Source organism: Molothrus ater, chromosome 2 (genome assembly GCF_012460135.2).
Source record: "Molothrus ater isolate BHLD 08-10-18 breed brown headed cowbird chromosome 2, BPBGC_Mater_1.1, whole genome shotgun sequence".
Classification (NCBI taxonomy): domain Eukaryota; kingdom Metazoa; phylum Chordata; class Aves; order Passeriformes; family Icteridae; genus Molothrus; species Molothrus ater.
In genome coordinates this window covers 72,731,958-72,841,002 of record NC_050479.2, presented here as the reverse complement: position 1 = coordinate 72,841,002, position 109,045 = coordinate 72,731,958, and the positions used below count along the sequence as shown (strand labels likewise).

The 109,045-nt window shown below is 38.5% G+C and overlaps 2 protein-coding genes across 8 annotated transcripts; both read left to right on the top strand.

Annotated features, from left to right (window-relative positions):
• The first annotated feature begins 19,659 nt into the window (after positions 1-19,659).
• On the top strand, positions 19,660-20,388 carry LOC129047167 (uncharacterized). Its single transcript, XM_054518592.1, has one exon. The coding sequence runs from the start codon at positions 19,660-19,662 to the stop codon at positions 20,386-20,388; it is 729 nt and encodes a 242-aa protein (XP_054374567.1).
• On the top strand, positions 19,813-107,156 carry ZMYM2 (zinc finger MYM-type containing 2). 7 transcript variants are annotated; one of them, XM_036404061.2, is made up of 26 exons: positions 19,855-19,896; positions 20,912-20,969; positions 36,733-36,794; positions 39,089-39,178; positions 40,308-41,170; positions 45,505-45,790; positions 48,519-48,684; positions 49,461-49,673; positions 63,496-63,646; positions 64,399-64,514; positions 70,164-70,280; positions 70,850-71,000; positions 80,825-80,997; positions 87,044-87,209; positions 88,085-88,119; positions 89,878-90,007; positions 90,166-90,281; positions 90,993-91,164; positions 92,630-92,731; positions 94,652-94,746; positions 95,741-95,909; positions 96,816-96,967; positions 100,882-100,996; positions 102,090-102,341; positions 102,714-102,834; positions 105,444-107,156. In XM_036404061.2, exons 5-26 carry the CDS (start codon positions 40,318-40,320, stop codon positions 105,634-105,636), a joined length of 4,044 nt encoding a protein of 1,347 aa, XP_036259954.1. In that variant the 5' UTR covers positions 19,855-19,896; positions 20,912-20,969; positions 36,733-36,794; positions 39,089-39,178; positions 40,308-40,317; the 3' UTR covers positions 105,637-107,156. The 7 variants fall into 7 exon arrangements, with proteins under 7 accessions (XP_036259958.1, XP_036259954.1, XP_036259955.1 ...); XM_036404065.2 differs by lacking the exon at positions 20,912-20,969 and having other exon boundaries at positions 19,813-19,896; XM_036404062.2 differs by lacking the exons at positions 19,855-19,896; positions 20,912-20,969; positions 36,733-36,794 and having other exon boundaries at positions 39,089-39,208; positions 40,308-40,809; positions 41,077-41,170.
• The last annotated feature ends 1,889 nt before the right edge of the window (positions 107,157-109,045 follow it).

Genomic DNA, 109,045 nt, shown 5'->3' with positions numbered 1-109,045 from the left:
TTTTCCATCTATAACAGATAATTAAATAAGCAAAGACTTATCTTTGCTATGAGCTGCAGATGGTAAAGGAACATTTCATACTGAAGATCTCTGGACAAAGAATAAAGGAATTATGGGTGTTAACACTGTGGGAACCTATCACAGACCAGCAAACCAAAAGTTCTAACTAATTGTGGTCATGCAGACAAGAGGTTAAGAGCCACTATTTGATAATAATATAGATTAATAATTAGGCTTGTTATTTGTTGGGAAAATAAGACAGACTGTCCAGTCTGTGAAAAAAATTTTGATGCAGCAGGAGAAAGCGCCTTGACGGAATCTTCAACATGATATTTTTAACCAGCTGAGGAACTGGTTGAAAATGTGAAGTTAGGGGGACACCTAAGAAGGAGGGAATAGCAAATAGGAATTCCAGATTTTTGGGAAGTTAAAGCAGTCAGAAACTGGGGGCAAGATACCAGGTCCACAATAATGTATGTACACAAATGTGTACTGTTTTCATTATGTAGGAGAGACAGTAAATGCACAACGAGACCAACGTGGTTAAACCATGAGTTCTTAAACAACAAGGAAACACAGAAAAAGTGCAAAATAGGTCAAATTACCGAGGAAGAAATAAAAATATATAGCATAAATATAAAGGTACAAAAATCAGAGAGGCCAAGACCCATGAAAATATTTAAATACATTAGCAATATGATGCTAAGAAAATAATTAGCCCACTGACCAATATACAAGGAGGTTGATAACAGACCTGATAGTTTAATGCCTTTTTTTGCATCAGCTTTTACCATCAAGGTCAGTTGCAATCAGATGCTAGCACAAAACCTATAGCAAAAGGATTAAGTATTCAGCCAAGAATAAGCATGAGCAGACTAGAAATACACTGAATTGTGAATTCTTAAAGTGTCTGAACCTAAGAAACCTCTCTCTAATATATGGGTGAAGTAGTTAGTACCTAGCTTTGACAAATTCTAAAAAGTATCAAGAGATTAGAAAAGGGAAAACATTTAAAATAGGGAAAGATAAATCACAAAATGATAAACCAATCAGTTTTTTTCCTGTAAAATGCTGGAACAAATTACTTGTAAGAATCAGAAAGAACAAAAGTTATAGACAGCATAAAACAAATCATAGCAAGCTAGTTTAATTGTTCTCTGCATCAGATTAATTGGTTTTACAGATGAAGAACTGGTTGATTTTTTGTATACTGACTTAAGTAATGGGTTAGATATTCCTGTATGTGAGAGCCCAATAAATAACCTGGAGAAAGATGCCCTGGATGAAACTACTGTAATACAAAACTGTACTAATAGAGTTTTTATTGACTGTTTGGACAGTGTATTGACTGGAGTCCTGCAAGGTCAGGGTTCAGTATTCTTCCCTATTTCAAAAGGTATCTGAGTAGTTAAATAGAAACTTCAACTTTGCAGAAAAATGGGAGAGATTTTAGCTGTGTTTAGTCAGAATTAGTACTCAAAAAATTAAATCAGAGAAATCATCTGAAGGGAAAAAAAAGGATAAAATTCCACAGGGAAAAGATGCTACCTTCAGGCAAAAATATTCAAATATAGGATGGAGAACAATAAAGTGCTCAGGTGACTGTTCTGCAAAGAAGGATGTGGGACTCCAGGTGTATTGCCAACATAAAGTGGTGTTACAAACACCCCAGCAATAGTAGAGTGGATGCACAGTAGTACATTGTACTTGACACAGAAAAAAGACACATACATATGGCTCTGACACATTTATATGCTCATCTAATGCAATGTCATGTTCAATTTAAGGCTCTGGACAAGGTCATATATCAACTAGCAAGAGTCCAGAGAAACCCAAAAGAATGACGAGAGTTGTAGAAAGTAAGGACTTGAAAGAAATTAGAAACATAGTCTGTTTATATTTATTCTGATAAAACAATGAATGTTCAAACTGGATGTTAGAAAAAACTTTTGAATGTTGCAGGTGTTTATCTTATCTTGTGTCCGGGAACTAGCTGAGTCTAAATAGACAGCTGCTCTCAGCCGGGATGGTCATGCTTTTCGATTTGACAATATTTTATACCATACATTAATAGCATGAATTATCCCTACCATATATTAGAGTGAAGAAGAGGATGGGATCACTCTCTGTCCTAATTACTCAGCTGTTGCAGTGTGATGCCATTTCCTGTTTCACCTATCCCAACCCCCCAGGTGTGCCAACCTCTCCTTTCCTCTCCCCCTGTCCCTGGGCTTAAAAGGAGATGGGACCATGCGGTCTGGATTCTGTTGGGAGCTGTTACAAGATTCAAAGGTCTGTCATCCTGGAATAAAACTCTGGATTAAAACTCTACGGCAGAATCCTCTCCTTTTTCTCTTCACCGTTGCCTGAACCTTTTCCACCAGAGGTAAACTGAGTTTCTACTATACCTGGATTTGTTCTGAGTGCCCAGCTGCAGCATCCAGCCGGCCAAAGGTATCTCTGGGGTGAAACACCACAGCTGCCGCCTTTGGCCCAGCAGCAAGGGTCAGACGAGCCCAGGCACATCCCACTCGGAAATATTGGGATTAATATTCCATACTCCACCTTTCCAAATGCTTCCATGATATCCTTTTTTGTTGTTGTTTTGGGGTTTCTTTTTGGGTTTTGTGGGTTTTTTGTTTTGTTTCTGTTTGATTTTTTGTAACACGAAAGTCCTGTTGTTTTTAGCTGTAACTATTCAGTCATAATATTTATTTTCAGTATCCTTCTGCATTTAAGGATTAAAACATCCTGGTGAGGTCTTAAATTAAGTCCTACAAAGGGTAGTGCCAGGGTGCCTTTCTACAGACAGAAGATTATTGTGTTGGTAACTAGCTTGAGCTAGCTAGCTTAATACCATGCAGGAGTGGAGCACAGATTGCTTTCTCAAACAGATGAATGAATCATTTCACTAAACCATTCATGGCAGGAGGGTAAGACGCTAATGTGTCATTTTGATACCATTTCCTCAAAAAGCAGCTGGAACTATTCATATGTGAACTGAGCCACTGTAACTTATTGTCTGTTCAGGGAATTCTTCTTTGTGGGCCTTATTAGTTTAACAATTTACAGTTCATTGCATAGAATAAAGATTATTTTAGACCTTTTGCACCTAAAGATACAGCACAGTAGTTGAAATGGAATTAATTATTCATTTTCTGATCAGTATCTGGAAAGTGCCAGAATATTTGTCTGATGTTCTAAACAGAGCTGGTATAGCACACTGTCACATGCTGACCCCTTCAGATCACTCAGTGTGCACAGACTGCTGCAGAGTAATTAGCCGTTCCCAAAGGTGCCAGACAGTTTCTTTTATACTTCTTGATGATGCCATTCTCCTTGACTTTATAATTTATATTTGCAGAAAATACTACACTACCTCTGTAATGACTGTCATTTTTACTACTCATAGTAGTAAGTTTGCCAGGAATAAATGTTTTGGTACTTTACACTATCTTTGGTACATTCTAAACTGTAATTTTAAGCAAATAAAGATGGAGTAAGTTGTTCACTTAAGCAAGTCCTTCTTCCCAGTATAATAACATCATAGCCAGCACAATCACACTTTTGATTTCATGTTGCATCTCTTTGTTTCCACAGGATTCAGAGGTTTCTGTCTGTGCCGTACACAACAGATGAGCCACTTCTAGTTGTGTATCTTGATAATCTCACCTGCCATCACTGATAAAAATGTGAGAAGTCCACTACTACTCTGCTGGTCATTACTTTTTATGTCTTTATTGTCAAGTCTTTGAAAACATTTGTTTCTCTAATGGGACACTTGACATTCCAGGTATCCCTTTTTTTCAATTACAAAGAAAGGTAGAACTATGTTGAACTCCTCCCAAGCTTCCCACCCAGTCTCAAATTCCCACCCCTCTGGGAATGTGCTGAGGTGTACTCTTTCTGTAGTGTGGTGGGTAAAAGAGCCCAGCTGGATGCATGTGTCACTCAACAAAGGAGCTGACTCCAGGCCTGGAAATTAAAATTTGTAGATGTTACCTCTGATGACGTAAGGTAAGTTGCTTTCCATACCCATACTGGTGACACTTTTACAGTTCTCAGAACATTTTATCCATGTAAACATGGATTTGTTCTACACACGTAAGAGTTAAAATATGAAAGCGTTCAATATCATCCAAAGTATTTTAAAATATTACTTTCCTTGTCTCTAGAGGAGGATGACAAGTTATATGCAAATATGTACTATGATATTAAAGAATCATTTCAGATTATAAAAATGTAATGACAACTGAAAATTTTGGTCCATTGAGATCAACTCACCTCTACTGTTTAACATTTCATTTGAATGTAACTGTTCTGACCCACTGTTAGGTGATGGAGCTGCTCCAATGACTAAAATTCCCTTTAGCAAATCATACTATATAGTCAAAATGTCTAAAACTAACTTTTCATTATGGAATTAACCTTTTAACTGGCATTCACAGAATCACAAAATAGGTAAGGTTGAATGGGACCACAGTAGGTCATCTGATGCAAACTCTGTGCTCAAGCAGGGTCATCCTAGAGCACACAGCACAGGATTGTTCTTGAATATCTACAGTGAGGGAGACTCCACAACTACTCTGGGCAATATGTTCCAGGGCTTGGCCACCTGCACAGTTAAAAAGTTCTTCCCCATATTCAAGAGGAAACATTGCCACAAGTCCACAGTAGCAATTCTACTTTGTTTGGTTTTAAACTCTTTACTCCGCTCCCTCTAAAACCATGCTCAGCTGCAAAGTACATTGTGGAGCTGAGAGGTGCTGTTGCTCACTTGTGCCACTGAGAAATCCAAGTAACATTGACGTGTTAAGGCTCACGTCGTGCTGTGTCTTCCAGTCAAATTGCCCTGGGAGTTACTTTCTGGGCCAGCAGCTCTGCAGCTAATCACATCAAGTCCTGACAAGTGGACAAGTTAGAAGCTGATCCTAGAGCCTTGTCTCTGTTTTTGCAGGAGATCCACCCCATACATTTAATGAGCACTGTCATTCTTTGCTGCTCTTTGCATTTAAGTTGTAATCATGCTCCTGGCTTTTGTTCTCGAGCACTTACTGGTATTCTTGAGATCTGCTTTCTGCTCCGGTATTGTTTCCCTGACACTCCATTAGTGGCACTTGTTTTTGACCAATTCATGCCAGTCCTCTGCATGCACTAGAGCTTTCTTTGGTTCTTTTTAGCTTTGCTAGTGGACATACATTGACTGACTACTTAATGTGCTGAATCCTTTGACAGTTCTGTCTTCCTGAGTTCAGTGTCTTTACTTACAGTGAAAACCTGTGGGTTTTGCTGTGGCGTGTTTGCATGCTCTACTGCTTCTTAAGAAATAGTAGGTGGAAATATTTTCAGCTATTAATATATATATATGATTTTAAGTGTTTTAATTTCAAAATTCTGCTTTCAGTATCCATTGACTTTGGTTAGACTCATCTTGGAATAAAGCTTGTCAACAGCTAGTAAGGAAAAGACATTGCGTATGTTTGGGAAAGAAGGGTAATCTCAAGACAGTATTATTAACTTTGCATATAAAAATAATACTGTCCAAGCAGTTAAAATTTATGTTTCTTTCTCTATAATGCAAAATACACTGGATTAACAGAATTCCATTCCTGCATTGAAAAATCCTGTGCTATGCAGAAAATTTCAGTGATCTTTTCTAAAAGGTTAGCTAATTCCCTTTTTCCTCTGGAGTATTTTTGTAAATTATGAACATGGTTAAATATTTCACAATCACTCATTATCAAATAGTAATTCCTTCATTTTATAGCAAAGAGTAATCATGGTTCCCTGGGCTAAACATAGAAGAAAATCACTACCTCAGCTGGTATATAACTGGCAATATTCAGTACATCAGCTTCTAAGTGACAATTGGAAAGTGAAAACACTAAAACAGGAAAATGCTGTAGTTTCTCTCTAATTTTTTTTACATTAATCACATTGAGTCTCAAATTTAAAAGTGATCAATGCCTGAGAAACACCTGCTTTAGAGTTTTTAGAACTGAGGGAATTGGGAGGAGTAGGAATTCTGTGAAGCTTCTGAACCCATCTCTGAATTAGTGAAAGAAAGAAAATTAAACCACTTTGCAATTCCATTCCATACACTAAGAAATGTTTATTACAAAAGTGCACATCTTACAATAAACAAATACAGGTTTTGATATTAATTTCATTTGTGTTATACCAATTCCTGTTTACCTCTCTGCTTCTAGCTCTAGTAAAATAGTTTCATTTTAATTCTGAAAGCATCACATTGGATTTATACATTTAGTGTGATTATGATATTCACAGCAGTGACAGACTTGATACAGAACCACATTGAATTCTTAATGCACCCATTAATCCACACAAAAATGTCTGAATCAGATTATTTTGTCTAGCAAATATAGACATTGACAACAATGTAATTATTAAATTTAAATATCTATCTGAACTTGCATCTAGGCAACTGTAAAGTAAATTAAGCCCTTTGCTGTTTGTTGTTGGAGGAAAATTAGAATTAAGAAATGCAACTCAGTTCAGGAGAAATAACTGGTCAACAGTTATTAACTGATATTTATTAATAAAATACAAGTTTTTTCCTGCTTTCTCTTAGAATTTAATCATGCTTGAAAATCTCTCCAAAATCAGCAATTGCTACAAAGAACAAAACCAGCAATACAAAGCTGCTTAGAAGAAAATACAATACCTTATACAGTCAATTTCCCAACAACCTGGGGTGTTGATTTGTTTCCTCCAGAAGAAAAACTGGTAACACAGTCAGTTATATCAATAACAAGATATATATTCTGAGGAATATACAAAAAATTAAATTTTCTTTTTCAAGAAAATGATAGTAAGTCTTCTTTAGCAGTTCTACATTCTGAATTTTTCTACTGCTCCTTAATGTGCATTCTACTTAGAATAATTACATCTAAATAAACAGTACATGATACTCATCAGCCTTCCTCTGAAGAACTGATTAGACCTCATGTATTTTAAGTGTCACAGGACATTTTTCCATTTGTCTTCTTAATTCTTAATTCTAGCTAAGCTGCCTGGGCCCTATTATTGAAAAAAAAAAGATATCCAGGATGGCTTTACTGACAGAAAGCCAGGAGAGGCTGTTGTCTTTCCTCTAATGTTTGATTCCAGAATAGACCTTTGGGTGCCTAAACAACATAGAATGAAAGACTTTCTCAGAATTATTTCCCATGTGAGTTATAGTATAACTTTAGGGGAAAAAAAAATTAAAACATTTGCAGTGATGAAGAATCCAAATCAAGGCTTGATAAGTAGTTCCAGTGCAGCCTGTGTCTTTTTGTTGTTGTTGTTCTATCTGACCTCCACATTTCTTTCAGTTGTCCTATCCTCCTCCACATAAGCAAGGAGCAAGTTGCTCTGGTTCTACCAAACGTAAGTTTCCCATGGGAGAAATGTTAAGTAAAGTTAGGATTCATACAAAGCTAAAATCACCTGAGCTTCTCACTACAATGATGTCTCTCACTAGAGATTGGCTTCATGACATCCAAAAGTTTGGTGTTAACATTTACTAAACCAACTAACGTAAACAGTCAATGGTCACTTCGGTACTAGTCCACAACTTTGGCAAATACAGCTGTAATATAATTTCCCTACAACCTCTTAATATGTTGTTATTTATACATTTAAGGATTATAATGGCCCTCTTGCCTACAAGACTGTGCTGAAGAATCATATTTCACTGTGACCCAGTTAGCACTGGCCAGAACAGAGCACCTGGACTCTAAAGATGGTAAAATTTCTTCCCAGCTGATGAGTTTTCATGTAGAAATATTCAAATGTCTATTTGTTCCTTGCACTCTCTTACTAAATGATTGTATCATTTTATGAGAGTGACATGTGCTTACAGAATAGCAGCATTAACAAAGTGGCTTACAGTCAAAACCAAGGAAGACCCCCAAATGCATTTTCTAAATGTCTTACTGGATCACATGTGCTGCTTCTGTATACAGTGGAAAGTGACTTCTCATCTCTCATATGTGGATCCTGACAAAAGTTAAAGCAAGACTTTCTGTAAATTATGCCATCATAAATTTTGCTGCTATTATCAGTAGCCCATCAGGTATATAGCAAGAAAATTCTGAAACTCATTTCTTTCCCATTCCCAGATTGTATGAAACACATGGTTACATTAATTTCTGCTCTCTGATTCCCTAGTCATGTCCTGATGAATAGCTCTCATAATGGGGATTTTCCACTAATTATCTCCAGCCATTTTACATTGTGTGTGCTGAAGAGCGTCTTTGTAGAGCAGTTTCCAGCCTAGGATCTTTCCTCATAGGTGTGTTCATAGTTTTACTTGTTCCACCAATGTAATTAGATGTCATACTCAATTTTTTCAATCAGTAAAATGTATCTGTTGCCACTTTTCCACTACATTAAAGATCTCTACACTTCAGGGAGTTAAAATCTGTGGCATTTGACATTGTTATAAAGGGATTTCTCAGAAATGATATTTTAAGTTCAGATGAAACTTTCTCTTGTAGGTTATGTAGTTTTAAGCTTCCTCTTTTATGTGCTACATCAAAGTTCTACCTCCTCCTGAGACTGAGGGGAGATTGGCACTTCTCACAGTGCCAATCTCTTCTCTCTGGTGACCAGTGATAGAAATGAAGGGAACAGCATGAAGCTGTGTCAGGGGAGGTTTGAGTTGGGCATTGTGGAAAGGTTCTTCACCCAGAGGATGGTTGGGCAATGGAACAGGCTCCCCAGGGAAGTGGTCATAGCACCAAGCCCGACACAGTTCAAGAATTGTTTGAACAATGTTCCTGGGCACATGGTGTGATCCTTGGGGTTGTCCTGCACAGTTAGTGCAGTAAGTGAAGTGTATGAAATTTGGCAGAAAATAAACCCCCTTGTGTTCCAACTAGTCCTTAGACATCAGAGAGGCTTGGTGTGGCTGAGCTTAATTTCCAATTAATGACCAATTAGAGTGTTTTAATATGTAAATAAGGGGACAGAGAAGGTCTCTGGTTATCTTTAATCAAACTGAGTTTGCAGAATTTTTGTTTGACTGAAGGTATAAACAAAATTTAATTAGTTGAAACATTGGCAGCACAGAAGTGTGGTACCTCAGTGTGTTCCTCCACAGGGCTGAGGCAGCAGTGGTGGCCCTCTGACCTTCACCAGGTCTTTACCCCATCATTGTCTCCTCAGAGGAACAGATCTAAACCAAGGCTTGTTGTGCACAGTGAAGGGGCCGTGAGGCTGAGGGCTGGCACAGAGACCTGGATGCTTCAGCACTTTACTGAGATAACACTGGGCTCTGGGGCCTCTGCTTCAGCCCAGGCAACATTCAGTTGTCAAGCCTTGCTCAAGCCCAGGCAAAAGATGAGCAAGTGGCCCAGCTTGTGGTTTTGCTCAATCAGCCTCATCAATTCTCCACTGTCTCACAGCATCTCTCTATTTTGACATAAACAGCCACTCAGTCCATTTTCCACAATGGCCATGAGTTGGACTCAATGATTCTTGTGGGTCCCTTCCAACTCAAGATATTCTATTATTCTATTCTATGATTCCTTGTCTAGTAATTAATTGGTATCTAATTGAGTAGAAAAAAACGCCACTTACCTCAGTGGGTAAACTGTTCTCCAGCCGAACAGTGACTTTGGGCTAGGTAGGTTGTTTTGAAAATATGATCAAGGTTAGGCATCTTGAAATCTCAAATCTTTAAAATCTGACAAAATATTAACCAAAAGCCATGGGGCAGAATAAAAACCTAAAAAAAAAAAGTCCTGTTTGTTCAAAAGAAACCTTGAAACAAGTGTATTTAACAACTATGATCCATGGCAATATATGCAACCTGTTGTTTCCTACCTCTCTATCTCCTGATTTCTATTCACTGACCCATATTTGAAAAAGTGATAAGACGGAGGCTGAGAGAATATTTGGGAGGTATCACTGTACTCCTGTCTTCTGCTGTTCTCTAGATGTCCACTGGCCACTGTGAGAGAGGGGATCTTGGGCTAAACAAACATTTGGTTTGACTGCTTTTATGTTTTATGTTCCTGTAAGTTTGAAAATTCTCTGTATGCACAAGCTAGCTTGTGATTCATAAATTCTTGATTACGTACATACTGATATGCTCCAGTCTGAGGTCCAAACTCTATTATTCCTGAATAGCTTGCTACAATGCCAAGAACTGAGAGTAGGGAAGTGGTGCTGGAATACATAAATGTGAGAAGATATGCTCAAAGGGACTTAATGATTACTGAGGTAAGGAAAGAATGGGAGCTGGAACAACGCTTCAAAGCAATAGGGGACTAGGATATAAGCCTCAAATGTGCCAGGATGTGCATCTTCAAACTGGAAGTTAAGATGTGAGAAATTGGAAGAATCAGACATTGGCTGCAGGGCAGGCAGTGGTGCAGAAGAAAAGGGAATGTGTGGTCTTTTGGAACACAGCTCAGGGTCCAGGATTCCTGAGTTAGCTGGTAAAGAGACAACCTAACATTTTAGCTTGTCTCTCCCAAATGATTAAGCTACACAGAACTCAGGAATTATATTTTTCTCCTGCTTTCATTTGCTATTGGCTAATGTCACCAGAATTTGTTCTATAAACTTGTGAGTTTTGAACTTTTTGGATGAGCCCCAGCGATATAAATTTGCTTTAACAAGACAGAATTTCTGGTGGTTGTTTTTCTGGATTAGTTAACTCTTAAAAGTAATTTGGGAAGTTTTAAGAATACAGACATTAAAACATACAAAAAATAGAGAGCAGTCGAACTCAGGTTACTTGTGAAAACTTAATTCAGACTCCTGGAAGATACAGTCTTTTATCTGTGAGAGATCACATTCTGTTTGAACCATAGGCCATTCCTTACTTATTTCAGTACACAAGATATCTAGTGTTCAGAGTAGGGAGAAGATGTGAAGTAGCCTGCTGATTGTATGACTCTTTGTATTTACCTTTCTAGTACAAAAGCTACACAGTCCAGTGACTGAGGCTCCTGGTTTCATGAAGAAAAAGTGTGTTCTTTGGACAGAAGAATATCTCCTGAACAAGTGGATTATCTCATTGTCTTGTTTCAATGGATCCTGTGTGAGGCTGAATCTCATTTAATTCAGTTTTGGGACAGGCAATGGGAAATAGGTATTTTTCACTTTCTGGGCACCCAGCCTCATGCTGTGAAGACTCCTCAACTGCAAACAAAGTTGATGTCAGAGGTGATTGTCAAATAAAGTGTAGAAATAAATGCTATATCCCTGACAAATGTAGCCATCCAAAACAGGCAGCCAAATAACACATATTTGTGACACTAACTGTATGGTCTCTCATGTGTATAATGTGGGGATAAATGCATTAATGTTTGTGAAGCTGTCATGTGCTAGTGATAAATGTCAAAGGAACTGTGGAATCATAAAATAATCTGAGTTGGAAAGGGTCCATGAGGATCATAAAGTTCAAGTCCTGACTGCCCACAGGACAAGTTAAAAGTTAAATCATATATCTGAGAGTTTTGTTCAAACCCTTCTTGAACACCGACAGGCCTGGCGCACTTCCCTGGAGAGCTTGACCACACTCTCAGTGAAGAACTTTTTAATATCCAATCTGAATTTATATCAATACAGCTTGAAGGTGGGATCACAGCGTGGGGATTTTTGAGTCTGAATCCTCATAAGCTGACAAAGAGGGACAAGGAGCTGCCTGTTGAGCTGAACATAGGCAGTGGGACACAAGGATTGGAGACAGCAGCTCCAAAGAGCAGAGACTATGGAAGGCAGTTCTTAAAAGCCATGTCACAAATTCATTGTGATTTTTACATTTGGCCTTTTAGAACTGAAGTTGAATGGGGATGTAGGGAATGCTGTACGTCCTAACCTGTAGGCATTAGACTTTGCAAAGTTTCTATTCCTTCAATTACTTTTTTGTGTATAACACATTTAGTTATGATGAGCAAGAATGGTTTTTGGTTTTGAACTAAATGAAGAAAAGTCTGTGAACAAAATTATGCTTTTAGAGTAAGAGCAAGAGATTGAAGGGAAGGTACCTTAAGAGACACTAGAAAACTAAAAGGAAATTATGTGTCGCTGTCGAGGTGGTCACGACACAAAGCAGAGACCACAAGTAGTCTCAGTTGGCAACGCTTTATTATTGAACATGGTTGACTTTTATACACTTTCTAATTGTTTATGCTTCTTCTACCTTTACTATTGGCCACAATAAGTCAACATAATACTATTGGTGAGAAGTTATAGTGACTTCAACTAACTTTCTAAAAATGCTTTGTCCAGCTGAAAAGTTCTCTTATCTTTCTTCTCTCGGTCTCCTTGGTTACAGCCTTGGAGAGAGCTCCTTATCAGCTTCTTCTTACTTCTCAGCTTCTTCTCACTCCTTTAGCTAACAGGCCTGCTGTTAGCCCCTTCCACAATTATGGACCTTTGAAAGATCACAAAAATAAAGAGACCACAACAGATTCAGCTCTGGGGGTGATGGTGCACTAGTGAGGGGTCTGAAATTGAGAATAGAGCACTGTTAGTGTTTATGTGAAAAAGGGGCTGCACCGTGACAGATGTTTAAAGAGCAAAAATTTTGGGTTTTGGGTCACAAGTCAAAGTCCAAGTCTGTAGTCTTTTTAAAGGAAGAAATGGTCAGGTCAGTCAGGAGTCTTATGAGAGTGCCATCACAAAATCTTCTCTTTGTGGGAAGTAGGCTGGAGTCTTCCCACTTGCAAGGCTCTGTGCAGGACATATTCTGAGCCTCGTGGCAAGCAAGGGACTCTGCTCTTTAGAATACTCACCCATCCACCTTACAGTTTAACAAAGCCATTGTGGAAAGGTGCTCTAGTAAATGCCCTGGCTGTGTTCTGCCCTAACTAATTTTTCCAAATGGCCTTTTAGAATATAAAAGCAGTGCATTAATCCAACCAGACAGTCCTGTTGATTATGGCACAGTCCTCATCCAACAGGAAAGGATAAGTTGCCTAAAAAATCAACTTTGTTCATTGCTCAGACACTAAATAAAATTGAAGAAAAATGGCTTTGCTTTGAAAATGAAAAAGTTCACAAAAATTACTATTTTTTCATTTTCTTTTCTATGAAGCACATGTCAAAATATTACTTAACTAGTATCACAGTGATCTGCAGAAAGAGAATCTTATTATGATTCTGAACAATTTGATTTTAAAATGAAATTTATTACAAGAAATATATTAAAGAATGGTTTAAAAACTGACCAAACTTAAGCATTATGACATAAAATTCACTTGACAATTTTATATTTTTCAAGTTTGTTTTTTTCTCTCAGACAGCTCTAAAGAATGCTAATAACCAATTAAAAACTACATTGTGGATCTTACTGAGATAAAACAGAAGCCAGGTCATCAGCCAAAAACTACTGATTCCATTATATATATGTAGCATCACTTCAATTTCTGCCAGCTAGTAGTGCTGTTTCAAAAATGGAAAATACATTTTTCCCTGTGCTTTCCACTGCACCCCCTTATCAAGCACTATCACTCATCTGATTGCACATGCAGAAAGATCAACGTGTTGGTCCAACTGAAAATTGGCCAATTTCTAGCTGCAAGAATGCTCATGTCACCATAGAAAGGTGACATAAATTTATAGCTAGTCACTGAGAAGAAGGCAGGACTGCTACTTTTGGCAGCAGCTTTATCATGCAGCAACTTGCCTGTGGTGAAACCGTGGAGCCTCATCTTATTCAAGTTCTTCAGTAAGAGAAATACCCCAGGATAAAAAAAAGGAATATCATCAGCCATATTTAATGGAAAGAAACAAAGCTGAAGGTACACAGAAGCTCTTTCATTCAGTGCTATTCTTACACGTCCCACAGGAGGAGATCTTCAACCTCTTAAGTAGAAATATCCTATTTAGGAAACTAGAAAAGGTTTAACTTACCAAATCCAGTACTTGATTAATACTTGTGATCAAATAGTTTTTGAGATCCACAAGTGAAAAATCTAGAAAGAAATAGGATTTAGAAAGAATAGGGAATTTTCTTTATATATAGGAATACATACACAGATGCTGCTCCAAAGATAGGTTATGGTAAGATGAGAAGCTAGGTTCATGCAACAACTCCCTCCTGCTGAAATGGAGTCATTCTCTCCTCCTTCAGGCTGCACACTCTTCTCTGCAGTCTTTGTGGGGGCTTTGGTACCTGGTTGACACATAAGTCACTTCAACTCACTAGGGTGGCAAAAAGCTATTCACCTTTTTTTTTTACTTAATTGATTTAGTAGGTTGGAGAACAAATGTTATTAATGGTGGCAGGGCCCCAAAAATAGCTGAATGTCATAGCTGACAGCTTTTCTCAGCAAAATGTCACTAAACCAACATGAAATCATGCTATTTTAGACTTGGACTTACAGTTTGAGGACAGGACAGTATAGAAAAACTGGTTGTAGAAAATGATCCTGAAAGTTGATGTTGTGTAAATTGTATGGAAAGAAGACAAAAGCAGGTCTATATCTAAACCCCTTTATTCAAAAGGCAAATTTTGGTAAACTATGACCTAGTTAATCAAGTCAACTGAATAAAAAGGATCATTAAGTAGAGTGCTTCTGGGGAAAGAGGGACTGAGTAGCAGAAGAATTTTGCCACCCATTGAGAATCCCAGAGATAAGGTCAAATTTTCCAGAGCAGAATGAAGGAAATGGCAGCAGGTAGTATCAAGCAGAAGAGTACCAAAATGAATAGTATCTTCTAGTAGGTTTGTTTGGGAGTTATTCTTGGGATGAATCTTATTGTTTCGCAAAGAAGAGAAAATAAATTTATTGCAGTGGCTGGTTTCACAAAACTAGGAGCATCATCAACAGAGTTGCAGTGAGATGTCATATGGAAAAACAATGAATGACCTTGATGATTGAACTAATGGAAACAAAATAAACTGCTATAATACAAAATGCAAGGTCCTGCACTTGGATGCTAACAAAAATTTTGCTGTTAATGGAGAACTTTCCCAGTAACTGAGTGGTAGAAAAAAAAAAGAACATAGATATCAGTATGTGGCTATCTAATGCACTTATACAAAAAGGCAACTACACACCCAAGACTGTAATATTCCATAGAGATATGGAAATATTGATCTACTGTACAATGAAGTAATTTAGCCTAAAATGGATTATTATGAGAATTTGAACTCACATTCAGACAGATGAGTTCAGACTGGGATGAGTAGTAATAAAGCCTAGCAGAATGACCAGTGGACTGAAGATCTGTGGAGCAAGAAGAGACTAAATAATCTGTATTTAGTCTAGCAAAAGGAAGGCTCAGAGGGAATATGATGGCTGTCTATAAATATATCAGGACTAAACACCAGGGAGGGAGAAGAGCTATTTAAGCCAAAGGATGAATATTGGCACAAAAACAAATGGATTCTTGAATAAATTTAGTCTGAAAATTAGAAGGAAATTTCTAACCACCAAAACAATGAAGTTCTGGAACAGATTTGCAACAGAAGTAGGGGGTAAACATATCAGGCTACCATTAAGAGGGGGCTTGAAAAGTTTCTGCAAGGGATTATATGACACAGTTTCCTCTAATAGCAAGATAGTGGACTCAGTGACCTAAGCAGTCTTTTACAGTTTTAAGATCCTACCTTGTGTTTTGTAATACCATTTCTCCATTAAGACAAAGCTTAATCCAACTAAAATCCTCAAATGTTTAAAAATTAATAAAAATTACTTTGCAAGTAAAGATTATGTTGATTATTGTAAACTCTCTTAAAATTATTTCAGAAGAACAACTGGAAGGTAATACAATCTTATTCTTTCAGTATGGGAATGTCTTCTGTGGGGAAGTTGCCCAGATCAGAACATAAGTTGTTATTTACTCTTCCAAAATTTAAATACGGGATGTGGCATAAAGGTCATTTGAAGGCACATTATATTATGTAATGAATGATAATCTTATAGAATAGGATATATTGTCTCCTTATTTAACTGTTGGAAAGATCACTTTTGGTTAATTAAACTGCAAATAAAACAGCTGAATGCAATCTGCTTATAGCTACATAGTGATTTATTTATAAATATTACAAAATGTATATGTAGTTCAACAACCATAATGAAAACCACAGGTAACGTCCTGTACAAAGCATTTTTTTTTTAGTTTTAAAAAATTCTATGGGTTCTGTTATGTAGAGTACAAACACACAGATATGGCATCATGGAATCATAGATTGATTTGGATTGGGAGGGGACTCTGAAGACCATCTGGTTCCAACCCCTGTAGCATGGGCAGGGACACCTTCCATTAGACCATGTTGCCCAAAGCTCCATTGAACCTGGCCTTGAACATGGCTGGAGATGGGGCATCCACAGCTTCTCTGGGCAACCTGCTCCAGAGCCTCAGAACCCTCATAGCGAAGAGTTTTTTCCTAAGTATCTTTTCATTAAGAGCTTTAGTCTACAAAGAATAGCTGATTCATCAGCCTGATGAAACTCAAAAATCAGAACACCAATAGAGGAAGTAAAACCAAAATGATGAAGCTGTTACTGATTATAGGTGTTTTAAGATTCTGCTTTCTTTTGTTTTGATTTTGTATTTTTAATTTCTTTTCCATCCACTACTATTTCTTGAAGTTGTACTGAGCAAACACTGGTAGACCAGAATTCCATTATGCCATGGCTATGAGAACAATGTTCTATCAACCTATACAGGTTGTTCACATCTTTCTTTGTGTGGCCAAGAGGGACTGAGGATAAGTAGATAAAGAAGTGAGATTAAGGACAGAAAAGAAAGAGAAATACTGGAAGAAATGGTAGGGGGAAAAAGAAAAGTTGTTCTAAGAAGTGGCTTTAAACTATGTTCATCCTGTTATTACAATACAATATGCATCACTTGAAGGTTGTCTTGGTAAGTGCTTTTGAGATTTCTCCTCAAACATAAACCTTCCAAAATATATCAGATTACTCCTTCTCAGTTCAAAGTTGACTGCTTTTTGAGAAAATAGTCCTCCATGACAGAGAAGGATGTCATTCTTCTTATAAGTTGATAAACAAACTGTTGGCTCATCTTTGTTGAATTTATCTACTCCTGGTCAGTATATTTGACATTTTCTAGTAAGGTTACTGACATCAGGCCTGTCCATGAAAGAAGTGGTGTGAAGCCTATAAATACATATGCTTCAGTTCTCTGGTGTTCATGAAGAGATTTTGCTGAAAGAGTTTGAAATAACGCTAACTCTTTCAAACCATAAATAGAATTACTCTATATTAATTATTCTTAAAAGTTATCTGAATTATACATGTTTCTATAGAAGAAGAGGAATTTTACATCATTGCCTGAACTTTTCACCCTTTTTCCTGATGTCAGTTGAAAAAATAAAGGAAAAGTCATGGTGTATTTAATTATTTTGGCTATATTTCAACATATGAATTTGTAACTAAGGTTACATGTCTATAGGGGGACAACAGTTCTCTGGAGTTAGAAACTTTAATATTTAAAAACATTTCACATAGTTCCAAAAGTGCAAGCAAAACCATTAAATTTTGTTTAAGCTGTATAATCTAAAACATTAATGAAAATGTTCTATTGCTATGTAATAGTCCTAGATAACACTGTTAGGTAATGTCTCTTGCTATGGCAGTGGTAAGATGCAAAGTATTCTCCAGTTACTTTTAGTACTCCAGAATACCAAGAGAGATAGGTTTCTTTTAATGTGTTCTTAATTAGAAAAACACTTGTTTTCTACCATCCGTTCCTAGTGCTTAAGCCCTCTTGAATTTCTTTCTGAACTCCATGAGAACTTAAATGCTTATGGATAAACACTGTTGTAGAAAAAAAGACATCTTCCTGAGACATACGACTAGGAACTTTGGCAAATATGTAATAGGGAGGACAACTTAAAACAGCTTTGAATTTTACCAACCTAGAAGATATTCCAGGCTAATGATGAAGATGGTCAGGAGCCAGCTGACTTGATGGAGTGAATGGGATTCAATGACAAAATTTCAACACCTTTCTGGTTACATAATTAGTTTGGTAGTGTGATACTGCAGATCAAATATATATCAATTTATGGGGCAACTTTGAGACCTTCAAAATGGATGATGATGCATGCAGACATGGCACTTTCGTCCTTGGCAGTGGTTGTATTAGAGCTGTTTTGCCATCAGCTCACATATTTTTTTGCAGGCATGAGCAAGCTGCTGTCAGCCCTGAGGGAACTCTGTCCCTCCACATCAAGTAGCCCTTCCAAGCTTCATCTGATGAGCAGTGTGTTTTGAACAAAAAGCCCCAAAACCCAAAAAAAACCAAACAACATAGAGTCACAGTGCCGGATAAGCTTTTGGGTTGAGTTGTTGACTGGAGCCTATGTCTCTGGGTGGCACCATTGGGAAGACACTAGATGTATTGTTGTGACAATGGATGAGAGAAAATTTCTCGTCTCTCCCACAAATGAAAATTATTAGCCAAACACATCAAAGGTTTGTTGAGAGAGAGACGACATCCCTTCAATGACTCCTGCGCCGGCCGTGAGGAAGGCTGATCCCGCGGGAGGCTCCAGCTCCCGACTGGAAATGGCGCCAGCCGCTGAAACCCAGCGCCTTGCGCACACAAGAGCCTCTCTCCCCGGGGGACGCTGCTCCGCGTGGTTGACACGGATTGATCCCGGCTAGAGGAGCAGGGCGGGTATCGCGCTCTCTCTCTCCCTCTTCTGGGCAGAGGAGTATGGGTGAATAGAGCAGAGCGGGACCAGCGCGCCAGACGGGCGGCTGCGCTCTCCCGGTCCTCGAAGGAGCGGGCGCTGGTGCCATGGCCAGCGCGGGGAAGGAGCCGCGCAAGGAAAGCGCGCATCCTCCATTTTGGCGAAGGGCGGGCGGAGAGTTGACTCCCGGCGCCTGGCCGGAGCACTCGTTCCCACCCCCCGGCACCGCCGGGAGCACCCGGCTCTTTTTCCCGCGGGGAAGCCGGATGGAGGCCGTTCAAATGGACGCCCCGCTGCGCCTCACGTTGGTTCGAATTGGTACCAAGCTCCCCGCAGCGGCTTCCGACAAAATGGAGGACGCCACCACCACTGCCACCACCAGCACCACCACCACTACCATCTCCTCCAGGAGCCATGTCGGTGCCTGATATGGCGCCCTCCCCCGCGGCGGGCGGGGGCAGCAAGGCATCCTCGGCTGAGGAGGCGCTGCTCGGCGGGGCAGGCTGCGGGGACGCGGGTCAGGCGCCCTCCCTAGGAGACGTGAACTCTCCCTTTTCCCTCTGGGAATGCCTCCATTACCCATGCTCTGTCCACCATGGGCATAGCCCCAGGTTCAAAACCCTAGTGAGAGGAAGGAAGGAGCGAAGTGGGAGCCTTCGGATAAGCACTGCCAGCCCCTATGGCTCGGCGGTGGGGGACGAAGGGGGAGAGGCGAGCCCGCGCCCCACGGTCAGAGCGGTGGCGCCCGCAGGGACCGAGTGCACGGCCGGGACGGCCAGCGCACCCTGCCCACTGCCAGCGGGCCGCAGCCGGCTCGGCGGCACCGAGAACTTCTGCAAGTTGCCACTGTCTAAGAGCGGCGCGGGGAGCGACAACGCAACCCTGGGGCACGGGTAACGAGCCGGTCGGTGGGCAACGATCCGGGTTCCTCAAACCTGATGGATCAAAGTGGGAAGAACCCCAAGCATGGCCAGGAGGAAGATTGACAGTTTATAGGGTCAACCGGCTGCGGGCGGCTCTGATGGATGGGCGGCGCACCCACTCGGCTAGCCCAGCGCCAGAGCCCGCCCTCTGGGAAAGCCAATGCCGGGGCAGGGAGGCGGATCTCCCCGAGCTCCCTTGGCCCGGTTCCTCCTCCCCTTCGCCAGCAGCTGCGCTTCGCCCGGGACTGGACCGAGTTAGAGTTGAGGCGCCGGAGGAGTAGCGCAGAGTGCGTGCGTCCCCCGCGGGGGGGTTCGTGCCCGCAGGCGGTGGGGAGCCGGGTAAGGCGGGGGCGCGGGGCGCTGCGCCTCACTGGGGCGGGCTGGCGGGGGGCTGGCGGCGCTCAGCTGCCCCCAGGGCGGGGATGGGAGAGCAGCCGCCGTGCCTCCCAGCTACCCGGCCGAAGTACCCCGCGGTGTCGCTGCCGCGCCGCCACCTCTGGCGGCAGGGGCGCGGGTGGCACCGGGGGCAGTCCCGCGCATAACCATCGCGCCATGGAGGGGGGTGGTGGGGAAAAATGGGGGGCGCCCGGGGGCAGCCCCGAAGGGGGGGGCAGGGGTATTTGGGGGAAGGGCCGGGTCTGCTCTAGCGCCTCCTATTTTAACTCTCTCCCTCCCTTCCCCGCCGGGCCCTCGGCTGTTGTTCTGCCCCGGTGCCTCCCCCACCCACCACCCTCGCAGCCCCCCCCGCGTGTACCTCCCTCCCCTCCTCTCCCCTCCCCTGCCCGGCGCTCCGCGGCTCCCCTCCCGTATTGTTCGGCTGGGTCCCTCTAATGGCGGACAGGAGGCGGTAGTGCTGCTGGCCGACTGCAGGGGGGCAAACCCGAGACCAGGGGCAACTGCCGCGCCAGCGGGCGGGGGGCGCGGGCGCTCGCCTGGCGCCGGGGCCGTGCCGCTGAGGGCCCCGCGGTTCCTCTGGGCGCCGGTTCAGGGCTGATAGGGCAAGTTCGCAGGTAATACTCGCTGTTCCCCACCGTGGGTGCCACCGCTGCCCTGTCCCCCACACTCGCGGTGAAAGCCCTCGGTGTGGCGGTGCCCGGGAAGGGCTCCTTGTCCCTCCTTCTTTCAGCGGGGACAAGCTGCGTGGGTGTGCCGTGAGGTATACCCCACCGCCTCCGGCGAGGGCAGTGGATTTATTTGTTTGTTTGTTTATTTATTTATTTATTTGAAAGATTGCGATTAAAGGGAAGTGGTGAGTGATGCAGGCAGTACCTGCCCTGGCCAGACGATGGAAACGCTCCTTGGGGGCGCTGCCTGATCCTCGCTGCCCCGTGTTAACCCCGTGTCTTTCCTTTAGGCTCCAGCCCAGTTTGGTGCAGCCTTGGCAGCGACCAACAAGGAGAGGGAGCTCCATTGTGAGTGCTATTTGTGTATCTGTTTCTGCCTTGGCTAGACCTGCTTCCAGCGGGCTTCAAGCATTCCCCCCGCCCCGTATTCTCCGGGGGCAGGGGTGAATGAGGTCCCTCTAGGGCTGGGTGGGGAAATTCCTGGGATCAGTAGCTGCTGCCCTGGGGCGAAGCCCCAGTAATGGCTGTGAGGCGGCTCCTCCTCGCGGAGTGGGCGCTGCTGCTGCAGACACCGCTCCTGCAATACCAACTCCGGCAGGCAGACGACGGGCTGCTGCCGCTGCTCACGTTACCCGGCTCGGGAGGGAGGAGGAGGAGGAGGGCATATTTCGGGTGCCCTCTAGAGTTCTGGAGCGTGTATGAAAATCCGTGACAAGACACCTTCAGCCATCTTGAATTTTCTCCCCCCCCATTGCTCGAATCACGTGTCCCCGTATCATCTCGAAGCTAAGAAGAGGCATGGGAGGTTTAAAATCACCCAGCAGTTTGCCATGGAGAAGCGTGCTCCATCGTCTCTTTGTGCATTCACACTAGTTCTCTACACCCGTAGATTTGTTTGGGTGATTTTGTTGGGTTCCTTGGCTGGGCTTCTGAGCCAGCTTTGTCCCTTCCCCAGGAAGCTAGAGGACACTGGGGAAACCCACAGGTTCCCAATAGCGAGCATTTTTGGTGTTCTGTTTGCGTGGGATTTTCAGAGCAGATTTTGATCTCTGTTGGGTGTTAGGTTGGCTAAGGAGAGGCTTGTTGCCAATCCCTGTGGGTAGGGCTGGGACATAACTTGACTCTGTTTTCTGCCCTTGTTAATACTGGGGCTGTTTTTTAGCTGCGCGGGGGATTCCGAGATCGCCAAGTAGCGCAGGGAAGGAGCGAGCGAGGCTGCGGGCGTACGGGAGAGGCTCGGAGCTGCCGCGGCGGGCCCGGGCGCGGTGCGCGGGCTGCGCCACCAGAGGCGCCGGCGGGCAGCGCGGCGGCTCCGCTGGGAACGTGCAGCCCGAGAACAAAACAAAAAGGCAGCGCCTCTCTTGCCTTCTGGGTCTCTCGCTTGGGTACAGCACGGATTCAGGTGGTGCGGTCTTTCCCAGCACTCGTATCTTGAATTATTTTTCCACTCTCTTGTCTCTGTCCTTTGCTGTTTTACGTGGTAGATTTTTCAGATTTGCAGAGCTTGCAACTTTCTTTGTCACTTTTTGGTGGCTATACAAAGAATGAGTGGTTCGCTGCAAACCTCACTGCTTAGGATGAGGCCATCAGATCTGTATTTATTCTGGGCATCTAAAATTATGGACTGCATCAAAAACTTGTAAGAGTTATTACATTACATGGCATGTTATCTTTAATAAAGTTGTCTGTTTCAACCCTTGACTTGCTACATCAGTTTAACATTTTTAATAGTAATTTTTTAACTCTTCATATCTTGGATGCAAGGCTACCATCTAACTTTACTTCTGATTCATTCATTATGCATTCCAGTCTAACAGCTGTTCTGTTTTTTTCTGATGATCCTTCATGTCAAAAAAAGTTACTTCTAGGAGCAATCAAGGCAAATGATGCTTTGGAAGGAGGGGGACTGTTGTGTACTGGTGCTAGTTCAACAAAAATTATTGCAGCTTTATGTGGCTGCTTATGAAAAGATGAGAATACTGCCAAGAACAGCCATATAGCTAAGATTCAGTAAGCCTTTGTAAGACTTAAATAAATGTCTTGCACAAAAGCATCCTGGTAGGTGGCACATTGTCCTCCTCCAGCTGTGAGGATGGTGGTACAGCCTTCTTATGGCATGTGATAGGACCATGCTGTTCTGGGAGGTAATGTATTTGGTGCTTACTGCTGCAAGGTCATCTCTAGCAACCAAACTCATCAGCCATGTTATTTGGTGGTTAAACTAAGTAACTTGTTTTAATAGAAGTCTCTCTTAATTAGAGCAATAAATTCACTTTATTATCTACTAAATTGGCTTTATATTGTTATTAATCCTCTTTGACTTCAAATATATGATTGCATTCTACTGTTGCTTACCCTGTAATAACATGCTAAGAGGGATTTGCATCAGCAAGAATGTCAAAGTGGCAGTGGAAAAATGAAAGCAAGTTTCTCTGTCTTTTGTAGAGCTTGTTCAAGTATGTACAGAAAGATGTGGTACAAAGCTGGTACAATGTCTTCCAGATTTTTGCTGGGGTTGTTTGGTTTGGGTTTTGGTTTTTTTGGTCCTGCAGAAGCATGAATCGTCTTGTGGTGTTTGAGAAGTTTTCATTTTGGTTTTGAGGACTAAGTACAGAATTACTCAAGTTCTGTCACATTGTTTGAGTTTGCACTCAATTGACGTACCCTGCAACAAAAGCAATATGGGGGGGTTCTGTTAAGAACTTGTATCAAGAATTGTTGCTAATGGAAAATTCACTGTTCACGGAGAACTGTTTATTTTTCCATCACAATTAACAATGAACTCAATCAATTTGTGTAAATGGATTGGAATTTGAAGTTCACAGGAGTTCAAAAGACTGCTCAGGTTCCAGTGTGAGAAGTTTGAGGTAATACTTGCCTCATGAGGGCCTTAAAAGCCCCCTATGTTGCAGTGGAGTTTTGTGTCCACTGAAATTGTGTTTAACTCTGGAGCTGAAAGTGTTTTCTTTTCAACTTCTTAACTTTGTTTCAGTGGTTTAATCTTAGTAGTTGAATGCTCTTGTGGCTAAGTGCGTTGCTTGCTTACATATTGAAGTTCCAACGAAGCTTAGCTTGTATCCCATATTTATAGCTTGCCCTATGTGCTGCTGGCTTTTACGGCTGGCGGCAGTACATGACAACTTGATGTATGAACAATTTACTCAGTTTAGATGTTACTATTTACCGTCTTCATTTTGTACCAAGATTTGCAAGTTTGTGAGATAGTGTTTTGTACTTGTAAGAGAAATTTTCGTAGAAGAAAGAAGTTTGAGACTTCTGGAATGCAGTTGCATGTTACAGCTTCTTTAGTTGGGACTTTCACTATATTGATTTTATATCATAGTTTTTCAGCTGCACAGTGAATTATCCCAGCTCTCCTGTGTTGCCCATGCTGTATGTATTGGTGTAAATGCACTTTATTGGGACTATTTATCCTGCCAGCTATTTTGGGAGAGAAGTGCTGATTCATATGTGACTGTTCTCAGGTGTTTCTGTGGTTTCTAATGCACAGTCAAGCTTTGCATCTTTGCTGTCATGTGAATCTCCATCCCTTACCCCCTACTCAGATGGTTAAGCAGCATTCATTGCTGCTGTGGTTGGCTCCATAGAATACAATCCTGTGTGTGCCCAGGTGGCCAAGAAGGCCGATGGCATCCTGGCCTGGATCAGCCAGGTGTGGCCAGCAGGAGCAGGGCAGTGACCGTCCCCCTGTAGCCAGCACTGCTGAGGCCACAGCTCCAATGCTGTGCTCAGTTCTGGGCCCCTCAGTGCAAGAGAGACATTGAGGGGCTGGAGCGTGTCCAGGGAAGGGCAGCGGAGCTGGGGAAGGCTCTGGAGCACAAGTGCTGTGAGGAGCAGCTGAGGGAGCTGGGGGTGTTCAGCCTGGAGAAAAGGAGGCTCAGGGGGGACCTCATCACTCTCTGCAGCTGCCTGACAGGAGGGTGCAGGCCAGGTGGGGTCAGCCTCTTCTGCCAGGTTATAAGTGACAGGATAAGATGGCCTCAAGTTGCACCAGGGGAGGTTTAGATTGGTTGTTTGGGAATTTTTTTTCCACTGGAAGGGTTGTCAAGCATAGAAATATGCTACCCAAGAAAGTGGTGGAGTTGCCATCCCTGAAAGTAATTAGAAGATGTGTGTGAAGCGTAGGGACATCATTTAGTGGTGAACATGGTGATGCCGGTTTAATGGTTGGACTTGATCTTAATTGTGTTTTCCAACCTAAATGACTCCATGATTTCAATGCCACTTTATTATACTTAAATGATTTTTACAGTTGAAAACTTTTCTTTTCCGTGAACTCCAGAAGTTAGGAATTTTATATGTATTCTGTGGAACTCAATGCCACTAGAGTTCAATAAGACACACACGCACACACACTAAGAGTTTGATTATATGTGTGTATGTATGAGAACATCAACAGTTGTAGTAGATGAGATCAGTGACTGTCCTTTATAGACAGTCTCATCCCTTCACCTGGACTATCTCTTGGACTGGACATGTCAATGATGAAAGTTGTTTTCTTGCTCTGGTTTGCTATCAGAAGAAAATTATTTCAATCAATGGTTATAGTCCAGATTTTATTAGTCCAACATAAGTGAAATCTACAGCGATTGTTAATTTTTGTGTTCTAGTGACAAGATTGCCACCAACATATTTTTCAAATTTTTCTTGATTCAGAGGGCATTTGTATTTCCTAAGTTTGTTGTCATGCTTAAATCCTTAATTTTTGTCCATGTTTCCTGAATTTTTTGGGATTAGCTTTACCATAACTTCTTTCTCTGCCCCTTTCTCACCATCAACTATTAAGAGAATAATCTTGTAGGGGTAGCAGCAACTCATCACAGAGGTTGGGTGCAGAAGCAAGTGGTCATTGATCTTAGCAGAGTAGCTGCAATACTGGTTTGAAACACTCAGGCATTGTCAGTGTTCTAGCCAGCCATACTAAGTGTCAGTAGCACAAGAGGATTTGGGTTGGGTTTGTGTGGGTTTTTTAAGTTTGTCTGAGATGAGACTACTTAATGCTGTTTGCTGTCATGCAAAACTGTGTTTGGGTCTCTAAAAAATATAAGGTGTAATATGTTGCTTCTTTATTTAAAAGGTTTATGAACCTTATTGTACAGCTTGTTTAACCCTTACAAAACTATCAGACTCCTTCAGTTAGCATCACTGTAGCTTCCAAAGGCTGTAATAGCGACATTTGTCCCTAATGCTGTACAGAAGTCTGTTCAGACATAGTCCCTGCTCATCAGCTTTATCCCCCAACACATGCTAAGCAGGATGTCATCTCAGTTCCACCTTTCCCCCATGGAATAGTTTGTACAGTAGCCATCTATGCTTGGGCACATGCTGCCACTTGGGCACTGATGGGGACAGCAGCTGCTTAGATATTTGAACCAGAGCTACTGATGTAGCTTCTGCTGGGCCCAGACCATTAGGAGAGATGAGTGGCATTATGGAAGAGTTTGTGTTGTGTTTGTGTTGGTTTCTACATTTAGTTTCCTCTAATCTTTTGCTGTGAAAGATGGTATTGAAGAAGATAGAAAATCATGCACATAGAATTGTATGGGTTATGCCAAATTTTACTAATTGAGGGCTGCTTACAGCTCACAGTCTGTCCAAGAAATATGGACATCTTTGTTTTCCTCCTGCAGGCTTTTGTTGAAAGTGTACTGGCATGTTACCTTTATTTAGGCTCTTCTGTGCAATGCAGCCATACTGAACATTAAAAAAAGTTAATTCAGTTTGAATTAACTCATAATGCAACTGTGCTATTTTTTTCTTCTGTTTTTTTGTTTTCCTCTCTCGTTGAAAGTAGCCTTGGTAGAAACCTTACTTCTTTTTGGAGTTCCTTTTCCTTTGATCTGTGTAAGATCTTTCCAGCTTGGTATTTACTCCTAATGCTACATCAGATTTCTCTAAAAGTCGTATTGTTCATCTCATTCATAAACTCAGCTGTCACACCTGTATGGATGACCTTCAAGTCTCTCTCTCTTCCAGACTTGCTGCCCTCTAAACTCGCTAAATCTCTGCATGTGCTTTTGACTTCTCCTTGTAGATGTCTGACCTTTAGCTGAGGCTGCTATTGCAAAGGAAAACTCTCTGTGCTGTTGCTTGTAGACAGCAGTGTCATGAGATCTTTGGGTCTAGCCCTGGTTTTAGACATAGCACACACTCTTCTAACAAAGACTGTAGATTTCTCCCACATATTAAGTGGTGTCTTAACTGTTAATCAGCAATTAGGTGTTTGTTATTTAGTTGTGTTAAAAATCACATGAGTACAAGATCATGCTTTGACCTCTGTATCGTGTGGTAACAATTTTTCTTAAAAGATCTGATAAGAATGATCCTGCTCTGTGGATATGGACTCAGAATCCTATACCAGAGTGCTTTTCTGGACTTCTGACTGTCCAGTCTTTTTGCCTTTTGCATTTTATGGTGGTAAAACCAACAGGTTTTACTTAGCTTTAATTCAGTGTTGGGATTTAACTGTGAAAGGTACTATCTGTTTTTTGTTGTTAATGAGGTTGTAAGAGCTGTTTAGGAAGTGACATCATGGGCAGTTAAACAATTTCATTCATTCTCCTGTGATGCTTCTCATGCTTGGAGAAGTTCTGCATGTGCACCCTTACAAGCAAGCCAGTTGCAACCTGTTAATGCAAAAGAACCTGACTTTAGGAAATAAAGCCTACTGAAAACAAACCCCAACCACCACCTTTCCTGTCACCCTGGGACTCAAACACACCATCCTTAGAAGAAGAACTAATTGTAACCATTGTTTATGGTGGTGCTGTTTCCTTGTATTCTCATATTTGTCTCTCTCCATCTGTTGCCCCTTATGTTTAGATTGTTTGCTCTTTGAACAGTTTTACTCCGTGTTTGCACGGTGGCTAGCATGATGTGGTCTGCAGCTTTGGCTCCTGGGAGTCTGTGATAGCAGTTGTGATCTGTGGGTGTGGTATTGGTGTCTTTTTTTTAATTTTTTTTTGTGTGTGTATGGAATAGGGGAGAAGAGCTAGTGTTCTGTTATACCTGAGATAATGTCGTCGTTTTGTTTGAGCAACAATTGATTGGTAATACACCAATCTATAAATGTTTAAGAATTCTTATTAAGCTGGCAGAATTTACCAGACATCTTTTTAGTTTATAACTAGTGTTTGCACATGTGCATATTTGGGATTTTGTTTATTATGATAATTATTAGTAGTAGTAGTAGTTTTTCTTGTAAGGGTGGTTATGTTTTTTGAAAAAAATTAATTCAGGAAATGATGTTTTGTTCTGGTAGGTGGTGCCTCGTTAAGGAAGCCAAGTAATATCTAGAGAGACCAGGTAAGAAGTCCTTTGTAATCCATGTAATAAACAAAGAAATCACAATTTAGAAATGAAGGAAAATGGAGAGCACAACAAAGGTGGTTTGTTTTTTTACCACTAGCAAAAGGTGGATATTTGCCATCGTCGCTGTGTTTGACCATCGTTATGTATACTTCTATCCAAAGAATTAACAAATAGAAATACTGAGATGGTCTGACTAATACTGTGTATAGTACAGTACTGATCTGAACTAAATTCAACGAAATTTAAATTACTAAAAAATACTTTTTTTAGTAATTTAAAAGAACCATAACACAAGAAGATACACAAGAAATGTTTGGAGAAGATACACAAGAATTACTTAGGAAGGTCTGTTCCTCAATAAAAGAGAATAGATTACAGTGTGACTTAATCGTGCTCTAGGAAAGATGGTGCACCCAGTAACATGGTAGATAATTGGGTGTGCTTCCTTCATCTCCCTTTCCATCTCCAGTGTTAAAAGCTGAATTTCTGAGTGTCAGTTACTGCCTGAACAGTACAAAATCAAACAGGGAACAGTGTGTAGCCTTTCAGCAGGTACAAGAACTAGAAGGTGGAATAGCTTATTGAGGCATCACTTTCTTCTTTTTAGACAAAAGTTTATAGAGGATTTGAAAAGCTCCCTGCTAGGAAAGTTAATAGTTTTTGGGTTTTTTTTAAGGCTCAGACTATACTTCCAGTTGCATATGTAGATTCAAAAGATGAAATACTGGCTTAAGACAAATAGTACTTTGAATATTTTTCATGGGTTTAAATTGAATGTATATGTCCTTGGTTTTATGACCATTTAAACCAAACTAATTTAGGTTTGTCATCGTCCTTTCCTGTTTGTACCAACATCGGCCTTTTCTGGCTTTTTTGATTGTTTTATGTTTTCAGTTTTGGGAGTCAGTTTAGGTCCATGAATCATCACAATGAAATTTGGGGATGAGGAGCTATGTAGGTGTAGAGTATTTGCTCTTGGTTTTTTTTGTGTTTCCACTTTCTACCATCTTAGCTCCCATGATGGACTGACTGGCTGTTAGAATCCTTAAACAGCTAGGGAGAAAGGGGAAAGGAATAGGAATTCAAAACCACAGTAGTCCTGTCCAGGACTGGATGTGGTTTGTAGTTGTGGAACTGTGGCCTTAATGAATACAGTATACATCTTATTTAAAAATAAGACTACCTTTTACACTTTAAAACAGTTGGATAACCTGGAGTCTTGATTGCATAATGTAACTTGCAGCCAGCCAGCCAGCCAGTGCAGCTGTGAAAACCTATCATACTTGCCTTGCTGACCAGATCTATTCTTGCCTTGGATTCCGTTTCCCGTCAACCTTACCTCATATGGAACTTGAACTGTTTTGTGGCTGGTTTTTTAGTTTGATCTTCTCCCACTTCTTTTTCTATCTCATTTTGTTTGTGGTGATAAGTTTTTCTTTCCTTTGTTACACTGTAGCTTCGTTGTCTGATTACTTGGTCTTAGTCCACATGGGTTTCCCTCCTACATACAGCATATTAACTTACTCTTTTAAATTCAGTTTTCTTTGTTCTGAATTACTTGATGCATTGAATACGAATTACTGCAAGTAAATTGCGTTGAAGAAGCTTGTCTATACCAGGCCCAAAATACTAGGTTGTTAGTCAATACTTGATTATTTCTCAGGGATGAAAAATCTGTTTGAGGCTATTAGCTGATGTTATTTATGCTAAAGGCAAAGAAAATGCTCTGTCTTAAAACTTGTTCATTTGCAGACTTTGGCATGACAGTTTTTCCTCTTTCTAAGCATATGCAAAAATAAAGTATTTTAGAAGCATTAGTCAGAAAGATTTGTGCAGTAAGGCGCTGAGAAGTGGTGTGCCATTAGGCATGGATACTAGTTAACCATACAGAGCTACTTGTTCATGGGTTATACATGATATGAGTGTAGACTGAATGCTAATTTAAAATAAAAATGAAAAAATCCCAACCAATTAAGAAGAAGCACTAATGAAGAATAGTGTTAAAAGTCCGTATTGTTAGTTAAAAAGTGTCTTCATTTCCAGAATGTTTGAGAATAGTACCGTTTGGGCACTAATAGGATAGAAGACAGCTTTAGCTAGTCTTGGTGAACAGCAAGTTAAACATGAATAGTGCACCCTAGCAGGATTAAATGTAAACAGCATACTGGACTGAAATCAGCAAGGTGGTAGCCAGCAGTTTAAAGAAAGTGATTGTTCTGCAGTGTCTTATACTGGAAGAACCCATCTACAGTGTTTAGTCTGGTTTTGGTTAGACTACGTCCTAATGAAGATAGGGATATTCTAGAGTAAGCCCGGTGTAAGACCAGGGTGATTGAACACATAACAAAGGAAAAGCTGAGAAAGAGGGTTGTGTTCAGTCTAAAGAGAAGGCTGAACGGACAGGTTACTGCTGTTTTCAACTAATTAGTTGAAAATAGAAAATAGGAAAGGAATAGGAAAGAAAATAGGAAAATAGAGAGAAGATAAAGCCAAGCTCTTCTCTGAGAAGAGCTTTTGGTAGAATAGCAGGTAGTAGGCATGAGTAACAACAGGGGTAACAATTGCGCATAGCTAAGATAATCAAACATTGGGAAATTCTTGCTCTTGAGATTTCTGTTCTTTCTGGTCTCTAGTTACTTGTTCACATTTGGTTGGTTTACATATGATTGGCTGTACATCCAAATTTTTGTAACTTGACAAATTTGAAAGATAGTGTGCTATTTGTGCATACCAGGCTTTTTTTTTTAATGCTAACAAAAGCTAGGGACTTCATAGATTTGAATTCTCAGTTACTCTTGGCTCTACATGAGCAATGAAGATTAAGGCATGTTTTTGCAATGTGTGCTCTGACCCACTGACACCAATGGCCTGTGTTCTATTGCTCAGACCTGACATCTAAATAAATTTACTGTTCCTGGGTCTCTTTCTGATCTAGTCATTCAGTATTTGTTTCTCCTATTAAGTGTTGCATTTTTTTAAAGTTAAGATCCATCAAATGACAACTTGACTCTTTTCATGCTGTATTAATGCCACTTTATTTTTCAGGATTTTACACGTCCTTTTCCTGTGTTCATATCTCTGGCATAGTGTTTCTCTATTGTTTCTGTATTCCCTTACCACTTAGCCATCTTTCAAGTCTGTTGCTGTGGTCTAGTGTTGCCTATTTTCTGGAAATAGACACACGCTTGGATATAAGTAATAGATAAGCATTTTATTGCAGGTCCTTTGTTTTTCTCTCTTGTTTTACCTTTCTATTCTATTTATAATAAAGGACATTCTTAAGCAGCATCTTGCTGCATGAGTAGTAGATAAAATTTACTCTCTACCACATTGCACATAATGGGTTTTAAGGCTAGAAATAGTGCAGTGCTCTTGCTGATCAGTGTGTTTCCAAGATTAAACAGCTGTGAAATACATAGAAAGTGTGCAGATGAGGAGACACATGTCAGTGTGGCTGCCCTAAAACACTGTTGGTCAACTGTATGATTTTGATTTGCCATGAATACCTATGCCAAGTGCTGCTCATTCTTTGATGAGTAGTCTTGAGAATTACTGGTGCTTGTTTTGGATACCCCTTCACAGAATTAAGTTTGGGGTTGATTCTGTATTTTGATTCTGTTTGTGCATTCAAGGAAGCACTTCTTAGCATTCATCGAGTAGGAAGACTCAAGGAAGAAGCTGTGTTAAGCAAAATTATTCAAATATTCCTGGAAGCATCAGTTGGAAAACAGATGTCAGCATTCACATTTAGCAGTGGTGGCTGCAGTTCAGTTAAGATGCTCAGAAGATATCACAGTTTGCATGCTTTTGGTAGGCTTTAGCTGTGTGTAAATAGTCTTGTGAATAAAACTAAAATTTACTGACTTGCTTCAAAATATTTCACTAAGTAGATCTTTCCCTTTTACTGTTCTTAGTTACTGTCTCTGCTGAATTACAGGTCTTTTAGGTCTTGCTTTTTTGTTGAATTCTCTGAAATCTGCATGACAAACACATTTTGAATCTTACATCATGACTTTTAGTAGGCTAATTTCTTCAATCCATACAAAAAATCAGAGGAAAGAATTAAATTTGAAGCAGCTCCAAACCTACTGGAAAATAATTTCTGAAGTAGTGTCTCAAAACTCAAGCAATGAGATATACCAGGCTTTTGTAATGATGGTACTCAGATGAACAGGTAAATTAGATTTGTGAACCTAAACTTAGTATCCTGTTCTGAAAGCTTTTACCGATGTTCTGAAACACCAGCAATATAAATGGGTTTGTGTTAAGTGTTATTCAGATACTTTCATGAGCTTGTATAGTAATTTAAGACCCTTGTTGTACTTTGGTGTTGTGAATACTTGCACTTGAAGTTAGCCCAAAATATGCAAGTATTCCTGTTGAACTCATTACCATGATTTATGTGTGAAACTGGCAGATGAAATAGTTGAGTCATTGTGGCATTAATGTAATGACTGAGGCTTGCTGAAAGTCTTGCTTGCTTCAGATACACAACTCCATGTGGCCACTAGATATACATGTTGTAAAATTCAGCCTGACCTGTTTTAATATTCCATGTGTCACTGCTTGCTGTGTTGGCAGTGGGCACATGCATATTGGATTGCTTTATGTAGTAGTTGCTCTCAGGGTAGAGCATTTCTGTCTGTGGCCATCAGCTTGTCATGACTGTCCTGTCTGCTGAAATGATCTCTGTGCTGAAGTTCAGAGCTGTGGCACCAACCTTGATATGTTCAGGCACAGCTGTAGTGTGCACAGAAATTTTTCGTTTGGGGAACTGACGTGGCTGGAAAGGGTTCCAGCAGGAAACTCTTTTCTGTGGTTGCAGAAACAGCCACATGATAGCATAGCAATGAGGCTGTGGACCTGGTAACTAGGCAGACCTTCAGAAGTGTTAAAACTTTTGTTAGAGGTGTAAAAGTTAACAGTAAATCAGAGCTACCATGTATCCAAGGGATATGTGAACATAAAAAGCTACGGCTGATGGCTGAGTACCCCTGAGGAAGGATATAAGGAGGAAAAAAAACCACAAACCGAAACAGTTTATGTGGTTGCCTGTGGTAAGAGTTTTATATCTGGTGACTCAGAAGGGCCCTGCAACTGCTTTGTCTCTAACTTGGAGTTGTATTCACATAGGTAGGAGTCTCTCCATACACAGTATACATCATTTACTATGCCCAAATTGAGACTGTAGTAGTAGCATGCAGATTTAGCTTAAAACTGTCTTAAATTACAACCCTTTAAAATTTTGAGCTACTTGTGTTTTTCTAGCACTTTTCACTTCTTAAATGTGGATATAGTTGGGTTACTAGTTTGCTTCAATTGCACTGAAAAAGTGCTACTTTTAGGTGATTTTAATTGAAGTGGTTTACTTTGTTTTTGGGGTGAACTGTGACATACATTCAGCCAGCCACTGGACTGATGGTTCATACCCCAAGAAAGCTGTGGTACATGGGTTGCATCTGGCTATGTAGGGAATGAGTGCTTCTGAGCTGTAGGAAGACATTAAGCTAGAGAGCTTCTTGATAGCTGCTTTGTAGATAGTCTGTACTGAGCTTGTGATCATCAGACAAAAGGAAAGTCAAGTGATAAGTGATCTTCTGTAATAAGGAGAGGAACTTCAGAAACTAGCAGAATTAAGGAATTAATTGATATTATGATCAAATGAATGTCAGGGTCAGGAAGTGACCATTAGAACTGGATAGCCTCTCAGAACATTAGGGACGTGTTCGTTAAGTCTCTGACCTTATACCAACGTGTTGACACCCATCCCTCAGCTGAAGTCAGCTTCAGAGCCATGGGCTGAAATTTAGATTTTTTGGGTAAATGGGTAGAGCTTCAGTGAGGCTAGTGATATTTCTTTTGTATGTAAGAAGATGATTATTACTCTCCTATGTTAGGGTAATTGCTGTACTAGGCAAATAGACAATTGGGTAACTTGGTTGCAACAGGGATGTATAGGAATAGAAGCTTTTCAGTTAAAGGCTGATTTTTCTGCAGGTGTATTCTGGTTTTCACCTGGCTGGCCAAGAATTTTGTAGTTTCCTTTGAACCACTGTGTTTTAAGTCATCAGTGCATTTATTTCATGTTTGCCCAATCCCTGTTTGAACTGCTTGCTTTTCTAACCTCTGTAGCCTTCTACAGCAGCGACTTTCCCAATTAGCAAAATGTTTTCATGCACAATAGATTATTAAAGCTTCTTAATTATTTAATTTGGCACCTTTTTGTTCTTGCAAAACATTGGGCAGCTCTTATCATCTGTATTTTTTTTTATTCTTTCAGAATTAGCATCTTCCTTGAGTTGTTTTCGTTTCAAAGAGAAGTATTTTCCATGAGTATAAATTGTTCATGTAACTCATCTGTTTCTCCCTTTCTCTGAAAAGTGAGTGATCTGAACATCTCATGATAAGCAAGATGCTGGTGAAGTATGTTTGTTTTGTAGTAACAAATGTGCTTTGTTTTCTTTGATTCTTTTTTTTCCCCTCTTTGGTTGTTGATGATTGAGTAGCTTTGATTTGAAAGAGTGAGAAGGTTGCAACTGGGATCTCAAATTATGTGTATTCTTTCCCCCCCTGTTCATTACCTTGCATTTGTCACTACTGATTTTTCCTGCCACAGTGCTTTACAATCAGTTTGTGTTTTCAGCTGCTGTGAATAAGTTTATACGATTAGGAAGCACTCATTTTGGGAGTCACTATCTCTTGGCTGACTTATATATGTTGATCTGTGTCATTTTATTTTGGAACCCCTGTGGTAACTTGTCTTTATTGTGGTAACAATGAACAACACATGATATTTTTCTCTTTAAATAATTACAAATCCCCCAGAGAGCATCTTCTCAAAATCTTTATTGTAAATAATTTCCACAGCAGTCTTCACTAAGTACAGTGTTTGAATGCCTTTTGGAAGACTTTAGTGGGATATACCAGTTTAATCAGGGTTGGTCAAAAAGTATGTGAACCCTTCAAAAGATTTTGGCAGTAGTCCTGTGAGACATTACCTTTTCATATCAAAATTTGTATTACTCTCCTCCCCTGTGTTTTGGGGTTTTTTTGTATATTTATTCAGCTGTAGTTTCTATCAATTTATTTAGTGATAGAGATAGGACTGTAGTCTGAGTAATTGTTCTTCCCTTCTGCTTAAGTAATCGGTTGCAGATACTGAAATAAAAAATTGCTGACTGTCTTTAGAAATCTTAAGTGACTTCCACATGGCCCTGGTGATTTGTTCTAAAATCCTCTTCTGTTAGCACTTTGATGCAACATTTTTCCTCTGACCTGACCTGTAGAAAGAGAGCTTGGATGTGATCTTCCCTGATCTTTTCCTTACTGAACATCAGTGCAAAGAATTTATTCTGTGTTTTCTGGTTCAGGCTTCGTGGATACTCTTTTACTTCAGGAAAATTTTACAGATGGTAAAATTGACAAGAATTGGGATTTTAGACAAACTGTTGTTGCTCTGACCTAGGTCAGTAGCCTGTTTCTAACCAAAAGGTGTATGAAATGTATATAAAACATCCCCCCAGTACAATTCCAGCACTTTTGTAGGTCAAGAGACTTCCTGATAGTAGTCTCTCTTGGGTTTTTGGAGTCTTTTTAGGCTGGTCGTATGCATGAGTTTTTTAAATGGCCTTCATGCTTTCAAGCTTTTTGTTCTAGCAGCTCCATTTCTTCTCCTCCCACCGAGGTTGTTCTTTCTGAAGCCAGATATTGAAGTAACGAGATTTTTTGTATTTGTATTTTTTTATCCCCCTGGGAATTGAAATATGCTTTTCTGGAGTGCTGTCTGGATAATCACACCTTGAACTATGTTGCGTGGCCCAGAGTTAGACTAAGATTTGCTTTTTCTTCAGAGAGTTCTCTCGGTGGTTGAAGTTGACTACGTTGTAAAAATTTTTCCCATCATTCGGTGGTGGGCTGATTTTACTTCCCCCCTGCCCTAGTTTGCACAACAGTAGTTAAAAGTAGTTAAAACAGTGGTTAAGTAGTTACGGTGAGTAATTATCTCACCATAGTGAGATAATGGGAATGAGAGTACTTTGCAGTCGTGCTCATTATCTCACCTGTGGTGTCACTGTTGAGTGGAAGTGATTGGTAGTATACCATTAATGGGCTGTTTCTTCTGCTTGGGACGTGGAATTTAAAAGTAGCCCAGTACCTCTTGATGTAAATAATTTAGTTACGATACTGTGCTTTCCTAGCAGAAAGTAGTATTCTTTTGCTGAGGCAAATAATTCCCTTTCTTTTTGTTCCAGTATTTGTTTCTTAGGATACTGTCTCCTGAATTTTGTTTATCTGTTCACGTCTGAAGATGTCTCAGTTATGCATTATTTCCAAAGTAGTCTTTCAAGTTTTCTTTTTTGTTTTTAGGCTTATAGCATTGATAGGGAAACATATGTACATGGTGGTCCTACTTTGGATGTCTGTTTTGGTGGAACTGCAGTTTTAGCCAGATTTCAGTGACTCATCTTGATTTTTGTGTTTTTGCTCCAAGGGTACATAACTGTGACTTTGATCTTCTGTCACCTTCATTCCACATGTTATTAATGGCACTTGGTAAAGACATTTAAATTCCAGTTTCTGCTTTTGTAAAAGCAGAGTTGAATTTTTTTTTGAGGTACTGGTACACCTCACCTGGGTTTCTGCAATTCATGATAACTTTAACTCTCTTATCATTCATCAGTGGAGTTGACCCTACAAGTATTACTTAAGTGTCTTAAGAGCTGTAGTAGTTGTCATCATTCTAAAGAAGTGCCTACATTTTGTCTCTTATTTCTTCCAGAAATTAGGCCTCGAACAAAGCAATGGGATCGTAATTTATTTCAGCGTGAAGACTTTTAACAGGTGAGTGATGTAGCTTAAATTAAGAGGGACACACAAGGCCTGGTTCAAGGATGGCTGTTGAATATTGGTAGTGCTTCTGTTTCTGTTCAGATGTGATTTTGGTGTCTATGTACCACCACAAAGCCTTGAGCTTGTTCTTCAGCAGTATTGAACATGCATTTTCTGCAAACTAGGTCTCACTATTTTGTGGGTTGTTTCTTGTTGTTGGTTGGTTGGGATTTTTTGTTTGAGGTGTTTGTTCATTGGGTTTTTTATGAATTATTTGGTTTTGTTGTTGTTGAGTTGGGGTTTTGTTTTGTTAGTTGGTTTGGGTTTTTTCTGTTTCAGTTTTGTTTTTTCCTCCTAAATCTCAGCAATTTGTCCAGTGATCAGTCTAACAAATCTCACGGGTTTCTAATCATTGTATTTCTATTGTAAAGCATCTTTTGCTGTTGCCTGTTTTGAGGTATGAGTTTTTTCCCGGTTTTCCATTCTAAGCATTTTTTTTAAGGTCACTTTTTTTTTGGGTAGCTTTTCATTTAGAAGTACTGACTGTGACATTGCCTATGTGGTTTTTATGTTTCTCCTTGCTGTTCCTACTTTTAGAAAACAAGCTATCTCATTTTGCACATTTTATGGGTAATGTTGTTGTTGGGAGGTAGGAGCTATTTGCAGGGAAATATATGCAGATTTTGCTTATGACTTTGCACTAGTAGACTAGACTTTGCACTTTTGCACTAGTAGTTAAACACAAATTTTTATATTTTTAATACTTAGCGGTACAACTCATTAAAACCTAGGAGCTTTGTGGAGAAAGTAAATAGATTTAGGCAAAAAGATACGTGTTTTGAGTCTCAACTTTGCACATGTTATGTGCATGTACTGTAATACAGCCCAAGTCTGTCTTTCTACTAAGGATTTGTGAAAATAGGAATCACAAAGGTTTTGAGTCCAGCCTAGGGTGTAGTCTTGGCATAGTCTCATTTTTTTCCCTGCTCACATCTGTTCGAGTATATTTGAAACTTTATTATCAGCTTTATGTGCTTGTGGTGCTTTTGTCCTTGTAGAAAAAGAAAATATTTAGAATAAACCTGTGAAAGTTTAAAAATTAATTCTTTTCAGCAAAATCTGAGATGCAGAAAAATCTAACTTTAAGTTATTTAGCCCTAGGGGAAAAAGTGAAAGAGAATATTGGATTAAATTAACCTTCAGTGTAACTGACTGATTTCCAGGGATGTACATGCCAACTGCATTGATAATGCAATTTTCTTGGTTAGAAACCTTCTTTCATTCCAATTCAGCATTCCCTTTATTGTGGTTCAAATGCTATTATATAATGGCATTTGTCTGTGAGGCTAACATAGGAAGGAATTAAAAGGTGGTCGCCTGCCACTCCTCTAGGATTAATCTGGTTCACAGCTTTACTGTTTGGTCCTGGTCCTGCCCTCCCTGCTCCTGCTCAGTTAATGGTCAGCAGGGCTTGAGTAGTGTAAATGTGTAGAAGAATATTTGAGCTTTATTCCTCTGGGCATATTTCCTGTCGTGGGTTTTAAGGGCTGTCCTCAAACAGTAGATAACTATACTAGTTGATGCTCTCTCTTTTAAAAATGCTGCCAAGTCTGGAAAACCTAATGACTGTTATAAAACCTGAAGAATAAATAGATGCTTGAACTTTGAACAGTCTCTTGTGAGTGATCACGTGTGTTAATACAGACTATGGATGCCTGAATCTGTGCTAAGTATCACTGCAGTGCGTATATACAAGTGAAAAATATTAGCAGTGTAAGGTTTATATTGCATTGTAGGCCTGATTTTTATGTCCTGTGGTTTTCCTTTTCTATTTTAATTTCAGCTTAGTGTATTCTGCTACAGGCAGCAAGGAGGTTGACACAATAAAAATGAAGGAAGTGTAGCTGCTAAGATTTTTTTTCTTGGTTGCTTAGTTTACTTGAATAATTTATTTCCTTAGTATTCTATTACAGATATACTTCTTAATTCTGATGTTTGATTACTCAGTTGCAGTTATGTATGCCTGTCTCTTACCAAACATTGCATATTTTTCCCCTCTGTAAAGCCTTCTGGATGTGTAATGTGACAGAGTAGACGATCTCAGAGAGTACTGTTGCTGCTTTATTCACAGCAGAGATTGAATAGACTCACATTCTCTCTTACTGGAGGATCATAGTGCTAAAGTCAGGTTTGAACTTAAACTGTAAATTTAGAAGAAAGTTGGTGTAAGGAACATAGCTGGCAGATGATGCTTGCGATGAGGAAATAGTTTTGGGTAGCTAATGTTTGTTTTAACCCCGTTTCAGACCACAGTACTTTTGTGAAAGGCAGCAAGTTGGTACAAGAGCAGTTTCCCCACAGAAAGAAAATAAAAGTGCTTGGAGCAACTTATTAAGGTAAACAGATTGCAGTGGATTTCTGGATGGGTAAGTATAGATGAGCAGGATATTTCTACTTCTTGTATTTACCTTCCTGTAATAAAGGTTTTATAAAAAAGCGCAGAAAGCTGCTTCTGACCTTCCACACAAACTCAGTGATGTCACAGATCAGTGTTTACTCCAAGACATACCCAAATTCTAATTATGTCTGTATTTTTCTTGTAGTATTGTATCAAGATTGGTTTAACTTACTGATCTTTAGTACAGATGTCTTTTAGCTTTGATTGTATCCAGGTTGACTTTTATATTTTTTTAATTCATGGTTGAATTGACATTTATGAAGAACAGATTCCCCAAACTGAACAATTACTAAAAGCAAACAGAGCTCCCCAGGCAAATTAGCTGTTGGGAAGTAGCCTGAATAAACACTGTTTGCTCTTAAAAGAAATAAGACGAAGTCACTGAAAGTTGCAGGAGCATGAGGTAATAAGTCAGGTCTTCAAATGAGCTGCCATTCTGTAGTGGCTACAAATGAGAGGTTGCTGTCCACTTTCTGCTGTGCAATAATGTATCTATTTTTGTCACATTCAAGGGTTTCCTATATATCTCTTCCTTACTTCTTTCTTCCAATCGTCTTGTGGCAACCTAAGGAGCTTTGGCAGTGTGGAGTTGAGGGAAAATCAGTCGAATTTCAAAGTTGTTAACGTTCCTAATAGGGCCAGAATTTAATAGGAATTCACTTTTTCTTTCTGTGTGCCTAACTCTTGACCTTGCTTTGTAGTCTAGCAAATGCAGTGCTAGAAGATAATTGCTTGCATATATGGGGTGGGAAAGGGACTGAGAGATTGGGATCATTTAATAAATAGCACTGAAAATTCTGTTTCCTGTGTGTAAAAGTATTGATAAAACATTGTGATGTGTAGCGATTGCATAGTTTTTGCTAGTATAGGATTAGAAAGTAAATGGATGTTAAGACATTCAAAAAGGAGCATAGAAAAACCTAATTTTCCTTCATATTATCTCAGGAAGAAAATAAAATCTGGAACTATTAATTCAGTAGTTATTTTTAAGAACTGTTACTGGAAAGTAGTATCTTACTTGCTGAAGTTGATGTGTTCTTTCTTGCTTTATGTTTTTCTTTAAACAGCAGATCTGGAATGGACACGAGTCCTCTGGGAGGATTAGACTTGTCTGAAAATACTCCTAGTCTGCTAGGGAATACCACCATGGCAGCAGGTCTTGCAAATGTAGGAAATACATTTGGAGGGCCACCAAGTTCTTTAGTTTCTAGACCTAATAAATTCCAAAACTCGCCTGTAGAAGACGATGATGATGTAGTTTTTATCGAGCCTGTACAACCTCCGCAAAATTCTACGTCGCTGGTAGCAGATCAAAGGAACGCTGCATTTACATCATCTAAAAATGAAGAACTTAAAGGAAATGATTGCAAAATGCTTCCTTCTCCAAAAGACTTAAATTCTCGAAAGGGGAGTATAAGTGAAACTATTATTATTGACGATGAAGAAGATATTGAAACAAATCAAGGACAAGAGAAGAATGCTTCCAGTTTTAATGAACGAAGACTTCCAGAGTGTAAAAATAGAACCAACGAAATGGAATTCTCACCTTCCAGTTTTTCAAGAAGTAAGGTAAATTCAGGGATAGGTAATAGTGGTATAACCACAGAACCAGACTCAGAAATTCAGATTGCTAATGTTACTACATTAGAAACAGGTGCTATGAGATCTGTCCGTGTCAGTCATTTAGAAAATGATGGTGACAGGCGTGACATGAACCTAATGATTACACATGTGACGTCACTGCACAATGCCAGCTTGGGAGATGTATCTAACGGACTGCAGTCAGATAATTTTGGTGTTAATTTGCAAACATACACCCCATCTTTGACTTCACAGACCAAGACTGGTGTAGGACCTTTCAATCCTGGTAGAATGAACGTGGCTGGAGATGTATTTCAAAATGGAGAATCTGTGACTCATCATAATCCTGGTAAGTTGCGATTTTGAATTTTTCCTTAGAGGCTGAAAATAAGTTGTGAAATAAATTGATTATAGAAGTTTTGATTTAAGTATTTTTGGCAGTGGCACTGCTTAGTCTTTTAGCTTAATATGTATGAAAGATCTTGATTCCCTTCATGCCCATCACTACCTTATCTGTGACTAGAATAAAATATGTTCAGTGGCATAATACATTAGGAAACATGTCTTCACCAGAAGGATTAGTAAATATTGGAACAGGCTGCCCAAGAAAGTGATCTCCAACCCTGGAGATGTTTAAAAGGGGTGTAGATGTGGCACTCAGGGACATGGTTTAGTGGGAGTGCTGGATTAATGGTTGGATTTGATGATCTTAGGCATCTTCTCCAACCTAAATGATTCTGTGATTATATATGTGGTTTGGAAGATTTCTTCTCGATCTGTTAGTCTATTTTCCTTGAGTAGGTACCTCTTCTGTATATGAAGCAGTAGGTGTATAACAGAGACACTTGTGTCCTACACATTAATTTAGAGTCTGATGTCCCCAGTAGGCATTGGAGTGCCTATGATAGAATGGTTTGGATTGGAAAGGACATTAAAAGATCAGCTCATCCAACCACCCTGCCGTGGCAGGGACAGCTTTCACTGGATGAGGTTGCTCAGAGCCCCATCCAACCTGACCTGGAACACTCATGATGGGGCATCCATAGCTTCTCTGGATAACCTGTTCCTGTGTCTTGCCACCTTTATTGTAAAAGAATTCTGTCAGTTCTGTCTCATGACCAATATAAACCTACCCTCTTTCAATTTAAAGGTACTGCCTCTTGTCCTCTTACTACAGGTCTTGTTAACAAATCTCAGTGCATCTTTTTCTGTAACCCTGCTTTATATGTTGAAAGACTGCAATATGGTCTCCTCAGCCTTCTCTTCTTCAGACAGAGCAACTCCCAACTCTTTGCTTTTCTTCACAGGAGAGGTGTTCAAGCCTTCTGTCGCTTCTTGTAACCCTCTTCTGTGCTTGCTTTAACAAGCCCATTTCTGTCTTGTACAGGGGACCTCAGAGTTAGATGCAGTATTTTGCAGGTGGGCTCTCAGCAGAGCAGAGGGACAGAATCACCACAGACCAGGATATGAGTGACTTTTTGGTCTGTAAGCACAGGTTGCTGGCTCATGTCCAGTTTTAAATCTACTGGTCCCCCACAGTCCTCCTCCACAGGGCTGCCCTCAATCCATTCAGCCTCCAGTTTGTATTGGTATTGAAGATTGCCCTGGCTGACCTTGCACTTGGCCTTGTTGGGCTCGGAGTTTTGCATGGGCTCATTCATCCAGGCTGTCAAGATCCCTGTGGATGGCATAATGTCCCCTCTGTCTTATCAATTGCACCACCCAGCTTGGTGTTCCCAGAGTCTGCTTAGTCTTACTCTCTGTGTTGTTGAAAAAAAAAACCTAAATAATACCAGTGCTAGTACAGACCCTTGGAGGACACCACTTGTTACTGTTTCCCACTTGGACATTGAGCCATGAACTGTAATTCTTGGGGTGCAGTCATCCAGCCAATTCTTTATCCATGAGATATATATGTCTCCAATTCAGCAGCAAGAACATTGTGGGGGGACCATATCAAAGGTCTTGGGAGAGGTCCAGGTAGATGAAGTCCATGTAGATGTGCTTTGGAGTGGAACTTTTGTTTCTCTCAATGCATTCTAGTTTTTGTGCTTCAGAAGTGCTCCAGAGAAAGAGCCAACACCTAGTAAATTGAGGGTGCAGTTTACAATTGCCCTGATGTGAACCAGGTTTTAATCCAACTGTATGTAGCTCAGTGTGTTTCAAAAGCTGCATACCTGTGTAAAACTTCAGTACTGTCTTCTTTCCCACCTCTGCCCCAAGATGTACTGACACATTCTTTTCAACTTTTAAAAAAAACTTAATTTTTGCCAGATGACTCTGTAATAAAATGGTATAAATGAGAGGAAAGGATAATTTTATAGTGTTTTAGAGCAGGAATGAGTAAGAAGGAAGGAGACCAACCTGAAAAGCCATAGCAGTAAGATGTGGTTGAACATGGCACTGTATAGTCTCATAAACTTGGCCATTACAGAATTGCAGGTAGGAGCTCGAAGGATGAAGACATAAGGCAGTGAGGTATGAAAACTCACCATGAATTAACTAAGGAAGTGTGATACACCTCAGTTCAAGGACATGAAAATTGGATTTTGCAGATCCTTTACAGAGAACTTTAAACAAAGGAGGTATCATGGCTGAGAGTGAGATGTGAAGAAAAGGCATAATATAAAATGGGTATCTATGAAGCTGGATATGGAAAAAGTAAAAGAAAAAAAAAGTCAAGATTTTCTGATGTTCTTCTTGTATGTTTATGGAAGGAAAAATGCAACAGAATATCAAGGGAGGCTATCTGAGGCCTTAAGAAAATCAGGAATAATTGAAAAAACCTTAAAGAGATATTACCTACTTTAATTAGGTATTAGTTGTGCTGAATGTTTCAAACTGAAATGAGTGGCAAATTCAAGTTTTCATGACTGGCAGTTGAGCACTACTGTAGCTCTATTGCACATGCTGTGTATTCCTGATAAGAGAGGCAATGTGCTTTCACTTGAAATCTAAAAGAAAAGAATGTTTTGAGGTGTTAAGGTGCTGCCAGGATAATAGTATATTTGAAGTAGTAGAAATATAGAAAAGTTTAAAGAGGGCACTTAATTTTAATTCTAAGCACTCTGGTAGCTTGTCTTAGTTTGTCAGTAAGGATATTCATGCCTTCCAAGGTAAACACCTTTAACACTTTTAAGACAAATGTGTTTTGTTTTGTGTCCTTTTCCCTTCACCTTTTCCTTCCAGCTCTTCTGCTTACTCTCAAGCACTACAACAGGTAAATTTCTAGATTGTCTTAAATGGCTGAGTAGTAGGACATCCTTGACAGCTAAAAAGGCACACACGAAAATGATCTTTCACCTTCTAAGGAATGTATGTTGTTTCTTGTACTAACAAGTGTTCTTGGAACTTTGTCCCTAAATGGATTTTAAAGCTATGCATCAGAATATGTTGTTAATAGAATCCTTTGGGGAAAGAAAGGAATGCAGAAAGCAGGAGGAAAGGGTTCCTTTTATTTAATAAACAATTATGGACCAAAATAATGTCCTTAAGAATAAGGTATGGGCAGTTGCTCTTGTCTGTAGGTTAATGCTTATGGTATTTGAAGTCATAGAATTTAAAATCATCTGTCTCACGTTTGGGTATTAGTTGTATTAACACTCCAGAAATACTCTGAATCACTCCAGTAAAACATTCAAGGCTAGGTAAGTCCCAAGGGCTGTCACAGTGTTTGGTATAACTGGCACACTACTGAAAATTTGTGCAAATGTTTTTTATCCTGCAAAATTGTTTTTTTCAGTTTTAATTCAGTCTTCAGAAGGTAAACATTTCAAAATTCTGATGATAATCACTTTAAATGAAAGCTGAAATTCCAGAGAAAAGCCTAGAAATGACATTTTGTTGGGGGATTTCTTTTCCCCCCCAGAACTGTATCTTCTGCTCCAGACCAAGATAATGGAGCATGTAATTTAACATATGATGTTCATAGATGTATTTCTTTCAGAAAAATGTCTTGCTTACATTCTTGTTATAGGAGTTACTTATGCTACAAAAGATTGGGCAAAGATAACTTTGTTCCATGGTAGTTTATTCTCCAAAAAATACAGATTAAAAACTAGTGGAGTCTGAAACATGGGGACATGGATCTGTGTACTGCCAGAACTTAACAAAATATTACTTTCTAGGTTCACTGATTACTACTGAGGAAGTTGTTTCTCTCATGACTTTGGACATTCACTGCTATACAGAATAGTTCTCTGGCTGCAGGCTGGTCTAGGAGCCAGTTCTAGGGTTTATCACTGAGGCTGGGCACATTATGCTTGTTAAAGCTTTAGAACAAAATAACTAATGAAAATTTTGGATCTAAATTTGCAGAGTTTGTCTCAAACATTGGTTTAGAAATTCTATGTTGTCTGTTAGTCTTTTTTTTTAATTGTAGTTTTTTTGTTTGAAGATAAGATTGCCAGCTTGCAGACTCAGTGCAAGTGAATTGAAATCTGCAAAATCTGTCACTAGATGTAGGATGGGAGCATCCTGAAATTTGTTCATGTTCTGAAGCTTTGTAGAAATGGAGAGTGGTACCATCAAACAGGATTTTTTACATTAAACCTGAAATTAAAATATCTTCTGTGGTCATTCCCAGAGAAAAATGATTTTATGATGATACATCTGTGAATACTATTCTGTACATACATACATGTCTCTTGATTTACTTTTATGTTTGGGTTTTTTGTCTTGAAGATTCTTGGATATCCCAGTCAGCTTCCTTTCCTAGGAATCAGAAGCAACCAGGTGTGGATTCCTTGTCACCTGTAGCATCCCTTCCTAAGCAAATTTTCCAGCCTTCTCCCCAGCAACAGCCTTCTAAGCAGGTTAAAGTCACGTGTGCAAACTGCAAAAAGCCTTTACAGAAGGGACAGACTGCGTATCAGCGGAAAGGATCAGCTCACCTTTTCTGCTCCACTACCTGCCTCTCTTCATTTTCACACAAACCCGCTCCAAAGAAACTTTGTGTCATGTGCAGAAAGTGAGTTTTTATTTTGTTTCACTCTAGCACCTACATTCAGTACTATTAAGATTCTTAACACGTGCATGAGAATTGCTCCATTAATGGTATAAAATCTGATTATATAAATGCTTTATATAGTGTTGCTTTAGTGTCTGGAAATGTTGAATTCTCTGTGTCTAACAAAATAATACCAGCTTTTGAATTCAGAGTATGGGACATTATTTTATTGAAAGCCAAGACACTAAAAATAGCTGATTTTTTTTTTTTAAGGTAAGGTGTCCAAGTTGTGCCATACTTTGTGACAAGATATACTTCATATATGAAGTGCTTTCTGAAAGAAGTGGACTATGTGTTGTATAGAAAGCACTCATTTTGATAGATGAAGATGTAAAATAAAGAGACTTTAAAAGAATGACAAAGTCATACTTGCAAGAAGCTGGAAGAAACTTGGGAGTTCTTCCACTCTTGGTCATAGGGGGATAGGAAAAGCCTTCGGTTTTCCCCATAAGTGGTTGGTATAGAGGGAGTAAAAAGCATAGCTAGAAGTGGCTTATTTTAGATTACTGGGTAGGTTTGACTTGCAGTTTTTCCTAATTTGCCAGACTTGAAATTGCCAAAGAGAAGCCTTCTGTAATTGTGTTGTTGTAGTGTTAAGTATATAGACTGGCTGTACTCTTACTTTCAGTGTACTGTTAAATGAGCTTTTTGCACTTTTTCATATTCTCAGTCTGCTACATGCTGCAGTGACACTGGTTAAAGGATGAATTTTTGCTGAACTAAAAGGCTTGCAATAAAGAATGCCTTTGCTAGTGTGTGCTCCTGAGAGCTCAATCACAGATTTAAGCTAGTAAAAAAATCTTTTACATTACTGTCCAGTGTGCTGGATTAATGGCTACTATTGGGATGCAAGCTATTGGTCTTTTTTTTCCTTGGCACTCAGTAAAAATAAGCTTTAGAAAACATTGATATCCTGCATACTCATACTATGGTACCCTGAAAACCTAGAAAAGGTAAGATATTCTAGGTTTTTTAAAAAAAAATTTGTTAAAAGCACAAATTCTCTAAACCCTTCCCTCTACAGGGCTAGTTAAAAATAATGCTTCTTTCTATTGCCTTGTTAGGTGTTTATACACTATTATATTTTTTTAGACATAATCTGGTGACTGCCATATTCAGCTTGCTGCATGATCTGTAAAGATGAAGATTACACAAATCTTCTCTGTCTGAAATCATGGCTAAACCCATGCTCCTTTGCCACATTGGAGATAATTAAGCTGTGTATTGCAAGAGGCTATGTACAAAACTGCCCTAAATGAAAAGGCTTTATTTTTGAATGATGAGGAAAACACCTTATTTCTAGCTTTTGAGATTAAAGAAAATCTTTCTGAAGTCACCTTTGACAGTTTTTGAAGTGATGTTAGTCTTAGTATGTGCACTAAATTGTTCCTCTGTGGCACTGTTCCTCTGTATAACCCAACAGGAAAAGTCAGAATTCTTAGGTATTTTATTATAAATCCCTTTTCTTGTATTCCTCTGAAGTCTGCAGCTACATAAATAGCAAGCTCCCCAGGGCAGAAGCTCTGCTTTGTTTTGCAGAACAGGAATGATGGCACTCCCTGACACAAATCTTAGTTCTCCAAAGAGTAAGCCAAACTCTGCTGACTTCCCCTTGATGGAAGAAGGCAAGCTTGCAAGTGTTGGTATCAGGGCTGTACAAGTGAATTTTCAAGGAAGTATCTAGGGAAACATACTTTTTCCCTGTTTTTCCAGTGGTTTTTACTCATCTTGGTTTTAAAACTTATAGGTATGAGTATGTGGGGTATGTGTTTTCCACCTGGTGATCCAGATGTGCACAATAATTGTTCTTATATATTCTACCCAGTAGCATTTCCTATATGTCAATGATAGGTTTTAGATTTTTTGTGGGTTTTTTACTTAGAAGGCAAAGGAGGAGGCTTTTATTTCCTCTCCTTACTTCTTGTAATTTATGGTGTGTATTAGTTTGGGACAGTAAAAGTCTGTTTGGTTAGAACAAGGTTTGTTCAATTTCAAGTTACTTTTATTGATGGTTGGTTTTCTGGTTTAAGGTGTTAAATTGGCACAATTCCATGGACAGCTGCATGACCTGCTCAGATGCTTTGGAACTTTTTAAAGGAATGATGGAATTAACTTTTGTAAATTTTGAATGATAGAACTTCTAGGCATGTTTGTGGCAGAGTTCTAAGCTTTTTGGTTGTTTATAAGTTTAAAAATATGAAAAAACAAGTTTCTCTCTTCCTCTCATCATGTCCTGAGGTTAATACTGAAAATACCTACAAACAAAATTTCTTGCTTTTTATTATAAATCTGAATTTTTTGTATGAAACTTACATACAGCTTTTTTGTAAAAGGAAAAGCCATTGTAAAATGGCTAGCTCAAATTTGCTGTGTTAGTTTTTTGGAAAACACTGAGTTTGCCATAACTACATCTAATGGTGCATTGATACTACTTAGTTCTAGAATAATTAATGGGAAAAAAATAACTCAAAGCTAAAGAAAAACATAGAGGTTTACACAGTATAGACTTAATAGTTGTAAAAATATTATCAAACTTGGTATTCATTATGTGGCTAACAACTGTACACTAAAAAAACTGTTTTGAAATGTAAACCTTGAAAGGAAGAATGAATCTTACAACATGTAAAGTGTTCCTGTTTATAGAAGTAAAAACATAAGCACGTGGTTTTGGTTTTTTTTTGTATTTCAGAGATATAACAACCATGAAAGGTACCATTGTTGCTCAAGTAGATTCAAGTGAGTCTTTCCAGGAGTTTTGCAGTACATCATGTTTATCCTTCTATGAAGATAAACAGAATCCCTCAAAAGGAGCCTTGAATAAATCAAGATGCACGATCTGTGGTAAACTAACTGAGGTCTGGTTGACTGTTTTTTTGTCTTTCTCAATAATGACATATTAATACCTTATATTCTGAAATATGAATACTGAAAATAAAAAAGGTAAAATCTTCAGTATTTTGAGATACTAAAATATGCAGGTTTAATATTCACAAAGAGCAGCTGAAGGAAGAAAATATTCCAAGAGCTTGATACTTGTTTCAGAAACTTGAACTGCCTTTTGCTGATAATGTGTTCTATTAGGCATAGAATCTTGTAGTTATAACCCAGATCTCTAACATAAAAGAATTGCTGATGAGAAAATGTCAAGATCCACTGTATTACCTATTTTTTTCTGTATGTTTTGAAAGGTAATGCAGATGGTTTTAGATATTTGTAGAGTATGTGTAATTTTAAATTCTCATGAATATATGTATTCTTGATGCCTTCTTGATCAGTGAGTTCAGCATAGTTCAGGCTACTGCTTTACACAGCATAATGTCTGGCCAATCCTCATATGCCAGGTTCTTCCATTTTATAAAACTTGCATAAATTGCCTGCTCTCATATGCAATTTCCACACCCATCCCTCTGGTCTTTCCTTCTAGGCTAAAGTGTAGATGAGTCTTAAGAGTGTTTTCCTAGTATGTTGGAGACAACAGAAACATCCCTTTCTGTTTGTATATTTCATGGTCATTTCAAGGTTTTAAATAGTGAGATGGTTATTTAAATGTAAGATTTCTAGCCAGTCTGTTAGTTTCAGGCAACTTTGTGCTTGTCTAGTGATAGAATACTTTTTTATTTTTATTTTTTAGATTCGTCACGAAGTTAGCTTTAAAAATATGACTCATAAGCTGTGCAGTGACCATTGCTTCAATAGATACAGGATGGCAAATGGTTTAATAATGAATTGCTGTGAGCATTGTGGGGAGTACTTGCCCAGTAAAGGAGCTGGAAACAATGTCCTTACTATTGATGGTCAGCAGAAAAGATTCTGCTGTCAGAACTGCGTTGGTGAATACAAGCAGGTAATGTCTTCTTTACCTATAAATTAAAGTTAAATAAGCATTAATCGTTCTTAAGTTTATCCTGGTACTAATAGCATGGGCTTACTTCTCCTAAGAAGACATAAGTAACAAAGACTTACAAAAATGAAATTAATGCCAGTGAGAAGAAACTATCTGCAGTGGACCTTTTACTACTATACCTTTCTGATGTTGCTGTAATAGTGATACATATTTATTCTTAATGAAAGTACAATTGAAATTAAATGTTGTTAATAATTTCAGGTTTCTTCTGTTGGTGGTATCTGAAGTATATTAATAGCAAGCAACACAGGCTTTACTGGTCCTTAAGTTATGGGGTTTTTTATATAAAAGCTCACTTGGATGCAGTTTTGAAACCTTAAAAAATATGCAGAGCATAACAGATTGGTCATTGCTCTGAGAAGACACTAACTGGTTACAGTTTGGCTGTGTACTTGTACTATGTCTCATCTCCATTGTACAGGATTCAGAAAATTATTGTCATCCTTCCATGTGTCAAATTTTATGCTTCCATTTTATTTATTTGGTTTGTTTTTCATTTATTTTTAAGACTGTTAAGATAGCAGTAATTGTGTTTAAGTATAATGCCAAATCAAGAAGTCTGATGCTGATGTCTTTTATATTTTGCAGAGCCAGCTTAGCTCTGAGCTGCTGCTAATGCTGGCTAGAAGGTTTAAATGTTAATCGCAGTATTTATAGTATAATAGGATAGCTCTGAAATATTAAATATTTCAGTGGAGGAAATAGAATATGGGGATTTTGGGGGTGTTATTTTTTGGGTTCTTTTGCTTGGTATGTTCTGCTTTGGGGTTACAGGGGAAGTGTTCTGACAGGGCTCTTTTGCTAGAAAATTTATGTTTCTGATTTTGAAATGCACACTTGAATATGTGAGTGGCCACTGTGCTGCACATTGCTCAGGCTCATTCTTAATCTCTTCCCATTTTTAAGAAACCAGTGGTCCAAGAGAAGAGGCATTGCAGTGCTGTGTTGTAAAGTTCATTAATGTTGCATCATGTGTGCTTGTATTTTCTCACTGGACACTGAGCTCTGGTGCTTTTGGGGATGGCTTTTCCTGTGTATGTGCTGTATTGAGAAGAGCAAAGCTGGAAATGTGTAAACAGCCTCATTGGAAACATAACATAAGCGTTATTTTTTTGCCACAGCTGTACCAAAAGGGACAGGATAGGTTTGCAAGCTACTAAAAACATAGGCATGCCCAGAAGCCATGGAAAGACTTGAAGAAACGTTGAATACTGTCTCTTGAAGAAACAAAAATGCAGGAGATTAACTTTGAACGTGAAACATTCCCCCACAACCAGTATAACTTACACTGCACATGGAATTATGAAATGAACATGGAATTTTGAGGTTAAATGATGAATTTGTACTTTAATGACAGAATATACTGTATTTGTTTACATATCCTTGTATTGTGTGTTTAGATATGTATTTGAGAATGAGAAGAATATGGGTAGCAGGTTGTATGTTCTAGTTTAATTTGGGGAGGAGGAGTAGTTTGCAGTACCAAGGATCTTCACGAGTAGTGTCAAGTTGGTGCATTATTGTGAGAACCTTTAAAGTTGAGACACGTTGTTTTGGTTCATTCACTTCTGACAGCAGATTTTATGCAAGCAAGTTCTTAATTCGTTTATCAAAATAAGTGATACTGTGCAACTATAATAGGCTGTGAGAACGTTAATTTGAGTGCTCTTGTGCATCTGTTTTGGAATGGTGATTAAGCGTAATTCTTAACTGGTAGATTTCAAATATTCAGAGAGTGTGAGGAGTTTAGAGTATTATTAAGGGAAGCTCTTATGGGAAAATCCTGTATGACCAGCCAGGTGCCTTTCTGTTATGAAGTAACTACACCAGTGGATAAGGGAAAGGCTATAGACATTGTTTATCTGGACTTTTGTAAAGCCTTTGACATGGTTCCCCACAATATTCTCCTCTCCAGACTGGAAAGTGGTGGATTCAACAGGTGGACTGTTAGGTGGATTAGGAATTGGTTGGATGGTTGCATCCAGAGGGTAGCGGTCAATGATTTGGAGTCCTGCTAAACACTGGTGACAAGTGGTATCCCTCAGGGGTCCATATTTGGACAGGTGTTATTTCATTAAGGAGTAGACAAAGGCACTACATCTATAGCAAGTGCGTCTACGGCAAGTTTGCAAATGACACCGAGCTGAGCGTGCAGTGACCCACCTGAATGACAGGATGCCATCCAGAGGGACTGGACAAGCTTGAAGTGAGTCCATGGGAATCTCAGCCAAAGGCTTCACAGGAGTCCAGATAAAGGACAAAGACCAAGTACAAGGTGCTGCACCTGGGTTGGGTCATCCCCCCATGTCAACACAGGCTGGGGATGAACAGATGGAGAGCAGCCCTGCTGAGAGGACTTGGGGGTGCTGGAGGATGAGAGGCTGGCCATGAGCTGTCAGTGTGCTCCCACAGCCCAGAGAGCCAAACGTGTCCTGGGCTGCATCCATGGTGGGCAGCAGGGCCAGGGAGGGGATTCTGCCCCTCTGCTCTGCTCAGAGCCCACCTGCAGGGCTGCACCAGCTCTGGGGCACCGCACAGGGAGGACAGGGACCTGCTGGAGTTGGTACAGAGGAGGGACACTGGGATGATGAGAGGGAGGGAGAGCCTCTCCTGTGAGGAAGAGCTGAGGGAGTTGGGGTTGTTCAGTCTGGAAAAGAGAAGGCTTCAGGGTGACCTAATGGTGAGCTTCCAGTAACTGAAGGGAACTTGGAGGAATGATGGAACGAGACTATTTACAAGAACACATAGTAATGGGATAAGGGGAAATGGGTTTAGATTTAAAGAGAGTAGGTTTAGATTAGATATTAGGGAAAAAAATTTTTACTGTAAATGTAGTGAGGCTCTGGAGCAGGTTGCCTAGGGAAACTGTGGATGTTCTATCCTTGGGAGTATCCAAGGCCAGGTGGAATGGGGCCCTTGAGCAGCCTGGTCCAGTGGAAGGTGTCCCTGACTGTGGCAGAGGGGATTGGAACTGGATGATCTTCCAACTCCCCCTAGACCATTCTGTCATTCTATGAGTATATGAAAGTCAAACTATACAAGTGGAAGTTCTTCTAGTATATGCTGTAGGTGTCTGAAGTTGCTCAGGACACAAATACTTGAGAATATTTAGTTGATATAATATTTAGGTTTGAAGTTTGTTTAGGTTTTTTTTTTTGCTGAGTATGTTCAAGGAGTTGTTTTTTTTAGAAAAGTTTAAAAAAGACTAGAAAATGTCACTGACAACCCACTGGGTGGCAGTTGGTAAATTATGGGTTGTTTCATTCAGTTATAACAGTGTTTCCTTAGAAATTAGTAGACCTTGCTTTAAAGGAGAACTGCTGAAGGAGAGATTTTGGGAGAGTCATTATTGCATACTGAAATAAACTTCATGAAAGAAATAATACAGAATAAGTTAATGTCATTTGATTCCAGCATTGTGTTGTATTATTGTGTGTCACATAAGAGTTTTAGCAAATGTTTTCTTACAAACAGCTGTAAAATAAATAGGTCTTACTGGTTTGAGCTTTGTATTAAGCAGTTTATATTGTAAATGTCATACACCTATCAATATTGCTATATATTTGTAGTAGTAATAAATGAAAACTCCTTATTACTTGTACCTATCTATATACTTAATCACAATTTTAAAAAATAAATATTACACTGATTTGAACACATAATTTTTCAATAACTCATCATGGACTTTTTTCTTCTTTTCTTGGAATGAAAAAATTAAACTTGTGGGCAATAAAGATTATAGTGGCTCTCAGAATGACAAGTAATTGGATTACTGCAGGTAATCCATTTGCTGCAAAGTGTGTCTTTCCTCTGCTTTAGACTGTTCCTGGCAGTAAGAAAAAATGTTATTCCTGGGATGGAGAGTAGGTTTTTTCTCAAATGTCCTAAGTCACCTTTCAAGGTGATGGATGCATTTATCTTCCTATGTACCAGTTTCAGAACCTGGTTTAAAAATGATACATACATAATCTTTAATATTGCATTATGAGTCTTGATTTTCTGAGAGGTCATTGTTGTTTTTTCTTTCCTAAAATTTAAAGTAATTGCAGATCTTGGGGTGTCTTTTAGTATTAAAAAGTTATGAATTGCAAATAATAATTTCTAAAATTATTTAAAATAATAAATAGGCATAACTAATGCTCACTGTAGTTACATGCAAGAGCAAGTTAATTTCTCTGTGATACAAAAGCCATGTGTGAAGGAAGCTAAGTGCAAGTCGAAAAAGATAAAACAATGATAAAGTAATTTCTCAAAAAAAGGTGTGACAATCTAGATAAAATGTGAAAACAAAGCCCTCATTGGAAGTATTTAAATTTTTTAAAACCTGAAGATGACAATTACTGCTAGATTGTACACTCTGACTGTTGCACTGAGGTTCAGACTCTTCAGATGTAGAGGGTCAAGAGGAACTTTAATAATGACCCTAAACAAAATGGAAAAAAACCCAAACAAACCACACTAGAAGAGAATGAAATTGTATCTGAACAGGAACTCACTAAAATGGTCTGTTATTGTACAGATACTGAAATACCTTATTTCTTTGAGCAGATATTTTCTATAGTTAAAATGAAAGTAAGCATTTAGAAAATTACTGTAATGATTTATTTGAAAATGATGTGTGTGGTAAATTGGAAGTGACCTCAGATACACCTGTCGTAAAGATGTTAACCTCATGCAGCACATACCCAGGTTGCTTCAGTATTTTTGTTTCTGCTACTATTGCATGTTTTCTGTCTCCACAAAATTAGTTAACTTCCTTTCCAATGTAATTCCCATGTTTGTGTCCTGGTTTGCTGGATTTTGGTACAGGCTTGACAGCCTTGTTTTAAGAAACAAGTGGACTTTTTCTGTGAATTTGTGATTTAGTTTGTGCAGCCAACCATACCTTTTAATCTTGAGCTTTCCAACTAAGCTAGGGCTATGTCTGTGTCTGCTTTTAAAAATATTTTGCTTCCTTGCCTGATCAGTCCACGGTGCTCTTGATTCTACCAAGAAAGTATTTAATGCCTTCCTAGTTAAAAATGTTCCTTTACCGTGTCTACTTTGCTTCTGTAACTAAAATTCTTCTTAGAATGTGACCTGGGATTTGCTTGCTTTGGGGGCTTCTTGAAGTGATGGTCTTTATCCATTGCCAAAAAGGAGGAGGAGGAGGGGAAGGTGGGTGGGAAAGCAGCTCTAGCTATTTCTTCATAGGCTTTTTGATAGCTCTGGACTGAAGTGAGACTTAATGAATGCAAGCCAAATGAGAGTTTTTCTAGTTGGAGAGGATGCTTGCAGTGCCTTTTCATTTAGTGAAAAATCTTTCAATATTGCATAAAAGTGCATTTGGTTACTTCTTGATTAGATGAAGACATACTACTGAACATGCTTCAAGAATAACAAGGCTATGCTGTGCCCCTAAGCTATTCACTTACAAGCAATAGAAAAAAACCACCCTAGGCATTTATGCTTCCTTGTTCAGTTTCTGCTCCTTGCCAAGGAACTGCTTTTGTGAAACTCTTTAAACTCATTTGTCTATTTTATCTCTGTGCAGGGTTTTAAGAGCCTTCACTGTATACAATAATACGCATGTCAGCTCTGCAGCTAACAATTAATTGCTTGCATAGGGTTTGTACTTAGCCTCATAAAGTGTCTTGTTATCTACTGGTTTAAATGCTGTGGTAGAATGTCCTGCCACTTAGCACTTCAGTGAAGCATCTAGGGTTTTCAACTTTGTCCTGTCCCATGCAGTGTCGAGTTTTTTTTCTGTGCTTCTTTGCTGTTAAGACAGAGTGTCCTTCCTGTCTTCCTTTTTATCCTGATAGTACAATGAACTACAAAATCTGCCACTTCCTGTTGTTTTTACTGTTTTATAAACTCTCATATCCAAGTGTCTGTTTCAAGAGTAAGTACTCTTGACAGAGTCAGTAATTGTTAGAGTTGAACAGCCCACTTACATTGAAATGTTAGAAATACTGACTTTTTCTTTTTTTTAATTTTGGTCACTTTTAAAGAGAAGTTCTGTGGTTTCAGCCAGACCAAACTGGTTTAATAGTGGAGTTTCTTCATCATATAATAAACCACTTCTGTTAGGTTCAGATAATACTCAGTTTGGTATTAAGTAATCTCTGATCATACTGTTGTCTCTTACTATGCACACTTCTACAAATGGAGATAGCTAGATGCTTTTTATCCCATCTAACATGATTAAAAGACCAAAATCTTTATCAACCAAGGAATAATCATTTCTTCTTTCTTCCTGCTTAGTGATACGGGGAGGTTTTTTGAGACCACTTGGTATTTATGACCCCAAGTGTCTTGCATCTCTTATGCAAACTGAGTCCTAGAAACTATCCTGTTCTGCCTTCTCTTTTACTGTTTATTCACTCCTGCTCTCTGGAACCATTTATTTTGCTATTTTTTCTTTAAAAGTCTTGTCTTCCAACTGTAGAATTTGCTGCTGTTCAGTAAAAATTGTGGTGCCAGATTCCTTAGACATCTGAATATAGTTCATCATAACTGTTAAGAATACTATTATGTAGCTATTTTAGAAGATAAAAATAGATGGGTCCATCAGAAATGTTAAAATGGCTTTGTAGTTCTGAAGAAGGCTACATAGGCAGTCAAATGTGAGCTGTGATTTGTGTGGGAGCACAGGAGCTTCCTGGAAAGAGGAAGCAAGGAGGTTGCATGACTAGGTATCATAGTTATGATGGATGTAACCACATCCATGCACTGGTGTACCTGGAGTAATTACCTGGATGGGGTTGGAGGAAAGAGAGAAAAGGCAGAGCAGAATCAGCTGAAACATTCAGTTAGGGTAGAAGTAACTTGCTTTTTGAGGCAGGTGTTTTCAGCTCTGCCTTTCTCAGAGACAGGAAGACAAGTGTCTTGAGTGTGGGACCAAAGCCTGCAAAAAGAGCACTGGCAGTTGGGGATGCCAGGGAAAAGTACTGGACAAGTTATCGATCTAGCTGTTTGCAGAGTTCAGCTGATGGAATGTAAACGTAACTCACTTGGTGTTCAAGGCCCACAAAAGCAATTGCTTCATCTTTTCCTCTGAGGACTTGGGCAACTGCTTTTAAGGAAGAGTTTACACTTGTTACTCTTGGGGGAGGGATGATTTGGATGCAATATTTTAAGAGAAAATAAATTATACAATGTCTTCTTTCTTTGCTGGTAGAGATTCTACTGATATCTGGTTCTTTTCTTAGACGTGCATGTTGCCTCAGGTTCCATCAGACCATCCTTTCAGATGAATCTGAAGTAGTTTAGCTGCTATTTTCTTGATGACCTTTCTGAGGGATCTCAGTTATCATAAAATTCCATGTAGCAAATGCATCTGCTTTTCTACTTATAGAAAATGCTGTTTTCTTTCTCCTTTTCTGTTTGAATACAGGTGTACTAAGTTTCTGTCCTGGAATTTCCTGGTGGTATTTTTAATTCTAATCTAAACCTCTTATTCTGTAAAGCTACCAGGGAGGTTTGCCTGGATTGAGAAGCATTTAACAATGTGTTTTTCCATGGAGTTTTGACTACATAGGATTTTCTTTAACTGGAAGCAGATCTTAGGGCTGCTACATAGCATTGTGGTAATCAGCTGCTGTTCTGATATTTTCTGTTGACTGGCCCTTGCATGGGAGAAGCTGTAGCAAGAATGCTCTCTTACACCTTGGCATATCCTTCATCATGCTCTCTTAGCCTCTGTCAAGGCAGACAAAGCAGATGATACTGCTTTTTTCAGTCAAGAATAAAAGTGTCTAGCACAGATGCCTAGATTCAAGGCAGTAGTAGCTTTATTGAAGTACTGTTGCAGCCAGAAGATTGAAGAACAGAGGCTCTCATTAGTCCCAGTTGCAAGCAGAAATGAGGCTTCTAATATGCTGTGAACTTATGGTATTGTTCTAACATTTATTTTGGAGTTTGATCTTTATTCTTTGTAAGGTACATGCAGCAAGAGCTCTAGACTTGAGCTTACATGATCCTTTCAGTAAGATGTAAAGGAAGGTCAAGATTCCTTCTAAAGTCATAATTGCTGATAGTAGCAAGAATAAAAATTACTCAGAAACCTTTCAAGTGAATTTTTTTCCCAGGAATCAGTATTTTTGTTGAAACAATTCTTTTAGATCTGAATATGCCACATTCATCTGCTTTGTCTTGGATTTGGATAGCTGCTTCTGTAGTTGCCCGTTTGAGTTGAACACTGTCCTAGTGGATGGAAGGAATAGTTGAAATACATCTACAACTCATGACTTGCAAGAGTTTTCATATCACATTGTTTGTCTGTTGTCTCTCATGAGATACCTAGCATGAAATAGACCTTCTGGAATTAAGTCTCTAAGGATATACGAACAAGTCATGAAAGAATGAGTGAGTTTAGAATCAAATACAATGAGAACAATTTTCAGACTTCTTCATCAGCCATAGACTTTATGCTTTGGAAGAGGTCAAACATGCAATAGGATCTAGGAAAAATTAGGTTATCTCAATGCAGAAACTAGGTGTAGTAGTGAAGGAGAGATGTAGTCAGGCTACTGTGCATCAGGCTTTTCCTCAGAGGGCACTGGGCCTTTATTAGCTTGAAATGTTGCTTCTGGATTAGCTTTGTTTATTTATACTTATCAACTTAGATACAGTTTTCCTTACTAACTTGATTGTGTTTTAACTTCAATTTTTCTTGAAATCACAGTCCTCAAATGTGCATGTTTTCATAGATGCTGTAGATGTGAATTTGCACATGGGAGGAAAATGCTTGATACTTTCTCTTGCAGATTGGTTTTGTGTTAATTTCACCTTTGAAGGAAACTTGAAACTGAAGCTAGTTTGAATTTGCAGGTTTTGTCAAGAGGCAGGAGCACAAGATGAAGCTAAGACTTGATCTGAAATGGAAGCTAATTGCCTAGAAAGCAGCTTTGGAGAAAAAGACTTGGGCATCCCAGTGGAGAAGCTGAACTGGGGTTAGGAATGTGCCCTTGCAGGAAAGATGGCCAGCTGGGTCCTGGGTTGTCTCATAAAATGCCTGACCTCTGGAGGTCGTCTTGGCCACCCTCAGCTCAAACAGGATCACCTGGAGCAGCTCCTTCAGGAACACATCCATTTAAGTTCTTTAGTGTCTCCAAGGATATTAGCAAGAGTACAGCCAGCAGGACAGGGGAGGTGATCTTTTTGGGCCACCCCCCCCCCCCCCCCCCCATCCTTCTGCTCTTGAGACTTCATCTAGAGTATAGTGGGCAGTTTTGGATTTGACAGAATGAAAGGCATTGTCCAGGCATTGCTGGTGGAAGTTCAGTGGAGGGCTACCAAGATGCTTAGATGGCTGGAGAACCTGACTTAGTAGGACAGGCTTAGGAGATGTTACTTTGTTCAAGCCTGAGAAGCATAGAGGGGGATGAGTTATCTAATGGGAGGAGACAGAGGAAGACAAAGTTGAACTCTTAACAAGAGACACAACTTGAAAACAAGGGGAAACTTACTTAGATAAAGAAAAAGGTGGTTTGTTTTTGTTTTTTGTTGTGGGGATTTTTTTCAGTTGGTTGGTTGGTTTTGGTGGTGGGTTTTTTGGGTTTTTTTTTTTGGGTGTGTGTTTTGTTTTGTTTTTTCCTCTCCTATAAGGATGGTGAAATCCTCCTGAGGGGTTTTGAGAGTGTTTGTCCTTGGAGATGCTCAGATTTGACCGGACAAGATCCTGAGCAAACACCTGAACCTGCTTTGAGCAGGAGGCTGCATTTCACCTCAGGAGGTCTCCTCCAGTCTATATGATTCTGTGATTTTCTTCTGAAACAAAGAAGGAAGCAGTGATTTTTAAAATAAAGCCTCAGGAGTTTTGCGTTATTTGTTCCCTCTTTACTTAGTTACTAGTGAAAATTTTGGTATTTTGTTCTGGTTTTCCTCTACTGGTGAAGATCTTTTTGCATCCTGCTGTGAAATATCAACAACATTGATACAATTTTAAGTTTTCCTTCATTTCTTTTCTAAACACCCACTTTTCCTTGAGGGTGATTAAAATACTAAATTAAGTATGTACTGTAGTAAGAACTTGAGAAAGCTGTAATGGTACCGATTAGGGATTGAAACTCCTGCAGTGATGTAAGTGGGCATAAATGGAAGAGTAAGACCAGGGCAGGAACTTAGAATATTTTCCTCTGAGCATTCTCTTGGCTTCTGACTCTCTAGAGGTCAGGGCATCCCTTGAACTTCATGTGATGTTCCTGTATGCTATTTTTGGCAAATCTCTTTAATTAGTGCTTTTCCAGTCTCCTTGTGAACGTATGCAAACAGTTTTTCCATCCATGACTCTTGTTGGTAAGAGGTTCTGCTGACCTGCTATTGGTCACATGAAGAAATGTCTCCTGTTTATTTTCAAATTGCTCTTGATATTCGTGTGATGTTTTGCAGTTTTTAATATTAGAAAATACACTGAGCAGTTGATCCATTGTGCCCCACATAATACCATTTTTGGTTCTGTCATTATTCTCCTAAGCTATCTTGTTTCCAGGCCAAAAATCCTTACCTCATAAGAATGCTCTTTGACCCTCTGTATTTCCTCTCCTTAATTTTAGTGTATCTTCTCTTTGTCAATGGCAGCTAGAAAGATGCTTTGAGAGAAAGGATTCTGAAATGTTACTTTTTCTGCAGAATGAAGTTAATACTGCAGATTCTTAGAGATGAAAGAGATTATGTTGGGAAGAATTTGAGAGTAGAAATGTAAGTTAGCTAAGAAATTTGATAGTCTCATCTGGAAATTTCACACTTATGAGCAAAATAAAAATTCTTGGTTTGCATTCTGGGTATTCAAAAACGTTAGAGATATAGTGAGGCTCTCTGTTAATGTTGTCAGTGGAGGAAGTTGTTGGGTTAGATTCTCTCAAAAATAAATGTTTGAGACACATGTATAGCACTGATTGAATACTTTCAGGTATGCATTAATCTTTCTTTAATAATAGTGTGAAATAATTTAAAAAATGTAAAGTCATTTAAAAAATCATTTTTAAAAACTGTGTTTTTTTAATGATTTTTAATGTTTGAACTTGGAAGTTTAGGGAGTGCTGGAAAGATAATAAAAACGCAAGAAAAATGTTTCACTTGAGGGAGATGACGATTACAACGTTTTGGGAGCAATACATTTAAAGAAGGGTTAGACCTTCTAATTTTCTTTTTTTCCACCATGCCCTGTCTTCTTCACTTGTGTAACAATATGTTTAAATTTCTAATAATGTAGAAATGCTCAAATATTCTTTTTAGTTGTTATTACAAGAATAAAATGAGAGCTTTGTTATTACAGTTTTGCTCTTACCCACAGAATCTTCTGCATAGTTGGCATGTTTTTTGGAAACTCTTAGTCTTTGTAGTCTTGATAAACTAGATCTAGGTTTGCTAGGTTATTACTAGATAGAAATAAATTTTTTCTTGCTTTTAAATCTAAAGAGATGGGGTGAAGTCAGTAAACAACTCCTGTATTTAGAAGATGTATGAAATTCCGAAGTGATTGACGTGCTGTTGCACTGTTTTTTCTATGCATGATCCTTTTTTGATATCACATAAATGATGAGGTATTTGAGATGCTGGTTAGCAAAAGCTATTTCTGCTTTCAAGGAATTTTTGTTGAAACACGTAGTTTACTGACACAATGAATTTTTTTCTGATTATGCTCTGATCAGTTTACTATAAATTCATTTATTAAAACTATACTTTTGTCTTGCTGTCTCTTGAAATCACTGTAGTCTCTGTTGGATTTCTCTTTTGGATATGGGACTTGTGAAAGCTTCATTTCCTTGTGTGTTGTTTTCTGATCATATTGCTGAATGCTCTTAGTTATTTGCCAGCATATTTGCAACAATGCTTCTAGATTTACATTTTGGGTTATTCTGTGGCTCCCAAGGCTATTTGTGCAAGCAGATTTTTTTGTGGTGGTTGTTCATTAAGCATGTTCCAAGGAATCAAGTCCTTTGTAAGTTGTAGCCTCTCCTGTATTATTAGCAATATAACTCAGAGGTTTCTGGATGCACTCCTCTTGTTTATTAGCCTGCCAGAGGAGAGGAATGTATAGCAGCAGAAGAGTTCCAGCTCAAAGAACAATATAACTGCTACATTTTGGTCTTGGTACTAAGTGTGAATTTTGCCAATTTTAGGAAGATAATGATATCCTGAGTAACTTGTTTAAAGGCAAATAGAAAAAAATTAAAATAGGAAGGAAGTATCCTAGAGTTGTATTTTATACCTTCTTCTAGGTAGGAGCTTGGTATCTTGACAGGTACTCCTTTCTGGAGGAAATCCCCAGCAAAGGTTTCATCAAAACAGCATGTGGAAATTGTGAAGTTGTGTGGAAATTTTACTGGACTCTGCAAGGTGCTGCATCCGTTTTTGTGTCACAGGCGCGTGTGGCTTTGCATGTTTTTATGTGGATGCTCTTAGAATAGGAAAGATGACATTATAAACCCAAAAATTTCATCTCTAGCTGTCTGTAAGATTGGATTTAACTAGTTTTCAAATTTAGCTACTGAAAAATAGGAAGAGCAAAGATATCCTCTGAAGCTTTTCTCGCTCTGAACAAAAGAAAGCACCTATGAAACATGCTTTGTCTTTCCTTCTCCTTTCCATCCTTGAGAATAGGGAAAGAGGGAGAGAGAGTGCTAAAATAATTTCTTTAGAAGGGAAGAGATATTATGTGCCTAAGTGACAATTTTCTAATACTTAATAAGGTGAGAGTCTGTCTAGTAGGCGGCCCATCATGTTTGGTGAGGAATTTTCTCCATCACTGTCAAAACCCTGATACTATTTCTATGGGCAGAGAAGGTGTCTAGATATTTTTCCTGAAACCTGCTTTATCATGCTTGAGATATTTGCCTAACACTGGCATATGTAATACATGTAGAACATCAGAATTACTGATTTTGTATGTTGACTGTGTCATTGGTATTCCTGCTCTGTGCAGCTTTTTCTGTGCTTTTTATAGAACGTTTGTTCCATTCTGGGAAAATTGCTGATGAACTGGCTGCTGTGTTGAGAGATATCAAAATCGAGTCTGTTATCAGGTTCATAGAGTCACACTTGAGCATAGAACCTCTGCAGTGTGTTCCTCCTGCTTGGAGGATTGGAGATAGAATTTTTTTCTCCCCAGAGTTTGTTTATTCTTCATATTCATAACTTTGCTGTGCAGGTGACTGCACAATGGAGCAGATTGCCCAGAGAAGTTATGGAGTCTCCCTCACTGGAGATATTCATGAACCATCTGGGATGCAATCCTGTGCCATGTGCTCTGGGAAGACTCTGCTTGAACAGGGAGGTTGGACCAAAAGGAGTCTTTTCTAAGCTTAGCCATCCCATGAATCACATTAGCCATGCCAGATTCCTGTTACTTTCCTTACAACCACTGTCCCATCAACAAGGAGAGAGGAATAGAGTTCTTTGAAACTCTTCAATTCAGCACAACTTGTTGCACACTCTTTCCACAGTTCAGTTTGCAGACAGTGGGATTTGGGATGGAATTTGGATGGTTTAGTTGGTTTGAGTTTTTTGAAGGGTGTGTGTGTATGTGTGTGTCTTTACACAGACGGTTATTTTTAGCTAGCTTTTTCCCAGCAGTAAAAGACACAACCTGAGTGCTGAATGCTCTTGAGAGGATGATCAGGAGAGTTAATATAGGAAGGATCTGATGAGAGAGCAGATGATAGAAATAAAGCTTATCATTTGTTTTATTTTGTTTTTTGTCTTTAGACTATAAATTAAATTAAAAGCCAAGCATAGTTTTAACTAATGCATTGTTTTGCTTTGTTTTATGTTTTAGAAATGTGGCAAATTAACATCTTGTACTGGCTGCAGAGCTCAGTGCAGGTTTTTTGACATGACTCAGTGCATAGGACCTAATGGATATATGGAGCCATACTGCTCAACTGTATGCATGAACACACACAAATCAAAATATGCAAAATCACAAAGTAAGTGAAAAGGATGATGGGTTTTCATCACTGCTAAGAGTAGACTTTTTAAAAATTTGAACACTGGGGGTGGGTGCATTTGTTTTACAGTTACAGTCTCTGCAGATGTGACTTTATAGTTTTTAACTTCATTTAAAAAAACCCCAAAACATCTTCTGTTGAACACCAGTAAATGAACCCCTGAGGATTAATTTTCCTCACTGGGCTTTTTTTTTGTGATGTTGGAAAGAATTTTCAACTGTCTTAAGGCTTCCTATGAAAAAAATGCTGAAGCATAATGTGCTCTGCTGTGTCACAGGAAGATAGTGCAGGTCTTTTGCATATGAACTCATATTCTTTGAATTCTCATATTAATCCCACCCTGGATTTTTTTTTCAGTCAAGCAGGAGATGGATAAGAAGGGAGATAGTTATAATGCATATAGATATTCTCTAGGTAAAGTTTTTGATCCAGTAAATAATTCAAAGCATGTTTTCTTCAGTATGCAAAGCAGATCTCAACTTGAAGTTGAAAATGCTCCACTGAATTTTATGGAAGAAAGTGTTTTCATCTTTAGTACTGATCTTTATTGAAAGTATTTATCCAGACTTCTGTAATTTTTTTTTGCTTTGTGTGACTTGTAGAAGCTGACTGGAAAACAGACTTATCTTAGTTTTCTGCATTAAAAAGCCAAAAAAGGCTCACCTGTAATACTCTTTTTTTCCCCTATTATTTTCTGTTTATTTTGTTTGTAAACTGCGTTTTTCTTTTAGGTATGGAAATTATTTGCCACTTTTGTAAGCGAAACTCTTTACCTCAATATCAAGCCACAATGCCTGATGGAAAACTGTACAACTTTTGCAGTTCCAGTTGTGTAGCTAAATTTCAGGTTAGCTGTTGTGTTAAATCTTTTCCTCCCTAAATATTTGTGTGCCTGTGTTGGTGTTATGTATTTGAATATTAAGCTAACTTGCTTGTGTATACATGCTTGAGAGTTACAATTAACATAGCAAGTGCTCCTGGCTCCTAATATTTTCTTTGATCAAAGGGCTGTTTCATAGTAACACTAGCTGCTGTTCTTAAGCTTATAAAAACTTACCAGTTTCTGCTTTACATTGTTAGAAAGCACAAAGCTGTATCACTGCTCATCTTCTTTTTACCACCTTAGCCTCTTCATGGATGTGAGCCTTGCTGTTTTGCATTGAAGGTCAACAAATTTAGCTTCTTTTGTACTAAACTCAATAACAAAATTCTCATATTGCATGTAGAACTAACAAAGGTTTGCCATGGAGAAAAGTGATTCCTTCTGAAATGGAAGGTTAGAGCCTCAACCATTTTACTTATGGACAATACTAGCTGTTTAAATTGTGGCCCTAAACTGGGGGGGTTGCTAGGCTAATGACATGCACTCTGGATGAGGCTGCTCTGCTTGTTGAAAGTGTCATATTTTCAGCATGAATCAAGGTTAAAGCATAAGTGAAACATGTCATAGCCATTAATCTCTTGGTGATCAAAGGATATTTTAAAAGATTATATTTCAATTCTTGTATGTAAAAGCATTTTTCCCAGATTTACGCAAGATGATTGATAATTGCTTCCTCATGTGTTGTTGAAGAATTACACCCACACAGGGTTCTCCCATTTGTCATTGAACTTTGCTGTTTTCTGTCAACTGGACAGCAAATTGGTCTTTTAATTGCTTCTTTAATATGCCCTGGGTAGGACCTCTGTCATGTAGCCATGTTCTGTGTTTCCATCATAACCAGTTTGGTAGGTGTCTGTCAGTGGAACTGATTAACAGAATACCTGTGTATTGTTAGTATGTGATGACAGACTGTAATACTTAGTGCAAACTCATCTGACATCTATATTATTGTACGTGATTTTACAATCAATTGCATCCCCAAGAACTCTCAGAACAAATACAGCCAGGGAATGACAAATTCAACCTGGGCCTTCTTGGATTTGCACATCAGTCAGCATTAAGCAACATTATTGAATAGAACTGCCAGATCATTTAATGCTGGCTGTGGGTTTGTGGTCTTACTGAGTCCTTGTGCTCATGCTTCTGTTGCAGTCTCAGTGCTGCACATAGATCTCCTGTCAGGATTGTAGTGAAATTTAATTGAAGCAGCCTTGCAGTCTGTGAGTTCTCAGTAAAGACCAAGAAAGGGTAGGTTGTTATTTGCTTACAGCTACCACCATTGTTGGATTTCAACTTTTCATAGCTTTTGTGTAGTCACTGTGTAAAAAAATAAAATGTATTCACCATGAGGCTAGAGTTGAATGTATGAGAACAGCTTCTTTGTTCTGTTCATTTAGTATTTAGGTGGAAAGGATGGTATACCACAATGTGAGCACTGTTAGTGTTCCCTTGAGACTTCTCTTGTACCTAAGTGACACGTAAGGTACTGAGCCTAAATTGAAAAAATGGTCAATTTACTATGGTGCTCCGTATTTTTCAGTGTTAATGGAGATAACTCTTATTTTAGTTTTCTGGCTTCATATTCATCCCCTTTTCCTGCTTTGCCTGCTCTTCCTAGACTTTTTTCTTTAAGGGTTATCCTTCACAAAACTGAATAATTGCTATCTCAGGCCTGTGTTTCTTCCCTTCTGCTGGGGTTTTAGTCCTTTTGGTTTACAAATAGGTACGTTTGTTTTACAGAACTTAAGGATTGATTATAATTGTGTCTTACAAATAACCTTTTGTTTCTAGCTAGTTGTTCTTTTAATGGATTGAAATACTGGAAAGATTCAGCTGAGCTGCATGTTGTACAGTGTATGTCCGTATCTGCATTCTCCTTTGAGCAGCCTGTAAGAGCATTTAGTCTTGTAAGAAAGAGAGTAAAAGAGAGATAACAGCCTGTTTTGTGTGTTTTCGTTTGGTAGTTGGTGGTAGAAAGTGGGACTGAATCTTGTCTTTCACACTCTGTCTTGGAGGTTGTTAATGCAGAATTAAAGATGGAACTGTTCCCAAGGTGTATTGTTTTAAACCAGTATTGATACTGGTACTTTTACTGGGTCAGTTGAAGATCTTGCTGTTAAGGGAAAAATAAACTATTGATTATTGACTGTGAACATGGAGGCAGTTACACAAGTGTCTTCCCAGAGTTAGCAGCTGTGTAAGTGTCTGACAGTACAAGCTGTCTGGCAAAACACAAGTCTGTGCAAAATTTGTACTCAAGCTTTAGTTGGTTTGGGCTTTGCTTCCAATTTATGGATGTATCTGGAGAATTGTAGGACCAGTATGGGTAAGAATTACAAGTACAATAGCTTTTAGCAGGTTACTCTCCCTGGTTATTCACTAATGCTTTCACCATTGTGATGGTGCCTGGAAGTGTTCTTGGCCATATATGTTGCATGTCTCTTATACATGTGTGTGCACACAGACAAATACTCTTCTAAATTTGATAATAATAAAAATATGCCTTCCATGCCTAAGCTGGAAGGTCTGTGTGTGCATGAGTGCAGGGGAAAAGTTTGTTTCCTTCCCTATTTAATTTAGTTCCATTGATTTTGCTTGTGGAACAGTCCTAATGAATGACAGCATGTAGAAGATTTCTCATAAGTGCTTCTCTCACGTGCATTAAAAAAAAACTTGTTTCTTTCAAAGCTTTGAGGTTTTTTTCTCAGCTGGAAAAAACACCTAACCTCAATTTGTCTGCCTACTAGCTCTTCCATGTGTACACTTATGTTCAGAAATGTTTCCACAATTTGATTTCATTTTGCTGTGAGCAAGGATAATCTTCTGTCACATAAGCTGCAGGGGCAGGGCAGAAGCTGTGCTGCTGTGGTGGCCTTCTCAGAAGAACCTGGGCTGTGCCTGCCTAGTGTTCATCATTAAACTGGCATCTTAGAGCAGTTTGAGCTGGTTGCATTGAAGGCTGAGGAGGGCTTTACAATAGTTTTTTTGCTTTGCTTGCACTTCTCATGCTTTTGTTATTCAGGGCAGGCTCTCAAAAGAACAAACATAGGTACATAACTTCAAAGATGTCTTTGATACAACACAGCATAGATAAAGCTTTGTGTTCAGGGTGACTGGTGAAAGATTTTAATGAATTTATCATCTTTTTTCCTTTTATTATTCCTTCTCTGTAATTATGCTCCCAAATAATTCCTGAGGGTACTTTAAGTACCTTGTATGTTAGAAGTAAAGCAAGATGGTGAAAATACTACATGCATGTTATCTTAGCTCAAATTATAATGCAGAAGCAGTCTTTAATTGTAAGCAGAATAATTGAAACTTTAAAGAGGCATACAAAACAATGTTTTCATTAACTTGATTTAAAAACCATCTTCTGCTTGGTTTAGAACTTTCAGTAATATAAATTCAGTTCTTTACAGATTTTTCTGGAAAAATATTTAATTAACCAGAGGATCTCATGATAAAAAGAGTTGGGGTTTTTAGAAGTAATAATGTTATTACTTCTAAATATAACTACTTATAAGTTATTAAACTTATATTTATAGTTATGCCTAAGTTTCCTTTAAAACAAATACTAATTTGAAATAGTCTCAGTCTTTGTTCTCACTTCTCTAGCTTTTTGTTATTTTTCAATTATCAGCTCCCTAGACTTTGTGAGTCTGAGTTTCTACCCCAGTAAACAGTAATGGAAAGAAATAAAAGAAGGCAACTGTGGCATACCTCAGAAAACAACTGAAAACTATGTTTTACTTTTAACTTATAGCCCTCACAATAGGGTGTTTGAGTCCCATATTTAAAAATAACTACAATGTGAAAGATAAGGGTTGCTTTTCATTCGATGACCATTGAGTATATTTCATCTTCATTCGTTCCTCTGTCTTCAGTGTTTCTGTACAAGTTGTCACATCTGCTAGTTCTTTGCATCTCCTTCATTCCTGAGCTGGAGATGCTGGGTATTCCTGAGTTCTTTTCATTTTCAATGAGAGCTTCTAGGGCTTCCATAAAGCACAGAGCAGCATGTGTCAAGCATGGTGTTTGCTCTGTGAGGACACCTGCAACAGCAGAAGTGCACGGGTTGGACCTTGCAGTTAAATATGCCTTTGTGGCTCTCATGTTTTTGCAAATCTTCAGCTATTTAGAGCAGCCAAAGTGAAGCAAACCTTGCTGAGCCACAGGGACATTTGCTGGATATAATGGGAGAAATATGATAATATTGTGTGCAGGCATCAGAAAAAAAGTTGTTATAGAAGTTTATATATACATAAAGTTGTTACAGGCTGATAGGCCATTGAGTAAAGGTGTCATCTTTCTGCTGCCTGGCAGTTGGGTCTCAGGTCCTGCCTGTGATTGTGGAATATGCATGACCACTTAATGTCTGCAGACTCATGACACAGGATTAATGCATCTGCATAAAATGATACTGTTTGCACTGCCAGCTAGCACTCAGCAAGTAGCAGCCCACATAGATCAGGGTTTACATCAGCAACAAGTCTCAACATAGTTTTAATTTATTTTTTAGTGTAGGTGAACCCTTACTAACACGAGAGTCTGAAGAAAAGTATCCTGTAACAGAAATGTTTTGAATTTTCACTGTTACACAGTGGAGAGGTAGTAACAAATCTGTCTGAAGAGAAATTGTCTTTAAATATATTTGTTCTGTTGCAAATAGTGTGGGAAAGTTTGTTGAGAAGACAGATGTAAGAAAGTTGTCCTGGATTCAAGTGTCTGTGATTCCTGCTGATTCAGATCTTTGTCTTGAACATCACATCTATAACACACCAATAGTTCTTGCTTATTTAGGGAATTTGCAAAAACACTCTATTCTGTTGGCAAGTATAAGACACACTGAAAGATACAGGTACTGTATAATTTACTTCTTTTATCTACTGATTGCTGCAGAAATGCACTAAAGAAATTTCTCAGTTACAGAATTAAATTCTCATACTTACACATGCAATCTTAAGTATTTTTCTCAGTTTTAAACCCTGGATTGTTTTGGGGCTGGTTGTGTGAATAATTGCATCTTCCTGCCATGGGATTGAGGCTACTTAGGGCTGTTAGCTAGTTTATTCTTAAACTGAGTTGATGTGAGGTTTCTCACTGAAAGCCTTTTACTTTAGTAGTTGTATTTTCAAGTGGTATGCTTGCATAAGATGTTGATAATCTGCCTTGGTGAGGTTTGGCTTTGAAAACATTTGTTTGTTGGTCTTTGTCTGTCACCAAAACAATACAAGCTGTGAAATGTTTTTATCTGAAAATATGTTTTGTGATTAACAAAAGCATTCAGTTTGGGGATATTTTTTGTTTATTTTTACAAAAAATGTGTTAACCCTTAACTAAAAGGCATAAGAAAGGTAAGGTAAAAAATATGACTTAAAGTAATTATGGTGGAAGTAAGGGTAATGGTTCAAAGTTGAGAAATCTAAGATGACATGGGAAAAGGAATTAAGGTAAAGAACCAACCTGCTGTGCTTTTGCCAGAAATGTTCTTGAACTTATAAATAAACCCCTGAATTCTCAAAGCACTGTAAGCTTAATTGAAAAAAAAAATCCACATTTTAAAAGTAACTTGTTTTTCTTAGTGATGTATGTATATATATTTATGTTTTTCAGACGCTCAGTGTTCAGTCTTCAACAAATGGTCAGTTTGTCTCTCCCAGTGATATTCAGTTGAAATGTAATTATTGCAAAAGTTCTTTCTGTTCAAAACCAGAAGTACTGGAATGGGAGGTAAGGGGGATGTTGGTGTTATTCTTAGAATGGTGATGTGTTTAAAAGTTTAAACTTAGAACTTTAATACAGTCATTCTAGCTATTTTATAAAGTATTGAAGTTTCTTTTAAAAAGCTCAGTTAAAATCTACCTGGTTCTGTAGAATATAATTTAATTTCAGTATGGATAAAAGCAGAAGTCTTTGTTCATAAATAGTATCTGTAATTTTAAAAAATGTATTTTCTCAGATGAGCTGTAAGTCTGGAATCTGCTTTCATGGTAGATATGAAGTACCATTATTACACTTCTTTATGAACTGAGAGAAGTATCTAAAGAGGATATGCTGAGATTGAGTGGCATATTTTCTGTTCAGTGTTTTCATGTGAAATTATGAGTATTTGTAGCACTGTCAGCTTAATTGGGATTTGTAAATTTTTAGCATTAGAAGTCACACTCTAATTATGTGTTCGCACTTCAGTTTACTTTGTAAATTGTCTTAATGGCAACTATCAATTCAAGTTGCACTAGTTAGACCTTAAGATTTTATCCATTAACCTTATTCATGATGCTTTGCAACTTTGCATTTAGAACAAAGTGTATCAGTTCTGCAGCAGAGCATGTTCTGATGATTATAAGAAACTGCACTGCATAGTTACATACTGTGAATACTGTCAGGAGGAGAAAACGCTCCATGAAACAGTGAATTTCTCTGGTATCAAAAGACCCTTTTGCAGTGAAGGTATGTATGTGTTTGGTTTTTTCCTGAGGTATTGCTTATTCTACTGCAGTTTACTTACTTTGTTTATATGTTAAGATTTAAGGTTACAACTCATTCTGTTGTACTTGAGGCTAAACTAGAAGTCTCTTCATTACTGTTATTGAAGTCATTGTAGCTGGTATTACTAATGCAGGTACTTCTTAATTTATCTGAGCTGCCTTTAGAGCTTTTCACCACTTAGTCTAGGTTAGGGGTAGCATTCTTCAGTGTGTGTGTGTGTGTGTGTGTGTGTAAATACATACACCTTTATGCACTTTGCATACATACATATGCACAAAATATTACACATTCTTTTTAAAAATGTATGCAGTAGTGCATATACAACATTACCTGCACTGATGAACACTAAGCTTTCTCTTTGATTAGCAGTTTCTAAATTAAGTATAACAGTAGGAGTTCTATGTTGGCTTAGAATGGATACTTAAGCAATAACTTGAATGATGCCTATTGCTGTGTGTTGATTACTGTCACTACAATTTGCTACACTAATTACTTGAATTTTCAAAAAGAAAACAAAGTAAAAGGGAACTCCATGGGCCTAGCTTTCTTCTAAGTTGCATTAAAGCATGGTTTCAATAGAAAATAGAAAAACAGATTTTTAACAAGGACCTATCCTTTCCACTTCTGGTGAGCTCTTCTTTGATACTGGTATTTAATCATGATCTTAGAAGTTTAACTACAAGTTTGGATGACCTATTATTCACAAATATGGTGAATATTTTTTTCTTTAGTTATAACAACAACACTTCCAATGTCATTTGATAAGACCTCTCTGGAAGATTTCTACTTGCAGGCAGATGAAATAGTAGATATGGGAGTTTACTTGTAGGAGGATCCTGTTAAGCTGGAAAGGGTTGGAATGCAGGGCTGAAGGCAATCTTCCCTCCATGCCAATCCCTTACAGCTCAGGACTCTGCAGTCTGTTGTTTCTGGACAATGGAGTGTGTTGTTCTGGACTGGAAAGTGATAGCTGGAGGGTAAAAAACAGACACATGAAGGCCCAGCCTTACAGTGTATCAGTGCATTGCTCAGCAACCTCTAGCTAGAAATTGTTTCTGTAAATGAAACAATTCCACAGAATACATTCAAACAAGAGCAAGATACTTTTCTGGAGATTAAAAATTTATGCTTCTATTACTGTGAATATTTATTACTCCTTCAGTTTAAAGCCAGGGGGGCTGTCACAATGAAATGAGTAGGATTCATAATGCCACCTATGCCTTCTGTATGAGGAGGCTTGAAGTAAGTGAGGACTTGTGTTTCCTATGGGAAAATTTGAGGAAGAAAAGATATAAAAACTGTCTCTCCTGTTTAAATAGAGATACTGAGTGGGAGGAATATGTTGCCAGGTGTATAGGTGCGGGTCTTGAGTTTGCAGGTGCTGGGCTGCCAGCTCAAGGATAAATACTACATTTGTGATGGTGAATGTGCAAAATGTTACCATAAAGACAAAGTTTATCAGCTTGCTGCTGAATCACTGAGTAATAGAGAGAAGATAGTCAAAAGCACCATTAAGTAGATCATAACTTGAATAAATACAGCGTATACCTGCCAGCTGTAGGTGAGGTCTACTTTGTGATGCATATGACAAAGAGCTGTACGTGTTCCTCTTGCAAATAAACCAGTGACCTGGACAGAAATTCTGAAGGAACCACTGACCATTTATTTTGAAGGAAAACCATCAGTTGTCATCAATGGCTGCAGAAACAGTACAATCCAAGAATGAATCATGCTTTAATCTGATGTGGGAAGGACAGGGCCAGGACTTTTGGTGGACTTCTGGAGGTCAACAAATAGAAGTTCCATCATCAGATGTGATAGATTTTTCCCCCTTTTCCAGGCACCTAAATATCATTGGTTTGTCCTTAATTTCAAAGTCTTTTTCCAGATATATGTCCAACTGTTTGTAAGATAACAAAAGCAGTACAAGTACCAAATGTTTTTTGGATGTGGAGGCCATTCCAGTTTTGATATTGCACATTGTTCAAGGAACCTCACCGACACAGATTATTTTTTTGAGCATGCAATTATTCTTCATCGGAAGACAATGTATCACAGTTTGAGAAGGAATAGCCAGAGGTACTCAGTCACAAAAGTTGCTGGCATTTTTGGAAGAAATTGAACCCTCAAGGGAAAATGTGGAGAATTTTCAGGGGAGTGTTTATAAAAGACTCCTAGATAAATTCAGAAATTAAACACGTGTTGAAGTTTCTGCAAGTGTACTTACTTGTTCACCTTTGTGAGAATGACGGGAAAGCATATATAAGGTCAACCACAAATATCCCTTGACTGCTTACAGCTGCCCAGCTGGAGTACTGAAGATGACATTGCTGCCATTCTTCATACCTGAAGGGTTTTTTCACACATGCATATCCATATATATTTACACACAGACCCTGGCACCCACATTAAAGTCTCGTGGATCAGTATTTCTGTGTGGTTTTATTCCAGCTCTGTTTCTTTATATGTTTCTCTTGAGACACTTCAAAACATGTGCAGGAGGTAGCTGAAACCTCCATTTTAATAAGGTGTGATTAGAACTGACCTAGGTTTTGTGCTGAACATGGTTATTAATTTCCTTCATGCAGTATAGGATGGTTTTTCTGTTTTTGTCCAAAAATTGGATGCTATGTGGAGAATCAACAACTCTAACAGAGTAGATGAAAGAGTTTAATCTGTTCCACTGGTGCTGAGGCTGTCCTGGTGTTTTGCCACTAGAATGCTGCATTCCAAAATATCTATGTCTAAATTAAAAAAGATATGTATTATGTATGCTAAAGTAAAAAGTAGTTTGTGGACTTTTATGTATGTAGTTACATGAGTGACAATTGAGGATAGGCTGTACAAGTTTTTAGTCCTGAGGGAATCTTCAAATTACTGGGTTTGGGATATTTTGGGAGTGGTTTTTTTTGTTTGTTTTTTGTAATACATACTCCTTCTGAGAGCCTGGGAGAGCAAGTCAGTCTTTGTCAATCCAGCAATGAAACTATTTTATTATGAGTATCACCATAATTTTATTTTATTTGTAGACTTCTTTAATTCATCTTTCCAGTAGAACTAAGTGCTATGACTTAAACAACACAGGCATAATAATTTTATAGTGCAAATTTTAATGACACTGATTCTTATGTGGTTGTCTTCTTCTAGGAGGGAGAAGGTGATTAAGTTGTTAGAGTAGCTCAGTTATCTGATACTTGGGAATTCTTTTCAAATGGATAATACAGATAAAAGACAGCTGTCAAACTAGCAACTGTACTATCACCCTGATAGCCTGCTAGTAAATTTCTGGGAATTACGGCTTCTACAAGTGAAACTCAATGCAGACATAGAATTTTCTCTGAAAACATCTGATGTTTCATCTAAGTAGAGATAACCTCTTAAAATATCATAGAGTTGACAAGTGGAAAAATAAGTTTAGGTAATTAATTGTACCTTCTTCTAGATAAGGTGTATACTCAGTTAAAGCATTGTAGGTTTTAGAGTGGGATTTTCCCAACTAGTGCTGCACAGTGGATTGTTTGGCAAAGTATATGATTAAATGATTAGCTGATTAATTTTTAGAATTATATGAAAATACTACAGATACTGAGATAGCCTGAACACAGGTGTGTTAAATTTTGTAGAGGTGCTTACATTCCAGTGTTTCACAATCAATTAGGATACTACCTGATATTTATGGCAATTCCTGTTGTTATTAGGAACAGGAAAAAAATTATGTAAAAACTGATGTGTGATATGAAGTGTTGCTGAGACTTAGTTAGAGTTGCTGGACTTCTGTGGTGGATGGGCTGAGGAAGAGTTGGTGCACAGTCCCTGCTGTGCTGAGCTACTGTGTCCCCCTAAACAAAGGGAGTCGCCATCAACCCTGTATGAATCTCTTCGTTCCTGGTGTTTGGTCTCATTATTTTTAAAGTGAGAGCTACAGAAACTGTTCAAACACAGCTTTTTTAATAGTTTACATTAGCAACTATCTTTTTTAGAGGCACCAATACTGCTTTTGAAAATAAAATGTACGGAATTTGGGCTTGCGTACAGAAATTTTTGAAGACAGTGTGAAATCACCCTTTTACACACTCTAGGATTTGTGCTTCACAGAGCTCTTATGTCCCTTTCAACAGCTCTTGATGGAGGCCTGCCATGTTGAAATAATTTGATCTTGCTACGGTGCCTAGTTTGGTTTTGCTCATGACCACTTCTTCTGGCAGTGTCCCTCCTGAGATAAATTCTAACCTGAAATGTCACTTTCCTTGTGGCTTTCATTTAAAGCTTTGTTTGGTGCTGAGTTGGGATATCCTGGCAAAAGGGGACAGTAAAAAGCAGAACACATCTTAAATACTGCAAAATACATGCTCTGTAAAAATACTCGTTCACAATTGCAGGAGTCATGTTGTTACTGCAGGAGGATATTCCTTTCCTACAAACTGGGTTAGTAGAAAAGTAGAAGTGAATGTTGGAGGTATTCAGAGATTCCTGGGCCTGAGACACTCTGACATCCTTAGTGTGCTGTGGACAGAAGTTAGAATGGGACATTCCTGGCATCTCGGTGAGCTATGGCAGTTGTCTTTAGGGAACTCTGGTGGCACAGAGGCCATGGTTGTGGCCATGACTGTTCAGGCCTTGTCATCTGATTAAGTAGTCTGGTTTTAAATCTTTGAGCCACAGATGACTGTCCCAAACAAATTTTGTTACTGTAAAAGCTAAAATAATATTTTTTGCTTATAGAAATGAATTAAGGTAAGAGGGACAGCATATTCAATTCTGACAAGTCCCTTAGGAGATATTTAACAAGCTCCTTCACCACAGAAGCACCAAATGAAGGCTTTCGGCTATGCTGAAAGAAAGCAAAGTTCTGCACCTCCTAGACAAACACATGGAAGAGCTGGACAATTGGTTCTTGTGGTATTCCACTTGTGGAAGAGTCTCATTGTAGATGTAGTTTCCAGTTAGTGCTTCTTGGATGTGTCTCTTCTGATATTACTGGACAGTTTTAATTTGTTAACCTTGGTTTTGATATTTCTTCCAGTATTCTTGTAGCTGAGAAATGGAAAGGTATAACTACGCTTTGGAAAAGATTGTTTATCTTCCATTCCCTTTGTAGAGGGAGAACATTGATAGTGTTAAAGTAATGTAATTTAAAATTTCTGTACACATATTGAGTCTTGAAGTTTTTGTTTTTCTTTGTGGAGAGATAATTGATAACATGTTATAGAATATCAAGTGAAATCCTGTGCATTGTTCGACAGCAGCGGTCCTTGTTAGATTTTCATTCTTCAGTGTTAATTCCACTGTTGTATCTTTTTTTAAAGAGGTTTGATATAGTTCTTTGAGCAAAGACAGCATTGAGTGGTGCAGATAAGGGGTGATGCAATTTAATGTGCTGAGATTATGAGCACGAGAAGAAGAACGCTTAAAAAGATGTTTCTTATCAACGTGAAAGAATTATCAACCTGAAAAGATTTAAGAATAAGCAAAACATGAGTAACTGGATTGGAGTAGGAGGGAGGAGAATGGAAGGAGATAGCACCTAATATCAGGAAATAGTAGGATAAACTGAAGTTGTATAAGATTGCATTGAATTATAATAAAAGGTTCCTGAGGTGAAGACCAGGAAGGAAGGGGTATGTGTACACATAACTCCTCTTCTCACAGAAGAGGATAGGGTCTACTTTAACAGTAATCCAAGCAGGACCCAGAATTTGGATACATTGCATCTGTTTTCCTAAAAATAATAATGTTTGTTATGAATCCAGAGACAGCAGGTCATAGCAGTGTGGGTATGGAAGAGGTTTTGCATTCAAATCAGTACAGAGGGAGCTGGAGTAGAAAAATCTGGAAGGAATATAGCTCCAGAAAGCTTCCAAGATGTAGCTTGTGATGCTGAAGGACTGTTGTTACTCTTCTCTAGAGCGGGTAACAATTGAAGTTACTCCAAGATGAGAAAAAAACAAGTTTTGAGTGTTACTTGAAGGACAGAGGTAGTTTAGTAAGAACAGGATTTCAGAGGTAAAAACCTAATTCTTCTAGGGTGGAACAATTACTTTTTATAAAATATGTTAGTCCCTGTGGTAAAAAGGGACTGGTGTTGAGGACTCAGGATTATTTCTGGTTCAGCATTTCTTTTTACGCAGCTACTTGATGTAGAAATGTACTGAACTTCCTGTAATTCAGGTAGGTGCTGCTGGTAGAGTTAAGACCACGTTCTTAGTAGCTTACTTGCGCTGGGTCTACAGTCAGTCAAGTGAAGCAGGGTTTTCTGCTGTGGGCAACTCTGCTGGGCTGAACCTGGCAGAGATGTTGGATCTGTCAAGAGAAAGAAAGCTCTCTTAACCTAGAACTTCCCTGAGGTAAAGGTTTTGAGGAACTGCCTGGATGCTTTCTTGTCAGCAATCTTCTCTTGTATGTGTGCAGATCATTTCTTTCTCTGCCATTTATGTGGGGGACCAAAATTCAGGGCTGTTAAGATATAGCTTTTGTGTTGGGTTTTGCTTGGAAGCCAGAATTCTAATAGTGTAATTAAGGATATGTTATGTTAAGTCCGCAGATTCTCACCTACTTGGTTTTTGTTTGCTTCAGATTTTGAGTTGGAGATACTTCTGAAATGGTCCTTAGTGGTGTTTCTGAGACAGCCAGCTTGTGAGATGGTGTAAGAACTTTAATAAAGACCGTAATTAATGGCTGGTGTAGCTTGAGCCAGATAACCCGTGCTTATAATTTCTTTCAAAGTAAGAGCTCTCCAAGGCACTTTAAAGCAGTAGAGGTTTTTATCTGATCACACTGGAACTTGTGGGTCTGGTGTTGTAGCAGAAATCTTGAGGAACTTACCTGAGAAAAATCAGATCTCTTTGTTCAAAATGTTGGGACTATCAGCTGTCTGTTTTAGGCAGGCTTTTACTTATGAACCCCAAGTCCCCAGGGGAGTTAGGCTGAACAACCCCTTAGGATTCTAGTGTTTATATTAGAAAGGTCAGACATTCAGTGCTTTCTGCATTGCTCATTCAGAGTGTGCTGTAAATCAAAGCCATCTTCATGGTCACATCTACAAGGCCAACATGGGTATTACTGTTATGTTGATTCAGAATTTCTCTTGTGCAAGAGAAGACCAAATTGTTGGAGCTTGGAATCTGTTTTGCCAAAGTCAAATACTTTTATCCATACAAACAGTCTTACTCTTTCAGTCAAAACCATAGCATTGTAATAAAATCGTATATACTGGACTGCAGACTACCGAGGACCTAAGAAAGGCATTTCGGCTTCTCTTTCTTTGAAGTCACAAGATCTTGAAACTAAACCAGTATTTCCCTGGCCCCATAGATTAAGTTACCTATTACAAATACAAAAAAGAGTTTCAGACAAATCTGTAGAATTTTGCTCATGATGTTGCAAAAGGAAGACTTTGTAAAGATTCTACTTTAGCAAGTTTCAATGTTCTGAGAATCTACCATCAACATCCAAAAATAGGTTTTTTATCTTCTGTAGATGCCTCCTTCAGCAAGAAGACCTGCAGTCAGTGATCTGTAAAAAAACCCATGTTTTCCAGGCATTTAGGTCTTAAGGGCTGGAATTTTTGACTTTTGTTTCCCCTTATTTAATGATCACTGATAATTTTCCATGAGTCACAGAGATGTGGGAGATGTTTGACTGTAGAGTGGAAAATTTCTTACCTGATAACTTTTAAAAATAAAATAGCTGCATCATCTTCAACTTTACTTCCTGTAGTTCAGCAGCCAAGAAAAATGTTTATTTTTTCCATTCCTTTTTGAAAACTGTTTAGCAGATGGACATAGGTTGCCTGGTTGGTAGTAGAAGAGTGTTTCTAAGTCTGTAGTTTTGAAAGTGTGATGCAGCATTGAGTGGCTCTTCTAAGAGACCACTGAAGAGGAGGATACACTGTGGTGCTAAGATATCTCTGGAATTGTAAAGAAGTGGAAAGAATATGATGCTCCATGCAATAATGAGAGATACAGCCAGCAGGAGAAAATATTGGCAAGAAATTTTGCTTTTAATTGGTACTTGTAACTAATAGCTTGCACACACTGTTATCTTTAGGATTGTTATTTCCTTCAGAGCAATGTATTTAAAAGTCCAAATCATTTGCACTCTAAGGATGGTTTCTGGATATGGCACTTTCCATCTGTGCTAGTAATTTTTTTATTCTGTTGTTGAAGAACTTAAAAGAAAAAACCCAAAGAACAAACAAAAAAACAACCCCAACAAAAACACTTTAAACCAAATTACCTACAGTGTCTTATTTGTACAATATTCTATAAAAGTCTTGTTTTGCCATTACTAGCAAATTTAATTTGTTAGCAAAGCTTGTTGCATTACAAGTTTAAGTTTCTCAATAACCTTTTGTTTTTGGAAGATTCAGTCTGCTGCATTTTCCATTTGCATTCTTGTGCTTTTAGTGATTTAAAAATAGTATCTCAGTTTCACACATATTAATTCTGCCCTAATAGACAACAGCAGAAGTCACATAATCGAAATTACCAAATACATTATAGTATTTTTATATTCTGTATGGCAGAGGAAGTACAGCATGTATCTTGCATACTGAGTTTCATAACTTACCAGAAGTACAGAAGTCTGCATCTGTTAGATTATATACACGCATCCTAGCAGAGTGGACACTTGGAAGACTTGAGTTCTCATCTTTGGTGCTGCTGTGATATTTGGTACATCATAAAAACAGGTGCAGTTCCTTAGTTAAAGGTCTGTGTAAATGTTATCTTGTCCCTCTGGTGTTCAATATAGAGAGTTACTTCATCTTCTCAGTCTGTTCTCTCCTGTAAAATTAGGACAATTACAGAGGTATACAGTATATGATTTAGGCATCAGCTGAATAGGCACTAGATTTGAGGTCATTTAAATACAATATATTCTGAAAATAGCCTATATAATAGCTACAGTATTCACCTTTTAATGCATTTAATATGGTAGAATGTCTTTCTAATTTGCTTGAGGGAGGATCAGATTATGGAAGAATATAGCTGTCATTATTGCAACCTTGAAAGTATGACTGCACAGTAAATAAAAAAACAAAAACACCCCACCAAAAAAGAAAACCCACCAAAAACCAAACCAACACAAAACAACCAACCAAAACCAAAATAACCAGCATCTCCACCCCACCCCAGTGTGGAAAAAAAAATTAAAATATTAATTGCATATAAACTCTTCACAAATTTCATGTGTAATTTCCTGTCATTGCATAACTGTCACTACTGATCATTACTTGCTTTACTGTTACATTTTTTAAGAAATCCCTCAGTTCTGAGGTAATTTTGTACATATTAGTGTTCTTAACTATTAATGAGTTATTTTAAGTGGTTTGTTGTATTAATATAAATAAAGTAATAAAATTTAAGTTGATCCATGAAGATAGGTATTTCTTTAGTAGATAGCATTGTCTGGATCTCTAGCATTTTGAGGACGTGTAACTGAGCAATGTAACTCCAAGTCAATACTTTTGCATGGGTCTATATTAAAAGAAAATTATGTATTTTTTTTTCCTGACTGTTTATTCAGGGATTTGATGGAAAAAAATCAGCATAGGGTTTTGAAAAAGATGCAGGTATCACAGGAAACCATAGAGATGTGCAGGAAAGGTATTTGGGTAAAAAATGTCTTGAAATATAGTATAGATATATATCTGTGCAACCTGAATTTGTCTGAAGCCCCAGTTGTTAGCTGTTGTTGTATTCATTTAATTTTCAATATTTAGCTCTTAACTGTGATATCTCTCTGTAAAAGTTACTTTGTTCCTAATGTTTAAAATCTGTTTCCAGGCTGCAAGCTGCTATATAAACAAGACTTTGCAAGACGGTTAGGACTGAGATGTGTTACTTGTAATTACTGCTCACAGCTGTGCAAAAAGGGAGCAACTAAGGAACTTGATGGTGTAGTGAGAGATTTCTGCAGTGAAGAGTGCTGTAAAAAATTTCAGGACTGGTACTACAAGGCAAGTAACTCAGAATTTTTGACGAGAGCTCCACAATTAAAAAAACCAAAAATGCACATGTGAGGATATCTCAAGGACTGTGCAGCAAATATGGCTTAATTCAGCAAAGCATTTGCTATAGAATAAGCAAATGTATTAAGTTCATAATTTCATTTTTTGTAGATCTTAGAGCAGCATTTCTATCGTCTGATTTTATTAATTCATTTGGCAAGGAAGTCTCGAGTTACAGAAAACAAAAAAATTAGTATGTATATTTGTTACTTTACAATTCCAACTTTTTTCTCAGTTAATGCCACATTTTTCTTGTCAAAACTTCTTTAATGTGTATTCAGAATGTTGAAAACGCTGTTAGTAGCAGCTGGAAACCTTGAGTTCACTGACATTAGCAGAGTTTTTCTTGTTCCTGTTTTTGCCTCCTTTTTTGCCTTTTCCCTTCTCCCACAGTTTGAACTGCAGAGGCTTTGATTGTTCAGTATTTCCCAGTGGAAAGGATGCCAAAGGAAAAAGCAAGACCAAATGGATTTCTAATAACAGTTTAAATCAAACAGATAGCATCTATTTCTAAGTCTCTGGAAGCTTAACTGCCTTGTGAAGCACCCGCAAAGACTTCACAATGAGAGTTTTTTTGTTTACATTTTTTGAAAGGAAAAGATGAAATTGGACTGGGTTTAACCTGCGATTAGTGCCATGGATAAAATATTTGATCTCTGGTGTGAACGTCCTGGAAAGCTACACTGATAATTTCAAAACAAGAGCTACACTGTGGATGCAGTTGCCAAAAAGACAGTACAAAATTCATCACCGTACCAAAACTCTGCACACAGCTTGGAAGGCAGTAAAAAACTTGAAATGTTAGAGGGCTAGATACAAGTCCTGTAATTCAAGACGATCTACCTACCATAAAAGAACTGAATATGAAGATATATCGGATATTTTGGAATGTCTGGTTCTAGAAATGTTACAGCCACACACTGTAAATTCTTTATTTTGAGTAATGTATGTAGGGTCTTATTTGACATTCCTAAAAGAAAACTTCTGAAGACAACAATGTGTTTCTTTTGTCTCACATGAAAATAGGGTGACAGAGCTTGGCTGCAAAGGTCTTAACTAAAATATTAACTTCATACAGTCATATTTAATCTATCTATATGCCTTAAAACATGGGGTGTGAGATTAAATTTATCCCTGTGAAAAAAGTGCCTTCTAGTAGAGAACTTAAATCTTTGGTGTGCTTTAGAAATCTTTTGATGATTCAGCAGAGAATATAGTCTGGAGGTGCATACCAAACTACTTTAATGTACCTAAGCTTCTGTGGAAGCTTGTGCTGTGATTCAGCTTTGAGACCACTTGAAAACTTGGGCTTCACATTATGTTGATTCATGGGATAAGGTAATAATTGGCCCATGAAGTCTGAATAAATGCTGTTGGTACTGTGTCACAGCAAAGTTAGATCTGATGTCATAAAAAGGCAATTTAAAGAGATTTGCTGGTAACTTTTGATATTTGATAATTTTGATGTGTTAGATACTTCTACTTTTTGAATGTTACACTTGCTAGTGTAACTAGGATTCCAATTAAGAATTGTTAATTGTAATTTTTTTCAAGTGCTTCTTAAAGCCTTAATGCAATTGAGTTTTGGTTAAAAAAGCTTGAGATTTATTACATGGGAAAGACATATAATAGGTTCTGGGAAATTGTGTCTTTTGCTAAAATTCTCTTTTTTATTTCTTTACATCCTTGCTGATAACTTCTCCCACTTTATGGAAGTTGCTCCAGATACCTTAGATCTGGTAGTGCATTGTTAGCTCAGTATTCTTATGTAGCCAAAATAGACAATGATCAAAACATGGGAAGACAGAATAGATAAGGACCATTCTCTGAGTTTGTACTTCATTAGCTGTTTTGTCTGTTAGCTTCTTAAAAGAATAGTTACATGTGTATGAGCTTTGTCTCATTTATGCAATGTCCAGTGTTATTTTGGAGTTTCAATGAATGTGTACATGAAGAGAATAAGTAGTAATAACTCAGTAATGTTTTAACACCATCATTGTGTTCATTAAACAAGTGTTTGTCTCCATCTTCTTTGTCTACGTTTTTTTATGGACACATCTTTCTCATGTAATATTATCTGGAAAACATTGTAACCTTTTAAAATAATCAATTATTGTGGGAGCACTTCCCTGAATGCCAGAATTCTCTTCTCAGAAAGCCCAAAGAAGTTAACAATAGTAGAAGCACAAGAACTTACGTAGAAGTATTAAAAGTTCATTAGACTTACCTAGGTAAGAGTCCTTTAAACCTAATACGAGGCAGTGAAATGTAAAAGAATAGTTTTAGTCCTGATCATTTGTTGGACAACAGCTGCAGTTGGTGCCAAGTTCTGAGGAAATTTCTACTCTTTAGGTCCCATGCACCTCTGAGACAAGAGGCGAAATTGTGGGTGTCTTGAGGTTAGCTCCTTATGTTTTCAGAGCTCCTCCTGTAAACTTGCAGGCAATGGTTTAGATGTTAATCCTGAAAATGCCTGGGAAACATCAGTATAAATCTTAATGTAGCCTGATGTTTGAGGACAGTTTCAATCATTTGAATAATTAGAGCATTGAAATTACCTTTAAAAAGAGTATACAGTTCTGAGAACAGCGCAGAAACCTGTTTCTTTAAACACACTGAGAAACATTGGTGACAGGACTGCAGCTGAAGTACTGTCTGGTTCTCCCCTGTAGCCTCACAGGTCACACGAGGCCACAGTGGAGAATTGATCAGACTCAGCATGTGCAGTGATGGCTCTCTATACAGTGAGGGTCAGGTGTCTGCAGCAAAGAGGAGGTAGGAGGTGGGGAACTACAGTCTGAGGCAAGGAAAAGTCACTGTGGCAGGTGAGCTCAGCAAAGATTGTCAGCAGTGGCAAAATTTGAAAGTGAAGCCAGCATTAATCAAAATGGTAAAGACAGCAAGACAGCCTTGTGGAGTTTCTGTTGTTGGAATTCAGCCATTCTCTAGTTAGACATCTCAACCTCCAGTAAGTACTCTTTCAGAACAGCTGATCTTCTTTTATACTCACTCACTCTCTGGGAACAGCTTTTGTTTCCTATTTACTGCAATTGAAGCTGGAATACACAGCTAAGATTGGGTGAAGTTAATAGCAGTCCACACCATTGGAGAACATTAGGAACAGGTGATGGAGGAATTAAAAATATAAATAAAAGCCCCACATATGTAAATTTTATTCTTTAACCCAAATTTGGGGCAAACATTAGTGATTTATACTAATCACCATGTCCATTTGAACATATTGAAGTAATGGGAAAAGAAATGTACCAAAAAGCAGTTAGGAGTGGCAAAGGACTTATGCAGTGCAAGTACAGCAAGCAGAGATGGGCTTTTTGGAACACAGAGATAAGCAGACTTGAGGCAGGTATTTTGGAGATCAGTTAACATTTAGTGCCATTATCCTAGATGAAAACAAATGAAAAGGGGAAGGAAGGAAAAATCATGAAATATCACAAAAATCTTTAATTCATATTCACTTTCAATAAATTTGATGGTCAGGGAAGTGGGTGAGCAAACAGTTAGCAGGAAACTTCAGTGCATGGAATGGTGTATAACATTGACTGTAAACAGAATTACAGAAACAGTAGAATTCAAGTGTAGTAAATGTAGAGATGAGAAGTGAAGCGTCACTGAAAGAATCTCAGGTTTCCTGAGGAATAGTAATTTCCATGCAGAAGCAAACCAATTTTTTTTAACCTAAATAATTTAGTAGAAGCCCAGGAGAGACAGTAGAATACTTACTCAAAAGCCTAAATGAAAAAGGAAACCAGAAGAGGGAGAGAACAGTTGCAGGAATGAAAGAATCACAGAATAGTTTGGTTGGAAGGGACCTTTATGAGGCTGAGTAGTCCCAACACCTCTGCAATGAGCAGAGACTTCTTCAGTGAGAGCAGGTTGCTTGGAGTCCCATCCCACCTTAGAAGTTTACCTATCTATAACCTCTCTGGGCAACATGTTCCAGTGTTTCACCCTCATTCTGAAAAACTTCTTTCTTCTATCTAGTCTAAGTTGACCTTTTTTATATCTAATCTTAAACTGACCCTCCAATTTTAAACCATTTCTCCCTATCCTATCACAACAGGCCCTGCTGTAGCAAGGCTGTAGTTTCTGGATTTGACAAGATTTGACCCCTTTTTCTTTCTTTGAAGGAGAGAAAAATGAGCAGAAAGTGGTGCTTTGATAGTCAAGCAGCGTGCAGCAGGTCAGAATAGATGGGCTTTTCTGTACGTGAGTCAGCTGTCATTCTTAATCAGTGTTAGGTGGGTTTGAGATTTAAATTTAGAGTGAATTATACCGTTTTTTTTTCTTTTCTCCTACTGATATTTCAGTCTTTTGGTGGCTTTGGAAGTTGCACCTGCCTTAAAGGTGTGAATTCACAGCTTTCTTGAACTGGTTAAATCTACACTATTTTGGCAACATTCTATCTACTTCTACATTTTATCTTCTTCCCCACTCCCTTCTAAGAATAAAGCTTACTTGCTCTTTTGTCCCACTGAGGTGATCTGAAAAAGGAACTGTGGATCAGCATCAGTGGAAAGTCCAAGTGGCAAATATAACAAAATTGAGGGAGGATGGGGATGATGCAGGGCTGTAAGGCCTCTGACCTTGTGTGCCCTACAGGTGCATAAGCACTGCTGCTGCTACCTGCAAAGAGAAGAGAAATACCTGCTCTTCCAGGGCCACCTCATGCTTAGTATGAGGTGATCTTGAAGCTGCAGCTTCAATTGCTCCCAATTTAAGCTGGTTATACTGTTAGAAAAGAGCCTCTCTATGTATCATCTTTAAATACTTGAAAATTACAACTGAGAGCTTAATTTCTTACACTGTTAGGGGATAGTATTACACTGTTCAAATACAGAGAAGAAACTACACATTTAATTATTTTTAAAATTGAAACTAATTGGCTTGTTCATACTTTTTTGGAGTCACAAAAACTACAGTTGGACTTCGTTTTGTTTTGTTTTTTTTAAGCCATCAGAGCCTCGTGCATAACTGCAATGTTGTGTTGGTTTTATGTATTAATGTTTTATGTTGCATATATTATAACTCCCTCTTCCTCTCCTGGCTATATTATTAGGTTGACTTACTTTGGATTCCTGAGCATCTTTAAAGTTTTGAATTTTTTAAGGTCTGCTTTAGGATAGAGGTTGCAAGCAATACCGAGGCAAGCTGTAGTGCAAACAATTATTTGCTTACTGGAAGATGTGAAATTGAGGCTGCCACTGTTCAGGTAGTAATTTATAGCGTGGCAGATGAAATGCAGTAGAATCTGTTCTGGAGAAGAATATTGCCTTAGTGATGCCTCATTAAATTACCATGCAAGTTCATGAAGGATATATTGCTTAAATGTTTGAGTTTCCAAGTTACATGCTAACTAAATTTTGGGGGAATCCTCTTTTTTTTTGAGAGAAAATGTTGTTTATAAATCATAGAGAAACTTGGATGAACTATAGAACTGTAATTTAAAATTGTTGCCAAACTACTAAAATAATGGAAATATAAAAAACATTTATGCTGATTTCATACATAGAGAAATTATTCTTTTGGTGACTTTTTAAAACTTTTGATTCTTTTTTAAAACAAACAAAAAAAGCCTGCCAGATCTTGAAGGTAGAAAAAATGGCTTGTGTTTGTCCTCAGTTCAATAGAGTCATTAAGGAGCCTAACACTTTCTGCTTTTGTTTTGCAGAATGCTTCAATGAAATTAATTAAAATTGATGCACAAAATTATTTTTTTTATGACTCTTTAAAAGTGAGCAATTTTATTTTTTTCTTTACATAGTGACAAATTACTAAAGCAAAGCAGATTTATTCTGGCTGCTAACCCCCAGTAAACAGTTGAAAAGGAAGGGAGCTTAACTGTTGTTCATGAGCGAGACTTAACTGTATAGTGGTACTGAATCCTCAGTACTCTTAAAAATGTAGCCTTTTAAAATGTAACAATAATTTCTTCCCAAGGCCTGTTTAAAAATGTGAAATCTTCCTTTGCATTAAGGCTGTACGGTGTGACTGTTGTAAGTCCCAAGGAGTCCTGAAAGAGAAGGTGCAGTGGCGTGGCGAGATGAAACATTTCTGCGATCAGCACTGCCTGCTCCGCTTCTACTGCCAGCAGAACGAGCCCAATCTGGCCACCCAGAAAGGACCTGAGAACCTGCACTATGGTAGGTGCTGCTTCAGGGCTACACAGGTGCTAAGCCAGAAGCTTCCTTTCAATGAAAAATTGAAAGCTGCATGAATTATCTATTTGTTGTAATAAATTGCATTAGGTGTTATCCTTTTCTATGTTATCATCAGAGCTGTTTTCAGCTGTTATCATTGAGCTGTTCTGGGTTAAGTGTAATTTTAGTGCTGTATCATCATGGGAAGAGAAAATGTTTTCCTCTTTTGTTGTGCTCCAGTTTGTCATTATTTACTCTGTTTACTCTGTGGAAACATTTCTCAAAATGCCTTTTGGTCACAGAGAACAGATGCACTAGGAATGAAAAAAAAGAAATTAATTAAATGGAATGAAAGGAAAATAAGTGAAATGGAAATGAAAATACAATGAAAGTGTCTAGATAGGAGGAATACATTGCTTTTTTTTTCCTTTCTGTTGGCAGTAGGTACTGTGTAAATTTGCTCATGGGCACTGGATACATGTTTGTGTGGTTTAAATGGGAAGTCAGGCAAAGTTCAAATAAACCAGCTTTTAAATTAATGCAATTATACCAGCTCAGCTACTTTGTATAGCCATTTTCATACTTGAATGTTTTGGTGTTTACTTTTCTGAAAGAGGCTGTATTCACATCTGACTAGAGCATTGATTTATCATTTGCCTTTGTGTAATGCTCAATACTGGAGTGTTGAGGGAGATCAGTAGGGAGATGTCCATGAAGGAAAAGTCTTGTGTGCAGTTCTCAGCTGCAATATGGTTCTAATGAGTTCTCTTGATTTAATGTTATATTGGTGACAGGTGTTACCTTGAGTTGCTTACTGAAATTTGCTTTGATTTTGAAAAAGGGAAAAAAATTCTAAAAATATTTCCTTGTACTTTTAGATCAGGGCTGTCAAACTCCCCGGACAAAAATGACAGTAAGTACATATATTTACCACACTCTTATATCTAACTCTGTGTGTGTCTCTCTCTCTCTCTGTATATATACAAACCATAATTAGATGTACTTAAAATGTGAGATCCCAGTGAATTAGAGGGATGCTATTAAAAACCAAAAATCAGTGTCTTTGAATGACCCTAAGCTAAATTTTTAAAGCTTTTTCGTCTTTTTCACATCTGTAGGTGAAATAAAAATTTCAAATATTCATACTTCCTTTTCAATGTCTTCTGGGAAACTAAATCATCAACCACGTGTTTTACATCTATAGTGCATATAAATGTTGCTTAAAAGTTGATAAACATACTGTGTGTCTTATTCATGTGTTTAGAATAATTAGTGTATTTATTGAGTATAGAAAAGGAAGAGCATTTCACTGTCCAGTTGGAATATTAAGGTGGTAGCTCAGCTTTACAAAGCTGAAAATAAATCTTCAGTTCTTAAATTTTGTCCTTCCCAAGGGAAGAATTCTCCAGGTGCTCAAGGTCTGATTGACTTTGTTACAGGGTAGGGAAGCAGAGCCTTTTGCAGGATCAATGTCTGGAAGGGTGGGGATCATCAGTGGAGCAGCAGCCTTCATCATTCTGTTTCAGTTTTTCTCAGCTTGTCAAAAATACTATTAATATTATTTTCTGTTAGCTTAGTGTTTTTTGTTTGAAACTTAGTTTTGTTTTGATTTATTTGTTGCATGGAAGGTCTGAGAGAATTGCCTTTTAAATGCAAATAGGCATCAAAGGTAAATCTTAGATTTAAGTGAAAAAGTGAAAGGTTTTGATGAATATAAATACATTTATGAGAAACATGAAATTGCTTAGGTAACTAGAGACATCAGACAAGCTAAGCTGTCATGTTAAAAACTTCTAGTATTTTATGTTTAATGATGTTAATTCAGTCATGTAAAGATCATGTCAAATCTATGTGTGATACAGTATTTTTTAAATATATTTTAGGGAGTGTGCACCTGGTGGAGCATATTGCTGTTCTCAGGACTGGGCTTTCTTTCCCTATCTAAATGGACATATGGGGCTAGTCTTCTTATACATGACCAAATAAAACTGAGAGTTTGTTTCTCAAATCAGGTTCTAAAAGTGGTAGTAGGGTACAAAAGCCCTGTCTGGAACAAGAGGGTTTTTTACCTCTTGACCATAAGGATGCAGTCTGAACGTTCAGGGATGTTCCCGGGTTATTTATTGTCACAGTTGCAAAGCCAGCAGGGGGAGCTCGAAGCTCATACTTTAGGTAATAAAAAAGTGTTCACAGAATTTTCATTCAGAAATAAATTTTTTTTTTTTTAAAAAAAAAAAAGGTCATCTTTGGACTATGGCATAATTCAAGAAGGTTAGATCTTGAGCCTAAAGTTTGTTCATGCTGCTCATAATTAACTCTTTTTACAGCTAAAATTACTTTTCATGTTATAAAATTGCTTAAATGGCTCTTTCACTTAAGCACATTGAAAAAAGTGTTTAGGGTACCTTCAATTAAAAAAAAAAAAAAGGGAAATGAGCCAGAAGTGCTAGCCCTTCTCTTATGATCCTGGCAGTGGCAGCTCAGTATTAGGAATAGCTTGCAATTTTAGAATAGTGGTTGGTGCTGCTGTTGTTGTTGTGTTGTTATGTTTCTGTGAGCTTCCTCTTCGGTATCTCATTTATGAAAATTATCAGCTGATAAATTAAGTCAAGAACTTTGTGTTGGAATCAGTGTGGTGCAACAGCACCTTCTCTTATTTGCTTGTCTGCAGGGCTCAGCTCCACCACCTTCTCCAACACCTAACAGAGAAATGAAGAACAAGGCAGTTCTTTGCAAGCCTTTGACAATGACAAAAGCCACGTACTGTAAACCTCATATGCAGGCAAAATCTTGTCAGACAGGTAACTCCTGAACTGTGCTAGAACTAATTTCCTCAGTGCAACTTTTTCTTAACTATTACATATTGCAAATATTCTGATTTTTTTTCTCACTAAATGGCAGGTGTAAAATATATTTAAATACCTGGCAGTATTTGCCTTTTTCCTTTTTCTCTTAATAGAAGATGAGTGGAAAAAAGAGTATGTCCCAGTGCCTATTCCTGTACCAGTCTACGTTCCGGTGCCTATGAATATGTACAGTCAAAATGTTCCTATTCCTACCGCGGTTCCTGTTCCTGTAAGTGAGACTCCAGCTTCATTTTAAAATTGGCATCTCTTCACATGCTTGTGTGGGACCACCTTGTGTTGTTTCTTGTTCTCCTCCTGGTCCATCTAAAGAATTGCAGGGTGCTGCAGAGCTATTTATTGAAAAAGCATTAGAATCCCACAGCGGCACTTGATTCCTGATTGTTCTTTAGGACCTGTCTGCCTGCTTCCAGTGTGAACAGCTTGTGCCACTGGGAGTTTTAGGAGCAATTCTGAGTGAAACTTCTGCTTTTGCTGAATATGCTGAATAAGCCTTTAACAGCAAGGTTTGTTCTTGTAATAAGGAAACTGAAAAGGTTGTGTTGGGAATGGATGGCAGAGTGGGATAAACAGCAGGAGAAAACAGGCCACTAAAACAAGATACTGATTTGTCCAAACTGTTGGTCTGAGGTTACAATCAAACAAGTTTGAAGTTCCAAAGACCTTTCCGTTCTTTCTTTGACCAGCTTTTTGTCTTTTTTTTTTTCCTGTATCCTTTCCTGCTATCCCTTCTGTTCCTAGCTCCTTCATGTTGGGTTTTTAACCTGTCAGCATTTTTTGTTAGCTCGCGCTAGAGTGACTTGTTTCTAATCTGTATCAACCCTGTCTTTCAGAAGTAGAGTATAGATTTTTTTGTTGTTGTTGATTGCTTTGTTGTGGCATTTTTTCTTTTCTAATTATCTCTGCCTCCCTGTCTGCACAGGTGCCAGTTCCAGTTTTTTTGCCCACTACTCTGGATAGCACTGAGAAAATCCTAGCAGCAATAGAAGAGCTGAGGGGAAAAGTGCCCGGAGATCCTCTGGAAGCTGAGCTACTGAACTTGTCAGGGGTGGTACCTGAACATGTTGGAAAAGCTGAAGCTTCTGATGTGGCCAGTGAGTTTCCTGATGAGTTTTTGACTGTTTGGAATGCTGGAGGATGTGTGTGACTAGAAGATTGGGTTTGTTTGTCATTGAAGTCTTATATGAAGTTGTATTGTACTTAAATGTCAGATGGCAGCTAAGTACCACACAGCCACTCACTCAGTCCCCTCATGCCTGGTGGGGAAGAGACTTGGAAAAAAAAGTAAACCTTGTGAGTCAAGAACAGTTTAATAATTGAAACAAAATAAAATATAATACTAACTATACTAGTAAATACAATTAAAAGAGGGGAGAGGGAGGAATAAAACACAAGAAAGCTAAGTGTTGCACCACACAGGTGCTCTCCACCCACTGACCCAGCCTGTTCTTGAGCAGCAATTGGTGGTTCCCAGCCAACTTCCCCAGTTATATACTGAGCATTGTGTGTCCAACACCCCTTTGGACACTGCAGCTCAACTGTTCTGGACATGCTTCCTTTCAGCTTCTTGTGCATTCTGGCAAAACATGGGAAACTGAAAAGCCCATGATTTAGAGTAAGCACTACTGGGCAACAACCAACACATTATTCTCATAATAAAAATTTATATCCAAAGATCAAAAAGTCCCACATACTTTATACTTTGTAGTTTTAGTTTCTCAGTGCTCATGTCTCTTTGCTCTTCTTTCCTGGCTCTGCTTGCCCAAATCTTCAAGTCTTTCCTATGTCTTTCCAGGAAAATTTGCCTTCACTCGGATGAAATTTTGAAGGTTTTTTCCAAGCTCTTTCAACAGATTTCTGAAAGGTTGTTGACAAATTACATACTGCTTACACTTTGTGCCTCGTTATGTAGGAGGCCAGTGGAGCTGCAGTCCTGGGAGGCTTACTGTATTCTGATCTATTGCCATTTTTCTACTAAAACTGCACATTTCTGGTAGCACTGCAAGCTTGTCATTTTCAGTTTCTTGCTCTCTTTTGTGAAGTACAGCTAGCTAAATGAGCAGATGTATGGGATCAGAGCTTGCTCACTTACAGAGGACTGAATTTGGAGCAATCAGTGTTTGCCAGAAGTTGGGAGAGAGTTCAAGCTTTGTTTCTCCCTGGCTTATTTGAGAAACAGATCCTACAAAAGCAGACTTGAAAGTCTGTTCTGTTGTGACAGGATCAGGTAGGAAAATAGACAGTTAGTTTTGCAAGATTGTTTGAATTCTGGGATTGGTTGATATGATCCAGGTTCACCAATATTTGATTTTCTATACATGTGCTTTGCTGACTCACCTTTATGGAGAAGAACAATGGGCTAGTAAGTATGTTTTATGTTTGAAGGAAATCAGGTTGGAAAGGTAAATACGAGATCCCAAGAACAAGAAAATGTAGGATGAGAATGAGCAGAACAATCAGTTTTAGAGCAACTCAGCTTCTAAAGTTGTAGATCTGCTCCATTTGGCTAATCCATGTGTTGGTTAAAATAATGAAATGTTTTCCTTTTGTTTTAAACAGGTGTGATAGCTGACACCAATCTCCTAAACTCAGAGTCACGGACAAGCTTGCCCGATGTTCCATATGAGCCAGACCTTGATATTGAAATAGACTTTCCAAGAGGTAATTCTTCTGTGATTTTAATAAATACTGTGACACTCTGGGCAGCCCTTGTGCCTTGTTTAATCATCCTTTCAGAGAAGCTTTATTTGATTGCAGGATCCACCTGTCTGACTGACTACAGTTAGGTAAAACTTTGCCATGCCTTCGGGGCATGGATGGGGGACTTCTGAATGAGTTCTTCCATCTTTCTAAATACAGTATTTGAAACAATGCAAAGAAAAGGGGAAGTTAACCATTCACAAAGAACTTGGGTGCATGAGTTGTTTTGAAGGCTCAAGGACTCAGATGGCATGTGTCATGGAAAACATAATGAATGCATTCTTCAATTTCCAGGTATTTTCATGACTTAGAGAAATTACTAAGGAGTCAACTTCCCACTCAAGTTTGTTAGAAAATTGGCAGGCAAGTTGGCGTGCTGCACACCACTTGTGTTACCTTTTAATATCTTGGTAATGTCCATATCAGCATTTGAAGTGGTAGCATTATTTGAATTAGCAGGAAAAAATCACTGCCTTTCTTGAAAGAAACTCTTGATGCTATCTAGTACAATTTCTACCGCTCTACAGAATGCAGGGAACGGTGTCTGTTTTCTTACACCATACCCCAGTCAATCCAAGATCCAAGAAGGCTTCTGGCTGTAGTTACTGTCCCTTTTTCAGAGCTTCTGTTGGACACATGACTCTCATACCTCAGCTGGGCAGGTTCTGCAGGAGCTGACAGGCTCCTTTTGTGCTGAAGACTACTTCTATCTCCAGCAGATGTCCAGTTTTCTCTATGCCTAATTTAAAGAGAAGGCCTGGGGGTTAGGCTGACCTTAATCTTGGGAAATTCACTAGTCAGATGCATACTAGTTTTTTAACCCTCTTTTTAAGTGAAGCTGGGTACATGAGAAAGAAAAACCATAGAAGAAAAGAAATAAGCAAGTTGGAGTAGTAAGTAGCAGCAGTCTGTAAGAGGCATTGGTTACACTGAAGTGCTTCTGAGATAAGATTCTTTGTGGTATCAGGAGAAGGACTGCTTTTGAGTCTGGGGCAGAGTTCTGAAATCTCTGCATGTAAGTGCTGTTTCATCTGCTCCAGTTGGAGAGCTGTCTTGAGAAATAAGGTGGTGAAATCAGATTATCAGAATAGCATTCAATTTTGAGTGAAAACATTCTTTGATGGCTAAATGAGGGATGAACCATCTTCAATAAAGTAAATAAAGGGTGGGACTTGCAGCACTACATCCATTCATGCCTTGTCTCATTCCTCCCTGAAATAGAGTCCTCAATCCTACCTGAAATGTTAAATAAACAGTATTTTGAGGGATTGCCATACATCTGCTTACCAAACTTAACTGTGTTATCCATCATGAGCTAGACCTCCACCACTTGTATAGATAAAGACTAAACCAGTTTCACTGAAGGAGTTTGCCTTCTGGTTCTTAATGTTTTAAACTAAGTGTAATGTGCTACAAGAAATAACAAAACATGTATAGAAATCATCTAAATACATGAACAAAACTACATGTACTAAGTTAATTTGTATTTTTTCCAGTCAAAGCTGCTCATTCTCACCATACCTAAGAATTTTTGATACCAAAGACAGCCTGGGCAGAAGACATTATATAAGAGTCTACAGTAAGAAATTCTGCCTTAGCAACTTCAGATAATACTTGAAATGTTGAGCATTGTGTACTCTGAAACCTACTTAGAAATAAACTATTTGACAGCTTTGTTTTACAATTTGACAGCTTTGTTTTAGTTTGAATATAAAAACAGGTTTGTTTCCTCTTACCAAAATCCAGCATTTAGTTGTGTTTATTTGTGTGCCTTTGTGGACACCTTATGTTAAGGCACACCAATATAGGTAATTGGTTTTTTTTCAAAGCAATGTTATTTAAAATACACTTAGAAATAAGTTTCTGTTAATGTATTTTCAGCAACTGAGGAGCTGGATACAGAAAATGAGTTTTTGTTACCTCCTGTTTTTGGTGAAGAATATGAGGAACAGCCAAGGCCTCGGTCCAAAAAGAAGGTAATTTTTTCATGGTATTAAAAATATCAAGAAAAGCACAAAAATTTATGTAGGAAAAAATATCCTTTTCTTTTGGTTTTAGTTCTGATAATGATTTACAGCGTGTTACTGTCTACTCATACCTAATATCCTATCTTTATGACATACATTGATACATTTCAAGTAATAAAATTATTTCAGTGGTATGTCTGTTGCAGATAACTGTAGGATTTGATATAAATGTGATGTGTAAATTCTGATCCTGTTTTTGCTTCACAGTGGCAGAACTGTTGGTAGAATGGGCCACTGTGTATATACCTACTGTATTCTTAGCAATGCTGTTTTACCTTCTGCTTTGAACAAAGAGGTCTTGGTTTAATTTGATAGTAAGATGGAAAAACATTGTCATTACCATGGTTCATAATGGGAGCCATACCATATAAAAGAGTTTAAACTTTTTTTTTATTTGCTTGTAATTTTCCCAGATTTTATTTTTAGCTAATCTTAGTTTAGACCTTGGATACAAATTAGCCATAGTCTTTTATTTATGCCTGCCACAAAGCTGAAATGGTTTTGTTCCAATAACTGCAGTAGATTTTGCAGCTTTAAAAAAAACAGCCAACTTCTACTATAGCTTTCTAATAATAAATGGGTCTTTCTAGTATCAAACCTGGAGTAAAAAATTATTTAAAAAATAATAGTAAAAGTAATAGTAAAAAATAATTTAAAAAAATAGCTTTTGCTATTATGCACTGGACATTATCACATATGCTCTGCTAGGCATGCTTTAATCTGGAAGCAGTGCTGCCTTTTCCATTGGCAAAGGGTTCATTTGAGGAGTGGAGCCTTGTGACACAGATTTGTCCCATCTTCAGCTCCCTGTGCATGGACACGCTGAAGTTGTGTGAGTGCACTGGGGTTCAGTGTGCCCTTTGGCCCGCAGCTGGCTGTGCCAGGTGCTGTGTCCCTGCTGGTGTCCCTGCTGGTGGCCTTACCCTCTGTGTTGCCGTGGCAGGGTGTGAAGAGGAAAGCCGTGTCAGAGTACCAGGCGCACGACGACAGCTCCGAGAACTCCGAGTGCAGCTTTCCCTTCAAATACGCCTACGGGGTGAACGCCTGGAAGCACTGGGTAAAGTCCCGCCACTTAGACCAGCAGCTTCCAGAGCTAGAGGAGCTGAAATCAAGTAAGTATTGCCAAAAATCTGCCATCCACATTCTGACCTGCTAGGGATTCTCACCTGCTTTTTGTGTGATTCTCAGCTGGAATTTTTGATTGAATTTTTCTCATGTCCTTAATGTTTCCAGCATGACTGAGATTATTTTACCGCAGAGTTGCCAAACTCTTTTTCTTCTAGTTTTTCCTGTTTGGCTCAAAATGCTGGGTCTCACACTTCTCATGAAAGCTAGGACAGCACCTTCTTGGCTATTCTGATTTTCTGCGACCATTTTAATGTTTTGTTTGCATCCTGTTTTTCCTCATATTCTAACTCACTTCAGGGCTCACACTGTTTCTGGGCTTCTAAATGGCAAGGCCTACTCTTTATCCTGTAAGGAGATCTTCCTCTGAGGCTGGCATTACCTGGCTGTGGAGCTCTGGTACAAGGTGTCCTTTGATCCCCTGGAGCCATGCTGCTCTTTCTGCAGCTCTCCTCTCTGTACACATTTGTACTGTGGGGGAAAAGGGGAATTGCTGCTACTCCTGCTGCTCTCCAGCTCCCACATGCGTCTCAGCACCCTTGTGTTGTGCTCTTGGGTCTTTGGAAACTGCTGTTTCCCCTGAAGGTGCCCCTCTACATCACTGGCTTCACTTCAGCATCTTGGGCTGCCTCTGTGTCATCCTGAGCTGTGCATGACAGTACATTTGTTAGCAGGTGTTACTGCATTTGGTTAACTGGACTTTACTGTGGGAGCCTTGATTGTTTTAATACAGACCTAACATTTTAACTGCTTAGTACATTTTAGTCTCATTCATTGGTTAATGGAGAGGACATCAAGCCAGTTTCCCAGTTTTCAGTCAAAAAGTACCCCATCCCACCTTCACTGTGTGACAATTCTGTTGTATAATGTAGCATTTCTTCTCTATTTTACAGTAAAGTCTGTGAAATTAAAGGAAGATCTATTATCACATACTTCAGCTGAGTTAAACTATGGGTTGACACATTTTGTCAATGAAATTCGAAGGCCTAATGGAGAGAACTATGCACCTGACAGCATCTATTATCTGTGTCTTGGAATTCAGGAGGTTAGTAGAGGCTGTAGAGATGGGAAATGGAGCTGCTGATTTGACTGTAACCCATTTCAGTAGAAGAGTGGAGATAACATGGATTTACTGGCTAGGAGCTACCCTTTATACATGGCTGTGATCAGGGTGCTGTGTAATCATGTTGTAGGGAGCTGTCTGTGTAGGAAATGAGTTTGCAGACCCATCCTGAAAGCTCAAACACACATTGGTATATTCGAATAATTTTAAGCTTCTTGCTGGGTTAAAGCAAGTAATTAACCCAGTCAAAAACAACATAGTCTTCTTAAATGCTGTGCTTCATTTTGTTTGCTAAAGATGTCCAGTGTAAAAACAGAATGAAACAAGGCATGATCTCTAAGCCTTTGACTAATTCAATTCCTTAGCATATAGAGGAAACAATCTAAATTAAGTGTCTTTTGGGGAGGGTCTGATTTACTGGGTATTGCAGATTGTGGCCAGGCAGGATAGAGTGCAGGAAACTCTGCTGTGTTGACTGTCCTACACACAGTAAGATGGGAAGGAGTCAGGTTGGTTGTAGTGGATGTGAAGGCAGTAACCTATTGCTAGGTAATTAGAGAAGCTGTTCCACAGCTGATCTTTTAAGCAGGGAGGGCTGTCTTAGTTTTTACTACATAAGGCAAAACATAGGCAAAATAAGCAGTGTTCAGAGCTGAGTGCACAGAAAATTTCATTCAAGTTAAAAGGGAATAAAAGATGTGTATGATGTGGAAAGCAAGCTGCTCACAGGGTTTGCAGTTCTACTTAAACTGTTCCATACTTGAGGCAGAGGAATCAAGTAACAATTTTTAAAATTGAAGTATTTTAAAAATAAGTAGCAAAATAGTAATTTTCCTGTGTTGCATGTGTGCAAAAATAAAGAGTTAGTTGCTACCTTTGCCTCATTGTTGAAACTTGAGAAGCAAACATTGATTTTAGTCAGTGGCTTTTTAGTCAATATTGCTACAAGGTGTGTTTCAAATTGAGCTAGCTTTCTGCTTCTGCACTTGCATGATACACTGTCTCTGTACCTTTCTGTTGAATTGAAAATACTCACCTTAAGCAGATAAACAGTACACAGAGGGAAGTATGTGTTTATAAAATGGAATTCAAACAATATTTTTTAATCTTTCTCTTTGTACCTTTGACATTGTCTATTTTGTCAGTCATGAAAGCTAGTTGTGTATAAAATATCTTTTTTTCAGCTCTTCAGAACCATAGTTTGTGTGGCAGCTACAATTATCATGAGGCCTAATACACATACACAGTGCTGGAACATTAGTGAAGCAACATGTGGTCATTTTACTGTAATTTACTGCCTATACTTTTTGTCCAGGATTTAATTCAGGCAGTGTGAACAGCCCTGATTTGTTGGCCAGACTGGTAGGAAGATGTGCTGTGTTCTGATGAGTTTGCATTTCACAGAGGCAGACAGCAAGTGAGAGACAGGAACATGAGCTGTGAAGGGCTGCAGCCATCATCTGTGTGCAAATGGCAAATATTTGGGGGCAAATATTACCACCCTTCTGAAGAAACACGTTTAAGCAAGCTAGTGGTACACTAAATGCAATGCAATTGTCACATGCACAACGAAACTCCATTGCCTTCTAGAATTTGCTTAGAAATTTCCTTTCCACTTGACAACCCCTACCCTGAAAGAGAATAAATTGTCTGCTACTGCATCAAAGGTATTGGCTTTGTTGAACTTGGAAGGGGCTCAGAGGAGATGTAATTATGCTATTTAAGGATACGGTTGGGCAAATGATCATTAATATTTTGCTATCCTAGAGTAAATGTCTCTTCAAAGGAAGAGGATGTAGGAACCATAGGCTAGTAAAAAAGTACATTCCCCTTCCACCAGCATTACTGCACTCATTGTGGCTAAATACTCGGTTTGGAGCTTTTCCTCATGGATAGAATGTGGTTTGAGCTCAGGAGTCTTCAAGTCCTGAGTTGGTTGTTTTCTTTTTTAAGTTTGTAAAACAACTTTTTCCTAAAGGAAACACTGTAAAATCTGTTCCAGGAAATCAGTCCCTGAGTCAGATGGTGCAGTTTCTCAGTTCAGGTTAATTTACAGCTGAAATTGTTCTGCTTTCAGACAGAAGTGGTTCAGTAATGCTTTTGATAGCTCTAAAGTAGTGATCCTGAAGGATAACACACTTAGAATTAAAGGCTGCTGCATGGTCAGGCAGGCATCTAGTGGAGAGGGTTCATCTAGAGGAAGGTGTTAGCCTGCAGTGCTCCTTTGTTGCATCATGGCCTTCATTCTTTGTCCCTAATTGGGATTATTGGGATTTGGTTTGGGGTTTTTTTCTTGTTTTTTGTATGTCTGGTAACAGGGCTGTTTGGGCAGGCTGCCAGAGTTTGGCGGATGTTTGTCTGAAGGTCAGACAAAATTGCTGTGCACAGTGATTCAGCCTGTTGTCCTCCACTGTGGGATTCAGAGGCACATCCAGTTCCTTCCCATGCTCATCTCAGTAGAGCTCATCTCAGGTGGGAATGGCTTGTGCTCATGCTGCCCCTGTAGGGTTTGTAGAGCAGCAGGGCAAAGTGGTTTGGGAATGAAGGTTTGCAGGCATGGGTGGTGGGTTGGAGTCTGTCCTGCTGCACAACATCATCCTTCTATAGACCCTCCAGTGCCAGTGCTCTGGGGAGCTTCAGACTTGAGCTGGGGATGCCAGGGTTTAGTCAACACTTACTCTGAAACAGGAAGAAGTATTTTTAGTTGAGTTCTCACAGGCTTGTGTGTGGATTGGTTTTCAACCAGTTTTCAGTCTTCATTTTCACTGCCAGCGTTCAGTGTGAGTGTTTAATGCAAACCAGAGAGAATTACGTGGTGGAAAAAAGTGCCAGGGAATGGAAGGGCAAATGCCATGAAGCTTACAGTGAGCTGTATTATCTAGCTTAGAATTGCTTTATGAAATCAAAACTGGTGTACATGGAAACAAGCACATATGAGGGAATATTTTTCTTTGAGGAGTTAGTTAAACTTACCATATAAAATAGTTATCTAAATGAAAATGTTGTTGAAAACCTGTAGGAAGTGTATTCATTCATTTACCCTGATTATAAAATTAAGTGCAAAGATAAGGAGGCTAGGATGTACTGAACCATAATCACCTATCAGTGTTGTGGTTAATGTGATTTCAAGCATGGTATTTCAAGAAATAGATGTCATTTCCAGAAGCAAATGCGTTTTTTGTCTGTCACTTTTATTGTATTTACTAACAGGCATGTTCTTGCAAAGATAACGCTGAAGTGGGAAATTAAGAAGCCAATCCTCCCTTTCTTAGAAATGTCTCAGAGATGATAGTGTCAAACAGTAGTCCTCAGCCATTAATTCTTGGTAAAGGTTCAAAAGAATTTTTGTAAGGTCAAGAGGGGTAAGATAATTAGACTGCAGAATAGGCCAGTGCCTTGCACCATCCTATCATCTTTCTTGTATTGCTGTATATTATTACCACAAATATATGGGTGGGTTTTTTTCTCCCACTTTTGTATTGAAGATGGTTTTGTCACTGTCTGGAGTTCACATTTAAAAGGGCAGACTCTTGCTAAATATGGGTTGGTTTTGGATTTTTTTGAAGGCCTAGTTGTAGGATAAGATAAATTAGTTGTTTGTGATTTGGGGATTTTTTAATGACTCCCCATTCACTGTTACAATGTTGCACACAGGAAATCTTAGAGAAAAATATTAGTTGTAATTAAACTATGATTCATATCCAGTTAGAAATTTACAACATACAATTATATTGGAAGTAACTGTTACCTGTTAGATATTGGAAAGGTAGCATAGCTTTATTTTTAGATACTGCTTTTCAGTACAACACTTGCACAGTTATGAAAAAAAGAAAACCCTGTAGCACAGGAGTTGTTCTAATCTGGAATTGTAAATACTGTGTCTCTCTTTTCTCTAGTATTTATATAGGAGTAATCGGAAAGACAACATATTTATTGATCCAATCTACCAGACGTTTGAACAGGAATTAAATAAAATCCTTCGAAGCTGGCAGCCAAGCATACTTCCAGATGGTAATTTTCTTTTTGGTCATGTATGGTTTTCATCTCTTACAAGTTATGTATTCTTAAGCATGCATATATATATATGTATATATATGTTATGCATTGCAATAGCAGTTGATGAAGAATTACAGACGTGTCTTCTAAGATTTAATTTAAAACTCTATCTGTTTTTATTTGTCTTGTTTCTGGGTAATCCATGCTACAAGAGTTGTTTTTGCCACTCACTTAAAAATTACTACCTATCTTTAGGAGAGAAAGTTAAAAAAAGCTCTTTGACCTGTAGTTTTTACCTGAGCTGAACTTATTTTTTTGCCCATTTTTCCCCCAGATGGAAGCAGGCAGGCAGGCGCTGCACTATGTGTAGGTAGGGCTAACAATTGATGTATTTTAGAATTTCTCATCTGGATTAGGAGGACTCTTTGCTGAGAGTCTTCTGCTCAGAAGGATCATTTTTGTTCATGGAGAAAGCAGATTTTTCCCAGCAGACCAATACTGGTGCTGAAGTACAGAATCAGCTGTTCGTCCATCTTTTTCATAATCCTCACTTGAGTGAAGGCTTGTCCTTGCCAGACCCTTTCCTTTCTTTTCTCAATATTGGCTTCTCTCAGTACAGCCCAGAGAGCCTCTGTGTTGGGCCCTTCCTGCATCCTCTTTTGGTCCAGGAATGCTTTCCAAGTGAGATATCCATTAGTAATAAGAAAGAAGAAGGTACAATGTTTGGAGGCCTTAACCTGAGCAGAATAAAATGAACTCAAATATATGCCTTTCATGATGGAATTAAGGTTACTCCATTGAACATTAATTTCTGTGAAATAGCATGAGAGAGCTGCATGTCAGAAATGCTGTTGTAATTAAACAATTTCTACTGTAATTAATGCTGTTCTCTCTGAAATTGCCTCTACTGAGATTTCCCACCGACTGTCTCAGTGTCTTTAATACATGGGTTTGGGGAGTGTGGACATAAAAATAAATAAGTTTATCAGCAGCTTCTGTCATGATCATTTTGCTGCATTTCACAGTAAGAAAAAAACTTGATTTTTTTTTACCTTGACAGTTCATGGGCTAATCCATTGTATTTTCCCTACTATTCTTTCTTTCCAAGGATCAATATTCTCTCGAGTTGAAGAAGATTACCTTTGGAGGATTAAACAGCTAGGATCACATTCACCTGTTGCTCTTTTGAATACTCTGTTCTACTTTAACACTAAATATTTTGGCCTGAAAACAGTGGAGCAGCATTTAAGACTTTCTTTTGGCACTGTTTTTAGACAGTGGAAGAAAAATCCGCTAACAATGGAAAGCAAAGCTTGTCTTCGATATCAAGTGTCTTCCCTGTGCAGAGCTGATAATGAAGGTACTATGGCAGTTCAAAATTAGTATTGCAGGAGCATCCACATGGCACTGAGGAGGGACATCTGGGCACCTAGCCAGGAGCCAGAGCTCTGCCTTTCAATGCAAAGTCTAGCAGCTCTCAGCTCCCAGAGCTCTAATTGGAGTGTGTGGTCCATGGGGACTGCAGGGTCTCTGAGTTTACTTGAGCCCACTGGTCTCCATGTGAAATGCTGTGACTTTCCTGTGGCCTGTGGGTGGCATTTCCAGTTTGCAGATTTGCACCGTTGTGGTAACTAACTTGTGGTACTTGGTGGGCTTCTTATGGGGAATTTTACTGAAAAATGTAAAATAACTTCAAGTTATTGCTTAGATGTTGTTGATTTTCTTCTTAAAGATAAAATTGCTACTGGAAAAAGGAAACATGAAGATGATGTGCCAGTATTTGAACAAATTGAAAACACATCTGATCCAGCTAGATGCCCTGTGAAAATGTTTGAGTGCTATCTGTCTAAAAGGTAAGTGTGATACAGGGTAATACAGACAGGGTCTAGAGTAAACCAGAAAGGAACTGTTTTGATGCAACATTAAATGTGCTCAAACAAAGGGAATGGATTGAAATTTCCTGAAAAATACCTAAATGAAATCTCCAGTTCTGTATCTGGACAAAATGTGCATTAAGTGTGGGAGCAGTGGAGTACTTCAGTGTTAGTTTTCAAGGGCTCCATCTGGGAATAACAATACAATTCAATTCTCTTACCTGGGAATACCAAGTATCTCTGCAGAGAACTGCCAGCAAGAATTCTGGTAGGTTTTGCTACTGAGGGTTTTGTTTGTGAGGTCCCCATCTCTTCACTAAGAATTGGGTTAAGACAACAGATTTGCTTCATTATAAGTTATCAGGCATCTGAAATGTAGATGCTTTTGAGGTACCCAGTGTGGAAGCATGTTTGAAATATTTTGTGGTAGGTAAACGACTACTGGCATTAACCCAGTATTTAGAACTAGCTTGTTTCCATCCAATCTCTACAATTAATTGTGCAGGAAGGAAGGAAGCAGAATTTATTACATTAAAAAAAAAGCTTAGGCAACTCTTAAAAAAAATTATTTACTAGCTAAGTGTTTTGGAAGCTTGAAAACAAGATTTCTTGGAAAGTATTTTTCCTTAACTGTAACAGCCATTCAAGTGACTGATTTTAATGTTTTGTATAACTCTAAGGGAAATGAGGGCAAGTGATACCAAAGAAATAAAATCACCTGGTATATACAAGACAGTAAATTAAGTATGACACTCAATGTGTGTTAGGAAACAGCATTATGGTCTGAAAGGTGAGGAAGGAGCTCACACACAGCATCAGCAGAAGTACAAGCATGTGATGCTATAGAGAGAAACAAGTAAAAAAGAGGTTGTGGTCTGTTAATGCAACCACCTGTTTTTCAAAAACTCAGTTGATCCTGGTTGTTGCAGGGGGATTTTGCCTTCACTTTCTCTACTTTCATGATTTGGGGAGGATTTGTCATTAAAAAGTCTAAGTTGGCTTTTTGGACTGAGTTACACAGTCACTGGGGGAGAGACCACATAATTTTTTTTCTTTAGGAGGAACATCTCAACTTTGTGAGAAAAGAATGCTCTTAAACCCATTTGGACATCAGTTATGATGTGGTTTCAAGCCATGCTGTCTTGCAGATGTTGGTAACCATTGTTAACTAAAGCAGCAAGACTGTTCTCCTGGTTCTCCTTCTTAATTTTGTTGAAATATTTTAAATAGAATATTTAACACTGTAAAAACTATTGTAAAATTTTAGGTAATGCCAGCTGTTTGAAACATACTTGGCAACCAGTGGACAGCTGTATAGTTGAAATTTCAGGATGTTTTCATTCACAGCTATGAAGGACTGTATTATTGTCTCATTATAGTCTCAAACTGCACTTGGGTGGGTTTAGGTTGGACATTAGAGAGGAATTTCTCCACAGGAAGGGTAATTAGACATGGGAATGGGCTGCCCAGGGAGGTGCTGGAGGTGCTTAAGGAAAGACTGGATGTGGCATTCAGTGCCATGGTCTGGTTGACATGGAGGTGTTGGACCACAGATTGGACTCGATGATCCCAGAAGTCTTATCCAACCTGATTGATTCTGTGATTCTGTGATTGCTTGTTCCTATAAAAATACTGTTGTTTCAAGCAAGTAGGAAGGAGGTTAAAATATTTAAATTTGTAGACTATTTTAAACAACCATACTTTACTCCTTATCTGACTCTTAATCTGATTTACATGAGAGCAAAACAATCTGACAGTCACCTCAACAGGTGAAGAGCAACACCTGAAATCTTATCAACCAGTTTGGGAAGGTGAGCTGGTGAAAATCCTTATTTTTACTGAAGAAACATGAAATATAGTTGACTCCTGAAGTCTGCAGTATTTGTAAAGGAGGGAGCTTGAGTGATCACTTGCTCATCCAGAACTGAAAATTCTTTTCTGAGACTTGCCTAAATGGATGAACTGCTAGGATTTCCTGAAAGGAGTCTTCTCTAGTGTCTTAAAGGATGTTTCTGAGCTGCATGTAATCCATAAAATGGCAGCTAAGGAATTAAGGGATTAAGATTTATAACAACCAACCTTTTAAATCTAACAGGAGGAGGAGAGATTTTAGCTGCTTACACTTCTGTGCATCTCAGAACTACCATCCTTGGCTTTTCAAGGGAACCCCAGGCTTTACATTCAGAGGTAGCCACGTCAGCCAGCAGTTGTGTGAGCAATTATTGATGTAATTGGTGTAATTAGTGTTGGGTCTCTTCGCAAATCATGGAAAGCACTTTCTGGTTTAGCAAGACCTGGATGTGCAGGTTTTTGAAGAGTCTGATCTCTTGCATGCTTGGTGAGTCCCAGGCATCTGGGGCTCTGCAGATGTGGGACTGGCTGGGTTTGGGCCCGACCAGGCAAGGCTCCTTCTATCAACAAGACCACATTTCTTCACATTTTTCTTTTCATTCTGGTTGGTTTGGAGTTTTTTGGTAACTTGCCTAGGTGCAGTTAGAAGTTTGTTTGTGCAAGATTTTGGAGCTGCTAACGTTCTGTGTTGTCCTGTGAGGCTGTGTTTCTAACCCGCTGTGTTTTCCTCCTGGTAGCCCACAGAATCTGAACCAGAGGACAGACATGTTCTATCTGCAGCCGGAGTGCTCGGTGTCGGCAGAGAGCCCCATCTGGTACACTGCCACCTCACTGGACCGCAACACTTTGGAAAATATGCTCGTACGGGTTCTTTTAGTAAAAGATATTTATGATAAAGACAATTATGAACTGGACGAAGACATAGATTAAAACAAACTTCCAAAAACTGTCAAAGACAACAAACAGCATTAGATATAGTCATGCTGCTAGACCTTTACTATGGAAAACATTTCAAGTTTACCCTTTGTTTTATGAGTTTTGTAGCAGTGTGTACCCTCACCTGGGTATTACCATGTAAATAGTTTGTGAGTGAAAGTCTCCATTATTCTGCGTAGTGATTTTAGGATACATAACAAACACATTTCAGATTCTTTTTTTATTATTTATTTGATTAGGTATGTTTGTAACTTTTTACATTGCAAAATATGAATGAGAATGTGCCATGTGTAATTTTTTTTCCCCTCGTAGTAAGATACATCCATGTTGCACAACTCTGCTGTTGGAAGCTCCCTTGGAGGAGGCTCTTTTAATGGCTTCTGAAACCAGATGGTTGTGTATGGGTAGCACTACTAAAGTTTAGAACTTGCTGTGTCTTTCAGAATTTTTAAATGAATTGTAAACTAATAGGTTTTTTACTTTTTAGTTACTGAAGCCTTATAAGGTTATGTAGAGAGATTCCATCTTATGTACCAAAAATAGACAAAAGAGAATGCTGTCAATATTGGTGTACTGTAATGTGAATCTATTCTGGTGAAAACACTTTTTTGTTGCCCTTATTAAAACCTTAGTGTCCTTTCGTTATTTGTGACTCTCTCTCAATTGCCCCTACAAATAAAATATATATGTAAAAATAAGTGAATATAAGCTTAGAGCATGTGGTCATCAAGACACGTATTTTGTAAAAAGGAAAACTAAAACCAAAAGCCCCTCAAAAAAAAAAAAAGAAAAAGGAAAAAAAAGAGATGTCTGATGACAATGCTGTATAATCCTTTTTTCATCTTTACTTTTCCAATCATAAATGCCAGTACCTCATATTAATGTAAATTTGTCCTTTGTAGCCTTATAGAAAGGGGTTCTATGCCATATTACATAAAGCAATATGGTATGCTAAATTTTTAACTTGTTTGTCCTTGCATTGCTGTATTTAAATACAGTCAATACTTGACTATGGGTGGAAAGATTCTTTTAACTAATGCCTCCATTCAAAAGCCATATGAGATGTGAAGTTGCAACAAGTCGAAAGATGATTTTTCTTGAAGAAAAATCCTTTCATTTGCTCTATATCCTTTCCTTGTGCTTACTTTACTTAAGTAGTCTGATTTCCAGATACATGTTTAACTGCTTAAGTTCTGTTACTTGCTCTTATTTAACTAATACAAACAATATGGTGGTTCAAGCAATGGTTTTGCTGTTGTACTGAAAAAATGTAGTAGAGTATTCTACTATAAAGTACTCATAAGCTTAAGTCTCTCCTAAATGGCATTAATTATCTGTTGAGAGGAATCATCTACTAAAGGAGAAACTTTCTATGTATATATATATTACCACCTGAGGATTTATTTCTTGCAAGGGCTGCATGGCTTTTTCATTTTCCTTAGCTTAAAAGAATGCACATAAGGATGCATCTTTCTATATAGATAAATAAAGCTTCAGTTGCTTTGTTTTGTTAACTAAGTTCATTTAAATTTCTGGTGTGTCTGTGAGTATGTATTAATTTTAGATATACCACTATTTCAAATGGAGATGGAAATGTACATGTTTAATTTTTCATTTCTTTCTGGTGGCATTACCCTTCCTGTGAAATCAAGAAATACAACACAGCACCAGTGAGTAGATCACCAACAGCTTCAATGCACCTTTCCCTTTGTGAGTGAATACTTAAGAACTTTGTTCATTAACACCTGTTTTTTTCAAACAGCAGCCATAGAATATGCCCATGATACATAAAAGGGATGAAATCAGGAACTGGAGTCATTGTTTTGTTCTGGTCTCTCCTGCTTTTTTAACACCTGACTTGACCATAAGTTAAATTTACATATGGAGATCATTACTAATTACCTGTGTTAAATGAAATTTGAAATATTTCATTTAAACATAACTTTTAAGTGTTTTGATAAATAGCAGTAAGGATCACTTGCAGCCCCTTCTCTATAGTTCAGACTTCAGGGACTTCAGCAGAGGTTTCAATTGCTCCCTGATTTTAACTGTGTTTAATGACAAACACACTTTTGTAAAACTGCAAACCTTTAATGTGAAACTAAAAGTAAGTATATGTGTTGAGTGTTTTGTCTTCAGCAAGAGTTTTAAATTCTTGTTCTCATAATCAGATTACAGCTATTTCTTAAATGGTAAGGTCATTTATTATGGCATGTTGAACAATCTCTAGGCATTTTCAGCACCAGGAGGAAATAATGCTTCTTAAATTTTATCAGAAACCACATTATTGTTGTAAAATTCCTTCCATTTTCTACCCAAGATTCATCTGCAGTCAGTAAAAATATCCAAGTTGGGTTTTGAAATAGACATTTGAATATAAAGATCCATGTTGGAAATGTAAAGATGGTTGTTAAGAAAATAACTTTTATTCCAGAAGATGGAGCTATTCCATCATCAGCAATAATGTTTTTTGAGTGGTTCATGTGTTCAGATTGAACGTTGTAAACTGCAGAGATATTGCAGTCAAGTCTGCATCATGCTTTGATGTATGCATTTTATTCCTAAATTTGAATGGTGATGCGAAATGCAATAAAATACCTTAGTTCTGGAAAAATAAAGATATGTAATTTTATAGTAATTAGGAGTTCAGGGCAAATCCTTTTTTTTTTTCCTATGGTAGAACTGTAGCAGCTGGAGTAGAATAAGGTTGATGTCAAGGAAGTATATGCTGTGCAGGACAAAATACGATGCTGTGTTCTACACAGGCACACGGCTTTCACGTGGTGATGTATCTAAGAAACCTGCCCTCACTTTCCTCCTTAAGAGGGTTTGAAGTGGCACCCTGGCTGTTGAGGGCATCCCTGTGAGCTCTGGCAGAGATGACCTGAGAAATGCAGTGTGGGGACTACACCCCTCTGTCCACACACAGCCCTGCACTCCAGTCCTGGCGGGGTTTTCTTAACTTCGCCAATCGTGCCAGCATGTGCTCTCTATCTCCTCGCTGTCAGATCAAATTTTGAACAATTCCCAGGTGAAGTAGTGGCCTTAAGACACTAAGAAAGTTAGACAGCAGCAGTAAGAAAATATAGTTCAGTGTGAGAAACAGTGAAAAATTAATGCAATTTTCAGAAAATAAATTTACTTTGATAGTCATCTTTTTCATCTGTGACTGTGTTCAGTCAATGAGAATCATACAGCTTTTTGTAATTAGGGAACTAAGCATAAATTACAACAGTTGATTTTTATTGAACAAAAGGTTGTGGTTGTGAAATAATTTCAGTGTTTTGCAATGTTAATTACCTTGAAAGTACTCACAGTGGGACTCTGCAGTGCAGCAAAATTTATTTTCTTAGTACCTGTGACTCTGTCCTATGAGAGGCTGTGTAAATAGGTGGGGAACACA

What these genes read in the sequence shown, in the direction of transcription:
- LOC129047167 (XM_054518592.1), top strand. Translation starts at nt 19,660, where the DNA reads ATGGGCGGCGCACCCACTCGGCTAGCCCAGCGCCAGAGCCCGCCCTCT.
- ZMYM2 (XM_036404065.2), top strand. Translation starts at nt 40,318, where the DNA reads ATGGACACGAGTCCTCTGGGAGGATTAGACTTGTCTGAAAATACTCCT. An exon ending in AAAATATGCAAAATCACAAA is followed by an intron (nt 63,647 to 64,398) that starts GTAAGTGAAAAG and finishes TTTTTCTTTTAG; the next exon opens with GTATGGAAATTATTTGCCAC. An exon ending in TGAAATAGACTTTCCAAGAG is followed by an intron (nt 92,732 to 94,651) that starts GTAATTCTTCTG and finishes ATGTATTTTCAG; the next exon opens with CAACTGAGGAGCTGGATACA.